The sequence below is a fragment of the Myxocyprinus asiaticus genome, chromosome 36, assembly GCF_019703515.2.
Source record: "Myxocyprinus asiaticus isolate MX2 ecotype Aquarium Trade chromosome 36, UBuf_Myxa_2, whole genome shotgun sequence".
In the NCBI taxonomy this organism is placed as follows: Eukaryota; Metazoa; Chordata; class Actinopteri; order Cypriniformes; family Catostomidae; genus Myxocyprinus; species Myxocyprinus asiaticus.
The window spans coordinates 38,941,383-39,085,561 of NC_059379.1; the positions used below are offsets into that span (position 1 = coordinate 38,941,383).

Here is a 144,179-nt window from a genome sequence, read left to right on the forward strand (position 1 = left end):
CTATCTTATAATGCCTCCCTGTTCTCATTCAGACTTAAAAGTATTAAATTTGAAGAGTTTTCAGTTAATTTTTGTGACTCTTTGTCCTCAGCCTACGACCAAGAAATGGCCTCCTTGTTGCTGCTGATACATCTCCTTCCACCACCATCGGGGGACTGAAGTCTCCAGAAATTAGTGCGTGTGATGCAGTTGAAAGACTTGTAGTCTTTCATAAGGTAATTACATTATTAAGGTGATTATAATAATTTGTCACATGTCACCTTCTTAGACACATGTGTAAATGAGGGTTGTTAAAATGTGGATGAAATTGAAATTAAGTTTTCATTAAGTTGCACATTATACTTGTGTCTGATGTTCAGTTTCTTTATCTCAACCCTAGTCATGCTGCAGTTTGGAGGAGCATCTCTGCCACCAGCGTCAGAAGAGCAAGACTGACAGCTTCTACATCACCATGGATAAGCATCTCATCCCATTCCAGGCAAACTGCTTCCTCAGGGCATTTGATGAACTTTTCAAAGCACATTTTGTTTAATTTGTCTTATGATGTTGCATTCAAAGCTCATACAACATTTCAGATGAAAGTTTGTACATTATACCTTCATTAACAATGTTTTAATTCAACTGTATTTCACCTGCAAGGGTGAAAAGGCAAAAATAAATGTTATTTTTGAAAATTATTTTGTTTATTGGAATTAATTCTTGTAATTAATGAAAAAAAAAACAAAAAAAAACAGTGTAGATAGTTTGACACTTTAGGGAGTGAAACTAACACTACCCAAATAGTAACAAAAACAAAAAAAACAAATGTAACTCAGAGCAGTGTTCTTTGTCTAATCCCTTTGTGTTACTTTAACTCTGTTTTACGAGTTAAAGAAGGAACTCTGGCATAGTGTTAAATGTTTAACTATTTTAAAAGTGTTAATTTAACTCTAAAGAGTGTGGAGCTATATAAACCCTGAAAAAGTGTTGAAATCAACTCTGTGGGAGTTAATTCAACACTGGACTTTTTGCTGTGTATGTGCCATCTGCGAATAACCCGGCTGACGACATCACACAGGGAAAGAGTCTAAGAGAGCTTGGCCCTGGAAGCCTTTGGTGCCAGGGACCTCTCTTCCTAAGGGATCTATCAAATCTGTGGCCCGAAAGCCCACACCCTATGGCCGAAGATTGAAATGAACTTCGTAAGGCAGTTTCTGGCACCCTTGTCTGCTTCACATCCTCTAATTTCAGTCAATTTAAGTCTTTTGAGGAACTAGTGGAGTCTATGGTTCTTCAGGAAATGGTTCTTAAGCAGCCCGACAGCTTGTGACTACAAAGACGCTGAGATTGCTGTTTCAGTCCTCCGATCCCCCAGCTCCGCCTTGATCCTCCGAGCCTAAGGCGCTGCATTAAAAGCATAAGATTACATGTTTACTGATAGTGGCACCTGGTGGCCAAGGTTGGTACTGCATGCATTTTTTTTGAAGAGAGAAAAAAAAAATTTGAAGAGAAAAAAAACTTTTTTTTTTTTTTTGAAGAGACAAAAAAAAAAAAAAATGTTTAGGAAGAGAGAAAAAAATGTAAGAATTAGGCTCAGGAAGGAACTGAGACACTATATTTTTTTTTTCACTCTTATTTTTTTTTTCACCGTGCGTTCAGAGCCTCCGTACTCCTGCATATCTGCATGCAGTACAGAGCCAAAGCTCTTATTTCTCAGATCATTTGATGCTGTTTTTCACATTGTTTATTAAGATGTACTGTATTTCCCAGCACATACCTCCTGCATTTCTGTATGCAGTGCAGAGCTGCAACTCAATGCGTTCCTTGATAATTCACACCTATTGCTATGTGAAGCATTTCCTATGCAAGAAGTATATTGTACTACAGGTGACAGTTATACTCCTAAAGAGTGAATGGCCTAAAGTGAATCCTTCAATGATGATTGCAAGTCCATGCATATTTGTATGCAGTACAGAGCCAAAGCTCTTATTTCTCAGATCATTTTATGCTATTTTTTCACATTGTTTATGAAGATGTTCTGTATTCCCGAGCACATTTTTTCTAAAGTTTCACATAAATATGATTATTTTGTCTTTTCTACAGCAACTCCTGAAATTATGCCTTCTGCAGGGTCTCATCAATATTACTTCCAGCAGGTCAGAGCCCATTTAAATTCCTGTCACTGCATTGTACGCAGGTTTACCTCTCACTTTCTCTATCTAGGTGTCTTTCCAAGACTTCACCATTACCTACCGAGGAGCCAAAGATGGCAACCATTTTAGTTAAGAAAGCACAACTGCGGTGCTTCTGCCTTCGGCTCAAAAGATCCCTAAGCAGCACAAATGTGCTGTCCATGTGCCACAACTGCGGCATCTTTTGGGTCATGCAACAAACCCCCACCACACCACAAAGCAGTGCAAATGTGCTGTACAGATGCCACAACTGCAGTGTCCTTTCGGACCATGCAAAAAACTCCCACCACACCACAAAGCAGCGCAAATGTGCTGTACAGGTGCCGCAACTGCGGTGTCCATCGGACCATGCGACAAACTCCCACCACACCACAAAGCAGCGCAAATGTGCTGTACAGGTGCCGCAACTGCAGTGTCCTTCGGACCATGCGACAAACTTCCATCACACTGCAAAGCAGCGCAAATGTGTTTTTTCCAGGTGCTGCAACTGCGGAACCTTTCAGGCCCTGCCACTAAATCTCCCACAACACCGCAATCATGTTTCCTGTTTCCTCTTGTATTTCCTCTTATTAAGACTCGAGGGGCACAGATCAAATGTATACCCATCAAACCGCTATTCAGCAAGGTTCTTTACTCTGCACCACCCACCATTCGAATGCAGTGTGAGCCCTCCCGTTTGAACGCTATGCAGGCTTTCCCATCGAATTGCAGTGTAGGCTCTCCCGTTCGAATGCAGCGTGAACCTCAGCGCATTGGTCGCAGGCCCTCCCGTTTGATCACAGTGCGGGCCCTCCCGTTCGAATGCAGTGTGAGATTTCACGTCATTCATTCCGTGGGCTCTCCCGTCCGAAACGCAGTATGAGCTCTCCTGTTCGAGTGTAGTGGTGGTGCAGTAATCATAAGAGCCTTTTAGCTTTTCCCATTAACTGTGGCATTGGCATTTCCTTTGCTCATGGTCTAAATGAGCCCGACATGCAATAAGGTGTGCCTAAATGTGATAAACTATGTGTACCCTATTTGATACTGCAGCCACAGTGCCCCACCAGATAATGTGCTGCAGCACCCGCCCACGCTCAATACTGCCGCAGCATTGCCCGCATACTCTCAATTATGCCACAGCATCACCCCTTTCGCATATTGATACTGCCACAGCAGTGCCCTGCCATACAAACGTAATAAAGTTGTATTCTTAACTAAACTTTCGCTTCCCTCAAAGCTGCATTTAAACGTAATTGACATGTTTTCCTTAACTAACCTTCTGTTTCCCTTACAGATGTATATAAAGGTACATATTCCTAACTAATATTTGCTCCTCCTACAGGTAAGTACAAACTAACCTTTGCTTCCCTTACAGGTGTTGATGATTCTAATGAAGTCTTTTGTGCCCTACTTAACACCGCAGCAACAGTGCCCCGCCATGACAAATGTAATAAAGGTGTATTCTTAACTAAATTTTTGCTTTACTCAAAGCTGCATATGACACATTTTTCTTAACTAACCTTTTGCTTCCCTTACAGATGTATTTAAAGGTAATAAATTTACGTATTCCTAACTAACCATTTGCTCCCCCTACAGGTAAGTACAACTAACCTTTGCTTCCATTACAGGTGTTAATAAATCTAATGAAATCTTGTGCCCTACTCGATACCACAGCAACAGTGCCCCACCCATATCAATTGTGAGTACACAGTTGTTAATATTTTCTCCACAGTGGCTTTCAATGTCTAAGTTCCATACTTTCATAGAAGTACATCTACAGCAATGGAAACACAGCAGCGCTCCCACAGGAGCAGTGCTTTAAACTCTGCTCCCACAGAAGGCCCACTTTACACTACTGCCGTAGCAGATTTTTTACCATGCTTCCGCCGCAGACTTTTTTTTTTTTCTTCGCTTCTCAGCAGCTGCAACTAGCATTACAGGAGATAGCGGTCACCACCTCCTCTTCTCAAAGCACCATATTTCCCTATCTATGGGTAGTCTATTGAGTGAGGCTACCCCCGCAAACAAGCCCCGTTCCTCTCATTCTCATTTTCCCTGTTCGATTGCTTGCTGGACTTACCCGTTCGAATGCCGTGAGCGCTCTCTCTCTGTGGAGCAGTCTCCCGTTCGAATCGTAGTGTGAGCCCTCCCTTTCAAACACAACACGAGCCGACTCTTGTTCTCATTCTTCCCGTTCGACTGCTTGCTGGGCTTACCCATTCGAATGCCGTGAGCGCTCTCTCTCTATAGAGAAGTCTCCCGTTCGAATCGCAGTGTGAGCCCTCCCTTTCGAACACAGCGTGAGCCTTCTCCCCGTTCGATTGCTTGCTGGGCTTACCCGTTCGAATGCCGTGAGCACTCTCTCTCTCTCTCTCTCTATAGAGCAGTCTCCCGTTCGAATCACAGTGTGAGCCCTCCCTTTCGATCACAGTGTGAGCCCTCCCTTTCAAACACAGCGTGAGCCTTCTCCCCGTTTGATTGCTTGCTGGGCTTACCCGTTCGAATGCCATGAGTGCTCTCTCTCTATAGAGCAGTCTCCTGTTCGAATCGCAGTGTGAGCCCTCCCTTTCGAACACAGCGCGAGCCTTCTCCCCGTTCGATTGCTTGCTGGGCTTACCCGTTCGAATGCCATGAGCGCTCTCTCGCTATAGAGCAGTCTCCCGTTCGAATCGCAGTGTGAGCCCTCCCTTATGAACGCAGCATGACCAACTAGTGCTCACTTTCCCTGTTCGACTGCTTGCTGGGCTTACCCGTTCGAATGCCGTGAGCTCTCTCTCTCTCTCTGTAGAGCAGTATCCCATTCTAATCGCACTGTGAGCCCTCACTTTCGAACACAGCGTGAGTTTTCTCCCCGTTCGATTGCTTGCTGGGCTTACCCGTTTGAATGCCATGAGCACTTTCTTGCTATAGAGCAGTCTCCCATTCAAATCGCAGTGTGAGCCCTCCCTTTCGAATGCAGCATGACCAACTAGTACCCACTTTCCCTGTTCGACTGCTTGCTGGGCTTACCCGTTCGAATGCCATGAGCGCTATCTCTATAAAGCAGTCTCCCGTTCGAATCATAGTGTGAGCCCTTCCTTTCCAACACAGTGCGAGCCAACTCTCATTCTCACCTTCACCGTTCCATTGCTTGCTGGGCTTACCAGTATATTGCACGGTTTTGTATGTGTGGGTCCCAGGTAAACAAAATAATTCTTATTTGGGCCCTGGGCAGAGAAAGTTTAAGAGCCCTGCCTTGTAATGTATGTGTGGAGGTGAGGGCGTGGTCGAGCGTTCGTCTGGGGAGAGAGGAAGCGGTAAGGGTTTTCACCTGAGATGAATTGCTGGTAATTGCTGTTTCTTTTTTCACAGTGAGAGACAGGGGAAATAAAAGGGGCCAGACCTCAGAATGAGGGGGAGAGAACCCAGCTGAAGCTTCGAGTGTGTTGGCAGCTCCCAGTCCCTCTAAATAGAGTGTTTTGAGTGTTTATATGAAGCTTTACTGTTTGTGTGAAAAATAAACTTACCTTAGAATTGGATTCACCGTCTCCCGCTTCCTCTTCCTCTAACCTGTTACAGTATGTTAGTATTTGAATGTTAGTATTCAAATTGATGTGCAGATAGTATCTGCCACTGAGCATCTGCCTAGAAAAAATTTAACTGCACATACACAAGAAGGAGCTAACATAGTGGAACCAATATGTAAATGTAGCATTTTTTCTAATTGCCCATTTTTCATTACAAAACCATGTCATTGCATATAACCAAGTACAAGTACTGTAACTTCAGAACCACTGGTGTACATGGGTATGTTTCTTGGTAATTTCTCAAACAATATATTTTTTTGCAGGACAGTCACTCTGCTGGCTTGTAGCTGAGATAAGAAAGCATATTGGAAAAAAACATTTTCCAGTAAGCTTTATTGAGTAGAGTTGTTTCTGAGGACACAAGAAGGTGGAATGATTGTAAATGGTACTGTTAGCCTTGTAACATTCAGTAATCTTTTAGTATATGGTAATTCAAAGCATTAAATCCTTCTTGAAAAATCCTTTGAAAATGGGCTGACTATGCAAGTCACATATGCAAGAATCACAGCTAGTTTCAAGTCAAGTAATTTTTATTTGTATAGCGCATTTCAAAGCTGCTTTACAGAAAATCGTGCATTAACAGAAAGTGAAACCGTAATATCTATAAAATCTATAGAGTCATCATTGTGTAGTTTGATTAAATATGATTATGAAGTGTGTAAAAAAAACAACTAATTAAACAATAATTGTATTTAGAAACCCAGTGAGCAAGCCGAAGGCGACTGTGGCAAGGAACACAAAACTCCATAAGATGTTGGTTAATGGAGAAAAATAAACTTGGGAGAAACAAGGCTGTGGGGGCCAGTTCCCCTCTGTCTAACAGCATGAATATAATGACAATATTACTGTTGGGCCTCATGTATTCAGATAGAAGACAAAGGCAGGCCTAACACAGTCGTAAAAACCTAACTCAGGCCCCCACATACCAGGTCATAAATTATACTGATAAAAATCGCGCCAAAATCAAACAAAGGGAGTCCAAAACAGACTACAAATCCCATGAAGCCTTGCTCACTAAAGGATCAAACTCTCAACTCCTATTGGATGAGGCACACAACAGAACGTCCCTCAAACATGACATCATCAGGAGTAGAAATACCTCTGAAATGCTTCCGGGATTTGCTTCCAGCAACTTTGTTCACCGAGTATAGACGTAGCTCATCGCTGCTCTCAGGTGCAACCTCGTGGCACAAGGAAGTAACGTCCGACTTGAAACTGTGGCCATACAATCTCCATCTCGCTGGACGAGTTGAGATTAATCTGTGTTCAACCGAACACTCTAACGGATCCGAAGGAGACCTCATCTACCGCATCTTCATCCGTTTGCCTGCAGAAGTGAAGAGATTAAAGATTTCTCTTCCATCTTCAATCAAGTCCACATTTCTGAAGTTCTCCACCAGCCCGCCGAGAACCAACAGCCGTGCCCGCCAACAGAGGGAGGAAACGGACTCCCGTCATCACACGAGCGTCAAGAAACCAGGTCGGAGTTAAAGGACGGAGGAAAACACATTCTACCTGTGTCCTCATGCGATTCAAGTAAGAGGTTTACGTCTGGGCAGAGATAGAATATTATAGTGTGTTATTCTTGTGTTTCAAGGTTTTTTGCTTGTACAGTTTACGGACCGCCATGTCCGCTCATTATTAATACTCAAGGTATTAATTATCACAAATTTGTTTTGCTGTATTGTGGTCCAACCAAATTGGACTGTTGTGCATTTTCGCCATCGCGGGTGAGACCGGCAAACTGTTTTGATCCATTAAGAGTCAAAGAACGCGGGACTGTTTACAAGCCGTCCACCGCGTCTCTGAGCGATAAACTAACAGTTGCTTTCTCTCCCACGATCACGAAATCGGCTTTAGGACCGTCACTTTATTCTCTCTCTCTCTACTAACCACACACACACACACACACACACACACACACACACACACACACACACACACACCTTATGTGTTATAGGATTATTTTAGTTTCCATATCTAATCATATCACTGTTTAGTTTGTAGTTGTAAGTCGGAAGTTTATTGACCGCATTGTATTCATTATTAATTGATATTACTGCATAAATAAACTTTGTTTATATTACAAAGAGAAGTGTTTTGGTTTGTTTTGCATACACCTGTGTCATGCTGACAGGATGTCAGTGCTCGGATTCAAGCCTTCATTCATTGTTTTTTCCCGAAAATCGATAATCTTCGGATGTCGATTTTCCTAAGAAAACAATCTAATATTGAGACTGTTTTACTATCTGGTTATTAGTCCCTGATTCCAGGGTGGTGCCCCGTCAATGTTAATCCTTATTAATATTCTATTGATTTTTGATAATTGATAATTATCTTTGATGATTGTTCAATTTTAATGATCAATAAGCTAGTGTTAATTTTAATTAATGTTTCATGGATGTTAACAATTAACGATTATCTTTGATAATTGTTGATTTAAAGGATTAAAAAAGCTAACATTGATTCTCATCAATTTTCTATTGATTTTAATAATTAATATTTATATTTGATCATTATTGATTATTGCTAATAACCAAACCCACTCCTAAACGTAGCACACTACATTTACTGGAGCCCCATATGAGGTTTTATTGAGTTAGATTCAATTAATTAATTTAAATATTAATTAATAACTAAAGAAATAATTATTAATTATTTCTGATAGTAACACTGATCTAAACAACCAGTTAAGCCCTACATTACTTATTTATGTGCAGTGCAAGTCATGTTTTAAAATGAGTAAACTAAATAAGTGTTAAGGGCCAGTGTTTAAACAAAGATTTTATAAAAACTGTACGATTAATGACTAATGTCTTTGAAGTTCATCCTGTATTAAATGCAGAAGTTCATATAGATGCATTGTTCTTTCTTAGTTAGCTGTTGAAGGCTTTTGTTGGCAGTTTATTGATAATCTATGTATTCCATTTTAAGAGTGTAGTCCATCATTAGACCGAGGTGATGTAGGCAGAAATCAGTGAGGTGCTTCGCAGTCCAATCGGACGGTAATTTCGGTGAGGTCTATCCTAAATCCAAGGTTCAGGCAATGGCATATGATGTATCCCATGTCTTATGGTTGGAGTTGGCATCAGTTCATCCTCTGAGGTCCATCGTAATAGACTGAAGTGATGTCTTGTTGGCACCGGCTGCATTTTGTCGACATCACTCAGAGACACGTAGCAGTGGAGTCCGATACCAAGCAGTAATGGAGCTGGATCTGGCCGGTTCTTGTGACCTCAGGATAGGACTCCCGAGGTTGAGACATGGAAACAAATAGAATAATATTAGCGTAGATGCCATTTAATTTTTTGCAGAATTATAGATAATTTCAAGTGTATTGCATTCTCACTTCAGACTAACGGAATTATCAAAACATTCTCTCCTCTTTAAATGGAAACACATTTATATGTTTGCATATTCATTTGTGTACTTGCTTGTTTAGCACTTTACATTTGCATTTTCTGCAGTGTTTTTCTTTTGGGGGGGCGGTCTGCAGAATTCTACAGAACAGATATAAACAATGTATAACAGAGCTGAGAGGAGGCTTCTACACTCTTCTTGGTAGCTGAAAGTATTGAAGGGAGAGACAAAGCTTTCCAAAACTTTGAATCAGTTGAACCCATTGCTTTGCAAAATGATTAGCTCTTTCAAAGCGCTCGGAAGACATATTCTGGTCACAGGTGTGTAAATGCAATCGGGAACGCAAATGCAAAAAGTAATGAAAATTCAGACACAATGCCTCTTTTTTTTTTCTTCCAATTTGGAATGCCCAATTCCCAATGTGCTTTTTAAGTCCTCGTAGTCGTGTAGTGACTCGCCTCAGTCCGGGTGGCAGAGGACGAATCCCAGTTGCCTCTGCGTCTGAGACTGTCAACCCGCCGCACATCTTATTACGTGGCTTGTTGAGCACGTTGCCACAGAGACATAGCGCATGTGGAGGCTTCACGCCATCCACCGCGGCAATCATGCTCAACTCACCACGTGCCCTACCGAGAACGAACCACATTATAGCGACCATGAGGAGGTTACCACGTGTGACTCTACCCTCCCTAGCAACCAGGCCAATTTGGTTGCTTAGGAGACCTGGCTGGAGTCACTCAGCATGCCATGGGATTCAAACTAGTGAACACCAGGGGTGGTAGCTTGCGTATTTTACCAATGAACTACCAAGGCACAATGCTTTTGAAATGTTTTACTATATTTTCATGTAAGGGCTAGCTACAATGTCCTGGAATACAAAGATCTGAATCTTTACATAATATGTAGCACTTTGTATATACGTTGACCTATTTTAGGATTATTGTTTTTTAATTGCTTTAAAAATAAAGTTTGTTTTCATACTAAAACAATACTTATGCTTTGGTATAATCATGAAATCTATTTATGCATAATTTTTTTTATCAATTGTGTCAATTAACATTTGTAGACCAAAAGCTATGGTGATAACTTGCACTCGCATAATGCGCAACATCGATGTACGAACTAATTACAAGTTTTTGCTAAATTGGCTCAGGATCTTCAATAAATTGCCCTTGAAGGTCTTTGCATTGTTCTGTCTTTTCTGAGCGCTGAAGTAAAGCAATTATTGTTAATTTACACTTTACAAATTGATTCTGTTATTAATTTTATCTGACTCCAATTTTATATTAATCTGACTCCAATTTTAAATTGACCTCTAATTTATATTTAAGCTCTAATTAATTTCTGATCATTCTTTTAATTCGATCTTTTTAAGTTATTGATTACTCTGAATCATCTTAATTTTCATTTGTCCTTTCTATCAATACTTGAATGTCATTTAGAGTCTCTCGCCGGCCGTTATTTCAATTACGAGGATCTCACGTCACAAGCGAGCCAGTTCAGTTCATAGTCAGAGGTTGTAGGGTAATCTAAATATCATCTGATTTGGCTTATCTCATAATCAGATGATACCATCGCTTAGACACGTACACACAACTTGCTATGATGGACGATAAGCAGTGACTGAAGTCTTACATGGATTCTCCTATCATTAAGCTTCAGTGATAGTCTTATCCTGGTCTCATACTTGCGGTAACAAACAGTATCTTAACACAATCTACCAGTCACAAATGATTTCAGAGAAATTCAGAATAAATCAAATAATAACAATTTATTTGCCAGGTAGAATATAAAACATAAGTTACAAAATCAATCAAAGCCAATTTCACACATGATCAGAATAACCAAACATTTCTAAAAATAAAAGACAAGTCAAAGTAGCATACCTGGCAATAGAAAGTGACACGCAGCAATAAGCATGGGAGATCTGGCTTGCAGAATCCTGGTGAAAACGACTACACACATCAATTGTGCTGGATATCTGCTTACAGATTCCCCAAGCTTCTTGCCAACTTTCCTTAAATACCCAGACAGAATAAACATTGTGTACCAAATGGTATTATCCTTTGAACAATGAGAATTTGGGGGTGAATGTGTTCTTGACTTCCTGGGGTTTAACCTTGTAAACATACAGGAGATAATTTAAATTGTAGGTCAAGGAGGGGGATAGACCTCCAGAATTATGCAGTATTTGGCAAAGACCTTATAACTTTGTTACCATTAGTTTTATATCAACATGGGAGAGAGACCATTATACCAGTCGCACAGAGACCTCTTAAATAATATCAAACACATACAGTTGCATTCTTTGTTTTCATGGTATTTGTTATACTTTTACATATAAATCTTGTGTCTTTGTGTTGGTCCAGAGCTGTTGAAGGGGAGAAGGGGGAGAGAGAAGAGGGGGCAGCAAGGTGATTTGCAATTTATCACACTGTGGTGATATTCAGGTGAAGATTTTGGGTGTAGGCATCCTGGTGCCAGCCTTACATAAATATCTACAAATTTGACAGTCACTACAATGAATGGATGAATTAAAGGAATAGTTCAACCAAAAATTATAATTATCTCATCATTTACAAAGCATCATATGCTCAAACTAATTTTTCTTCTTCTGTGGAAGAAGTCTCCAAAGGGGACATAAAGAAAGCATTAAGGTCATCCATACTAAAATTAGAGAAATTATACAAAATGCCAGCTCTCTTCAGCCTCCTTAGAAAATACAGGCACTGTTGGGCCTTCTTTACTAAGGAGGAGGTGTTCAGTGACCATGTGAGGTTGTTGGAGATGTGCAGGCCCAGGAATTTGAAGTTCTGGAACTGTTAATGCGATTGCATCATCTGTGGAGCGGTTGTGTCTGTATGCATATTGTTTAGGGTCCAGTGTGGGTGGGATTAGTGCTTTGAGGTGAGCCATGACCAGTCTTTCAAAACACTTCATGATCACAGGGGTGAGTGCGACAGGACGGTAGTCATTGAACATAGAAAATGAACATAGTTGGGAGGACACTACCTTTTCTAGTATTTTTACATAAATGGGAGATTTGAAATCGGTCTATAATTAGCCAGTTCTCCTGGCTCAAGCTGTGGTTTCTTGATAAGCGGTTTGATAACTGCCAGTTTAAAGTTTCTTGGGACATGCCCTAAGGATATTGAGGAGTTAATAATATTAATAAGAGGTTGTAAGATTACAGAAAACACCTCTTGTAGGAGTTTAGTCGGTATAGGATCTAACATACATGTAGTTTATTTTGATGTTTTTCATTTTTGTTAGCTCTTCCTGACCTATAACAGCGAAGGATTTAATTTTAAAATTAAAATAACTTAAAATGATTAACAAACGATAAAATACTGTATTATATACACTCACCAATCACTTTATAATTTATTGTAAATCTTATGTTTATTGTAAATTGGTATATGTCCCAACACTGTCAAGACTACTATGTTGCTCGGAACTGCACCCAAGAATTTCACACACTATTGCACTTGTGTATGTGATTGTGTGACAATAAAAGTGATTCGATTTGATTTGATTTATTAGGAACACCTGTACACCTAATTATTCATGTGATTATCTAATCAGTCAATTGTGTGGCAGCAGTGCAATGCATAAAATAATTTATATATGGGTCAAGAGCTTCAGTTAATGTTCACATCAACCATCAGAAAGGGGAAAATATTAGATCTCAGTTATTTAAACTGTGGTATGATTGATGGTGCCAGATGGGCTGGTTTGAGTATTTCTGTAACTGCTGATCTTCTGGGATTTTCACGCACAACAGTCTCTAGAGTTTACTTAGAATGGTGCCAGAAACAAAGATTAAAGAGGGTGATTGAACATCACAAAAAAATAGATGTTTCTCAATGCTAAGAACAGACTTCTGTTATCGTGAAAACTAGTCTTGCCTAGCTATGTTGATAGAATTAAATCGGAAGGACAGGAGGACATAGAAGGTTTGAGATGTGCTACAATATGTAGATTCAACCACCACATATCTTTTTTTTTTTTTTCGGTGGTGGATGGTGACGATATAATATCAACAAACCCTAAAACCCTAAAATGACGGTAAAAATGACGATTTAAACAACTTTACAGCTCAAATAATACACAAGTTTTAACAGAAGAATTAAAGGAATAGTTCACCCAAAAACAGGGGCAGATCTACTGGGGTGGTAAACGGTAGCAAATGCCACCCTAAGAAAAAGCATCGCCACCCCATCTGCCACCCCAGTATAAGTATACAAATGTATAAAATATAAATGTAAGATTTTGACATTGTGTAGGGGTTTATTCATGTCGAACAGCCTCAACTCTAAACGGACGCACAAATGACTACACAGATTTATCGTGTGATTGATATAGGGGCAGCCAATCACATGAAAGTATATCAGTGGTCAATTGCATGATAGGTTAAAGAAGCGGCCAATGGCGTGATGGGTTACAGCAGCAGCCAATCGCTTGCTGCTGCAGCACATGTGCAGTGTTTAGGGACTCGTGGGTTTAGTTTTTTTTAGCTTATTTCCTCAACCACAACAACAATATGACAATATGGACAAATACATGGAGAAAAAAGAGGTAAGAGATTGATTTTTTCTAGTCTTCACTGAATGATTATTCAATATATTGGCGTCAGCTGAGACATGTCCTCAGCACTTTCTGAAATAGCTGTCATCAGGTATGTGTATAATCCAAATGAAACCTCCAGTTCTTGAGTAGGAGTTTCAATTTTATCTGATCTGTGTATGTTTTGATTGGCGATCCGGTGCTGGAATGTGTTATTTTAAATTTGATGATAAATGTTCGTTGTGACTGTTATCAGTGTCGTTTAGTGTCACCAGTTTTTTCTACAGCACATGCTCTTTTCCGAGAAATAGAAAAGGAAAATATGTCCCCCACTGTGATGGCCTTCTTGGCCGTATTGTTTGTGTGTATGTAGAGCGTTGTGTGTATGTTGACAACCACAAACTCTCTGCTCCAGCAGCGGGAATCTGCGTGACAGCATTGGTGACGAAGATGGCACAGCTCATGAACACCCATCTCCCATCGCACAACCCAGCCATGAAACAATCCGGTGCTCCCCATTAACAATCAGCTCACCTGGTTACCCCACACCTGAGAGCAATTAAGAGAGAGGGAGATAAAGACAAAACACAGTCTGAACTTCGGAGTTAGCTGTTTTTTCATATATAGAACGGTCAATAAATGTGTTTGTGTTTCCGCTTCTCTCGTCTCCCAGCATCTTTTACTGCATTTTATTTTTAAAGTGCAACACTGACATACTGATGCAGTCTTGGTTTATTATAATAAAAATGTCTATTTTGGTGAATTAGAAACCAGAACCTCTAAAAACTAGATGCAAAAAGAAACCACTAGATCAATCAGTCATGTTCTTGATTAAATTGCTGATCTATGTGTTCTGACTAACAAAATCCCAAGACTGATAGTGGCAGATGCAGAGATGAAATTATGTGAAATATCTATTTGAGTGCTTAAATCAGTCATTAAGAATGACTGTTTATCAAAATAGGTTATTTAAAAGAATCTTTTATTGTGCATAATATAATTAGTATTCATGAGTATCGCAGCACTGCCACCCAAAGTACAGTTTTCCTAGTTTATTTTTATTTAGAACTAACTTTGTGTTAAAGAGCACCTATTATGACTCATATGACTCAAGATGGCGCTGAGTATGGCGCTGCGTTGCGATCTCCGACACAACATTGTAGTTTTTTGTTTGTTTTGTTTACAATTCTTATGTTTTTTGTCTTGGATGTTGTCTGCCTTTTTGTCTATGACAGACAAATACTTTTGGACATTGGTTCTGCAATTGCACACCATAAACCGGACATCAAATTTCTCAATGCCGACCCGCTGTTTACAAACACGTCAGCGGAGCCCTTTGTCTGGGCAGCCCGGCAGTGGAAACGCAGTAGGAAAAGGGGAAATAGAGCCGGCGTTCTCATCAGAGTAAGACGTCGCACAAATCAACCCCCGCTACCCAGTATTCTACTGGCAAATGTTCAGTCTCTGGACAACAAGCTCTGCGAGCTGAGAGCGCGGATCTCTTTCCAACGAGAGACGAGGGACTGCTGCATTATCTGCCTTACAGAAACTTGGATGTCTGCGGAGATTCCAGACTCAGCCATCGAACCCGCGGGGTTCTCCATGCACCGAGCGGACAGAGCGAAAGACCTCTCAGGTAAAAGCAGAGATGGTGGTGTATGTTTTATGATCAACAAATCTGGTGTGATCAGAGGAACGTACATTCTATCAAGTATTTCTGCTCTCCTGATCTGGAATTTCTCATGCTTCTGTGTTGACCATTCTGGCTACCGAGGAAATTCACAGCGGTCATTATCACTGCTGTGTACATCCTGCCACAAGCCGACACAGACCAGGCACTCAAGGAACTGTATGGGAGTATAAGCAAGCAGGAAACCGCGCACCCTGAGGCTGCGTTCATTGTGACCGGGGACTTTAACAAAGCCCCGAAATACTACCAACACATCAGTTTCAACACATGAGGGGACCGGGTTTTGGACCATTGCTACTCTCCCTTCCGGGATGGCTACAAATCCCTCCCCCGCCCACCATTTGGCAAATCGGACCACTTTTCTGTTCTGCTTCTGCCCGCTTACAGGCAGAAACTGAAACAGGAAGCACCCACCCTAGGAACGATCCAGTGCTGGTCAGACCAATCAGACTCTACGCTACAAGACTGTTTTGATCACGCGGAATGGGAGATGTTCCGGTCCGCCTCTGATGACGACATCGAGCTTTACGCTGATAGCGTAACGTGTTTCATCAGAAAGTGCGTAGAGGATGTTGTTCCGACCAAAACAATACGGATCTACCCCAATCAGAAATCTTGGATTAATAGTGATGTTCGCGCGGCACTTGATGTGTGGACCTCCGCTTTTAATTCTGGGAATACGGAGGGGCATAATCAAGCCAGTTATGCCCTCCACAAAACTATCAGAGCAGCAAAACGCCAGTACAGGAACAAGATTGAAGGACAGCTTAACACCACAGACTGTAGAAACATGTGGCAGGGAATTAATATCATCACGGACTTTAAAGGGAAAAAAACTCCACCGTGAACACCGCTGCCTCTCTCCCGGATGAGCTAAATATTTTTTATGCTCGTTTCGAGGGAAATAACACTGCCCTCGCGGAGAGAGCTCTCGCGGCCGAAGCTACAGAGGTTAGTTCACTCTCCGTCTCTGTAGCGGATGTAACCCGATCTTTCTGACGGGTGAATATCTGTAAAGCCACGGGTCTAGACGGGATTCCGGGCCGCGTCATCAGATTGTGCGCGAACCAACTGGCTGGTGTTTTTATGGACATTTTCAACCTTTCCCTCTCCTTGTCTGTGGTCCCCACATGCTTCAAATCATCCAACATTGTGCCTGTACATACACTATATTGCCAAAAGTATTCACTCACCCATCCAAATAATTGAATTCAGGTGTTCCAATCACTTCCATGGCCACAGGTGTATAAAATGAAGCACCTAGGCATGCAGACTGCTTCTACAAACATTTGTGAAAGAATGGGCCGCTCTCAGGAGCTCAGTGAATTCCAGCGTGGTACTGTGATAGGATGCCACCTGTGCAACAAGTCCAGTCGTGAAATTTCCTTGCTACTAAATATTCCACAGTCAACTGTCAGTGGTATTATAACAAAGTGGAAGCGATTGGGAATGACAGCAACTCAGCCACGAAGTGGTAGGCCACGTAAAATGACAGAGCGGGGTCAGCGGATGCTGAGGCGCATAGTGCGCAGAGGTCGCCAAATTTCTGCAGAATCAATCGCTACAGACCTCCAAAGTTCATGTGGCCTTCAGATTAGCTCAAGAAGAGTGCGTAGAGAGCTTCATGGAATGGGTTTCCATGGCCGAGCAGCTGCATCCAAACCATACATCACCAATTGCAATGCAAAGCGTCGGATGCAGTGGTGTAAAGCACGCCGCCACTGGACTCTAGAGCAGTGGAGACGCATTCTCTGGAGTGACGAATCACGCTTCTCCATCTGGCAATCTGATGGACGAGTCTGGGTTTGGTGGTTGCCAGGAGAACGGTACTTGTCTGACTGCATTGTGCTAACTGTGAAGTTTGGTGGAGGGGGGATTATGGTGTGGGGTTGTTTTTCAGGAGCTGGGCTTGGCCCCTTAGTTCCAGTGAAAGGAACTCTGAATGCTTCAGCATACCAAGAGATTTTGGACAATTCCATGCTCCCAACTTTGTGGGAACAGTTTGGGGATGGCCCCTTCCTGTTCCAACATGACTGCGCACCAGTGCACAAAGCAAGGTCCATAAAGACATGGATGAGCGAGTTTGGTGTGGAAGAACTTGACTGGCCTGCACAGAGTCCTGACCTCAACCCGTTAGAGCACCTTTGGGATGAATTAGAGCGAAGACTGCGAGCCAGGCCTTCTCGTCCAACATCAGTGTCTGACCTCACAAATGTGCTTCTGGAAGAATGGTCAAAAATTCCCATAAACACATTCCTAAACCTTGCGGAAAGCCTTCCCAGAAGAGTTGAAACTGTTATAGCTGCAAAGGTTTGGCCGATGTCATATTAAACCCTATGGATTAAGAATGCGATGTCACTTAAGTTCATATGCGTCTAAAGGCAGATGAGCGAATACTTTTGGCAATATAGTGTATATACCAGGCGGTGTGTAAAAAGCTCGGAGGATCATCAGAGACTCCAGCCACCTGAGCCATGGGCTGTTCTCACTGCTACCATCAGGCAGGCGGTATCGCAGCATCAGGACCCACACCAGCCGACTTCATGACAGCTTCTTCCCCCAAGCAATCAGACTTTTGAACTCTTGATCTATCACGATCAATATACATCAGCACTGCACATTATTAATCTTATTATCTCACACCGGACTGTCATAAATGATATTCTTTCTTAATAACACACTGGCAACTGACTATCAACCGACAGCCTGAATGTCAATACAACCTACTGTACATTTTATATATACTATAAATACTATTTTTATATTTTATAATGTGTATTCTATATTGTGTGTATTGTATACTGTACATTGTATGTTATTATTTGTATATTGTGTTGTGTGTAATTATGTGTATATTAGATTTTAAATTGTGTTGTGTAAATCTGATGTTTATTGTAAATTGGTATATGTCTCATCACTGTCATGTCTGCTATGTTGCTCGGAACAGCACCCAAGAATTTCACACACTATTGCACTTGTGTATATGGTTGTGTGACAATAAAAGTGATTTTGATTTGATTTATGGTTTTTAAACGTGCCTAATTTTGTTTTAAAGGTCATCCAAGGTCAAAAAATACTTTAATTTGCTCATAATTTAAATTGCAGCATTACCTTTTTCCCAGTGTCAAAAACGACTCGTTCAATTATCCGTTCTAAAGGATTCATTCTAAACTCCTCCTTTCAGAGAGCCTACTCTGCTCTGATTGGTCAGATGTCCCAGTCTGTTGTGATTGGTCTACCACTTAGTGTAGTGTTTGAGGGCAGGTCAAAGCTGTTCGCGAGCAGTCATTGAAGACCAGAGGCGGGTTTTTTGTTACCAAATTACGTAGGTTAGTACAGGAAGTAAGTCTGGAATTACTAACGACTCGTTTCAGGTGTTCAGAATCGGTTCTTTCTTTTGGGAGTCAATAACTCCATTTGTCGTGCACTTTGATTTTTGAAACTTTGCAGACTTTTTTACATTCAAAAACAGCTATATAACACACTACATGAAAGGTAATATTTGAAAAACCATAATAGGTGCTCTTTAATGTTCCCTTTCAAATGGCTTATTCCAGCTGTTACAAAGTTGATAGGCCTACAGGATCAGTAGCAAAATGGTTAATGTGTGGTTCCTGTGGAAATGCAATAGTATTGCAAATTCATGGATATTTATAATTTGATAGTAACTCCAGTTAATGAACTAGTACTTGCTGCAATGAAGCTTGGTACCTTGATCCATAAGAACTATGCATGGGTGCTTGCTTTGGTGTTGCCACCCCTCATAGTCTGCATGCCACCCCCTTGCCACCCCATGAAAAAGTTTCTAGATCTGTCCCTGCCCAAAAATTTAAATTCTCTCATTATTCACCTACCATGATGCCATCCCAGATGTGTATGACTTTCTTCAGCAGAACACAAATTAATATTTTTAGAAAACTGTTGAAGCTCTGTAGGTTCTTATAATGTAAGTAAACGGGTGCCATCAGGCTGCTGGCTATTTGATGGTCCAAAAAGCCTATTTAGACAGCATAAAAGTAATCCACATGACTCTAGTCCAGTCGATCAGTTAATGTCTTCTGAAGCAAATCGATAGGTTGGTGTAAGAAACAAATCGATAATTAAAACATTTTTAACTTTACATCGTTGCTTCCTGCCAGTGCTGGGATGCTGTTTGAAATGAACTAACTCTCGCGTGACGTTCGTTCCACTGCTGTATACAAAGCGCGTGCATCTGACTTAGCGCTATATGTCACTGATGAGTCAACTGCTGGCAGGAAGTGATTTTTTAAAGTTAATAAAGCTATCGAATTGTTTCAGAAAACATTAATTGATCGACTGGAGTCGTGTGGATTACTTTTATGCTGCCTAAATGTGACTTTTGGACCATCAAATAGCCAGCAGACTGGCAGCACCCGCTTACTTACATTTTAAGGACTTACAGAGCTTCAATATTTTTCTAAAAATCTTAATTTGTGTTCTGCTGAAGAAAGACATACACATCTGGGATGGCATCAGGGTAAGTGAATAATGAGAAAACTTTAATTTTTGGGTGAACTATTCCTTTAATGTAAGTGCTTTTATAAAATTTAAGCTTCACATTTCTGCCTTTAAACTCTCCAAAAATTTATCCCATTCACTTCAATTGTAAATGACTCACTGTAACGCAGATTTTAGCTTTTTTTTTAAAGAAAATGAGGGATGAGTCAAAATGAAGTTTTGTGGTAATCAACATTATGCCATAAATGCTGTCGATTTAGCTTAATGCATAATGTTGATTAATACAAAAATTATTTTGAATTGTCCCTCCTTTTCTCTTGATTGATTGATTGGTCAAATAATTAATTCAAAATTTTTAATTCTGTCATCATAAACTCATTTAGTACCAATCCTGTATTTCTTGTGTCCTCCATGGAACAAAAAAAGAGCATTTTTGAAAAGAATTTACAGTACATAGCTCTTTTCCATACAACAACAGTTCATTGTCATCATGTCTATCAACTGTCAAGCTGTCTGTCAAGGACAACAACAACAACAACAAAACTAGAATAGGCCTACTATAAAAGAAGCATATGACTCAAAAATGACTAAAAATCATCCTATCTGCTGCGACTTTCAAATGTCATTTCCCTTGCGGTACAATCACAGTAGTGCACAGACTCTCATGGCTTATTGCTCTACTAAATAAATAAACTCTGTTAAGTTCAAAAACTTCTATATTCAAACTGGTTTAAAAAAAGCTTACCGAGCAAAAAGTTAATCAGGCTTTGCATGTGAAAGATGAGATTGAACAAAGGTTGTATGAGGAATAGAGCCTATGTTTTATTGAGAGCATGAGAGCATGATGAAAGAAAGATCCAGATAAAAGATGAGAGAAAAAAAATGTAACAAGAAAAGGTTGATAAATAAATAAATGATAAACAAAATATAAAGTAAAAAAAAATAGAACACATAAAAGGGAAAAGTTTGTTTGATGGGCAAAAATGGAAATTAAAGAAAAGAGGGCAAGTAAAAATAAGGCAAGGCAACAGAAAACAGAAAGTGACAGAGGTGTGTGCTGTTTTGATTTTTGAGCATGAGATATTTTCAAAGGCTTTTAGATTGCTTTCCACCTTGTTTTCTACAGTGTCACTGTGATGTCTCTCTCTCTCTCTGTGTGTTTGTGTGTGTATGTGTGTGGGCGGGTTTGGGTGGTTTACGAGGACACTTTTTTAGGTTACAAACTGGTAATTACAAGGGTACTATGCTATAAATGTGGTTTATGAGGACATCTCTAGTAAGACATCATTTTTTTAACGATGTCTTACTAGTGTTTTTTAAGCAATTTGAATTATGGGGACCATAATTCAAATCGCTTAAAAAAAACATACTAAACTATGTTTTTTTTTTATGTAAAAATGCAGAAAGTTTTTTGTGAGGGTTACGTTTAGAGGATTAGGATTAGGGGATAGAATCTATAGTTCATACAGTATAAAAAATAATTATGTCAATGGAGAGTCCTCATAAGGATAGCCGCACCAACATGTGTGTGCGTGTGTGTGTGTGTGTGTGTGTGTGTGGGCAGGTTTGTGTGGTTTATGAGGAGATTTTTTTAGGTTACAAACTGATAATTACAAGGGTATTATGCTATAAATGTGGTTTATGAGGACATTTCTAGTGTCCCCATAATTCAAATTGCTTAAAAACAACGAAACAATGTTTTTTTTGAAAATGTAAAAATGCCGAGTGACTCCAGTCAGGCTTCCTAAGCAACCAATTAACACGGTTGCTAGGGTGGGTAGAGTCATGTTGGGTTAACCTCCTCGTGGTCACTATAATGTGGTTCTCGCTCTCGGTGGGGCACGTGGTGAGTTGTGCGTGGATGCCGCGGAGAATAGCGTGAACCTCCACACGCGCTACGTCTCCGCTGTAACGCACTCAACATGCCATGTGATAAGATGTGTGGATTGACGGTCTCAGACGCGGAGGCAACTGAGATTTATCCTCTGCCACCCAGACTGAGGCGAGTCACTGCACCACCACGAGGATTTAGAGCGCATTGGGAATTGGGCATTCCAAATTGCGGAGAAAAAAGAAAAAAGAAAATGTAAAAATGCAGAAAGTTTTTTGTGAGGGTTAGGTTTAGGTGTAGGGTTAGGGTTAGGGGATAGAATCTATAGTTCGTACAGTATAAAAATCATTATGTCTTTGAAGAGTCCTCATAAGAATAGCCACACCAACATCAACATTCAAGGCCCCCGTAAGCATTTTACTGAACTAATTATTAACTTCTCAGGCTGATTATATCATGATTTGAAGACCAGCTGCACACAAACACAACTAAATGAAGAGCTACCAAAAAATTTATAAGAGGATGAGATAAATGCATTCGTAATGAAATGTACTTGCATTAGATTAATAAAACATGTTGGTTATATAACAGTGTTATGTTAACTACCCAAGTTGAGCACTTTCACCTGAATTGCTCTGATCTGAGAAGCTTACACACATGCACACACACACACACACGCACACACATACACATATGTACATCACAAAGTAGCCAGGATGTTATTTTCACCTAATGGCAGTGCATGGCCCTGTTATTCTCAAAGATTCAAAGGCAACTGGTGTAACTGCAGGTGTGAGAAAGCATCTACATATACCTGTATAGTAATAATGGTCTTCTATACATGTAATGATATGAAAATAACTTTACATCTATCTTGTTTTTAAAGCAGAATCTCTTTTAACTGTTGTGAATCTTGGCATCGTATGCAATAAATGCAACCTGAAACTTGTAATGAAACTTGATTGTTTGGAGAACTTCTAATATCAAAGTTCACTTTATTTAAGGCTGAATTGATGTGAAAGTAAAATAGCTTTGTACATGACTCAATCCCAGTACATGATGAATCCTCCTGATTAAAAGGTACGCATTTATGCAACCAAATCCTTGATAATCTTTTCATTTGAATTATTTTTCTAAAAATTATGTTTTTTTCATCTACAGTAAGTATGCTTGCTTAAACGTCATATTGCAGCTGAAAAATTGAACACTGATACAGGAATTGTTGTTAGCCTTTAAAAGATACCCAAATCATCATATGGAATATCGTCACTGCATGGCATTCAATGCAAAAACGATCACATATGTTATACTAAATTGTATACTATAATGTATAAGCTGTTTGTAGCTTAATATGTTGTTGGTTTGCATTGATCGTGCGTGTTTCCAAGAGCAATTGTTATTCGTCTTCAACGATTTTGTGTTCCTTCTAAACACAGACGCTGCGGATGCGGTGCAGGTTATTCCAAAGAGCTGCTAGTATGCACGCGCAAAGTTTATAATTAAATCATCTCTATGTTATAGGTTGAGCGAAGGCATGAGTGTGCCATTCTTTATAGAATCAACCTGCTTAATATATAAAGAACGAGACATCAGACATAGATGATTTTGGAAGTGGGCAAGAATAAAGTGGCTATAATTAGTCTCTACACGTCATCCCAAAACAAAGTGCGAGTACTTGCGCAATATCCACGCCCTCCACACTGACGTCACACCTCTAATCCAGTCTCGTAGTAGTACTACATCAATATTTGCATGCTGGCCGGAATGCGAAGCAGAACGAAGCCGTCAAATCCAAGTTGTGATGTGGGAACCAGAACGCCTCAGTCCAGGCTTTTAAACGTTTCGGATATAAAATTGTTTCAGTGTTGAAGCATTCTTACGCTTTCTTGGATGTGCATGCATGTTTTGTCACGTTGAGAGCTGTTGATGGAGGTGATCAGGAGCTGTCTTTGGTCGCGCAGGTAATTGGATTTCAAGCATCCGTTTTATTGAGGAACGCTAAATTTGGAAGCGTCTCGTTTTATTACGGCAGACGATCACGTAAAGAAGATATTGTGATCTGCAACACTCTTGGGGCAGGACATTTGACTCTTTTGAAATGACGGAGAATAACGAAAAAGAGAATGAACCCCAAAACCAGGACTTTCAGCGCTCGCCGGTATCAGTACCGATCCAGTCCGAATCAAAGGTGAGACATGATGACCTGTCATCTGACCCATCTGAAACGATCGCAACACACTTTATTAAATCAATGACACTGTGACGAATGGAAGTTGTATATACTGTAAATATGCTTATATTGAAATGTTTTGCTTGCGTTCACTAAACGGTGCGCTGTATTAGTTTACTGTAATATTTTCAGATATCAAGAAAATGTCATTTCAACTTTCGTTGACTTGTGTTGGGACATATAGACAATGGGGGCATGTCCCCCTCAATGTCTATGCTGTAAATTAGTTTCTGGGTGCCTTTACGCACATAGATCGCTTGACGTTGGACATAAGCTGGATATAATATTTGTTATATAAAACTTGTAATTGTACAGTAGATTGCGGTCATTACAACAGCAAGTTCATAGTCTAGCGGACATTGGACGAACATAGCTAATTTACTATTTAGCCTATGCTCTATATGCAATCAGTGTACTGGATTAAGATCATTCAATTTCAGGAGGTTGTGAGACACATTAAGACTGGACAGTACTGTTTATATCGGTCAATAAAGTGATGTTCATTGTTTTGCCCAGATCTGTTAAATGATTCAAAAATACACAAAAAATACCATTCACAAAAAAACAATTAATTGAATACACATCGTCTATGATTAACATGGTTCAATTATATATTTTGGGGGTGACTTTAAGTAAAAAATAAATAAATTAATTAATTAATTCAGTCTCATTAAAAGCTGAAATTCTTGAAAAAACATAAAAGGTGGATTCTTTATATATATATATATATATATATATATATATATATATATATATATATATATATATATAATTTTTTCTTTAAAAAATAAGCAGTGAAACATTTTGTTTTAACATATTGTTTGAAAATAAAAATTGTTGTGTCAAAAAAATTAAAACTTAGAAGACACCATTAGACCCTCAAGACTGTGTGAAGTTTAAACAAATCTTTTTGTCATTAATTATCAATATTTTGACATTTTAATGAAAAGGTACATTTTGTTCTGGTCATTTGGTGTGACCCTGAGAAAACATTATTTCCTACACTTAAACATCCCAAATATTTGTACAAAATATATTTTTTACTCACCTTACTGAGTATGTTAATACCTTTTACTTGATAGTTACACCACATGACTATGTCACTTTTTCTCCCCAATTTGGCATGCCCAATTCCCAATGCGCTCTAAGTCCTCTGCTAACTTTGTAGAACCCTTTTAGACATGTAAAATGCTGCTTCATATATAGAGAGGAGAGGGCGGTGGCTGAGCTCAAGCCCATTCACCAGTGTGTATCATACAGTACACAACACCTCATTCCATGACAGGAGTGGGCTACAATTTTTGGCCACCACAAAAATTGTACACTAAACACAAAAATGTGCACTTAAGCATTTTGTAAGCTTTAAAATATCAATTCAAAATTGTTATATGACATTTAATTTTAGTAACATTGAAATTTCATTTTATAATTATAATCTAATTCTATATATGTGATGATGGTATATTTTCTAAAGCATGTTTTAAAGGAGTAGCTATATAGAGTTTTTTCCCTATATCCAGCCATAGAAATGTTATTTTATAATTTTCTTTAAAGTAGAGAGAATTGTTGCACTCAAACAAAACTTTGGTTACTTCATGTGCATGGAGACAAAATATATATCTAAATCTCAGAAGTTGCTCTTTGCACACTGAATGACAGTCAGACTGAAAAAGATCTAGCTAAAAAAAAAGTATTTTTTTTTTAATTTAAACTTGCAAAGTGAAAAAGTACTTTAAACTCACTGCACACTGCTTTTTTTCACTTTGCAAGTTAAATATATATATATTTATATATATTTAAAAAATGCTAGATCTTTTTTTTTTTGTCTGACTGTCATTTGGTTTGCGGACAGCAACTTGAGATAAATGTTTCTTTTAAAAAAAAATACTGACACCAAAACTTTGCCATGATAATATAAAAATTTAAATTTTCGACTAAAGGGAGGAGAGCGCATCTCTCGGTCCCTTTACAGCAAGAAATCATTTGTGCAGCAAGCACAAGCAGAGTCTCGTTTCCTCTTTTCAGGGAACCGCAGTTACAGTAGTACTAAAATTATTAACACCAAAACTTTGCCATGATAATATGTATTGGTTTATTAATTCACACTATATAAATCACATTTATATGAACATATTAATTTTAATTTGTGTGTGTATCTTTTGAGTTTTCAGACAAGTTCAAAAGTTGGCAAGTTCTACTCTCATTTCACATGAATAATTTATTGTTTTTTTATGCTTAACATGAATCATACATACCACCCTGTCATATAAAAAAGACAGAAAAATGTTTGATTTTGTTTTTTTATTCTACTATTAGAAGAAAAGTCATTTTGTTGAATGTTGAGTGCTAACAATTGGCCATAACCTTGATAACAGGAAATGCTGAGGTTTATACTGTGTAACCCCAGTTCCCTAAAAGGAGGGGATGAGATGCTGCATCAGTTGAAGACCCGATGGGGAGCTCCTCCCAGGAGTGATGGTCTCTGAAGCCTTTTAGTCACATCAGTCTATTGGCAGATGGCATTTGACGCTCAGCCCCTGAATCGCAAGCATATAGCCTGGAGCAAAACGTCATTTCATCAGGATTTTCGACTAAAGGGAGGAGAGTGCATCTTTTGGTCCCTTTACAGCGAGAAATCAGTTGTGCGGCAAGCATATACAGAGCCTCATTTCCTCTTTTCAGGGAACTGCAGTTACAGTAGTAATGTCAACAACAGTGCAAACGGGCATAAAAGTGACCTGTGTCATGCCACAAACTCATTCCCAGCTCATAACAGCGGGGAAAGCAAGAGTGCTACTAGGCGACATTGAGGCACCTAAAGTATGGGTGTGCACGGATAGTCGACATTCGGTTAACCGCTCGATGCGCCACTATATGAATGCAAAAATCACTTTTTGGTAATTCTACTCATGCAATAGAGGTCTTCAACCCAAACCACACTACGAGTTCTGACAACCCATCTGGGTTTTTAGTATAGGGCGAGTTAGGGGCTGTTCAAACATACTTTTCTGTGCTTCTGCGCTCTTTTCTATATACCGTTAGCATGCGCTGTACGGACATCTTTGACTGTTGTGCTGAATCTCACTCTTTTTCCTTTCAGCGTCTTTTGCTAAAGTTAAAAAGAACTTTAATTTTTTATAACTCATCACAAATTACCTGCGTTATATTTCATTCTTTGTGTTGTGTTGCACTGCGTTGTGAAGAAGTTTAGGACTTCTTCTGACTATTACAATATTAAACATGATTCCAGGTTGTTTTTCGCCGAGCAAAGTTTCAGCGCTTTATAAACTGTAAGACGGTGTTTTTCTCCTTTTGTCTGGTTTGTATATTTCTGTAAAATAATTAGACAAGTTCAATGCCATTTGATTTGAAATAATTTATAAATGATTTATTTGCTGCTATTTTGAGTAGTGTTTGAGGAAATTCCATTGCTAAACATTCTTTATTCCCACATCCTGATTCCCGATGAAAAACTGATTAACCATTTGTGAAACCTCATGGTTAAATGAATGAATTATAAATGGTGACAGTGCACATCCCTAGTCTTAAGTCTCTGTGTTGTCAGCAATAGTCATACTGCCATTTCCGGCTCACAACAGCAGGGAAAACGGGAAGCGAATTCCTGACAAATTTAGCCAGGGTTGTCACTTGGAGCACCAATTTGTGGCATGTCGCTTTTAACAAGCACTGCAAAGGCGAGACCTGAACTCTCACTGAATTGGGAGAACATCAGTTTATCATACATTAATTCCTGGAAAGAATGGCCTAGCAGCAAAACTCGGAGATGTGCCAACACAGTGAACACCGTTCATCCTTTTTTTTGACTGCGTTGTTTGAGAAACTTCAAATAATGCAGTCTCAGAGACTGCTTTGTCCCATTTCGCTGCCCAAGGGGGAAAATTACAGTGAATGTCTCACCTGAGTGCGTACATTTGTCACTGATGACGCCCAGCGACAAGGTATCCTTAACATGATCACCATCGACAAATGTGAATAATCACATCGCTGGAACGTGCCGCAATTCGCCACGGGTATATTTCTGAAGAATCTGCTACAGATAGAGAAGAGGAGGACACAAGCTCAACAAATTATCCTCAAATTCCCTGTGCTCTGTATCCCATCCTTGCTTGATTTAGTGAGGAGAGGGGACCGGCTTCAGCTTCCCCTCAAGCAAGCCGAGACCTGAGTGTTGAGTGCTTTGAGTGTTATGCGCTTGCATGAACACAAACTCAACGTGCGCTGCGTGCTTGGCAGGGATAATATAAGCGATATAGCCGCCGCAAAACCCACCCACCCCCCAACTCAGCATAATCTTCGCCGAACGCAATGGTATCATGTGCGCCAATGCACAGATCATCGCGGCCGTACTGGGCAGGCGAAGCCACTTTAATGGAGAAGAGGACAGATGCAATGACCAAGCAGGTGACAAATCATCCTCAAACTCTCCTTGCTCTTTATCCCCACCTCGAGCGCCTCCCTCATGCAGCCCCTCGAGAGCCGCAGAAGAGTATGGTGGGAGGAGAGGGAAGTGGCTTCGGCATTCAGAACGAAAGTGAGCCGAGATCAAAGCGCTTCGAATCTCACACACGCACATGGAACACAAGCAATCTTGCAAGTGCTGTGTCACCGTGGGCTAAAACAGTGCTTGTACTGAATGGGTGAAGCCGTTTGATATGAATGAGAGGATGCATGCAAGACTGGGCCTGCGACAAACCCTCCTCAAATCTTTGTGCCCTATTTCCCTTCCTCACAAGCCGCAGAAGGAGGATTGTGGGCTGGGAGGGACTGGTTTCGGCTTTCAGAACGAGGCAAGCCAAGAGAAAAGCATCTTGAATTTCATGCATTCACTGAGAATGCAATCAGTCTCAATGAGCGTCGCTTATAAAAACAGCACTTGTGCCCGTCAGACAGTGGGGGATATAACTTATCTTTTCATATGCTTATGTAAACATTAGCAAAATGTCATCTTTATAAAGACGCCGTTAAGCAAAAAGCTCTTTACATTTCATTTCACTGACAGTTTTCATAGCAAACATGGAAGTGTTCAAAGGAAATGCTGTTCGTCGGAGCACAGGCAGGAAGGTAGAAATAATCCACTTGGTGTAAAGGTGTGCAGTTTCAACGACAAAGCGAAGATTCGGGAGTCCAGAGCATAAGAGATGTTATTGTGACCCTGAAGAAGAAAATCTGAATGAAATGGCCTTATGCTCCTGGCTATATGCCCGCGATGACTTACGCATCAACGCCGGAGCGTCAAGCACCATCTGCCAATAGATTGCCATGATTCTAAAGGGCTTCAGAGATCGTCAATCCTGGATGGAGCTCGCCATAGCATCAGCAGCTGATGCATCGTCAAAGTGACTGACTTCAAAGGGAACCATTTTGTTTTGAAATGATTCTCGTCACATTCCACCTTTCACAAGTTCAGAGGATCCTAACATACTAATTTTCATTAATTTAGCTTGAGGTGACAATGCAATATATGGGCAGCACTTAAAGACATTCTACATTTCTGTCTGTTCCTTAGACAAAATCGTATAACTCTCGTATGACAAGATTTAGAATATAGCTTACTAGTCCCATTGACTACTTTAATGATACTTTTATGGATATTTTGATTTAGGTGTGAGTATGCAGTGTGCGCTTGGCTGCCACTTCACACTGGAACTGTTTGTTTGTCCTTTGCCTGATTTTGGAGCATTTGCTGCCATCTGGTGAAAAAAAATTACATGACATGAAATAACACTCAAAGCAACTTTTTTTTTGCAAACATCAAATTCAAATCAGTGATGTGAACAGCAATAATGTGGGGTTAGATTCTGACTTTGATCTGTTTATGCGTGTTTGTGTGTGTGCTGCATTGTGGCAGATTTATTTTTTGACTAAATAAAAACAAAATGCTCTGCATTATAGTCTTTTTTACATTGTGGATGTGGATTATATTTGTATGGGTGTGTTCCACATTGAGGATGATTGATTGATTTAAAAAAAAAAAAAATAATAATAAAAATGCTCTGTGTTATAGTCTTACCCATTTATTTCCTATGGGGGACAAATTTGACCCCGAACAGTAAAAGTGTCACTTTTTCTTTTGCAACCCCTTAGACTCATCAAATCAAGTCCATTTTTTGTGTGTGTGTGTGTATTCACATGGAAAGAGGAGGAAAAGTCACCAAGCCTTGTACTGCTCCGATGAAGGAAACCATTTTTAATTTGGAAAAAAAAAAGTCAAAATGACCCGAACAGTAAAGGAGGGTTAATTTATAGCGTGCACAGTAGTATAACACCGCTTGCCAATGTAATTTGAGATTGCCAAACAAATCAAAGAAAGCAGGACTCACTTTTCATAGAAGCTAAGTGAGAACTACCAAGTGGATTATTCCAGCCCACGCATCAGCATGGTCAGCATCTCATGTTAAGTGTGTTGTGTACGATGTAAGCATTTAACAAAACATGCAATATTTTCCCAGTATTTTATGACAGAAATTTTGCACCAACCGACTGAAATTTCCAAAGATGCAAACTACACACCTTTTGGCTAAATTTGCTGTTTTGAAATAAAAATACTGTAGAAAAAGTGTGGCAACCACTGATCTAGGTTATTTCTCATTACAATACAGACATTTCTCAGTTCTTGACATATTGTATATTTTAGTCTTTTAGGCGATTTCCTTTTGGGGCACTGCACAAATCTTGTTTGATAAAAAAATGTGTTAAAAATATGGTTGTCTGTGGTCTTTGTTTGTCACAGTGTTAAATGGATTCTCAGGCTTTAGAACCACCAGAGGTATTAAGGAACTGCCACTGTTTTTCTATCTTGCAGCATTTGTTTGTTTCTTTCTCCTACTTTTATTCTCATTTGTAACACCCTTTAGGGCTGTTGAATTAGGAGAGTGTGTGAATTGCATAGCAGCTATTCTAGCCTCTCTTTAGCAAGTCTTTGTTAACTGTGTGTGTGTGGGGGGGGGGGGGGTTTAAGTGGTTTACGAATACTTTTTTTAGGTTACAAACTGGTAATTACAAGGGTATTATGCTATAAATGTGGTTTATAAGGACATTTCTAGTGTCCCCATAATTCAAATTGCTTAAAAAACATACTAAATGATGTTTTACTGAAAATGTAAAAATGCAGAATGTTTTTTGTGAGGGTTAGGTTTAGGGGTAGGGGTAGGGGATAGAATCTATAGTTCATACAGTATAAAAATAATTATGTCTATGGAGAGTCCTTGTAATGATAGCTGCACCAACATGTGTGTGTGTGTGTGTGTGTGTGTGTGTGTGTGTGTGTGTGTGTGTGTGTGTGTGTGTGTGTATGTTAACATGCTGTACATACCCAGTTGAAACGTGTTGGTATTCCAATGTTTGTGATATTTATTTAGGGCATTCTGTGCTTTACTGTCAAGCTCCCTGTTGAAAAATAGAGTTGTAAAGATGGTTTATTACATAATTGCAATTTATTAATATTAAACATAATTATGTAGTTGCATTTTATATTCATATTGGATATAAAAGTTATTTTTGATAATCTAAGAATCTACTAATTAATTTGTAACTTTAAGGTGCTTAATTTAATTAACACTTTATTTCTACAGGGCTATTTATTCTGATTGTACCCATTGTTTAAGGAAAGCCACTTTACTGAGTTGGGACTGTGTGCTTCTAGTGAATATGTTTAGCACTTAACATACAGTATGTTGTTTTCCTTTCATGAGGCTCTTGATGATTTAAGTCATCTTTAATAATATCTTAAGGCAAGCCAGCCCAGTTTTTGTCCTAATATTAAACATAATTAGAACAGAACATATTTCACAATAGGACAACTTTTTTGAGGTCCGGACTTTTATTCTACATTGTACTTGCCCTTATGCTACCACAGTTCTTCCATTGCTTAACTGTGACATTAATGTCATAACCACAGGTGAAACAGGAACCTCCTTACTGTGGTTTGATCAGTGTAGTGTCTTCTAAAAAATACACTATAATTGCCTTTGTTATAAAAAATAATAGCCAAAACAAATTTAGAAACTTTAACCACAATGGAAATGGTTGTAATAAAAATGAAGTTTAATATATACCCCCTGAGAGATTATTTATATTGAAACTATTCTGTAATAGTTTACTGTGTTACAGTTTAGTAAGGGTGATGATGTGCATTTTTAAAAGCTTCATAACCAACGTCATTGTGCAAGAAAAAAAGAGGCTTCAATCACCACATGTCCTGTATTGATACGATACGGGATGCAACTTTCATCTTTAAATACGGGACGGGTGGCAGCCCTACCACCAGCTAGACAAGCACCAAACCAGCACTAAAGTGGCATGTGACAATTTACTTAACAGATTATAATTCAGTTGAAATTACTCTTAAATCAGGTAAGTATTGGATATCTAGTGTGCTGTTCATTTATTTACACGTACAAAAAAAAAAAAAATTACATTTAATTTCATGTAAAACTGTCACAGTTTTTGCTACTGATAATGTTAATGTAAATTTTGGCTGATATAACTCAGTTTATCAGTCATGAATCAGTGTGAAAAACTCCATTGCAAAGACAAATCACCCAGTACTCATATAGCCCTCATAACACCTGCAAGCAAGCCAGCAATTAGCTTTCAGTGGCTCTGTTCCAAACACTAGTGAGCTACTTGCATAGGTAGCTACATTCTAAATGCTGCATTTCATTCCAGGTCAAATGTGAGATATTCTCCTTCTTCTCACCATGAAGCAATTCCATTGCCCGAAGCTCAAAAAATGACATATGAAGAAATAAATTGGCAACATTACAGTTAGTTTTGCAGGTGTTTTATTGTCAACAAAGCCTCCTAGCAACCAATCTGCAGAGGCTAAACAATGCTATGCAGTGCTAGCAGTTGTTTCTGCGGGTGAACAATTATCAAAAGCAAAAGTCTCTGCAAACATTTGTAAAACAGTTTTATTATCCTGTAGGAACTTTGACTCATTGCAGCATTTTATTTGCTTAAAAGTGTTTGTTTATAAAAAGATCAAAGCACAGGAATTAATAGAATTGGAAAAGAGTATTAAAATGGCTGAAACAGAGCTGAAGTGCTGAATGTCATCCAGTGGTTTTAGAGAGCTGACTCAGCTAAAGTAATGTACAATACTATTTTGTCACAGAAGGTAGAGTTTTGGTTATTCAGGGCAAGACAGACATATTTTGAGTCTGGGGACAAGGCAGGGAGACTTCTTGCCAGATACAGAAAACAGAGAGTGTTTTTTTCCACCATTCCTGGTGAAGTCTTCTGGAGGAAATTCTATTTCAATCTTTATAGTTCCATGTCTTCGTCTACCGATAAGGATATTAGCAACTTTGTAGAGCCATTAGAAATTCCTAAATTGACAAATGATCGAAAATACTTTCTTGACACAGATATTACTTTGGAGGAGATTGTTGAGGTAATTAAAGCCTTGCCAACAGGTTTTGCCGCAGAATTTTTTAGATCACAGAACTGGCTCCACTTATGTTAGAAGTTTACACTGAGTCATTAAAGTAAGGTGAACTACCGCCAACCATGATGCAAGCCCTGATCAGTCTCATTCTTAAAAAAGAAAAACACCCTAATTAATGTAAAAGTTATCATTCAATTTCCCTGATCCAGTTAGGTGTAAAAATATTGTCTGAAATTCTGGCTAATTGATTAAGCAGGGTAATTACATCTATTATACCTATAGATCAAATGGGGTTTATTTGTGGTCATAGTTCTTCTGATAATATTAGATGTTTTATAAATATTATGTGGTCAGTAGCGAATGATAGGACCCCAATTGCTGCCATCTCACTGGATGCCAAGAAGGCATTTGATAGGATGGGACTATCTTTTTAAGATTTTGGAAATTAATGGGTTAGGGAACACTTTTATTGGGTGGATTAAGTTACATTATAAACAACCGGTAGCGACAGTGCAAACTAATGGATTAATTTCAGATTTTTTTTCTCTTGGTATGGGAACCTGGCAAGGCTGTACTCTCTCCCCTTTATTGTTCTGTCTTGCCCTGGAACAATTAGCAGCTGCAGTAAGAAAAGAGGATGATTTTCCTGGTATTGTAGCAAGAGGTGTGGTGCATGAACATCAACTCTACACAGATGACATATTATTATTTGTCTCCCACCCTAGAAGATGTATGCCTAGCCTCCATAGAATTATTAATTCTTTCTCCAAAATTTCAGGATACAGGATGAATTGGTCTAAATCGGAAGCTCTTGCTCTGACAGCATATTTCCCTGCCACAGCTTTCCAACCTGGTGCCTTCCAATGGCCCAAGCAAGTCATTAGGTATTTAGGCATTTTATTTCCAGCAAATTTGAGAGATTTAGTTAGAGTTAATTTTGACCCATTAATGAAAAGGTTCTCATGTGATGTGGATAGGTGGGCTTCACTATATTTGTCTATGGCAGGGAAGGTCAATGTTATAAAAATGAATTGTTTCCTCAAATTCAATTATCTACTACAGTGTCTCCCTCTAGAAGTTCCTCTTTCTTATTTTAAAAAGTTTTATAGAATAGCTAAGTCTTTTATTTGGAATGGTAAACGACCTCGGTTGCATTTCAGTAAATTACATAGACCAATTGACAAACAGGGTTTAGGCCTCCCCAAAATTTTGTTTTTAATCTCAGATACCTGGCCCATTGGTCTCTTCCACCTGAGAGAGCCCCTCCCTGGTACTAAATTGAACAAGCGGTCCTTACCCCAATCTCACCATTGCAAAATCTTTCTATCAAATTGCCTAGAGAAGTAAATATGCATCCCATTATTTCACACTTGCATGTAGTATGGACAAAGGTTTCCCGTATGTTCAATTTTGATACTTACATAAATGTTTCCTCAAGCATATGGCTGAACCCCAAATTGTGTATTAACAAGTCCCCCTTTTGCTGGAAAGAATGGATTGAGAGGGGTGTTGCTACTCTTGGTGACCTTTATGAAAATGGAGCTTTGAGATCATTTAAAAATATATCACAGCAATTTGGGATTTCTAGGTTTCAATTTTTCACGTATTTACAGTTCTCATAGCCTTTGGAAAAGGGCATGAAACATCTGTGTATTATTCCTTGTTGATTCAGTGTCTTGGTGACGGGGCCTTAACTGCTCTTAAAGGTTATGGGAAAGAGATTTGAACTTGGTATTGGAGGATGGGAGTGGGAAAGAATTTTAAAAAATGTTAAAACTATGTCTAGGGATGCAAGGGTACGCCTTATTCAGTTTAAGATTTTGCATAGTTTCTATTTTACTCCCTCTATATTGTTTAGGCTTGGTTTAAAAGTCACACCTACCTGCTGGCAATGTCAGTTGGAGGATGGAGATATAGCCCATGCTCTGTGGTTCTGCTCTAAGATTCAAGAATTCTGGGTAAGAGACCAGAAATTTATCTGTGAGGTTTTAGATACTCAAATTTCATTCTGCCCCAGACTATGTATATTTGGTGATGGACGGTCATTAAAGTAGGTGACAAATATACAAAAAGCTGGGTCCAAACAAGTGTAATGATTGGCAGACAGATCATTTTTAGAGGGTGGAATTCAATTGGCACTCCGTTATTTCAAGAATGGTTCACCAAACTGGGCAGGGTGGCGGCATTTTAAATGATGTCATATAAACAGCTTGGCAAAATAAACATGTATGGTAAGAAATGGGACGAGTAATTTGGCCTTTCTGGAGGGCTCTCAGTGTGGACCATGTGGAGAGAAACAGAATTGTAGTGGTAACTGTAAATTTTATTCTTTGTAGAATTCTTTCTTTTCTCTTTGTTTGTTGGATTTTATATATTTTATTATCTCAAATATTTTCTTTTGTTTGTTTGCTTATATGTGTGCATGGTGTAATTTAGGCTTTGACCACAGGGATATTTGTTGTGGGATGGGGTGGGGGTGGGGGTGGGGTTGGGGAGGGGGAAATAATGGGAGTTAAATTGATTGTGTGTGTATATGGTTTATTCCATGTTTCACGTATGAATAAAAAATTTTTTAATAGCAAATAAAATTAACTGTGTTCATCTCCCTGCTGTCAGCATGTTCGCTTCATATTATACACCCACATCTCTGCGAAATCGAGTTCTAGATTTCTGCTTGAGTTTCCAAGTCCAAACTGTCCCATATTAGCCGGAACGTTCCGTAGTTTGGCCAGAATTAAGACATACGGAAGCCTATTGTTCTGTATTTTAGCGGCAGAATACTCAAGGGGGAACCCCGTTCAGTACTGAAGCACTCAAAATGCTCAAGCGTCCCGTAATCACAAGTTGGCAGCCCTAGTTCTATTGCACTTTTCCAAGTTAGAGGATGGAAATTTCAGCTTACCGAGTTGAATGGAACACAGCGTTACGCAGCATTCTAACAGAAATAGAACCTAATAAATAACTAAAAAGTGAACATTAATGGAGTTATCGCCTCACGTGTATGTAGCACATGAGACTCGATTAACACTTACTCTTAATTCCAATAGAGTCCAAGTTAGCACATGTTGCCGAAGTGGGCATCACACTAGCCGACTCCACAAATCGATTTTAGCCGAGGGTGATACACTGACTGCTTTGCTGAGATCTCAATCTCTTCAGTCAGAGGTACGACACACTTGCAGATTCAGAATGGTGGAGTAACAGACATACTGACTCTCTCTCCGATTCTCTGTTACATAGAGCTCACAGAAAAAAATGTGTGAACATATACAATTAGGATGCATTTAATGGAGAACCCCAGAAAAACACTTGGTGACTGAATCTTTGATACTTTAAGTTTCAGAGTAGCTTCCCCAACACTGCTGTCCACAATCTTGGATGAAAATTGTGTTGTCACAGTACTTTCTGGGATTGACAACGACAATGACTTAATGCAGTTTTAGGGTGGAGATATTTGAGATGTATTATATAAATAAATAAACATGATAGTCCACATAGAGAAAAACACATGGAGAAACAGCGACAGATGTGTACAGACTACAGTACCAAGCAGATAAATAATGCACTAACCTGGCAAAAATCATTTTCATTAATATTCATCATTATTATCATTCTCATTGTTTCTTCATCATAAGCATTGGTCGGATCAACATGGCAAACCAAGCAAATACCTCATGACTACAGTGCTTATTTCTTAATAAAAATAGAATTGTAAGTTGAGCAAAAAATAAATAAATAAAAAAAGAATCAATTAACTGCTTTCGATTACTCCTTCAAAGGTTTTTTCCCCAAAAGCCAACCCCCTCACACCAGATTGTGGGTTACAATAAGCAGTCAAGGAAATCTAAATACTAAAAATCTAAATAGTATCTTCATAAATCCACCCAACAGAAGCATCTTAGTTACACAAACATTGAATGAAGATGTGCCTATATGTGGATGCACGTGTCTCATTGAATGTCAGAGTGAGAAAGTTTCAGAATTGATTTGACTTCAAAATCAAGAACGAGTGGATATTTTAAGCTTGATTTTCACTGTTCTCTCATTTCATATTTCTTTCTCTCTCTCTCTCTCTCTCTGCTTGTCACTCTGTGGTATGTCGATTGTCTTCAATTGTTGAAAACATCTCTGACTTCAGCAGTCTAATTTAATAATAGCTGGTGGTGCACCTTACACACACATACACACACACAGTCAGTTAGGATCTTTAGCCCCATGGGTGATATTTCTCTCTTCTTTCAGCCCAGAATAAAACAATGAAACACACACATCTCTCTCACTCTCTCTCTCTCTCTCTCTCTCTCTCTCTCTCTCTCTCTCTCTCACGCACGCACGCACTCACAGACACACACACACACACACAAACACATCACATCTCATTAGAGTCTGGGCATTGACTGGGCCAAATTAGAACATAAAGCTTTTTGGATTTTTGTCTTGTCAATGTTACTTTTGCTGTATGTTTCTGCTCCTGTTGAAAGATGAATTTTTAAAGCATCATTGCTTTCGCCAATTGCTGTTTTTCCTCCAGGATTATTTTGCACTCCAGATTTTTTCTAACTCCATCCAGTTTTCAAGCATGAAGCGGCCACCATCATGTTTCTCTGTAGGGATAATGTTACAAATATAGAGGCCCAAAAGTGCAGTGTTGATGTCATATGACCAAGAATTGTGCACGCTTGTGTGTGTGTGAGCGAGAAATCACTTTCCCAAGCGCTTGTCAGCCATCCATGATTTTTTTAACAGATAAATTCCAAATGTTTTCCATCATTTTGACAGATAAGATAACAGCAATTTGAAACTAGCACATGAGTTTTTATTTTGTTCATCTTCATGGGATATATGCGTCTTCTTTCTCTCTGAATGCTTGTGTTTGACAAAGAGCAAAAGAGCGTTTTCTTTAGACTCATGCCGGATTTTCCTAAACACTGCGACTCCAAAAATCATATGTGTTATGTGAAAAGAAGATGCTGGAAAAAGGGATTGGTGTTATTGTCTGTCACTTGTACTTAGACCAATAACAACACAGTATAAAGCAATTAAATGAACATCGAACTCTGTCAGCGCAACAAACCCAGAACAATCAATCAATACTGAGGCTGCATTGCTCACTTCGTGAATGCAGTAGCCTTGTTAAAGCATGAATAACATATCATACTTGTTTGCTGGGTTACTTTTTAAGGTATAAGCTATACCCTGGTAAAATGTTCTTGAATTGTCATTTTTAATTACTGAAAGCTAACATTGGCTTTATTAAGATATCAAATACAAATAGAATGCCATACATATATAAACACAAAACTATTCATATCTGTACTTGGTATCAGCTGATACCTAAAACTATTGGTCTTCAAAAAGTGGTATCGTGCATCTCTATACCAGAACATTCTGAGGTCACAGGCAAAATTTCATCAGTTTTCGATGCTAGAAGGCGCTATTAATTAAGAAAATCCTAATCGTGCTACTGTCATCAAAAAATGAAATTTGACACCAAAACAGCTGTCTACAGCAGGGGTTGGCAACCAATGGTACGCAGAGGGTTAATCACTGTTAATCACTGGTTGATCAACAGCGAAAGAGATAATTTTTTTTTATTCAAAGTCCTTCACATGTGGCATGCCAATCTGCCGCATTTTGTAATCCATCATAATAATGCAGCGTGTTTATTTACAGTAGTTATGAGCAGAATGGGCAGCTAAACACCATTAAAGTGTGATGAAACTGCCCTGGGTGTGATTCAAAATCAGTGCATGCTGTCATTAAAGCTGAAGGAAGACATACCAGTTATGATGAATCTCTGGAATTCATGTTAATTGTTCAATTAATCTTTATACACAAACTGTTAAGCTGATAATATAATTTGTAATGAAAATGCAAAATAGAAGCGTTTCATACAGGCTATATACATGCATGGGGTGGGGGTGTTCGGCACAGTGAATAAAAAAGAAAATTAAAAATGGCACTTTATGTCAAAAATGTTGTGTATCCCTGGTCTAAAGCATTGACAGGATCTATTCTGTCAAATTTGATTATTTTGATCATCTTCTCTCCATATGTGCTTGGACCCCAATAATTGCCACTTTTTTTTATTTAATTTTTTTATCAACAACTTACTGTACTGTAAAGAACAGAGTGGATGTTAAAAGAGACATTATTCAATGGCAAATGGATTGCATGGATCTTGTCTTTGGACACATTACACGGGTGTTCAAACCAAACTTTTGTTTTCATCACACAGTGAAAGGATCTCACTGCTTACTCAGTCACTGGTGTGTGAAATCTGAAAATTTACCAGCCAGTGGCAAATTTTTGGCCACAGACATTTTTTGTTGCATAGTGCGAATTTGGTTGCAACCCTCTACAATGTGACTCGCACAGAATAAAATATTGACCTTGGTATTTAAAGGTGCTGTAAGCGTTTTTAGCATTCTGAAGCATTCACGTGACTGAGCCGTTGAATTAGCCATGCCCCCTCATTTCAAAACCCTGCTCTCCAAAGATACAGTAATTTTTACACCAAAACTGAGCAAAAGAGCAGCATTGTTTTTTCCTGTGGCTGTCAAATTCAACAGTGGCACAATAGCGCCTTCAACTGACAAACATTATGAGCCATAGCCTCAATGATCTGCTTCAAATACAACACTATGAGAACAAGCAAAATGATTGACAGATGAAAAGCCTCAATGTCCGTGGTCCATGGACACATTTGTTTTTGTTGTTTACAAAGTCTACAGCTGTCACAGAGACCAGTGAGATATGTCAGGACACTTATTTCATTAATAACTTTAAGGGAGTAGGAAAATTGTTTTGCATACTTTTCCATGAAAAAATCGCTTACCTCACCTTTAACAATCGTTCAAATGAAGATCAGGGAGCTCGATATTTTTACTCAGCTCAAAGGCTTAGAGCTAATTTAAGCTTATGCAGTTGTGATAATGTGAATACAGTGGTAATCTGTCATTGGTTATATGTAATGGTTAGTACTGATTGCATCAAGTGCTTGAATTAGTACAGCCAGACACAAAATGTTCCCTGTTCTCTTCTAGAATGTATCAGTAATGTTGATGTTGTCTCTCCTCTGTAGCTCCAGCGATTGAAGCGATCTCTTTCATTCAAGTCTGTCATGCGGAGTAAAAGCGTCGACAACTTCTTCCAGCGCACCAGCAATGAAGCTCGGCATTCTCCAGACTTCATCTCTGAACATCCTCCACCTGCTCTGGAACCTCCATCTCCTCCACCGTTTCAAGAGTGTCCTCTGCCATTTGATCGTTCACCCTCGCTGTCACCATCGATCAGCCCCAACCCGTCGCTGTCATCGCAGTCGCCCGCTGTCAGTCCCTCCATCTCTCTCAGTTCTAAAGCCTCGCTTAAGTCACAGTCCTGCACGGAGAAGAAACATTCGTTCCAGGAATACGTGTTTCGCCGACCAACTGTTTGTCAGCTGTGCAAGCAAATGATAATAGGTACATGAAGATACACACCTCATATACACACATAAAGGGTTAGATCACCCCAAAATTACAATTCTGTCAAAATGTACTCATGTTGTACCAAAGTCATATGACTTTTTTCTGTGGAACCCAACATTTTGGGGTGAACTTTGTATTCCTTTGTATAATAAACATGAGGATGATTACAAGTACCAAAAATTCATAAATGTCATCATATGCAATTTCTCTCTTTAAAAATCTCCCTCTCTCTCTCTGTCTTTCCAGGGTATTCTAAGCAGGGTTTGCGGTGTAAATCTTGTAAAATAGGAGCTCATCTCTGGTGTTCTTCTGAGCTTTCCCAACAAGCCTGCCATGGCAAGGTGAGGCAGTTCAGTATACATTACCAAAAACTACAAATGTTCTTGACTTAACGCGATGTGTTGGATAGCTGGATACGATTCCAGCAACAAGGAAACTGATTGTCCAACTGGAATACTTAACAGTTTTCAAACATTTTTTATTTTAGTCATAATTTTTGTCTTCTGACAAAAATGTCCTTTTAATTGAGTTAATATTTCAACATGTCATATTCATTATTTTATAAAATTGTATATATCTGACTATAATGGCATCTAATTTTAGTCAACAAAAAATTATTTTTTTTAGTTGACAACAAACAATATGACAAAAACTTATTCAATTTTAACAGATGGAATTTTTACCCAATATTTAGAAAATGTGTAAACTACATACAATTTTTTAAACATATATTAAACATAATAAAGATGAATATGTTTAATATGTAAGATTGGTAGACACTTGGTGATCCATCATAAGTGGTCAGCGCTAAATACAGGTGGAAACGTTGTCCAAAATGTTTTCCGACCGGATCACTGAAACTAGATACGAAGGTAGTCAAAAATGTATGTGACTGTAAAAGACCTCTGTTCCGTCGGGAAAGGAGAAAGCTGGAGCCAGATGCACATTCAACGAACATTAATCCAAACACCACATTACACTGAAAACATAATGACAACACACACAGCTTCAAGGTGACTCTCTCTCTCGGCGTCTCTCTATCGACTTCAGCTCTGCTTCCGGCTTTATCCCCGCCTACTCACGGCATCATCACTCACTGCTGGGCGAGATCATTTGCCCCAGGTGCACACCTCGGCCTCGCTCCTCTCCATCCTTGCTCCGCCACGCTTGGCCTGCCACAGTAACCACGTCACATTTAAGGGGTGAAGCACAATCTGTTTTAAATGCATCCCGGACAGCAGCAAAGCACCCCTCCTCTTCTGTCGATAAACTGCTGCACTAGAACAAAAGTTTCAAGTTTGACCATTACACCACCCCTGGTGTTGCGAGTTCGAATCCAGGGCATGCTGAGTGACTCCAGCCAGGTCTCCAAAGCAACCAAATTGGCCCGGTTGCTAGGGAGGGTAGAGTCATATGGGGCAACCTCCTCATGGTCGCTGTAATGTGGTTCTCGCTCTCGGTGGGGCGCATGGTGAGTTGTGCGTGGATGCTGCGGAGAATAGCGTGAAGCCTCCACACATGCTATGTCTCCGCGGTAATGCGCTTAACAAGCCACGTGATAAGATGCGCGGATTGATGGTCTCAGACACGGAGGCAACTGAGGTTCGTCCTCCACCACCCGGATTGAGGCGAGTCACTACGCCATCACGAGGACTTAGAGCGCATTGGGAATTGGGCATTCCAAATTGGGGAGAAAAAAGGGGAGACAAAAAAAGAATGTTTGCCCATTACGAGCAGCTTTAAAAGGAAATAACCCTCCGATCAGACATATACAAGCACGAGAACTTCACGGATCTATTTGAGTGTGTCCGATATCAACATGCAAGAACGCAGATGTGAAGCACAAACATCTGAAGTTCAGTTAATGCATGTACTCCACAAGGCAATGTCCACATTAATCTGGATTAATTTAAAAACAGTGTTTTCGTCTTCAAAATGCTCTCCGCCCACACTATCATTTTCAAACTTTTTCCAAAAATTGCTCGTCCACACTAAAACATACAGTATGGAAATGCTATAGTAGTATGGAAAGTTATCCTTGTGTTCCACTGGCAGACAGCAATTCTGAGTAAACTTCTGCCTCCTTTAAAGGAATGCAATGTAAATGTTGTACAAAGTAACATTTATATTCAACAATGCTCTCAAAGTAAATAGTAGGCAACAACACTGCTACAATGTGGGCCGCCATCTTGATTGTTTTTGGTAATGGATCACATGACTGCGTCACATGACAACAGATACGTAATTGTTTTCAGATATCTCCATTTTCCCTGTCCACACTACAACGTGAAGACAGTGTTTTCAAAATTATCCACTTTGGAGAGCGTTTTCGAAAAGCTCCATGAGTGAAGCTAATTCTGCAATTTATGAGTTGGACTCGGAAAACATGTCTCGAACCGAACTGTCCACTCAACAACCGGACTAGAAAACTGATTTCAGCCTAAAATAGCAAGTGAAAGCTCAGATTATATCCAAAAATACATTCTCTGGCAATCGAAAACCTACCAACTGAGTTCTGGGAATACGAACAGTTAGACATGAGTCTGACTGAACCTGCGCCATTGGAACCCATGATAAGAAAACCGTGTATGTCCATTAAAATATCTGTTAAGTCCAATTAAAATATCGAACAGTTCACTAACAGATGTGTAATGATAGAATTCTATTTATGGTGCTAAAGGTGAATAATTATGTTATTTTCGATTCATTTTGTAAGATTGTTTATGAGAAAAAGAGCTTTTCCATGCTCTTGAAGAATATTTTTTTTGAGATACATGCTTTTTATCAGACAGCGACGATATAATGAATATACTAAAGTATTAGCTACATTTTAGAAGTTACTCTGTTGTGAATTCCTCACGTTTTGACAGTTTAGTATATTGCGTTTAGGAGACGGCACATTTACCTTCGTAACAGCAAAATTTTTGGGGTGAAATACAACCATATCAATGGTAATTCACGATTGTGCGATGGACTTCCAGTGGCCAGGAATTTCCCCTCACGGATTTTGCATGGAGTTTAAGTTTGATGTACTTTGACAGGTGAATTCGCCGCAATGACCAAGAGGTAGTTGCTTGATTTGGCAGTCACCTCTGTGTGGCCTGTGTGGCCATCTACACTTTGATTGGAGTACACCTGTGGCAAATTCAATTGATTGGACATGATTTGGAAAGGCACACACCTGTCTATATAAGATCTCACAGCTGAAAATGCATATCAGAGCAAAAGCCAAGCCATGAGAGCCTGGACTTGAACCCAATCGAACTTCTTTGGAGAGACCTGAAAATGGCTGTCCACTGACGGTCCCCATTCAATCTGATAGAGCTTGAGAGGATCTGCAGAGAAGAATGGCAGGAAATCTCCAAATCCAGGTGTGCAAAGCTTGTCGCATCATACCCAAAAAGACTTGAGGCTGTAATCGCTGCCAAAGGTGCTTCAACTAAGTACTGAGTTAAGGGTCTGAATATTTATGTCAATGTGATATTTCAGTTGATTTCTTTTTAATAAATTTGCAAAGTTATCAAAAATCTGTTTTTTTGCTTTGTCTTTATGGGGTATCGAGTGTAGATTGTTGTGAAAAAATAAATAATTTAAAGCATTTTAGCATAAGGCTGCAACATAACAAAATGTGAAAAAAATGAAGGGGTCTGAATACTTTCTGAATGCACTTACATTGAATATTCACAATGGACAAGGATTTTTTAACTTCACTCTCCCAGAGTATAAAGTGTAGAGTAAAACAAGGCTGCTTGGCAGTTCATTTTTTGCTGGTTTCACACACGCTCAACATCCGGCCACACCTTCTTTGCCCACGACTTTATGTGTAGCAAGTTTATAAAGAAACAGCTTATTCACAACACAAGCTATGTATTCTGAATAGCGCGTAACTTAGATCAAGTTCACCTTTCATTGTCTGTGCAGCTGTAAGTTATCATATGACGTTTTTGTTGTGGATATAGCTGATTAATGTCACATACACTATATTGCCAAAAGTATTCGCTCACCCATCCAAATAATTGAATTCAGGTGTTCCAATCACTTCCATGGCCACAGGTGTATAAAATGAAGCACCTAGGCATGCAGACTGCTTCTACAAACATTTGTGAAAGAATGGGCCGCTCTCAGGAGCTCTGTGATAGGATGCCACCTGTGCAACAAGTCCAGTCGTGAAATTTCCTCGCTACTAAATATTCCACAGTCAACTGTCAGTGGTATTATAACAAAGTGGAAGCGATTGGGAATGACAGCAACTCAGCCACGAAGTGGTAGGCCACGTAAAATGACAGAGCGGGGTCAGCGGATGCTGAGGCGCATAGTGCGCAGAGGTCACCAACTTTCTGCAGAGTCAGTCACTACAGACCTCCAAAGTTCATGTGGCCTTCAGATTAGCTCAAGAACAGTGCGTAGAGAGCTTCATGGAATGGGTTTCCATGACCGAGCAGCTGCATCCAAGCCATACATCACCAAGTGCAATGCAAAGCGTCGGATGCAGTGGTGTAAAGCACGCCGCCACTGGACTCTAGAGCAGTGGAGACGCGTTCTCTGGAGTGATGAATCACGCTTCTCCATCTGGCAATCTGATGGACAAGTCTGGGTTTGGTGGGTGCCAGGAGAACGGTACTTGTCTGACTGCATTGTGCCAGCTGTGAAGTTTGGTGGAGGGGGGATTATGGTGTGGGGTTGTTTTTCAGGAGCTGGGCTTGGCCCCTTAGTTCCAGTGAAAGGAACTCTGAATGCTTCAGCGTACCAAGAGATTTTGGACAATTCCATGCTCCCAACTTTGTGGGAACAGTTTGGGGATGGCCCCTTCCTGTTCCAACATGACTGCGCACCAGTGCACAAAGCAAGGTCCATAAAGACATGGATGAGTGAGTTTGGTGTGGAAGAACTTGACTGGCCTGCACAGAGTCCTGACCTCAACCCGATAGAGCAACTTTGGGATGAATTAGAGCGAAGACTGCGAGCCAGGCCTTCTCGTCCAACATCAGTGTCTGACCTCACAAATGCGCTTTTGGAAGAATGCTCAAAAATTCCCATAAACGCACTCCTAAACCTTGTGGAAAGCCTTCCCAGAAGAGTTGAAGCTGTTATAGCTGCAAAGGGTGGGCCGACGTCATATTAAACCCTATGGATTAAGAATGGGATTTCACTTAAGTTCATATGCATCTAAAGGCAGATGAGCGAATACTTTTGGCAATATAGTGTATATAGGATTTGCTTGAGTGCGGTATTTAACCTGTTATAAAGTTCATCATGCAAGTCTTCAGCTCTTGCAGCTCAAGTGGGGAAATACCCCAAATATTATGACTGAATTATTTCAATCAATTTTGTTTTTGATTTTTCTTTCTTAAAGGTGCACTCAGTAATTTGTTCCTCATTTAAAAAAGTTTTACTTCTAAAGAAGAGAATTGAAATTGAAACACATGAATAAAATCATGACCACTTGCACGATCATGTCGGAAACCTTATAAAAGCTGTTTTATTTTACATAAGGAGGGTCCTTTTTATGGTGCCTGCCTTGTTAGAATCACACCAGCAGCTGAATACTACTTGCTTTATCTCAGTAACCATTGTGTTATTGGAAACTTTCATTCAGGGATTAAATTAATCCTGGTTGAGTATAAATAGTGAATGTCTACATTGCATTGGTAACTCAAAACTACTGCAAGTGATGCTGAATCCACACCACTAGTTGTCAGTGTAAGTCCAAGATGACATTCAAAATATGAATTAAATTAATTGCAGTTGTAGCACATGGAATTAATGTTTACATTTTGAAAAACATTACCTAAATGTATAGGCCTGCTTGCATTTTGTATACTGAGCAGCTCAGATTTCCAGCAACATTTATAACCGGGATTTAACAAAGTTTATTAGGTTTTATTCAGCGCTTCATCTCTAAACGCAAAATAATGGGGGAAACTGCGCTTTTTTTTTTTACTGTGGGGACAATACTTGGGCTCTGTCCCGTTTGAGCGCGCGTGCACGTTAAAGCATGTTCTATGCTGCATGGAGAGTATCTATGATCCCTTCAAATGCTGTCTAGATAGCAAATTTTGTAAAAGAGCTTCTTTCTGCTTTCAATTAATTACAGACATTTTCCCATAGTGCTTGAGCTCTCTATTAAATGTGATTATTTGTTCCAGAACATAAACTCTCTCTTCTCTTCATTACACACATACTGTCTACATAATGAAAACACAATCTGCTCCTCACTGGCTGAACAGGCACTTTTATAATTACCTCACGTTTACTCAAAGTAGGTCAACAGACTCCTTTAGACCCTTGTGTTTATGTGTGTGTGTGTGTGTGTGCGAAATGGTTTTCACACAGAAAACACATTCTGTGATGAAAAATGAGAGAGCAGTAGCAAGGGTTAGAGTAGAGAAAAATATATTGTTGTCCTGGAAAAGCCTGAATTTTTAGAGAAGGAAGAATAGACATGATACACTTTTATATGATATTGCACCCAAGAACGGGTATCATGAGGCATATTGCAGTGCCCCCCCCCCAACAAAAGACACATCGTGCCCCCCATAAGCAAGAAACGATCAATTAGTAAATTAGCCTTTGGAAATCATTTCCTCTCTTCGCTTAACCATGCTAGAATTTTAGGTAACTTAAAATAGGTAACTTACAGTAAAATAACACATTGTCATTTAACATAAAACTACATATTTTACACTAAACAGAACTTAAAACAGAATTATAACCCCAAATTACTAACAAATGACAAGTAATAGCATCCACAAATAGTCCCCAAACCTTGCACAGACCTACCTCATTAATTATTCGAAAACAATAGCCAATGGCCCCAAGCATAATCAACAACAGCAGTCAAAACTTTAAGTAACACATGATTCCTGCGCGCGCTGCAGTTTCAAAATCTAATTTTGTCAGTGTTCTGAGTAGTAGCAGCATGGATATAAGAAAGTGTTTAAAGAGCCATCATCAACTTCGACCAACATCTGCGAATCAGTGTGGAGAGACATAAGTGAGGTGGTAGGAGGCGCGAATGGGCCTAACGAGACACAGGCATCGAAAGAGCAGGGCATGCTATTGCGAATACTAACAATAGCGGTGTTGTAACTGGTGTTGTTTTTATTGGTGTGTCATAGTTTTGCTTGTTTTATTATTGAGTTGTTGGAATTGAAGAGCTTTTGATGTGGCGATGCATCTTTGCTAAGTGTATAGGCTTAAGCTACATAAATGCAAATAGGCTGTGGTGTAATTTCTTTAATTTATCGCAACTGTTGTAGGCTGGACTATTTTGTTTGCATGGTGCTTTGGTGTTATGAGATGTTTTATTATAAAACTTGGTCTATTTCGATTATAACTACTGACTTGGCTGTCTTGTATTGTGGTCTGAACATTGTTTTGGTCTATCTCTGTGTCTCAGATCATAAAATTGTGTTTAGCTATTAGACTTCTTGATCAACCAGCTCCACCAGAATGGTTACGCTGGTCCACCAGCTAGTCCAGCACTAACCAGTATTAACCAGTGTGGGCCAGCAAGTAAATTAATGCTGGTCTAAGCTGTTCTTTTCTGCAAGAAGTTACATTAAAGGCAGTTTTCTAACAAAATGGAGCCTCTTCAGTTATTTAAAGCTCTACACTGGAAGCAACTCCACGCATGTGCCCCACACAAAATAGTGCTACTTACGGTAACTGCACAGGACACTTAACTCTCAATTGATTCTAAGAAATAAACACTCATATTAATTGGATTTAACTATTTTTATTACTTTTCAATATTGAATGCAATTTACGTATATATGTACTTAATTGTTGTCAATGTTTCTGTAATGTTTGACGTCACGTTATGAAGGAAGTAACAAGAGCTGGATCTAAGTGCGGCTAAAAAGAGTTTAATGAAGTGAAGTAAACAAAGTACAAAATAACGGGGTAAACACAGGAACAAAGGAAACATTCACGAAGGGCACTGGTCATACACAGGAGGTCAAAACACATAACAACTGACAAGGACTGAACAGAAATCATGGCATTATACACAAAGACTAATAAGTTAATGAAACACAGGTGAGGACAATCAAGGACAGCTGGCAGTGTTGAGGGCAGGGAATTATGGGAAGTGTAGTCCAGGAGGGCTACTCTTGGAGAAATGTAATCACTGAAATTGTTGCAATGCACTATGAAGGAAACATGCAATGCTACCTTCAGGGTTACCACGGTCATGGAAAACCTGCAAATATCAGGGAATTTTAAAATTGTGATTTCCATGCCTGGAAAAGTCATGGAAAATAATAAAATCTTCAAAGTCATGGAAAAAATCATGGAATTTTTTTATAGTTAATATATATTTTATTTATTATGCTCTATCCTAAAATATTTAACCAGGGTGTTATGTTGCACTGGATTAAAAACACACAATGAAGAGTTTAAAATATATCATGTATGTAGAATACCTGACCCAGGGCTTGACAATAAGGACTGTCTGATGGCCTGCACATTCCACAGTTCACAATCACAGTGTGCGAAATTCCCATTTTTTTTGTTTTAACATGTTGTTGAAAATTAGCAATCCACACATTGTATCAGTCAGTGTTGGTCTTGTTTGGCCTAATTTCAAGTTTATACCCACACTTTTAATTTACAGATTAAGTCTAATTTCTAGCTACGGTACAGTATATACTGTACACATCACAACCGATTTAGTAGCATGGTCTCCTCTCTCAGGGATTCATATGTTTATAACGTTCAGCCAATAATCAGATCTTTAACTCAGTGAATAAATCTTTGATCCTGCTTGTGAAAACTAGTTTAAAAGTTGACAGCAACACTAAACAGGTCATGGAAAACCCATAATTTGCTCCACAGAACTCTTCACTTAAAAACATACGTAAATGGCTGGACAGCTGAGGTTAATATGATGAATTTATGAATTTATCTGTAAAGCGCTGATATGAGGTTACATAAGGCATGAATCATATCTTGCAAATTATAAATCTGATAAAATTTTGGGGGAAATTGTCTTAAAAACAATATAGTTTTTTTTTTTTTTTTATAATCGCTTCAGACACATTTTTTAAATCCATGATGGTACAAACAGTTATTTTTCATTTTTGTGTTGGGGCCAGTGAAAATTTTGGAAGGCCAAGTAAAAATCCGAACCACAGGCCCGACCGGGCCAGTAGAAACAATCCTTAGCATTGAGCCCTGCTTGACCAATTAGAGACAACGATGTTACGCTAATCCTTGCCCATTTTAGGATTCATGCAATATGTTCGTATGGATTAAATTTAAAGGTTTCCACTTTTATCAAAAAATTGATTGGTTTTGTTTTTACTAATTTGCGATTATGTGATTTCGGTGCCATTTTCAGAATGAAAGGCTAAATGTATGGGCATGGAATTTAGCTTTCAAGCCATGGAAAAATCATGGAAATTCATTGGTTGAAAAGAGTGGGAACCCCGTACCTTAGATTTTGGCCAAAACCAGTTATATAAGAAGATATCATTGCTTTGCTGTCTACAGTACTGTTGAGAGCAGCCTTTGCCTTTGAATGATGTTTCTAGTAAACAGCATAATGGGTTATTCCATGTCATATCAACCAAATAAAAGAAACACTTCCCCAGCTAAAATGTTTTATTTTGTTAATACTTTTTCTAAAGAAAAATAAAGGACCATCCCACCAAGTGCAAGTATAATAAGAAAATTTGTACAAATAAAGTTGCATTTCAGCACTTCGATGTCTGGACCCTGTATGATATTTTCCAGAGCTTTGCAGATGTACTTTTCTGAAATACAAAAACTAGATATAGATATAGCACTAATTGAACTAACATGGCACATACATGTGTCACTTATTCTTAATAATAGTGTATTTGTTGACCCTCAAAAATCGAGATTTTGACATTATGTGAATAAATAAAACCAAGGTACATCTCATTACACATTATTCATTTCATTATTTGTATTTTGGACCTTTGTTTTGTTGGAGAAGAAAATCTAGCATCATACCATGTCACCCAGATTTGGTTTTTGACCATTAAAAATGGGTAAAATTTAACAATTTACAGATGGAGTCACATTGAGAGCCCCATATCTCTGGGATTTAACCATATAGTGCCTTTCAAATACATATACCAAAAAGAAAGTTTGTTCTGAACCAGAATATAAAAGGATATTAAGATAAATTTAATACCTCTGGAGTTATAGGCATTTCAACTTTGGAAAAACAACACAAACATGTTTTTTTTCTTCATTTTTTGGACCAATGACAATGCAACAAGAGTTGCTGAAGTCAACTGATTTTAGTAATATATCTAACCATGTGTAAAAATTAAATAATTATGTTGGCACGTTTCTAAGGTTATTTTTTTACTGTAAAATCATAGTTGAAAATTGTCATTTTTACCCCTCAACAATTTTTTTTAATTATTTAATAAATATTGACTTTGTGGTGGCTTTGAAGTAAATATCCATGGCATTTAATATTTTGGCTTTCATAAACATGTATGTATCTCTTTCAACAGAAAAAAAGAAAAGAAAAGAAAAAAAAGATCAAAAACACAATTTTGAGCTGGGGAACTTTTGGTTGAGTTGGCTACACTATACCATTGACAAAATAATCCAATCTCTTCACTCTACATGTTGCATAACATTATTTCTAGTAAATGTTTTATCTTATAAAATACTGAGAACATGTGATCCCCAAAAAATGTTGACTGCTTTTATGTGACTGCCAAAACGGGGCCTGGCCTGTCTGCAATTTATGTTGTACATGATTTTTTTGCAAATGAATAAAAAAAGATAAAAATGGACAAGACAATGATAAGAGATTCAACTTTTTAGGATAGTTCCCCAAAAGAAAAATTATTAAAGGTCAGCCTGCTTTCTGCACAAATGTATAGTATGACTTAAGAAGACTTGGCACAAATTGCATAATGGAAGAAAGTCTTTCTGGTTTTGAATGACATGTCTAGCTTTTAAGTGAACTATCCATTAATTATTTTGAATTTCTTGTGGCCTCATCCATAGACTGGTCCCCAGATTTCCTTGCCTTCTCTTCTCATTCTCACATACTCATACTTGTCATAAGCAGGTTTAATATTATTCACACTGCAAGATTTCATCATATAATTTCATGCTTGAAAATGTCAGGGCATCTGAGACGATTCAAGGAGTGTGTTGAAACATGTCTCTGAAATTTGTGAGGGTTGCAAATTGGGACAGCACCCTGTTTTGGCTTAAATCTGCTCTTTTTTTATATCTTAATTTTTATTTTATTTTTTGCGACAGGAAAACCAGGGGTAAAATATTGTGTAGTGTGAACTCTGCATATTCTCATTTGGCTTGCTCATTGGGGGCCAAAAGACATTAAGGCATGACCTTCCGTAAAGCTGCTTTGAAATGATGTGTATTGTGAATAAATATAATAAATAATACGTTGCTTGCAGGGCGAGACAGAAATATTTTCAAAGTTAAACTGATTCTGTAAATAGCAGATGAACACAAATCAGAATGCAAAAAGGTATGGCTAATTTCTTTTAATTTTCCAGAGAAATTCTGACTTTTTAAACAGTGTTGCCAGACTGGGAGGGTTTCCACCTAATTGGGCTACTTTTGATCATGCCTGACTGGAGAAAAATGCATTGGTCAAGTTGATTAAATTTGGGCTGTTTTTTAAACAGATAGCAAAGTTTTTCCTCACCATTTTGTTAGGTCATGTTATTTTAATACATTCTAACATGTTGATAAATGTTTTTTTTTAAATCACAGAAAAATAATGTGCAGTACAGTCCTCCAACTTGATCACACGTAGACCTGTCACAATAATTACGTTATCGACTTATTGTTCGATATATGGACATGACCTCGATCATTTTTGCTGATCTCGAAATTGCCCATTGTGTTTATATGCTTGTTTGTTTACATAAGAATGAATGTCTCTAACATTTAAGCCAGTCGCGCTGCTTCTGTCCTCTCATCTGCTCTCTGTGTCGGAGGCGGGGCTCAGGCAGCTCCTCCACACACACGGAGCAGACAGCGACAGGTGAAGATTACGTGTTACTGGAGGCTAATAGATGTTTTAATAGGTGTTTTTCCCAACAACTGCATAATTCCAGCAGAAAGTTTGGAAGAATATGTCCAAATGGACTTGGTTTCAAAGCCGCATTCCACAGCTCCGATGTGGGAACATTTTGGCTTTAAGCCAAATGAGAGAGGAGAGCCCATTAACGTGACGAGCCGGTGTTGTGCCGAAATTGGTGACCTATCGAAATCTGTGACTAGAGGCCACTGTTCATTAAGTTTTTGTGTGAGAACGCATCCAGTGCTCGTGCTCAGTGAGCATCACCGCGCGCTAACAAGTGACATGAGAAACAGGTGAGTTGAGACAGCATCACTCCAACACCTTATCCTTGAGTAATCATGCTAAATTGCTAATTTGGTACAAGGAAATCACTTGCCATTATATCAAACACTGCTGAAAGCTATTTGGTTTGTTAAATGAAGCTTAATGTTGTCTTTGTGTTTGTTTTTGAGTTGCCACAGTATGCAATAGACTGGCATGTCTTAAGGTCAATATTAGGTCGAAAATGGCAAAAAAGAAACAGCTTCCTCTAGAAACTCATCAGTCAATCATTGTTTTGAGGAATGAAGGCTATACGATGCTTGAAATTGCCAAAAAACTGAAGATTTCATACAAAGGTGTACACTACAGTCTTCAAAGACAAAGGACAACTGGCTCTAACAAGGACAGAAAGAGATGTGGACGGCCAGATGTACAACTAAACAAGAGGATAAGTACATCAGAGTCCCTAGTTTGAGAAATAGACACCTCACATGTCCTCAGCTGACAGCTTCATTGAATTCTACCCGCTCAACACCAGTTTCATGTACAACAGTAAAGAGAAGACTCAGGGGTGCAGGCCTTATGGGAAGAATTGCAAAGAAAAAGCCACTTTTGAAACAGAAAAAAAGAGAAGAGTTTAGAGTGGGCAAAGAAACACAGACATTGGACAACAGATAATTGGAAAAGAGTGTTATGGATCTTAACCCCATTGAGCTTTTGTGGGATCAGCTAGACTGTAAGGTGCGTGAGAAGTGCCCGACAATACAGCCACATCTATGGCAAGTGCTACAGGAAGTGTGGGGTGAAATGTCACCTAAGTATGTGGACAAACTGACAGCTAGAATGCAAAGGATCTGTAAAGCTGTCATTGCTGCATGTGGAGGATTTTTTTGATGAGAACTCTTGAAGTAGTTTAAGAAGTTCTGACTTTTTTTTTTCAAATTGTAATTGTAATTTTTCACATTATTAATGTCCTGACTATACATTGTGATCAGATGAATGCCACTTTGGTGAATAAAAGTACCAATGTCTTGCCATAAGAGCAAAATTTGTACACTATTCCAAACTTTTGGCCCTCAGTGTATTAGCCACGTACTCTGGTGATATATCTTCTCAGTGTCATGGAGTTAATTAACGTTCAGGAGGAGCATGTTAATTTTAATTTGATAAATCACAGCCCGAGAGCAGGAGTATATTTTTCCACTGCTTACCTGCTTCCTGTGACAACTCTCCTGACATCCCACCTCCACCCCATCTCCACCTATTCTCTAGATTCATTATCTAAATAAGTAAAGTCCGGGGGGGTAATCAGGACTTGAGTCGAGTCTCGAGCTCCGAGCCCTCCAGTATACGGACAGCAAGCCAAATAAGTTTACTGGTTCAACACAAGATTGACTTCATTGGTCTATGAAAAGCAGGTACACCAATGCTGACATTGGAATTTTAAATTATGTTGATATTAGAGGCTGCCAAAATCTGTTACCCCTCTTTAATCTCAACTAAGTGTGTCTAATGATCACCAAACTCATTCAGGTGATGTCTAATCTCTTCTGTGTTATCCTCTAATAGATTTATTCCTGTTGTATGTGACAAAGTATAGAGAAACAGCAGGGTCATCAAATCTGACAGTACATTAAAGGTTACCGAAATCTGTTACCCCTCTTTATTCTCAACTAAATGTGTCAAATGATCACCAAACTCATTCAGGTGATGTCTAACAAATATACTGAAAGTACCTTTGGATAAAAGTTTCTGCTAAATAACTCCTTACTTACTAATGAAAATTATGTGAAAATTCCAAGGTGAAGCGTGTACATGGAAGAGTGTATGGAATTATTTTTCCCTTGCACATGTTAGATTTTACAAAAATGTCTGGCATGTATACCTAACATTAATTGGTTCAATCATTACCAAAAAATCACAATAACTATACATTGTGCTTGATTTCAATGGTTATTTTACCATTAATTGTTATTTACAGTAATAGTTTGAAGACTTTAAAGTATTTGTTTAACTTTTGTGTTCAGTTTTGTACAAAATTCAAAAACATTTTGAGCATACTGGGTGTTTATTAGGTGCTGTTTTGTGGATTGTTTACTCAAGCTGTTTGATATAATTTTTTTGTGCCTTTTAATCTTTCAGATTTTTTTGTACAGATTCAATGTGACAACTGCAGCAGATGGTTCCATCAGGATTGTGTTGGGAATGACAACAATTTCCTTTGCCCAGCATGCATTTCACATACATATGTACAGTGCTGTATATAGACTTCCATTGGTTTATTTGTTTTGTAAAAGATTGAGCAGGGCTGACAACAGTTTGATATACAGTTATTGTTAAGAGTTGCATTATATTAAAGTCTTCTTTTGTTTTGTATTGTTGTGCAGTGTGTACATTTATCTTACTCCTTTTACCCTATTCTTTTTTCAAGTGATGTAGAGATAGTTGAATCTAACCTAAATCATAATCAACTCAACTTTACTTATGAATTGAAACTGAAGACTCCTCTGTTCTTGCTTAAGGACTCAAAGTCAGCAGATGAAGCCTCCCAAGGGAATCTCAACAATGAAAGCTTATTTTTATTGGTTACAAATTCTTAGCAGGAATAAGTAAAGAAAAATGTCAGCAGTATTGTAGATGCCGTAAACGCCCCCCATAAAGGTGCCATTGGCAGTGAGGCAGTATCTGAAGAGTTGTGCACTTTTTGGACCTGTTTTATATTACTCAAGCTCATTTACCAGGGCGTCTTCCGGTGATGTCAGCTGTAACATAAGGAGGGCTGTCAATGTCAATGTCAGTTTCATGATGACCCTCCGTCTAAACATGGTCATATACCACAGGAATAAATCTTTTAGAGGATAACACATAAGAGATTAGACATCACCTGAATAAGTTTGGTGATCATTAGACACATTTAGTTGAGAATAAAGAGGGGTAACAAATTTCGGTAACCTCTAACATCAATATAATTTAATATTCCACTGTCAGCATTGGTATACTTGCTTTTCATAGACCAATGAAGGGGACACTGGGAGGATATATCACCAGAGTATGTGGCTAATAGATGTAAGACGAAGAACAAAGACAATAATACAAATATTACAAATAAATGTATTTCGTGCACATATAAAGAATAAAAATGGAATAATACAAGTAATTAAGAACAACAATATTAAAAGTAAAACACAATGTTATATGGATTGCTTGTCGTAGAATGTGTCTAAGAAATCTGTTCGCATTAAACAGCCCCACCCCCTCGACACGCCTATTTCTCACGTCACTTGTTAGCGTGCGGTGACACTCACTGAGCACGAGCAGTGGACGCGTTCTCACATGAAAACTTACTGAACAATGGCCTCTAGTCACAGATTTCGATAGGTCACCAATTTCGGCACAACAGTCATCCCTCTTTGGACATTTCACATGTAAAACTGGAGCTCACCCATGCACATACATTCAAAAAAACACTTCTACCTGTCAGTCATTTGCCTTCTTGCGTTGGTGGGCTGTGATGACTCGTAAATAATTTATTTATTTTTTTTACTGTGGAAAGGGACCTATTTTAGCTGCATATTCAAGTGATCACTATGCCATAGTGGGCTAAATATAAGAAGTTGTGCTGTAAAGAGCAGGACAGCAACACTCTCAAACTGTAGATCACATAAATATTGTAAATATTGTAACTCTGAAATCACAGTTAAAGACATAAAAGAACATGTCTGCACAAAATAAAAACTCAAGTCCCACTTTGCACAAAGCGGTAAAGTATTTCCAGTGTCGTGGTGGCAGCCGGCCCTTAGAAAAATTTAGAAACTTGCCACAAATTCGCCTCAGAAAATGTTCACATGCAAATGAGCTTTGCAGCAAACTTGCGGCAAATTGTCTATTGTTGCCAAAGGTTTGCCGGAAGTTCACCACTACCGGTTAAGAGCTGCAATCTTCTGGCAAACATTTGCGACAAATCACAAGCTCATTTGCATGTGAAAATAATGAGTGGCAAATTTCTTCGATTAGTACTTCAATTAAAGTGGTTGACAATTTGTCGACACGACAGTGATCAAATCTGTCCTCACGCCACATCTCAGAGAAGAACTGATTGAGTACTGTATAATGATAAGTCACCTTATTCCCTTTATCTCGATGAAAGCAAGGACGTATCACTGAAAAAAACTCTGTGTATGCGTGAAATACCACACAGAAAAAACAAGTACTGTATATTAGTACCTATCTTGGATTTGTGGAGCTGACAGATGCCCTTGCTGCCCATTTATCATGGATTGGCCTACAGATCAAAAACCCTAATCACCAGACACTTGTATTTTCTCTGTTTATGGACATTGTCTTCCTTTTTAAAGAGATCTTTTCTGATATTGCTGTGAGTGGTGGCTTTGAGGAGTTATCTAGGAAAATTCTCTTTTGACAAACTTAGCCCTGTCTGACGCCCAAATTTGTTAATTAATTTAATATTATTTATTTGTATGATTTGTTTAAAATTATTTGGGGGGCTGCCACTGTTGCAAAACTTGAAACTTGAAAAAAAAATTTGAATGGTATTGTGAATTTCACTCTTGAATGGGAACTGAGAAACAACTTGAACTCAAACTCAATTTTGTTCTGTGAAAAATTTGTGTGAAATTGTAACAAAAACTGTGTTGGAATGTGTTGTAAAGTAAATGATACATTTAAAGGTGCAAATTGAAGTGTGTTACCAATTACCACACTATTCACACTCAATAATAGACTGAAACTGCTGTGGACAATGAGTTTGCAGTCAAAAACTTTATTGGATACATGCAAACTACATTTCCCCTTGAACCATGGCAGATTCCCAAGCCCCACAATTAACAGTAGTGGAGATTGAAGCTCCTGATTTAGGCACTCCACCTGTTCATCGTCAAAAGTCTTCCACCACTTTGCATCCCTACCTTTCTTCATGCCCCTGCCCAGTCAAACACTTCATCCCCATCACCAGGAACTTCTGCAGCCAGGTTTATCTTCATCTTCCATTCCAAACTATGACTTCCATGGAATAGTTCCAACTTTGGGAAAGGAGATCAAACAACAAAAAATCCACACTATTGCTGAGACGATGGTGAACAACCAGCGACAGATTTTCACCATCCTATCTACAACCAAACAACAGGTTGAAACAGAGATGGACGACCATAGAAATGCAGCAAAATTGATAATTTCCGAGGAACATAAAAAAGTGAAGGCTACCTTGGTGCAGTGGGCATCATTCGCCTGGTAACTGTCCCCTCTTCACTTCAGCTTTCCCTTCTACACAATCATCAGCCCAAGAATCCATCATTATAGAAGAAGTACCCACCAGCATGGAGTGAAAACCAAAGCTTACACTTTTGTGTTCTTTTCCTCCCCCTCAACCTGCATTGAAATTAGTCAGTGTGGACGGAAAGCCCTTCATGAACATTGTGGTAAAGAAAGCTCACTTACCTACTTATGTAAAACCGCTATGCCCAGTCCAGGATATTGACTCCTGGGTGAATACTGAGCTCATACTGAGGTTCACCATTTCATCCACATCCCCAGCGACCTCATTGCCAAGGTCCTCCAAAATCTTCATGCCAACCCCATGAGTATATATGTAGAAGTCTAAAAGACCAACAAGTGACTCAAAGAGGGACTGTAGCATTCTGTCCAAGAGTGTGGACCGACATGAGGAACTTCGTGTGTGAAGCATCAAGCTGACAAAATACAACAAGTCACTGTCACCTGTCCTCAAGAACACGACACTTCAAGGTGTCAATTCAAAAAGGGGAAATGGAGGACAGGAAGGAACTCCTGGACAGATACCCAAATACCATTCATCACCAACCATGGCTTGTCTTCTCCAGGAGGGAAGAGTGTGGCAGAGTGAAAATGTGCCCTGTCACTCTAAGGATCTGCCACCTATCTCTAATGTGAGTGAGAGAGGAAAAACTAGTAAATGTTGAAGTACATCAGGTGTGACAAAGAGCTGTGTGCAGAGTCAGTACAAGAAGAAAGTTTGCCATCATGAACATTTGCTGTGAGAAATTCATCGCAGCGGCAGTATGGATGCGGACCTAGGTACCACATTCCTGAGGCGATTGGGGGAGGGTAGTTTGGAACCTGACATGAAGGAGAGAATTGCATCATGGTGCATGGATTTTCTATAAGAAGCGCTGACACAGTACCAGGTGCGCTTATCTGCTTAGTTGGAAATGTTGTTCAAATTGGAGATCAACTTCCCAAAGTCTGTGATATCTGCCATAAACAGGCCACGACTAATGGAATTGCCAGTGTATTTTTTCTCATGCCAAATTGATAAATTGAAAGCCCAGTGGAGAAGTTTGCCATCAGCAGGCTTTTCAAATGATAAGGCCATTGACAGTATTTTCCTGGTTATGCTAATGAAAGATGACACTTGAAATCTAATGGAAATGTAAGCGTAAGTGTAGTTCTAACAGGAAGACTCGCAGACTTGAATAAAGTTTAAGATGACATTTATTTGATGAATATGAAACAGAAATGTAATGTCTCTCTTTGGCATAAGCCCTGTCTGGCGGTTCGAAGTAGTTGTACTCGGAACCGTCAGATCCTGCCGGAGATAGGAGGCAGGGGCGAGGAGCCTACCCCCATGCAGGAGGGGACTAAACTGGTGGCAGTGGGGTGGTGGAGGTTGCCATGTTGGCACACTGAAACAGCAATGTGATAGATTATAAGCAGACTTATAAAATGATGGCTGATGCATGACTGGCTAGGAGTTACGTAGCTTATGGTGCGATGGTGTACAGCTGCGAGTCTTCCTGCTAGAACTACGCTGCACTTACATTTCTAGCAGGAAGATCTCGGGATTCATTCATCGGGCATCACATCCAATCATAATATAAAGTGGAGGCTTTATAAACCTGCCAACTGCCTCTCATTGTTTGCATACTTCTGTGTTTTCACACACACGCATATGAGTGAAACACACATCATGTTACACGCTATACCACGCTTCTCCAAGCACCAGTCGCTTCAAGTTGTATGATCACTCACCTTGATTTTCACGCTCGTCCCCAGCCGTTCTCCATCAGGGAAATATGCTAAGTTCTCAGTCTATTCTTCTTTTGGGAAACAATCGTCAATGCAAATAGCTGGTGGTATATGAGGTTTTAGGCATTCTGCTTCCAATGTTCTAATGCTGTGTTCATCATAAGCTTTATAATGCAACAATACTGCTTCAAGCGGCAACATTCATTTTACTAGAGCATTCGGTTCTCACCGGTCATGTTAAGTGATTGTGCGTTTCGCATCATGGCGATCGAGCCACCCAGTTACAGGTGTACATTCTCAAATGTTACCACAGTGTTTGCATGCCTGAGCATTCTCCTATTGGGGAAGCAGGTTCCAATATTCATGCACATGCTTCAGTGCATGGGGTCCGATCATCCATAAAGATGATGCTTCTTGCGTTGTGTTTTCACTCCTATCACACGTCAAATCATGCTCTGTTTTCTTTTCTCATATGTCCAGGTCTGCATTTCCTTAAAGGGGAAGCATCATCATTGCTATGTGTCCTCTGACACTTAGCAGTAGGCATTTCTCATAAAATTTTTGTATTTCACTAACAGCTCAATACAGATTGTTCTCAAATACAATAAATTATCAAATCAAATCAAGGTATTATTTCAGTATTCAGCTGTCACATTTCATTTTATAAGAATCATCTGTCGCCATTACAGTGGAGAGATTTGTGTTACTATGGGTCACTGGAACTAGTAATTACTTTATTAGTATAGGACCATGAAGCTTTCTAAACAGTGGGGCCTTTCTACACTATAAGGCTTTTTCACTAAGTTCAAATTCCAAGCTTCATTACTCAAGTTTCTGCATACAGTTCATTTTCAGCATCTGCTGGTTAAAACATAAGCTCCCTATTCATGTTCTGTATGTTAGTTCATCAACATATGTGTTCACTATATGTGCTCGTGGTCAGGGCAGTGACATGGAGTAGCAGGTAAGTAAGGTACTTTTATGACTTTATTTGGATAAAAACAGTACTGGCAGCACAAATGTGCCATCCAGGCACTGCAACTGCAGCTTGTCTTTGGCCGTGCGACTAAGTGTCCCACGACACCGCAACTGCGGTGTACAGAACGGAATGTACGGAATGTACAGTTCAGTACATCTTCTAAGCTGTTTAGGTGCTGCAACTGCGGATTTTCTGATAATTTACTCACACTCAGGCCATCCAAGATGTATCTGAGTTTCTTTCTCCATCAAAACAGATTTAAGACTTTTAGGATTTCATTTCAGGCCTCCTCCTCTAAACAATGCATGGAATGTACTAAATGTTTTGACAGTCCAAAATGCATATTTAGGGCGCATCAAAATAATCCACACAACTCATGACAAAACAATACTTATATATTTTCAACTACAAATGTTCACTTCTGTACATCTCTGTGACATGCGCTCATGAGAGGGATGACGTAAGCTCATTGGTAAGGTCACGCGTCACATGGAGGAGGAGTCAGGAAGCGCGTCATTGTTTAATTTTTTTTATTATTAGTATTTGGAAATTATTTTTTATTTTATTTTATATTGTTTTGAAATTGTTTTGGACTGTTTTGGTTTGTGAACGGCGCTTGGTCTGTGCTCTGTGCAAGTTTCTATTGTAAACAATGACGCGCTTCCTGCCTCCTCCTCCACGTGACGCGTGACCTTACCAACGAGCTTACGTCATCCATCTCATGAGCTGTTAGTTTAGGACCTGTGAGGAGTCTGTTTCTCAAACTAGAGACTGTGATTTACTTGTCTTTTTGTTGTGCATCTGGCCATCCACTTCCCTCTCTATCCTGGTTAGAGATTCTTTTTTTCAAAAAAGTAATGCGGAATAGCCTTCATCTCTCTAAAACAATAGAATTTCAAGAGAAATTTGTATTTTTAAAACCAAAATTTTACTTGCAAGAGTACTCAATACCTCAGCAAATGGGGAAAAAAACCCACTGTGTTGTGATTTCTGAATTTCCACCAATCACATTGTATGGACCTACAGAGCTGACATACAGTATTCTTCTAAAAATCTTCATTTGTGTTCAACAGATGAAAGAAAGTCATCCACATCTGGGATGGCATGAGGGTGAGTAAACGATGAGAATTCCTTTAATGGATGGATAACCTTGCTTTATTATTATAGGATACAGAAAAGTGTATGCTCCTGGAATCTCATTTTCAGCTAGAAAGAGACTGAAAAGCTAGCAAAGCAAAATTTCATGGTGGCTTATATTAGCGCTTAAGAGCTTATGTTAAATCTCCGTCTTCTAGTCTGTTGAGAGAAAGAGTTGCGTTTACACCAACCTTAGCAGCCTTCTTACTTAATACACAGAGACAGAGATGAGATTTGTTAGGGATGATGTTGATCAAGCCAAAAAACTGTCAGGCATACCTCACCCAAAATGGGCTGAACCACGAGATAATTCATAAGAGTATGTTCATTTAGGAGAATGAATCGAAAGTGAATCAGCAAATAGTGTTACATTTACAGTTAATAAAGCTAAAAAAAAAAAAAAAAATCTATTTTGCAAACATTATTTTCTCTCTCTCTCTCTTTCTATAATAAGCCTGTACAAGTATTGTCACATTAATTTATTCCAAAAAATGAATGAAAAGTGCCGGAAAATTATTTCAAAGGATTTGAAATTCAAAATACTGCATTTCAAATAAAATAAAATCACTTTCATTGTCACACAGCCATATACACAAGTGCAATGGTGTGTGAAATTCTTGGGTGCAGTTCCGATCAACATAGCAGTCGTGACAGTGATGAGACATATACCAATTTACAATAAACATCAAATTTACCCAACACAATTTAAAGTCTAATATACACATAATTACACACAACACAATATACAAATAATAACATACAATGTACAGTATACAATACACACAATATAGAGAATATAGATACACATTATTCAATAAAAAAAAGTATATATAGTATAAATAGAATGTACAGTAGGTTGTATTGTACTGTATTGACATTCAGGCTGTCGGTTGATAGTAAGTTGTTAAGAGAGAATATAATATAATAATAATATAATTTATGACAGTCCGGTGTGAGATATAAGAGTAAGAGTAATAAAGTGCAGTGCTGATGTATTTTGATCGTGGGAGATCAAGAGTTCAAAAGTCTGATTGCTTGGGGGAAGAAGCTATCATGAAGTTGGCTGGTGCGGGTCCTGATGCTGCGATACCGCCTGCCTGATTGTAGCAGTGAGAACAGCCCATGGCTCGGGTGGCTGGAGTCTCTGATGATCCTCCGAGCTTTTTTCACACACAGCCTGGTATATATGTCCTGGAGGGAGGGAAGCTCACCTCCGATGATGTGTCTGGCAGTTCGCACCACCCTTTGCAGTGCTTTGCGGTTGTGGGCTGTGCTATTGCCGTACCAGGTGGAGATGCAGCCAGTCAGGATGCTCTCTACAGTGCAGGTGTAGAACCGTGTGAGGATGTGGCGGTTCATTCCAAACTTCCTCAGCCTTCTCAGGAAGAAGAGGTGCTGATGAGCCTTCTTCACAACGACTTCAGTGTGGTTGGACCATGTGAGTTCCTCAGTGATGTGGACACCCAGGAACTTGAAGCTGCTGACTCTCTCCACTGGTGCTCCATTGATGGTGATTGGACTGTGTTCTCTGTCTTTTCTTCTGAAGTCCACCACAAGCTCCTTTGTCTTACTGACGTTGAGGGAGAGGTTGTGCTCCTGACACCAGTGTGTCAGAGTGTGCACCTCCTCTCTGTAGGCTGTTTCATCATTGTCAGTGATCAGACCTACCACCGTCGTGTCATCAGCAAACTTAATGATGGCATTGGAGCTATGTGTTGCCACACAGTCATGTGTGTACAAGGAATACAAGAGTGGGCTGAGAACACAGCCCTGTGCGGCTCCAGTGTTGAGGGTCAGTGATGAGGAGATGTTGCTGCCTAATCTAACCACCTGGCATCTGCTTGACAGGAAGTCCAGGATCCAGCTGCACAGCGAGCTGTTTAAGCCCAGAGCCCAGAGTTTCTCATCAAGCTTGGAGGGCACTATGGTGTTGAATGCTGAGCTGTAGTCTACAAACAACATTCTCACATAAGTGTTCTTTTTTCCAGGTGGGAGAGAGCAGTGTGTATTTTAGATGCAATGGCATCATCAGTGGAGCGGTTGTTGCGGTAAGCAAACTGCAATGGGTCTAGAGAGAGAGGCAGCACAGAGCAGATGTAATCTCTGATTAGTCTCTCAAAGCATTTGCTGATGATGGAGGTCAGAGCAACAGGACGCCAGTCATTTAAGCAAGTGATTTTTGATTGCTTTGGAACAGGCACAATTGTGGACATTTTAAAGTATGTGGGGACTACAGACAAAGAGAGGGAAAGGTTGAAAATGTCCGTAAAAACACCAGCCAGCTGGTTCGCGCACGCTCTGATGACGCGGCCCGGAATGCCATCTGGACCCGCGGCTTTGCGGATATTCACCCGTCGGAAGGATCGGGTTACATCTGCTACAGAGACGGAGAGTGAACTAACCTCTGTAGCTTCGGCCGCGAGAGCTCTCTCCATGAGGGCGGTGTTATTTCCCTCAAAACGAGCATAAAAAGTATTTAGCTCATCCGGGAGAGAGGCAGCGATGTTCATGGCAGAGTTTTTATTCCCTTTAAAGTCCGTGATGATGTTAATTCCCTGCCACATGCTTCTAGAGTTGGTGGTGTTAAACTGTCCTTCAATCTTGTTCCTATACTGACGTTTTGCTGTTCTGATAGTTTTTCAGAGGGCATAACTGGCTTGTTTAAGCTCCTCCACGTTCCCGGAATTAAAAGCAGAGGTCCGCACATTAAGTGCAGCGCGAACATCGTTATTAATCCATGGCTTCTGGTTCGGATAGATCCGTATTGTTCTGGTCGGAACGACGTCCTCTACGCACTTTCTGATGAAACACATTACGCTATCAGCGTAAAGCTCGATGTCGTCATCAGAGGCGGACCGGAAGCGGAGTCCGTGTGATCAAAACAGTCTTGTAGCGTAGAGTCTGATTGGTCTGACCAGCACTGGATCGTTCTGAGGGTGGGTGCTTCCTGTTTCAGTTTCTGCCTGTAAGCGGGCAGAAGCAGAATGGAAGAGTGGTCCGATTTGCCAAATGGGGGGCGGGGGAGGGATTTGTAGCCATCCCAGAAGGGAGAGTAGCAATTGTCCAAAACCCGGTCCCCTCGTGTGTTAAAACTAATGTGTTGGTGGTATTTTGGTGCGACTGATTTGAAACTGGCTTTATTAAAGTCCCCGGTCACAATGAACGCGGCCTCAGGGTGCACGGTTTCCTGCTTGCTTATAATCCCATACAGTTCCTTGAGTGCCCGGTCTGTGTCGGCTTGTGGCGGGATATACACAGCAGTGATAATGACCGCTGTGAATTCCCTTGGTAGCCAAAATGGTCGACACAGAAGCATGAGAAATTCCAGATCAGGAGAGCAGAAAGACTTGATAGAATGTACGTTCCTCTGATCACACCAGGATTTGTTGATCATAAAACATACACCACCATCTCTGCTTTTACCTGAGAGGTCTTTCGCTCTGTCTGCTCGGTGCACGGAGAACCCCGCGGGTTCAATGGCTGAGTCTGGAATCTCCGCAGACATCCAAGTTTCCGTAAGGCAGATAATGCAGCACCCTTGTCTCTCGTTGGAAAGAGAGCCGCGCTTTCAGCTCGCAGAGCTTGTTATCCAGAGACTGAACATTTGCCAGTAGAATACTGGGTAGTGGGGGTCGCTTTGCGCGGCGTTTTACTCTGATGAGAACACCGGCTCTGTTTCCCCTTTTCCTCCTGCGTTTTCGCGTCCGGGCTGTCCAGACAAAGGGCTCCGCTTGCGTGTTTCTAAACAGCGGGTCGGCATTGAGGAATTTGAAATCCGGTTTACGGTGTGTAATTGCTGAACCAATGTCCAAAAGTGTTTGTCTGTCATAGACAATAAGGCAGACAACATCCAAGACAAAAAACATAAGAATTGTAAACAAAACAAACAAAACACTACCATGTTGTGTCGGAGCTCGCAACGCAGCAGCCATTCTTGAGTCCATTTAAAGCCCTCCAAAGTCACACAATAGCTCTTTGTGAGGAACAGAGTGAAACGAATGTTTTAATCGTTGACAATATTTCTCTGCAAGAAGGTAGTCACATCTCATTAAAAAAATACATCCAAACATTTGAATGCCACAATCAATCACAAGACACGTGAGAGTCAATGAAACTTGACATCACTAACATCAAAGCTGTCGTAATGCTTCTTGAGGCTGCATTTTTTAAATGTTTCAGTGAGCTTGGGTCGGCATCTGACTGGTTCGATAGATAGGAGAGGTGATCATTAAATAAAGACTTACATTTAGACCTGTTCCTCACATAAAGCCATCACACGGCATTGGAAGACCTGGAATATAACGCATGGATGGAGAATTTCTTTTATGATTTATGTTATTTTTATGGTGTTATCTCATTTTTTTGCTGCAACTCGGACATTCTGAAAGCTGTTTGTGGCCCGCGGCAAACAAAATAAAAATTAAATGACAAAGCAATGAGTAAATTATGACAGATCGTAAATTAATTCATTTGAAATTTAGCCTTGGGTAAAGTAATGAAATGCTCTGAAATTAGTGGAATATGGCATGAAGGCAAAAAGTCACCCCAGTAACACTTTGTCATGACTGTGTGTTAGAGGAAGCAATGCACAGGAGAACTTTTGTCCAATCACATGGTTTCTAAAAGGACATGGTATGTCTGTGTTCCAAACAGTATATCTTGCCTTTACTGGGCACTTCAGAGCATGATCACTTCTTACTGGAACACACCCAAGAAGTCTCCTCGAATGTTCATGCATTATGTTCTTTCCCAGCCGTGAGCTGGTTGTGATGAAGTAGCTGGAGTTTATTCATTTTGTGGCAGGATTTTCAGAGGATTAATTTACCAGTTTGGGGATGTTCAATGCATGGATTAAACGCTACTTTACATTAGCAAAGACCGTCATCCCTACTCATTACACTGTACAGCACAAGTAACTTCTTTATTCTGATTGTTTAGTGTATTGTGATTCAAAGCATAGACATATTGCAATCTTTTATTCACTTTTGTCTCATTCATCTGCATGTGGTGCTTTGTGTAATTAAATTCATAGCTTGTTCTAAATTTGTTCTAAGCTTTCTGTTCTTGGATGACAGAAGTGGAACTGACATGGTCTTCTACTGTTGTAGCCCTTCCGCCTCAAGGTTCAACATGCTGTGCATTCTGAGATGCTATTCTGCTCACTACAATTGTATAGAGGGGTTATCTGAGTTACCATAGCCATTCTGTCAAGTCGAACCAGTCTGGCCATTGTCATCAACAAGGTGTTTCCCTCTGTAGAACTTCCACTCACTGGATGCTAAGGAGCAGTAGCTAAAACACAACATAAACTGATTTTTTCAGCAGGGCATTGGTGTTATCATAATTCTGTTGCCACTGTTAAATCAGCAATTTGCAATTTGTGTTAGGGTTAGGCAATGATTAAGAAGCAATTTAAGAGACCATTCTTTGTGTGCCTAACAACACATCGCCTCCTCTTTCTCTCTCTCTCACGCTCTCTCTCTCTCACAGCATATGACACTGCGGCTTATGCAGCATCATGTGTTGTTTTTATGAATATCTGCAGTTATAAGACCTCTGTTGTTTTCAGTGTTCCGTTACAGTGTGACCTATAGTTTTGTCTTGGTGTGTTTATCATCATTCCCATACGGCCAAACTGAGATGTATCAGAATTATAGATTATAATTTTAGCTATTGGCCAATTATTGAACAGTGTTAGGGAGGATCTTACTAAATGTAGTGATGCTACTAAAAAAGTTTCAATAGTATGATAGTTAGCTCAACTTTTTTCGAAAGACTGTAGTGATGTGATATCATATTATACTGCAAATGCACCTTACAGCCGAGCAAACTGGGGCAATAATCAAATGCAATCTTTTAAAATGTCTTTTCTCTCATATGTAGTGTTGGGAAGTGAGAAGTTGAGATTAGTTAAGTGGTTAAAAGTGGTTTAAAAAAAAGTCGTCCCTGCACAAAAGTCCCAGCACAGCATTTTATGTCTTTTTTCTTGTGAAATGTTTAGTGAAATGCTGCTGTTCATGCATTTTTGACATTATTCCTAAATGCATACCTCAGATCTTTTAGACATTTAGACCCCTTTACCTCATCCATGTTTTGGAGTTATACCTTTCCTCTTTACTAGTCATCCATCTTTTTCTAATGAATAGAACAATACATAAAATGCCAAATTTGCAAAAAAAGAAAAAATTAAAATATATAAATAATAAAGGGCTGTCAATCGATAATTTTTTAAAATCTAATTCATTACATGATAAGCCAATTAATTAATCATAAATATAAATAGTATATATAGGCACTCAAAAAAATAAAATAAAAATAATTCAATACATTATGATTAAATAATTAGTTATATTTAAATAATTAAAAATATTATAAATATAATAATTCAGATAATTAAAATGCATTACATTATTGTGGCAGATGAGTAAAGCATTGATAAGACAATACAAAAAGTGACTTTAGAAGGCAATATACTATTTATTTCCATATTATTGAACATAAGCCTATCATTTGCCTACTTTCCACAGCAATCCATTTTGGTGTTTGAAACTAAGAAAAACACGGCTCGAGATTCCTGCATTCGGAAATGCATTCCAGCCAGCTGTGTTTGAATTCATGAACACGTCTGTTCTCATGTTGTGCTGTCACTAGTGTCAAGTGTCTGTACTGCTGCATGTTGATTATACAGCTAGAGTTCACTTACTGCACCCTGCTGAAACAACAACAAGTGGTACTTTAAAGCATGAATTGCTCCAATGGTAGGAAAATTCCTTAATATGGTCCACAGACATGATTCATCACAAACATTATTTTTTATGTGTAAAGTGTATAGTTGAGTCTAAACAAATTTCAGCTTGAAAGTAATGAATTATTTAAACATCAAGATATAACAGAATATACTCTATTATATTACTTTATAATTGTCTTGAAAATCCTTTGAGAATTTGACACTATCTGGGCATTCTGAAGATCCGTTTGTGATACACGTAGACAAACATGCTGGGTAACCAAATTAAAAGTTTAATATTGACACCTCAAGAGATTTTGTGCCAGAAAAATACTGCTGTGATTGCAGAAATTAAATTATCAGATATCATTCAGATCACTTATTTTAAAATATATAAATAAAATATATACTAATAGGTAGCTACTTTATGTTAGTAGGTAGCTGCTTTTTCAAAAGTGTAGCTTGACTGTAGTTCAACTACTTTAAATCATAAGTAGCTTGTTTGAAAAACTACAGTTCCCTATCTGTCACTCACTCGACGTTGGTGTCGATGTAGTGACACTAGGGGTCACTCTTGGGAGCCCGAGACACCTCTGGTCTTTGATAAAAGGCCAATGAAAATTGGCGAGTGGTATTTGCATGCCACTCCCCTGAACATACGGGTATAAAAGGAGCTGGTATGCAACCACTCATTCAGATTTTCTCTTCGGAGCCAAACGGTCATGCTCATTGAGCTGAATAGCACTGTTCATTCACCTCTGCTGGATCTGACGGCGCATTTCAGCAGCTTCTCCCTCCTCTGCACTGGTGCACTGCAGAGAACGCTCCTGGGCGCTTCGGCAGAAAAACTAGAGAGTATATTTTCTAAAAGAGCGTTTTTCCCCTCTAAAAGAGTGTATTTCTCTAAAAGAGCGCACACACGGAACGTCTTTTTAAAGACGCGTCTTTCTAAAGATGCCTTTCCGTTCGTGTGTTATTCCTGGTTGTGGTCGTTTTCTCTCAACTTCGGATTGTCATGATCGCAATGTCTTTCGTGTCTGGGCGCGACCCACACGGAGGCAGCGTTTATGAATGGTTCATGTTCTCACTGCGAGAACATGACCATGGCAACGTTGCGGTCACGGTTTGCTTTCGTAAGGAAGCAAGCCACCCCAGCGGCTCCCCGCCTTGGTCGGGTGATTCCCCCGGTGGATAAGGCGCTCGCAGTGCACTTATGCCCGCAGAGCACTGCCACCTGGCGTGGACGCCCTAAGCTCCCGTCCAAGCCCTGTAGGCTCACGTCGTCCCTGACGGCCAAGGCCTACAGCGCTGCTGGACAAGCCACCTCTGCCCTGCACGCCATGGCTCTCCTGCAGGTCCACCAAGCCAAGGCACTGAAAGAACTGCACGAGGGTAGTTCCGCCCCAGATTTGATGCAGGTACTGCGCTCGGCGACCGGCCTCGCTCTCCGAGTGACGAAGGTCACGGCGCGGTCTCTCGGGCGGACGATGGCCACACTAGTGGTCCAGGAGCACCACCTGTGGCTCAACCTGGTCGAGATGGGTGAGGCCGACAAGACACGGTTCCTTGCTGCCCCCATTTCCCAGGCAGGCCTATTCGGCGACACCGTTGAGGACTTTGCCCAGTTCTCGACGGTAAAGCAGCAGACGGAAGCAATCCGGCACATCCTGCCCCGGCACGGCTCAAGACCCCGCACCCCGTCTGCTCGTCGCCAAGGGCGTCCCCCTGCGGTGACTGCACCGGCTCTGCCGCAGCCCGCCCCTCCGGCCCGGCCCCGGCGTGGAGCCCACCGCAGGAAGCCGACGCCACCCATCTCACAGCCGGCACCGAAGAACCCACGGAGGTCTTCGAAGCGCCCCTGAGACGGGTAACCCAGGGACGAGGGAACCCACTCACGTGGAGCTGGTAGAAAGACCACTCCATCCCCCGGTGGAGGGCCGGGTGGAAAATCTTGTGTTGCCTTTTTGTTTGATTTCGCCGCATGCCCAAGTGGCTGCGGTACCCAACAGTTCAGCAAAAGAGCGGCTTCCTTCCTCCCTGGGTCACATACCCGGTGTGTACGGTCATCACCACGACTACTGTCCACGGGCTTTATCTTGCAGGATTGGCGCTCCAGCGGTGCCCTTTCCGCCCCTGAGCACCCAGCTGTGGCACAAATCCACCCCCGATGTGACAGCCTCCACGGGTCACGAGGACAGGCCTCTTCCTCCCCCGTCCCAGGCTGTTCCAGGGGTGGTCACAAGGAGCCAGGTAAGTGCTTCGATGTCCCTAGACTCAGCATGGCCACGACGTGCTGTGGCACCTCACGCTCCGCCCTGCCGTGAGGCCCCACCTGCCGGTACGTCCGACGACGTTGTCCCCTTGGTCCCCCTCGCACGGAATTTGGACGCATGGCTTGCGCTTCCCAATCCATCGTGGTGGTTGATCCGGACCGTCCGACTCGGCTACGCGATTCAGTTCGCCAGGCGCCCGCCCAGGTTCAGCGGTATTCACTTCACCTACATCAAGGGCGAAAACGCTGTTACCCTGCGCGCGGAAATCGCTACCCTCCTACGGAAGGGCACGATAGAACCTGTCCCTCCAGCCGAGATGATGAAAGGGTTTTACAGCCCCTACTTCATCGTACCAAAGAAAGGCGGTGGGTTGCGGCCAATCTTGGACTTGCAAGTACTGAACCGGGCTTTACACAGACTCCCGTTCAAGATGCTGACGCAAAGACGCATTTTAGCGAGCGTCCGGCATCAAGATTGGTTCGCGGCGGTAGACCTGAAGGACGTGTACTTTCACGTCTCAATCCTTCCTTGACACAGACCCTTCCTGCGGTTCGCATTCAAGGGTCAGGCGTATCAGTACAAAGTCCTCCCTTTCGGCCTGTCCCTGTCTCCTCACATCTTTACGAAGATCGCAGAGGCTGCCCTTGCCCCGTTAAGGGAGGTGGGCATTCGCATTCTCAACTATCTCGACGACTGGCTAATCTTAGCTCACTCTCGAGACGTGTTATGCGCACACAGGGACCTGGTGCTCTCGCACCTTAGCCAACTAGGGCTTCGGGTCAACTGGGAAAAGAGCAAGCTCCTCCCGGTTCAGAGCATCTCTTTTCTCGGTTTGGAGTTGGACTCAGTCTCCCTGATGGCGCGCCTTACGAACGAGCACGCCCAGTCAGTGCTGGCCTGTTTGAAGGCGTTCAAACAGAAAACAGCAGTTCCACTGAAACTTTTTCAGAGGCTCCTGGGGCATATGGCATCCTCGGCAGTGGCCACCCTGCTCGGGTTGATGCATATGAGGCTGCTTCAGCACTGGCTCCAGACTTGAGTCCCGAGACGGGCATGGCGCCACGGGACACACCGCGTGGCCATTACGTCGGTCTGTCACTGTCTTTTCAGCCCTTGGACCGACTTCTCGTTTCTACGAGCAGGTGTTCCCCTAGAACTGGTCTCCAGGCGCGTCATGGTCATGACAGACGCCTCCAAAATGGGCTGGGGCACTGTTTGCAATGGGCACGCAGCCACCGGCCTCTGGACGGGTCCGCGGCTGCGTTGGCACATCAACTGGCTCGAGTTACTGGCAATTCTGCTCGCCCTGCGGAGGTTCCGGCCATTGATCCAGGGCAAGCACGTGCTAGTTCGGACAGACAGCACGGCAGCGGTAGCATATGTCAACCGCCAAGGCGGTCTGCGCTCCCGCTGTATGTCACAACTCGCCCGCCGTCTCCTCCTCCGGAGTCAGCAGCACCTCAAGTCGCTGCAAGCCACTCATATCCCGGGCAACCTCAATGCTACAGCAGACGCGCAGGTTTCCCGCAGGGGAGAGTGGAGGCTCCACCCTCAGGTGGTCCAGCTGATTTGGAGTCGATTCGGTCAGGCACAGGTGGACCTGTTCGCCTCCCAAGAATCCTCCCACTGCCCGCTCTGGTACGCCCTCACCGAGGCTCCCCTTGGCATAGATGCACTGGCACACAGCTGGCCCCCTGGCATTCACAAATACGCGTTTCCCCCAGTGAGCCTACTTGCACAGACTCTGTGCAAGGTCAGGGAGGACGAGGAGCAGGTCGTCCTGGTAGCACCCTACTGGCCCACCCAGACATGGTTCTCGGACCTCACGCTCCTTGCGACAGCTCCCCCCTGGCAAATTCCCCTGAGGAAGGACTTTCTTTCTCAGGGACGGGGCACCATCTGGCACCCACGCCCAGACCTCTGGAATCTCCATGTCTGGTCCCTGGACGGGACGCGGAAGACCTAGGTGGCCTACCACCCGCGGTGGTAGACACGATCACTCAGGCTAGGGCCCCCTCTACGAGGCGCCTGTATGCTTTGAAGTGGCAACTGTTCGCTAAGTGGTGTTCTTCTCGACATGAAGACCCCCAGAGATGTGCAGTCGGATCAGTGCTTTCCTTCCTGCAGGAGATGTTGGAAGGGAGGCTGTCCCCTTCCACCTTGAAGGTGTACGTTGCTGCCATAGCAGCACACCACGACGCAGTTGACGGTAAGTCCTTAGGGAAGCACGACCTGATCATCAGGTTCCTAAGAGGCGCCAGGAGGCTGAATCCCTCCAGACCGCCCCTCGTTCCCTCATGGGATCTCTCCGTAGTTCTTCAGGGCCTACAGAGAGCCCCCTTTGAGCCTTTGCAGTCAGTCGAGCTTAAGGCACTCTCCCTGAAGACTGCCCTCCTGACTGCGCTCACTTCCATCATGAGGGTAGGTGACCTGCAAGCGTTCTCTGTCAGCGAAACGTGCCTGGAGTTCGGTCCGGGCTATTCTCACGTGATCCTGAGACCCCGACCGGGCTATGTGCCCAAGGTTCCCACCACTCCTTTTAGGGACCAGGTGGTGAACCAGCAAGCGCTGCCCCAGGAGGAGGCAGACCCAGCCCCGGCGTTGCTGTGTCCGGTGCGCGCTTTGCGCATCTATTTGGATCGCACGCAGAGCTTTAGACTCTCTGAGCAGCTCTTTGTCTGCTTTGGTGCACAGCGGAAAGGAAGCGCTGTCACCAAGCAGAGGATCGCCCACTGGCTTGTTGATGCCATATCTGTGGCATATCTCGCCCAAGACATGCCGCCCCCGGTAGGGCTACGAGCCCATTCTACCCGTGGTGTAGCGGCTTCTTGGGCCCTGGCCAGAGGTGCCTCTCTAACAGATATTTGTAGAGCAGCAGGCTGGGCAACACCCAACACCTTTGCAAGGTTCTACAACCTCCAGGTGGAACCGGTTTCGTCCCAGGTAGTGGCACGCAACTTAAGCGGATAAGCCCGGGATAGTCAGCCGGGTGTATCGCTTGCACATAGCCCCTTCCACCTCCTTTTGAGCTGAAGACGTGCGCTGTTAATTCCCAGTAGTGTTCACAAAACTTGTTCCTGGTTGACTTCCTCCGAGCCCTGTGGCAGTCGAGTTTTCGGAGAGACTCACTGCCGGCCCAGTACCCAGTCTCCATGTTGTAGTACCTCCTTCCCCATTGGGCAGGATCTACCTTGAAGGCTCTCCACATGGTTGGAAAGACCATGTGACGTATTTTTCCACTTAAATATCCCCCCTCTCTGGGGCGAGGTGTGGTCTCCGTGGTGTCCTCCCCTTGGGAGGGACACCCCCCAACTAGACCTGGCGGCCCAGTCGGATAATCCTCCTTCTTTTTTAGGGAGTGGAAAAAGAGAAGGGGAAAAGAGGCCACGACTGGGTTAAGCCCGTCTCTATCTTTGGGTAGTCAACTTGTCCCCAGAAGGGGCCGTTCGACACTCATAACTGCGTTGGGGGAGGTTACGTGTCGACCTGGTGTGCTGGCTATGAGGCACACAGCAAGTCTGCCCACCACACACCGCCAGTTCACGTAACACAGTTCAGCCTTGTGGCGTTTTGTATAGGGACCCCTAGTGTCACTACATCGACACCAACGTCGAGTGAGTGACAGATAGGGAACGTCATGGTTACTGGTGTAACCTCCGTTCCCTGATGGAGGGAACGAGACGTTGGTCCCTCCTGCCACAACGCTGAACTACCCGCTGAAATGGCCGGACCTTATATCGGCTCCTCAGCGTAAAACCTGAATGAGTGGTTGCATACCAGCTCCTTTTATACCCATATGTTTGGGGGAGTGGCATGCAAATACCACTCGCCAATTTTCATTGGCCTTTTATCAAAGACCAGAGGTGTCTCGGGCTCCCAAGAGTGACCCCTAGTGTCACTACATCGACACCAATGTCTCGTTCCCTCCATCAGGGAACGGAGGTTACACCAGTAACCATGACATTTCAGAGTAGCTTCACCAACACTTATTGAGATAATGAGGGATTATAGAGATTTGCATTCCTCTTCTGTTTTTCTCCAACTCTCCATCTTTCAAGGAGTGGGGTTTGCCATGGGTTTGTGCTTAATGTGCCGATGTAAAATGTGTCCACTGAGCTTTGCTGAGGTAATGGACAGTGAAATTACTACAATAACTCACTCTCACACACATGCACACACACACACACACACACACACACACACACTCAGGGAAGACGATGTGGAATATAAGCTTTTACTAACTGACTGTCCACTGCTTTTACAGCAGAGATGATCAGATGGGGTACATTTATAATGTACTTCTCTCAGAAGACAATTAGACTTAGACATTGAGCATCTAACAAGTGACATAGTCAACTCACTTTTGAGTATGCTCACGAGGACAAAAACTACATTGTACTTGGGTAGTTGGATAGAAATACTGACCAGTTACACAACCTAAAATATACACTTTCCTTTATATAATCATATGAATTTTAAGCAAAAATCTTGATGTTATGGACATGTTATGGGTCAACTAATCATTTAGAATCATGTTCACATTCACATCACTTTAATGAATGTTTCTATATTCAATGAGGAGCAATCTTTCAAAAAATAAAAACAATACTAGCTAATATCAAAAATATTAGCTAATTTAGTCTGAAAATGAAAATTATGTCATAATTTACTTATGTCGTTGCAAACCTGTATGACTTTCTTTCTTCTGTGGAGCACTAAGGGAGATGTTTATTAGGAATAATCTCCTTGTGAATCACAAAGTGAAAGTGAATGGGGACTGGGGCTGTCAAGCTTAAAAAAAAGGCAGCATAAAAGTAGCATAAAAGTAGTCCATACGACTTGTGCACTATATTCCAAGCCCTCTGTAGTCATATAGCTATATGAGGGGGGAACAGATCCAAATTTTCATTGTTAATCATTGAAAATCGTCCCCTCCACTGTAACTGTCATGTCTCATTTGTGCATGTGTTTTCAGACTTGGTGCCTCTTGGGCGTGATGTCAATCATGTCAGATGTCATTGGTTCCAACATGTCTCATGACCAAGTATTGGAAAGCCTTCTAGTTCTTAGAGAGACATATGGTGGTGATACACACACACTGTCAAATGTGTTCAGTCAGCAGGAGAGATTTTAATATAGACTCCAGTCGCTGCACATTTACCTTACAGTATGAAGAACATTATCACAAAACATCTCTGAATTACCTTTACACAAAGGTACTGTTGCAGTACCATGGCACTGTTATGGTATCAAACTGTAATACCGTGTTAGTTTTCTCAGCTCTTTTACTGTTGTAATGAGGGTTGCTTCCGTTTTTGTTCTCTTCAATCTCTCCTGTCTCTCAGTCGGGTGTTTTCAAAAGGAACTTCAGTTCTCCTCTTCTCACTTACGATCACTTTGGTGTGAATAAAGATGCTTCGCCCACTCAAGGTGAGGATTCTCTTATTTATATTTTAAGTGTTTCAATCTGCACGTAAATGTTTTTAATAAGAAAAATGTATAAATAATATATTCTATTAAATATATGTTTCTTCAGGTAGCACAACAGAAACGATTCATTTAAAAAAATAACTGTCAGCCACATTGTTCTACAAAATTATCAGTGATGAAGACGTTTTGGGGAAGATAAAATTATGAACTGAATTAAAATTATGAAATAGAAAACATGTGAGCAATGTAAGTTGTAAACATCTGAAAAGCAGAAGAAAACACTGTTTCTAGCTATTCTGTCCATGTAATATGACTGAACTATTGACTCGTTTGTGTTTATTTTTATTTCTCCATATAATTCTTATTTAAGAAATAGCTCAATAGAGTTCTTATTAAGGTTTAAGAATTATTTTATCTAAATAAGAACTATATGAATTTACCTGAGCTCTTAAAGAGCAAACTGTGAGCAGTAAAATGTTCCTTTGTGGAATTAAATGTTGTGTGATATGTGTATGTGTGTGTGTGTGTGTGTGTGTGTGTGTAGATCAGGGTAAGGGTGCTGTGGACCCGGTTTATGAGGCATTACGATATGGAACATCTCTTGCGCAAATGAGTCGATCCAACTCTGGAAACATCTCAGAATCACCATGTTACCAGGTAATGACTTCAAGTTATTTTTATATGTATAGTGCGTTTCACAAGACATATTGTTTCAAAGATTTACAGAAAATCATGCCTTAATGTGTTTAAAGCTGAACTCATTAAGTTTTTGCACACTCACATTAGATAAAGACTGCAGTCACCCAATAAAATCCATTTAATTTGTCACTGAGCAGGTCGCCCCCTCATGGCCGTTGCCATGTTGTTATTAACACACGAAAACCTGGCATGCAATTGACTGACTACCACTAATCACTACCACTAATAATGACAATAATAACAACATGTTTACTATATATAGCACTGTCAGCCAATGCTTAAACCATAATAGAACACATAAACAAAACAAGCAAACTGATGACAATAACAACAAACACAATATACTCACTACATAGAACAACCGAGCCTGAGCCAACAGTATAGTCCAGAGTGATGTCAAACTGATCACACAGTGACATCGGAAACAGTAGATTTTCTTTAGCTAAAATTGATCTGTGCTCACTGAAATTTGAAACACTGCCCCAAGTGGCCAAAGCGGTAAATGTTGTTTGCTGTTTGGGCACATGAGCTCCATTTTCTGGGTGTAATGTCCACAAAGGGGCACCGAATGCAAGTTGTCAAGCGAGTTGTTTACACCTGTACAGGCTGTAATACAGTGAGTAGAAATGCATATTTCATCAACTGTACCCCTATATCTAAACTCCAAACTTAAACCCAACCATCAGTGGAGTGAAAATGTAATGTTAGAGGGAAAAATGCAACTTCTGAATCACACTCTTCATTGATTACTTCCTGGTTTCAATGCAGGATCTGAACCTGGGTCTCCCACACTGCTGATGCAATGTGCTTTCAGTTGCGCCACAGGGGGAAGTAATCATACTGGAGCCGATGCAAACATGTCTGATAGGAGATGACACTTGTCAGTGAGTTGGCATAATGTGGCCAATCCTAGGGTGCAGGAAATATCGGAAACAACATGCAAGCTTCCCATGTGATCATGTAGGTGATGTTATGGATCAGCACAAGTGTGATCCACCAGACAGTCCAAACAGAATGAGTGCAAATGGACAGATAAAATGTCCAAACATGAGGTCCCTGCTGGAGTGATGAAACGAACCTCTACGACCTGCATCTCTCATGCTGCAGATTAATGGTGCAGAATGAAGTGCCGAGCGCGAGCACATGACATTCAAAGCCATCAGAAAGCTTGCGAGTCACGGCAGTCCGGTCACAGTACAGTGCACAACAATGCATGAAAATTTTTTGAAATTAACCCAAGAACTTCCATAATAGGAATGTGTAGTATGAGATGGTGAAGAAAACTGACTAAAGGTAACAAAACAGAACATAAACACATATCTTCATGTGAAGCAGCAGCGGTTAGTAAACAAACTTTGTGCATCCACGACTATAGGTGTCAGTATAGAGTCCACTGGTACTGTTGCAACAAGGAAGAGCCAGTTAAAAATTGGAGTGCACCTATAATATGGGAGTATAATTTGTTTCATATTAACAAATAAATGTACACCAATTCAAAAACAGAAAGTTGATTCACAAATAAATGTAACAAATTTCACAAAAAAAGGAATCAGATTCACAAATAAGTGTTGGGCCTCATGTATTCAGATAGAAGACAGAGGCAGGCCTAACAGTCATAAAAACATAACTCAAGCCCCCACCTTCTAAGTCGTAAATTTTACTGATAAAAATCGCGCCAAAATCAAACAAAGGGAGTCCAAAACAGACTACAAATCCATGAAGCCTTGCCCTCTAAAGGATCGAGCTCTCAATTCCTATTGGATGAGGCACACCACAGAACATCCCTCAAACATGACATCATCAGGACTTCAAATAATTCTGAAATGCTTCCAGAGTTGCTTCCAGCGACTTTGTTCACCGAACACGGACGTAGCTTTTTGCTGCTCTCCGGTGCAACCTCGTGGCTTAAGGAAGTAATGTCCGACTTGAAACTGTAGCCATACGATCTCCATCTCGCTGGACGAGTTGAGATTACTCTGTGTTCAACCGAACACTCTAACGGATCCGAAGGAGACAGCTGAGCAATTCGCATCTTCATCCGTTGGCCTACAGAAGTGAAGAGATTAAAGATTTCTCTTCCATCTTCAATCAAGTCGACATTTCTGAGTTCTCCGCCAGCCCGCCGAGAATCAACAACCGTACCGCCCGCCGACAGCGCGAGGAAACGGCCCCCGTCATCACCCAAGCCTCAAGGAACTGGGTCAAAGTTAAATGACGGAGGAAAACACATTCTACCTGTGTCCTCATGCGATTCAAGTAAGAGGTTTACGTCTGGGCAGAGATAGAGTATTATAGTGTGTTATTCTTGTGTTTCAAGGTTTTTGCTTGTACAGTTTACGGACCGCCATGTCCGCTCATTATTAATACTCAGGGTATTAATTATCACAAATTTGTTTTGCTGTATTGTGGTCCAACCAAATTGGACTGTTGTGCATTTTCGCCATCGCGGGTGAGACAGCAACTGAGTTCATCCATTAAAGAGTCAAATAACAAGGGACTTTTACGAGCCCCGCTCGTAAAACCGCGTCTCTGAGTGATGAACACGGCTGCTTTATCTCCAGCTATCGCGAAATCAGCTTTCGGGCTGTCACTTAATCATCTCTCTCTCTCTCTCTCTCTCTCACTAACCACACTGACACACACACACACTCTGTCACACACACACCTTATGTGTTATAGGATTCTTTTTATTTCCATATCTAATCATATCACTGTTTAGTTTGTAGTTGTAGGTCAGAAGTTTATTGACTGCATCGTATTAATTATTAATTGATATTACTGCATAAATAAACCTTGTTTATATTACAAAGAGAAGTGTTTTTGTTTGTTTTGCATACGCCTGTGTCATGCTGACGGGATGTCAGTGCTCGTATTCAAACCTTCATTCATTGTTTTTTTTTCCTGAAAATCGATATTCTTCGGATGTCGATTTTCCTAAGAAAACAATCTAATATTGAGACTGTTTTACTATTCGATTTTTAGTCCCTGATTCCAGGGTGGTGCCCCGTCAATGATAATCCTTATTAATATTCTATTGATTTTTGATAATTGATAATTATCTTTGATTGAATTTGAATGATCAATAAGCTAGTGTTAATTTTAATGTTTCATCGACATTAACAATTAACGATTACCTTTGATAACTGTTGATTTAAAGGATAAAAAAAAAGCTAACATTGATTCTCATCAATGTTCTATTGATTTTAATAATTAATAATTATCTTTGATAACTATTAATTATTGCTAATAACCAAACTTGCTCCTAAATGTAGCACACTACATTTACTGGAGTCCCATATGAGGTTTTAATGAGTTAGATCCAATTAATTAATTTAAATATTGATTAATAACTAGTAATACTGATCTAAACAACCAGTAAAGCCCTACATTAATAATTGGTGCCCCGTGTGAGGCATCCTACGTGCCAGTTCTGTCACAGTGTGTATGCATAAGAATCCAAAGTAATAACTTGAAATCCTTACTTCAAAGTTTGGTTCTGTTTGACAATTTACTTCTCACAACTTGCCAAACATAAGCCAGTGTGGTGTGAAAGTGCTCTTAAGAGTGAATTAGGGGTTGGTAAATTTACTATAGTCTGCTTAAAACCTGCTGTTGTTGTTATTTAACTCCTAACGCTTTCATCTAAATGTTACAGAGAGGTGCCAAGTCACTTCATTGACGTCCACCAAAGAGAGAACGCAGTGAAATTTGCACATTACATAACAGTAGACCGTAAGCCACAGGTCGAAGCCTCTCAACTGTGCTTTCGTGTTAGCCTTATATCAACTGTAAAACAACAAGCTGTCAGAGCCACTATCACAAGAATTTTTACGGCCCCAATAAAATGAGTCACCAATCGCCCTGCGTGATTGGAGCTAAAGCTCCACAGAGGTTAGTCGACCCAGCACTGCAAGATGTAGTTGCTGCTGTCCTCCGTCTCTCCATAGAGGAGAGAAATAACCTTAACGGCTACAATATTAGTCGTTGTGATGAAGCATTGCAGGAACTAGTTGATTATGTCAACAACCCAGTCGGGAAGCCAATGCGCACAATCCTGGACCTTGTGGGCCAAATGTTCCTTCTTCATCACCGCAAAACCCAACTGCAAACCGCCGAGCACCAGGCCCAGCTCGCACAGCTGCAGAGCAGCTATCAAGCGGTGCAGAATGAAAATCTCAGCCTGCACCAAGAAATTAGGTGCACTCAAGCTGAGAAAGTCCAGGCACAAGAAGATAATGCCCGGATGCAGGAGGAAAACGAAGCCCTGCGCAGGCAGCTTCAAGCTGCCCAGCTAAGAGTAGAGTCAGATCAGGTAAGTGCAGCTGAAACGCACCACACGACATCTGACATAGAAGAGGGCTCCCTTTTTAGCGATACGCGTAGAAATGTGCCCCTGAGAAACCCAGGAACACATGCTAGGAGCCGAGCTGCCCCTAGTGGTACAGTCTCTGACTTCGTCCTCCAAGACACCTTTCAAAATCCTCCAGCGGCCCGCTGGTTGGATGCAGGTGCCCCTCCTTATAGTTGCCCTCCTCAGTCATTTTTCAGTCACGCCACCGTGTGTTTCAAACCGACTGATTCCACACCACGAAGGGGGGACGATTATTTTCAAGCCCAGAGTGGTGTAAGCGGCTCGAATATCCCATTAGCCAGGGAGCTGTACGCAACCCGGTGTCCACCCCCACGCGTTGACTGGACTCCTTCCCCACCACGAAGGGGAGGAAGTTGTCCTCATCGCTATAGCAATCCGAGTGACTATGATGTTTCAGATGACTCGGACGACCCGTGGTCATACCGACACCAACGTTTGCGCATCCGACAACTCGAGTCCCTCGCAGGGGACATAGAACGCTTTGACCCAAATAATCGAGATTCAAACATCGACAATTATCTTAGGGAAATTGAGCACTGCCTGATTGATTTGCCTTGCGCTTCGTCGCGCGAAAAACTCAAGCTCATATGGAAGACCACGGTAAGGAGTGTCCATGCGTTCATGGAAACGCTACCGACTGGTACACGAAACCGCTACTCAGCTCTGTGTAAAGCCCTACGCGAGGAGTATTCGCTGTATATCGACGAAGCCTCCGCTACCATAGCTGCTTTCGCCATCACCCAGAAGAGGCACGAGCCTCCGCGTGAGTATTATAGACGCCTGAGAACCACGTACTTCCAAGGAAGTAACGCACCAGGTCTGGAGGAGGAACGAGCTTTCAAGTCTCTTTTCCTTCACAACCTCCACGAGTGCGTGCGATATGACGTCACGATGCACTGCAGAATGGGCAACCCCACCATGCAGGAAATCAGAAGATACGCGCAACTGGCATGGGAGACACGAGTGCGCCCTGCCTGAGGGCACGACGGTGACGCCAGAGCCCTGGGGATCCAAGCCTCATATGCAGACCTAGTGCTTGAAGGCAACGAAATGCCTCACGTTAAGGTGAATGCTAGAACAGGACCCCAAAGGTGGCGATCACCCCGCCAGCAGGATAGGCAACAGAACCAGGGGGGTGGTGACCAGACACACCCCCAGGGTCACGGCAGGCCTAAACAACAAAATGTTCGCCGGCCGAAAAGAAATGCGTGTTTCGAACGAAAACCCAAACAAGAAGGTGAGTGGGTAGGCAAGGTTTCAAATCCCCTCAGAGAACAAGATTTGAGAGAGGAAATGGAGGATATAAGGAGACGCTTGACTGAGTTAGTAACTAAGCTTGACGTGCTCCGTTGTTCACCAGGTCCGTCGACCTCCTCAAAGGAACACGGCGCTGAAACCTTGTCAGTATGACTAGACGATGTACCCCCTCCCATTAACGCCAAAGTTTACTTTGTAGCTCGGGAAAAGGGGAACAGTGTCCAAGTTGCTCCCCAAAACAGTCACTCCTAACATGCCACACCCTCCTTTTCTGACCTTCTTGGGCGATCTGTACCGTAAGGGCAACGCCTGACACATGGGTCATTCAACTCCCACGCACTACTCAACACCGGTTCCGAAATAGTCTAATGGGTTCCAACACCTTCGCAGAGGTGGCTAGAGCAAAGCTCTCCCTTGGCAAACCGTTATAGACAGAGACCTGCAACGTAAGCATCACAAGCTACACGCAAGATAGGTCGTCTATCACAAAACGGGCCTGGATTGACACCTTTCAAGGGATGATGCTAACAGACCCTGTTTACATATGTCCCATTAATACGGAACCACTGTTAGTTGGCCAGGACCTACTGAACCGATTGGCTCCGCTCATTGACTGCCGTCGTGGACACGTGGGCTCAGGTTGACATACCGAGACCACTTGGTCCAGAAAACAGTTTGCCAGCTTCAGATACACACGTCGCCATCGTCCAAAAATCCAGCAGAGACAACGACTCCAATAAGAACAATTACAGGGCCTGGGTAAAACCCTTCAGGGTACTATAGTCACTGTAAATTTGCAATCCGTTCTTATCAATAACACTTTGCACACTTTAGGGACTTTGTCAGAGAAAACAACTTATGGGTGTATCGTTAGAGATCTAATGCAGGACCTCCTCAGGGAAATTAGCTCCTCAGTCAACAGTCTGAGTGGTGGAAGGATTCCAGCTTACCTGGTCTCCCTAGACCTTTTCGAACAAATCCTTAGATCTGTTACTATCTCCATTGTGCAACCTTCACAGATACACATGGCATATAGTTTGGCATTGACATTCCAATCCATGTAAATCCTCAGAACCTCAAAATAGGATTTATCCTCAATCTACTGTCATAGGCAGAATATATATAGACTAAAATCTGTATTTAATGTTGGTTTTCAGAGAGGTAATGCACACATTCACCTCAAAACACCACCAACACTCGCCTACCATGATGAGGACCCCTCGCTCTACCTTATCTCTAAACTAAACATGTGTACCAAGACAAAGTACATTCATTGGGTTTGTCAAAACGCAACCCCTTTGTTAGAGAGGTGACTAACTACCTCTGCGGCCAAAGAGCCGAATTCCATGAACAAGTGTCATGATAGCATGTCCATCAAAGATGAAGGAACAGAGACAAAGGTAGAGCGAGCAGGCAGTCGCTGGCTCGTTAACACACCAGCCACCGAAGTCATACAACTGCCATGATACAGCCACTAAACTAAGGCCACTAAACTAAGGCTACCAAACCAAACGTGTTCTTAATGGTTCCCCAAAGAGCCATCGTGCACACTGACGATATTGTCCTCCATCATCTCAACGTCAACAAACATGACGCAGAAATTGAGACCATGGACGCATTTAGAGGTCACAGCCCCACCGTTGATGACACCCTTCAACAGCAGCTTCAGGCTGAAGGGATGGAATTAGTGAAGTTCAGTCTCAAACCGACTGGCTTGACCACTATGTTTCATAGTCACATAAGCAGATCGTCATCTTACCAAGAACACCCTATCAGTTTGGTTGCCCTCTGGCTCCTCCTTAGTGGTTGGATCATCGCAATTATTGCACACGCCATGTACAGGTACATTCAACACCTACAGGCCAGACTGGACTCACTTCTCATACAGCCGTGTTTTACACACCAGTCTGAGCCCATCACACAGGTTAACTCCATCATTTCCAAGGATAAGCCTTTTAACCTTTAACCCTCCTTTCCTCTAACATTTTGTTCCTAGTAACCAATGTCAGGTTCTACTTTGATTTTGTGTTATGACCAAAGAACAACAAAGGATTGTGTTATGGTTAATGCTGTGCCTTCCAATAACTTGAAATGTTTATGTGTGATGAATGTAGTTTTAGAATTAGCTAGAAGTTCTATGCCCAGATGTGCCTCAATCTCTGTCCAGACGATAAAACCTCTGTGAACTCTAATGAACTGTATGGACTGTGCAACCATTTCTCTTTCCTATCAGGAATACATGGATGGCGTAACCCACAGGTTACTGTGAACCGACAAGAACTGTTCGGCCCTTCAGTTGCTCTAAAGATGCTGGACAACAACCAACTCTTCAGAACAAAGGGGGGAGTGTTGGGCCTCATGTATTCAGATAGAAGACAGAGGCAGGCTAACAGTCATGAAAACATAACTCAAGCCCCCACCTTCTAAGTCGTAAATTTTACTGATAAAAATCGCGCCAAAATCAAACAAAGGGAGTCCAAAACAGACTACAAATCCATGAAGCCTTGCCCTCTAAAGGATCGAGCTCTCAACTCCTATTGGATGAGGCACACCACAGAACGTCCCTCAAACATGACATCATCAGGACTTCAAATAATTCTGAAATGCTTCCAGAGTTGCTTCCAGCGACTTTGTTCACTGCACACGGACGTAGCTTTTTGCTGCTCTCTGGTGCAACCTCGTGGCTTAAGGAAGTAATGTCCGACTTGAAACTGTAGCCATACGATCTCCATCTCGCTGGACGAGTTGAGATTACTCTGTGTTCAACCGAACACTCTAACGGATCCGAAGGAGACAGCTGAGCAATTCGCATCTTCATCTGTTGGCCTACAGAAGTGAAGAGATTAAAGATTTCTCTTCCATCTTCAATCAAGTCCACATTTCTGAGTTCTCCGCCAGCCCGCCGAGAATCAACAGCCGTACCGCCCGCCGACAGCACGAGGAAACGGCCCCCGTCATCACCCGAGCCTCAAGGAACCGGGTCAAAGTTAAATGATGGAGGAAAACACATTCTACCTGTGTCCTCATGCGATTCAAGTAAGAGGTTTACGTCTGGGCAGAGATAGAATATTATAGTGTGTTATTCTTGTGTTTCAAGGTTTTTGCTTGTACAGTTTACGGACCGCCATGTCCGCTCATTATTAATACTCAGGGTATTAATTATCACAAATTTGTTTTGCTGTATTGTGGTCCAACCAAATTGGACTGTTGTGCATTTTCGCCATCGCGGGTGAGACAACTGAGTTCATCCATTAAAGAGTCAAATAACAAGGGACTTTTACGAGCCCTGCTCGTAAAACCGCGTCTCTGAGTGATGAACACGGCTGCTTTATCTCCAGCTATCGCGAAATCAGCTTTCGGGCTGTCACTTAATCATCTCTCTCTCTCTCTCTCTCTCACTAACCACACTGACACACACACACACTCTGTCACACACACACCTTATGTGTTATAGGATTCTTTTTATTTCCATATCTAATCATATTACTGTTTAGTTTGTAGTTGTAGGTCGGAAGTTTATTGACTGCATCGTATTAATTATTAATTGATATTACTGCATAAATAAACCTTGTTTATATTACAAAGAGAAGTGTTTTGGTTTGTTTTGCATACGCCTGTGTCATGCTGACGGGATGTCAGTGCTCGGATTCAAGCCTTCATTCATTGTTTTTTTTTTCCCGAAAATCGATATTCTTCGGATGTCGATTTTCCTAAGAAAACAATCTAATATTGAGACTGTTTTAATATTCGGTTATTAGTCCCTGATTCCAGGGTGGTGCCCCGTCAATGTTAATCCTTATTAATATTCTATTGATTTTTGATAATTGATAATTATCTTTGATTGAATTTGAATGATCAATAAGCTAGTGTTTATTTTAATGTTTCATCGACGTTAACAATTAACGATTATCTTTGATAACTGTTGATTTAAAGGATTAAAAAAAAAGCTAACATTGATTCTCATCAATGTTCTATTGATTTTAATAATTAATAATTATCTTTGATAACTATTAATTATTGCTAATAACCAAACTTGCTCCTAAACGTAGCACACTACATTTACTGGAGTCCTATATGAGGTTTTAATGAGTTAGATCCAATTAATTAATTTAAATATTAATTAATAACTACAGAAATAATTAATAATTATTTCTGTAGTTATTAATTAATATTTAAATTAATACTGATCTAAACAACCAGTAAAGCCCTACATAAATAAAATGTGATTTGCAAATATACAATGACATTCACGTTTGTGTAAAGGCACGTATTTATTTGTGTATCTGAACATTTGTGGATTCTGAAACATTCCTCACAGTGAGACAACACAGCAATCAAAAAATAGGTGGACTACAGTTTCTGGGTATATAAGCGTTGGACTGAGGTTGGCAAACATATTAAAGCTAGCGGCAGCACATCACGTCTGTTTGAATCATCACTTGAGACACAGCTTCAGACAAAAACTGTACTGTAGTCTGTGGCTGGCTTGATTATAAAACAAACAAAACTCTGATATCACTCACTATTTAGGAAGAATAGTATGTCAGGGTTCCCATACATCATGGAAAACCTGGAATTTTGCAATGGAAAAGTCATGAAAAATACCTAAATGTCCTGGAAAATAATAATTTGTCCTGGAAAATATTTCAGTATAATAAAATGGTTTGACTGTGTTGCTAGCAAGGTTTCCATTACATATACAAAAACATGGTAGATCGGGACTCGGAATAGGGGTCAAATACACAAATACGTATCGTTTTGTCACTGCCGACAGCTGCACATTGTGAATCAACCAACATCAACAGTTAAGGAAGCTTACACCCTCATGATTGATTACAGCAGCAGCCAATCATGTGCTTGGAAATCACGGTCCAACCGAGGCAGATCGCTTGATTGTTTACAGCTACGGCCAATCGTGTGCTTGGCTAGAGTAGTGTATGCACAGTGAGAAGTGGCACTCGTGAAACTTCTCAATCATAAACAAACGGAATGACCTGGTACATGTACCGACTGATTGACTGAATGAGTGGGGCATGTCTCATCATTTATTTTAATAAATTATTAATTTAGCATTTCCGAGTATCCAGAGAACCCAGTTATTAAACTACAGTAATTACATTTACCAAAAAAAATAAAAACAACTCTAAGACCTAAACATAAATGAGTCCTCTTTTTATTTTCTAAAATCAAAGAAATTGCCATTTTTTTCTCTTCCAAATAAATGTTTTCAGTGTTTATTGTGCAAAGCGCCACTTGACGCTGGCGTTGAACGGAGCATTGATGCCTCGACTCATGAAATGAAGAAAGGACATTATTAAAACTGAAAATTATTTTTATTATGCTATTATTGTTGTCTTTTCTGATAAAAGTCATGCTCAGCAGTTTAAATACTGTAGGAAAATGATACAGTAGATCTGCTTTGTTCTTATAATGCTAAAACATTCTACTGAAGTCAGTAGATTTGACATGCAAATTTTAATAAAGGAGAAGGTAAGGACGTTATTGATATTATTATTATTAGACTATTATTGTTGTCTTTTTGGATAAAGTCATGCTCAGCTGTTCACAAACTGAACAGAAATTATAGATCTGCTTTGTTCTTATAATGCTTAAATACCATAAAGTCTCTTGGCATATTTCGGTCGTGAACATCTCAAAATGATTCAGTGACTCACTCATAGAACATAAGACGCTCATTTGTCACCACCTAGTGGCATCCTTTGAAGTGGTCACTAAACTAATCAATTAATTAAACTGAACAAATTTGTGAAACAGAAGCAAGCCACACCAAATACCCTTTATTTTTGCAGCTAATTCTGCACAGTTGTGCAGATAATTTTCTATTCTTGAATCATTAAAATAGCTTAAGTTGGTGCTTTTAGCTTATTCTTTAAATAACCCCGGAAAACATGTTCGTGGATCAGTGATTGTCTCACCTTTTTTGCCCCTCATGAGTTTGCATCCTTGTGAGTTATAAACTTTAGACAACGATGACAGACAGACCACTGATTTTTAAAAAAAAAAAAAAAATTCACACTGGGTTGTTAGCGTGGTGATTTGGCCTTATTACCTCGGGATGTGAATTAATTTTCAGTAACTCAACGATCAGAGTCAGCTTATACCGCAGTTACCACATGTAGGATGCAGAAAACAAAGAATCTAGTCGTAAAATTGGCACCAGCAATAAAACTCAGAATGTCATGGAATACGACATATTTGGACGAAAATGAATGTTTGAATGTACAATTAATCAAATTAAAATTGTGATATGTCCTGGCGTGATAATTAAACTACAAAAGTCTCTGATTTAATTGAGTAATTAAATAATCTGCAAGTGATGCACACTTTAAAATGAATGTGTAGAGACGGCCACTCATACACTGAAAACACCTCATCATGATCATCACACGTGCTTTTGTGTATGTAAGATGACAGAGACCGAGAGCACTCTGAAGTGCACAGCACATACAGACTATGTATTTATTAAATTGAATCACAGCTTTACAGGGAATAATAATCACACTGGGCTATGGAGCAAACTGCTTATCTGGAGGTGAGAAACTACAGTCAAAAACAAACAGAAATGCAAAATAAAAGATCAATTTAAATGGACTCGTGTTTAGTTTAAATATTACACTTGTTGGGCGCATAAAATGTCCTGGAAATGTCCTGGAAATTTGTGCCTTGAAAAGAGTAGGAACCCTGTATGTGAATTGGGACACAGCACTTATCTGCTATAGGTATTAAGAGTCTCTCTCTCTCTGTTGTAAAAGGGCAAGGGAGTCGGAGAGAGTTTAGAGAGTCAAACTATCACTGAAGAGGAGTGTGTTGCTGACGCTGAAGGTGAGTTTCACACAGACTAGCAAATATACTGTATAACCTCACTGTAGCAGACTTACACTTGACTGCACAGGTCACTGTGTTTCAAAACTGATCTCGGGTAACTCTCAGTCATCAGAAGTCAAGTCATTTTTATTTGTATAGCGCTTTTCACAACACACATCATTTCAAAGCAGCTTTTCAGAAAATCATGCATTAACATAAAATGAAACTGTAATATCTATAATGTCTTAGAGTGATCATTGTGTAGTTTGATTAAATATGATTGTAAATTGTGTATAAAAATAAATAATTAAATAATTAAATAATAATTGTATTTATAACCCCAGTGAGCAAGCCGAAGACAACTGTGGCAAGGAACACAAAACTCTATAAGATGTTGGTTAATGGAGAAAAATAACCTTGGGAGAAAACAGGCTCACTGTGGGGGCCAGTTCCCCTCTGGCTAAATAGCATGAATATAATGCCAATATTAGTTATTTGTGTGCAGTGCAAGTCATGGTTTAAATTTAGTAAACTAAGTAAGTGTTAAGTGTCAGTGTTTAAACAAAGTTTTTGTATAAACTGTAAGATTTACGACTAATGTCTTTGAAGTTTATCCTGTATTACCTCCAGAAGTTCACATAGATGCATTTTTCTTTGTTAGTTGGCTGATGAATGCTTTTGTTGACAATTAATTGATAGTCTATGTATTCCATTTCAAGAGTGTAGTCCAAGGTGATGCAGGCAGAGATCAGTGAGGTGCATCGCAGTTCAACTAGCGGATCATTTCGGTGAGGTCTATCCTAAGTCCAAGGTTCATGCAGTGGCATATGAAGTATCCCATGGCTGGAGTTGGCATCAGTTCATCCTCTGAAGTCCACCGTAATAGACTGAAGTTATGTCTGGCTGGCACCGGCTGCATTTAGTCATCATCACTCAGAGACACGTAGCAGTGGAGTCCGACACCATGCAGGAACGGAGCTGGATCTGGCCGGCTCTGGTAACCTTGGGATATGAATCCCAAGGCTGAGACAGAGAAACAAATAAAATAATATTAGCGTAGATGCCATTACATTTTTTGCAGAGTTATAGATCATGATAAATGTTTCTGATTCTGGCAGACCTAACCAAAACAGCCTAATTGTGAGTTGAAGGATAAATTAGGTGTATGCCTGGCTAAATAGATGAGTCTTTAGTCTAGAGTTAAACTGAGAGAGTGTGTCTGTGTCCCGAACAGTGTTAGGGAGACTATTCCATAGTTTTGGAGCCAAATATGAAAAGGATCTACTGCCTTTTGTGGATTTTGATATTCTAGGAACTATTAACAGGCCAAAGTTTTGCGATCATAATGAATATGATGGAATATAGCATGGTAGAAGATCATTTAAGTATTGCGGAGCTAGACCATTCAAAGCTTTGTAAGTAGTTAACAGAATTTTCAAATTAATACGAATTTAACAGGTAGCCAGTGTAACGACATTGGAAATTAGATTTTCAAAGGACAGATTGGTATCAAATATAACACCTAACTTCTTCACTATAGAAGACGATGTAACAGTGCATCCATTGAGTGTCAAATTACAGTTTAGCAGCTTATTTTTAGAGGTTTTTGGTCCAATACTTAGTTCCTCTGTTTTGTCTGAGATGCTCGTCGGGTGATGGTTTATCTGTGGATCGAGGCTCAAACTGATGAGAGTGTTTTTCTTCCACCATTATGTGCTGAAAATAAGTTTCTGGGAACTTTCATGTGCTTTAGAGAACACTCGGTTTAGTCTATGTCATCAAAATGTTTTGTGGGAAAGGTGACATCATAAACTCAAATCAGCTAGTTTGCCACACTTGCCGATGGTGGGTGAAACTTTACCAGTCATAAATATTTTTATAGGCCATGAAACTGTATTTTGCATAATTTCATTAAAATGTTTGTCCCTATAGTAATGGAATTATTTAGTATATTTAAATTACGTATTTATATTTTTTTCTTGTATATTTGCAGCAAACAAATACTCATGTTTACACCACATCTGACCGTGGTTCAGATCTGAATCAGTATATACTGATGTACATTAGGTCCCAAATGTTTTGATGCTGGCTTTGAATAAAAAGGTGACTATAGGGAATAGAAAGTGACTATAGAAGTTAAATTGTTAATGCTGAAGCATAGATTTAAGACTGTAAGTACAAAGCAATTAAAATTTAATTTAACAAAATATGAAAAATTTGTTATGAACATAGTTTTGCAAAGAAACATTAATTGTACATTTGTGAATTAGATGTACTGTATATATGTGCAAAAATGAGAGACTGCATGTGCAATGTTGTTGGCATGCAGAGGTAACATGAATTCAGCCACTGCATGCATTTTTCACATGACATTAGCTAGAAAGAACCAACAGTCAGCAGTGTATCTGGCACATTTGGAATAAGTGGCTAAAGGTGCTGCGCAGTGAGCATGTGCATATTTGTTTATGATGGATTCAAAAATAATAATGCACACCCCTGTTTTAATGGTAAACTATTTATACATCATGTTAGTATTTGTTGTAAATAATAATAAAAAAAAATAATTGTCCCCAAACAGGATCATTTTCATTGTATTGCAGTAATGAGAATCTAATGAGAATAATAGACATCAAGAATATTGAGAATTACGGAAAAAAACACAAAAGCAAAACCTACAAAAGACACAGTACAGTAATTAATATATATATTATTATTATTATTTGCATTAGTAATATATTTTTAAGTTATATTAAAAATATTTTTTGTTATAATAATAAAAAAATGTAACAATGAAAAAAAAAGGTCATAAAATAAGCTTAATTTTCTAGATGCAAAATATATATTTTTCTAATTAAAAAAAATCACAAGAATCTCTCCATCTCTCTATAGCTGTCTCTCTTGCCGACAGTGAAAGATCAGAGGATAGAGTCAGTTTAAAGGTGAGTGATTACAGTACTTCTCCTTTATTATTTATTATATAAATAATCCAAATTACTCCATATCATTTTAGCAAATGTCATTTGTGGCCCTCAATTGTCTCTCAGTTAGGTTGTTGTCACTCTGTTTTCTGTCTGTCTTTTATCATTTCCTCCACCCTTTATAAGTTGCTCTCTCCCCAAAACAACTTTCGAGTTTTTCTATTTTTATTTTTTATTTTTTTATTTTGGTTCTGCAAATGAAGGATATGACTTGTTATGTGCATAATAATTCATGTGAATTTCATTTAGCACATCTCTTCAAAGACAGTGTCACCTTGTGAACCTCATGCATATTTATCATCAAATATTCAATCAACAAGCTGCCCTGAAAATGTCCTAAAACGCTTGAAAATAGGACTCAAGGGAAGGAGACTGAATAGTGTGTATCTTTACTCTTTTCACCTTTGTTTGTTTGTCTGTACAGGCCCCTAAACGCATTGAAGTGCACTCCATACACACGTACGTTGTGTTGTACAAGTTCCTTCCTCAAGAGAAACACGACCTGGAGCTACAGTGAGTGATCGACTGTGTGTTTATTCAGTGGCCCCAAAAATTAACTAAAAATGTATGAATGTCTTTGCATTAAATAACTTATCAAACCAAGTGGCATTTATTTTATAGAAATACGGCACAAACACTCTTTTCAACCAAAGCATTTTTACAAAATTAAGTTTGTTAGGTTTTTAAACTATAAAACAATAAGACAGAATGTCTATGATGTGGTGAACTCAGTGGCGTGTGGTGAACTTTTGAAATGAAGCAGCAGAGTGTCACCTCTGGGTTCAGGTTTATTTTTTCAGTCCAATGTAAATTCATATTTCAGTTCCATTTGATGTTAACACAGTTTCCAAGTCAAAGGCATTTGGAATACCTACACTTTTAACAAGCAATGTAATATTTAGCAATATAATAAATGTTTGTACAACCAGACCATTCAAAATTTTATAGTTAATAAAGTTAATATTTTGGATTGGATCTTTAATTGATTTATACTAATTGTTGTTCAGATATTATTATTTTAATAGTCACCTTGTTTTTGGATGATTACTCCTAATTTCATTTACTGCTTAGGTCATTTTAAGTTCAGTTTGATTTTAACATGATGTTTGATTCAATAGTGGTGTTGTCCGAGTATGGTATTGTTTAGTCTGTAATTAGTTTACTCTATTAATGTCGATCTGCGAACCTGTTACAAACGTGAGAGGCATTATCGCATTGACAGTATGGCATTGTATTAAGCTAATCATAGTGACATTGGGACATTGCCTCCTCTCACGTGACTTTTCACTTGTATATCGTGACATTTTCTTGCTTTGATATTTTCTTATCTAATACAATGACATTCAGACATTTATAAGAGTGATGCATAGTGCACAGTACAGTATATTGTGTATGCGTTGTTATTGTTGTTTGACTGTGTCTTGTATCTGTGTAGAGTCAGTTTACACTGCACTAGTGAATTCTGATGATGATGCAGTAAGTGAGACTGACATTTTACCCAGTGGATTTAATCCAGCAGGTTTAAATCAGAATCAGTCTGTCCTTTGGAAGTATTTTTTTATGTCAGCAGTAATCAGATGAATCCTGCCAGAGGTTATATAATTAACCCCCTGTTGAACAGACCAACCCAACCAAAGCTTTTAAGGCAACAGTAGCTCCTGTCCTATTATACATTTTATTTTTTTGACTGTAAATTTTAATGTTTTTGCAAAAAAAAAAAAAAAAATTTGAATATTTTTCTCTAGCACCGAACACGCTTCATTTATACCCTGTCCCGCTCTGCACACGTTGCCTCTTTTCCCCGCATATAAGTAGACGTGATTCACTGCGTAAGTTAAAATGGTTCCAGAGCGCCTTTAGACCATATTGTTTTTTCCTTCTAAATTTAGCTTTATTAATCAGCATGTTACGAGCCTTTAATAATAAACAAATAGATTTCTGTTCTAATTTTGTGAAAATTAATCAGATATCATCTCTGGCATGGATGACAAGGAAAGACAATAAAATTACTAGTTGGTAGCCTAGACTTTCTCACTTTAATGCAAATATAATGTAGCATCCCAGCATAACTTTGTTCTTAGTTCTGATTGGCTGTTTACTTTGCAAATGATTAATGGTACTTGCTACTTTTCTCTCACCATCCAGTAGAAGTGTAGTGCTTGTTTTTAGGTGCTCTTTTGAGTTGTGTGTGCTAAGATTGATCTGTGTTGTTACAGACCCAAAAGCTCCTGTGTGTTTAACATGTCTGCCTGTATTCTATCTTGGTGATGCTAATTAAGAAGAGTTTGTTGAACCCCAAAATCTGTGTGGCGTTACACTGGTGTCAGAAGTGGGATGGCAGACCGTGATTTAACACAGATCCTACATGATCTTAACAGCCTCGTTGCAGAGCTGTACCAAGGTTGTCAGCCCAGGGCTCAAGATGACTCTGTTGCTGTCGGGTTGAGAACCCCAGAAGAGGATATTGAGCAACCAGACCAGAGAGAGGTGGCTGGAGCTAGCGCGAGACCTCCAGGGTTCCGGGAAGAAGATGGCTTCCTGTCAGACGAGAGTGAACATGCAGACCTCGACCTTCTAAGAAGACGGCGCGATGGCGGTGAACATGAGTCAAGCCTGAAATACTCCAGCAGCATGTCCGACTGGCCGCACCCAATTCCCTAACACAGGCACTTCAGGAGGCTAAGCACGCGGAGGCTGTCTTCAGCACAGCAGCTGGCCATGGCTCGCCCCTCTCCCCCTGCAAGGGTGCGTTAAGCTGGGTACTCCAGCGAGAATGGCGACGTGGAACCGTGGAGGTCCACCGAGTCGACACAGCGTCTACGCCGATGGAACTTCAACATCCTTCCTTTGGGCCAAGGAGGCGAGACATCTACCGGGAGCCCTGCTATCGTTGTGGTGAGTTGGAATATGTGGCACAGAACTGTGCTCTCCCAGGTCGGGGAGGATGGAAAGAGAGTCATTGCCTACTACAGCCAGACACTTAGCCATCCCGAAAGGAATTACTGGGTAACATGCAGGGAGCTACTTCCGGCCATATTTGTTCTGGACAGGAATTCATTTTGAGGACAGACCATGCTTCGCTGACTTGGCTCCTCAGTTTTAAGGATCCGGAGGGCATGGGAATGCCGATGCTCTTTCCCATCTCCCCTGTAAGGCTGGGGAATGCCGCTACTGTCAGTATCTGGAGGAGTGGACGCTAGCACTGTGGACGGTGGTGGCCTCAGCTAGCCCTGATGCTGAGGAGGACCAACCCACATTTGACCACCAACAACTGTGACAGCACCAGGAGGGGGACCCCGTACTTGTGCAGATTCAGGCTTGGCTGGAGGATGGGCAATGACCGGAGTGGGAGGTAATAGCTCTGTTGGACACCAAGGTTAAAGCCTAACACTCACAATGGGATACTCTGGCTTTGCGGGATGTCTTGGTGTATCGGTGCTGGCAGTCGGCAGTGGATGGAACTTTTCAGTTCCAGTTGTTGGTTCCACAGTCCCTCCTGCCACAAGTACTACACGTGGTGCGTGGCTCGGTGGAGGCGGGTCCTTTTGGCATAACAGAGACCCTGAAATGGTTGCAGACTCATTTCCACTGGGCGGGTTGCCGAAAAGACGTGGAACTGTATGTGCACTCCTTTAAAAAGGGCCATCCCAAAGACCCCATGCCCCCCTGCAGCAGTACTTGGTGGGGGAGTACTGCTATGGAACGCATTTGGGTGGACATACTCGGGCCATTTCCCATCTCAGAGGTCGGGAATTGCTATGTTCTTGTGGCCATGGATTATTTCACAAAGTGGCCGGAGGTGTATGTGATTCCTGATCAAAGTGCCATCACGACAGCAGAGAGGTTGGTCGAGGAGATGTTCTGCCGGTTCGGGGTACCTGAGGAGATCCACTGCAATCAAGGGTAGAACTTCGTGGCGGAGGTGTTCACGGAGGTCTACTTGCAGTTGGGGGTATGAAAACCCGTACCACCTCTCTTCACCCGCAGAGTGATGGCCTAGTGGAGCACTTTAAATCGCAAACCTGGCCACTCAGCTTTCTATCTTTACTAGAAAGAATCATTGTGACTGGGACCAACACCTAGCTTTGATCCTGTGGACATACCGGACAGCGATGCAGGAATCGACTGGATGTACTCCTGCAGCTCTCATGTTTGGGCGTGAGCTACGAATGCCCATGGATTTAATTTTCAGGGCACCTCCAGAGCCAGAAATTCCTGGTGCCTCCAGTATGGATTACCTTCGTCGGCTGTGGGACTGGGTAGTTCATTTTCTGGCTAGAGAGCGACAAGAAGAGGCTGCTGGCAAGCAGAAGCACGCTTATTATGCATAGAACAGCCAAGACTTCAGCACTGGAGCCACAGGCAGCGGTATGGACCTTTTGATACCCATCGAGCCCTGCGCCATCAATGGATGTAATGGGGTTGGTTTCCTATGGGACTACATCACATCGGAAGACTAAATTAATAAGAGCTGTTGGGGACGGCAGCCATTTCAGGTGGGGGCAGTGTAGCGTCCCAGCATAAATGTGTTCTTAGTCCTGATTGGCTGTTCACATTGCTAAGGATTATGGGTACTTGCTATTTTTCTCTCACCATCCAGTAGAAATGTAATGCTTTTTCTTAGGTGCTCTTTTGATTGTGTGTGCTAAGCTTGATCTGTATTATGTTACAGACCCAAAAGCTCCTGTGTGTTTATCATGTCTGCCTGTATTCTATCTTGGTGACGTCAATAAAAGAGATTTTGTTGAACCCCAAAATCTGTGTGGCGTTACAATAAAAGTCCTTTCAGACTTTTACATTTTCTAAATTTTCCCATACAGTATCATTCCTCAGTCACATGAGCTTCTGTGCCCTCATTCTTGGGTATCTGATTGTAAAGAAAATATGAGTACAAATGTGAATGTACAGTATATTGTAATAAATATTGAACGATATGAAAAAGAATATCATGATAATATTCTTGGCCATGTATCATGTATTTCAGGCTCTGGCTCGGACTGCTCTTTTAAAATTTAGGAGTATAATTAGTAAATTACACTCTAGTTTTTGCTATTGCCTCAATGGTAATCAAAATATAATCATGTAATCCATTAAAATTAACTTTACATTTTAAAATGTGTGTAAAAAGATTAATGTAGTCTAATTACAAGTCCCTGTTTTTATGTGATCTGATTATGTACTTGAGGTTAAATGTAATCTGTTACCACACACTGCATTTGTCATTGTCAAGTTTCGTAATTTCAGAACAAATTGTTTTTGCTACATAGTTTCAATAAATGCTATTTTTGGACTGGGGAGGAAGTTTTGAGTTCTAAAGTTGTTTTCAGTATGTTTTCATAGTATAAAGAACTTTTATTTTAAATGAATGGCAACACTTTACAATAAGGTTCCATTTGTTGACAACATTAGTTAACATGAACTTAGAATGAACAATACTTTAACAGCATTTATTAATCGGGCAGTTAATATCAATGTTAATTTCTACATATACTGATACATTTTTAAAATCAAAAGTTGTCTTTGTTAACATTAGTGCAATATGAACTAACATGAACTAACTATATTGCATTTTCCATTGTTCTTACATGATACCTAATGCATTAACTAATGTTAACGAATGGAAAATTATTGTAAAGTGTTACCAAAAGATCAAGGAAAATTAGATTTTTTATGATATGGCCTCAAGTATTTACAGTAGAATATTTTAGAACACAAGTGCCCCATTTACACCTGGTATTACATAAATACTGGTGTAAACAGGGTTAAAAAAAAAATAAAATAAACAATTAGTGATCCACTCAAAAGTACATTCAGAGGTAGTCAGAAACGCATGCCCAACATTGCATTTATAGTGTAAATGCTAACGAGCACCTCCTACTCACCACAGGCCCTGTCCCAAATAACGCCCCTTAGCCCTTGCGGTCCTACTCCAAATCCGGTAAAGCAATTCCACATTGACCATCAGGTAAAAAGTCCACTGTGGAGCTTGTGTCAGTGTGGCCTTGACCAAAGGACGCTTTGAGTGCACATAGCAACTGCAAAGGAGTTACTCGAGAGGACCTTTCTGAAACCTAAAATGACAAATTGTCTTGGTCCTCGCAAATTAGCAAGTGCACATAAAAACATTATGTGACGATTGAAAAGTGAAGCTCCATATTGCAACAAAAAGTTGAGAAACCTTTGCTGCAGTGCACTCTGATTTAGGCAACTGATCATTTCAGAGAGAAAGATCCAGTTTTGCTTTCAGAAATTCGCTGTATTCCTGCTTTCTTTTTAAAAACTGATCCAGCACTTTTCCTACCCTAAAAACGGAACTTACGCATTCCTATCCGTCAAACTCTCCGTCAGAGCTTTCACCAGTGTAAGGACCCTTAATAGTATGTGTAAATGGCAATGTGTCTCTACTGACCACTTGGGAATCGAACACTCAAGATGGTTGATGATGCTAGGTCTAATTATTTTATTTTGTAATTTCCTCTGTATCTCTAACTGTCTCAGGCCAGGTGATCGTGTTCAGGTGACTGATGACTCAAATGAGGATTGGTGGAAGGTGAGTCAAGATTCGCTAACACTAAATGATTCCTCTCACAGACTGACGTGATGATTATATGTTCATGTAGAGAGATTGGACTGTGGCCAGGCTCTGTAGATATTCAGCGAGCTGTGCTGCAGTGTTTGATAAGAGCACAGTCATTTCATGAAACATTCATGAGCTTTCTTCTTCTGTAGAGGCAGCCAGACCTTGAGTGCATGTCATCACATGGTTGAATGAATAAATGAAACATGAAAGACAGAGTCGCATAGACATGCACACACACACACACAATGTAACATAATTCAAGTTAAATCATTTGTATTTGTAGTGCTTTTCACAACACACATCGTTTCAAAGCAGCTTTACAGGAAATCAAGCATTAAAAAAAAAAAAAAAAAAAAAAGAGAAACTGTAATATCTATAATGTCTTACAGTGACAAATAACACATTTTAACAGAGTGTGGCCTTTTTTCAGTTTGAAAAGTCCAGCAGTAATGCACTTACAACAGAGCATTAAAATAGAAAGTATATTCTTATACAGTACATGTGAACATGACCTAACCTTGTCTGCATAAGTTATTTTAAATTTTTCAATCCAGACACGGTTTTGCCAGGTTTGTGGATTTCACGGCCAGTTGAGCTATTTTGTAAATGCAGACGCAAGTTAAAATGATTTTTTTGAATACTTTAAACACTTTAATACTTTTAACATGTGTAATTGGAATAAAATTCCTTGACTTTGTTCACATATGGTATCTGAAAGCACACACAAAAAAAGACAATTTTCTTGACATTTTATTGGTTTTATTTCACTTTGTTACACCTGTTGTGTTCCCGGTCAAAAATGACCGGCCATTGGAAATTAATGGGCAGGGATACAAAGAAAAGGAAAAATTAGTGTTCAGGAGCCTGTCCAACCATCTGATGAGCACATATGTGCATGTGTACTTGCACACAAAGTCCTCAGACAGGTGAACACACTCATACACAAACATACAACACTCTCTCACTCATACACACACATGCACACACCCTTAAGTTTCCTAGGCAAGCTCTGGAAATTTTAATGATTTTTATCAAAGCAGCAAAGGTCCAGAGGCTGCCTGGGAATCCAAAAGGCATGTGGGGGTGCATGGAGTGTGTGGGTGAGTGTGTGTAACCCTAACCTGTGGTGTTCCCGGTCAGAAATGACCGTCCATTAGGAATAAATGGATGAAATTCAGGAGCCTGTCCAACCATTAGGTGAGCACATATGTCTTCGAGCATAAAAACACACCCCCTTTCATTCTTTGACATCCCAGGCAACTTCTGAACCTTTCTTGACTCCATAGGAACAAAAGAACATTGAAAACAATTTTATGGGTCGGTCATTTTGACTCAAGAACACAAGGAGTGGTAGCCAATGAGGAACACAGCACAAGGGTTAAACCGCAATGATGGTGACTCTTAAAACTACAGTATTAAGGGAAATTCTTAATCATTATCTCATTAAAAAATGATGACATAAAATGAATAGAAATTATGTGGAATCTTAAATATTTAAGGCACTAATCAAATAAGCAAATTTGTGACATTAACCGGGTTAAAGGTATAGTTCACCGAAGAATGGTTATTCTCTCATTTACTCACCCTTATGTCATCTCAAACTTGTGTCTTTCTTCTGCGGAATAAAAACAAAAATATTTTAATGGATATATGACGTGTGTTGTAAGTGTTTCAATCTCCAAAAAGGACATAAAGTCAATCAATAAGACTCCAGTGGTTTAATCTGTGTCTTCTGAAGTGATCCAATCAGTTTTGGGTGAGAACAGGCCAAAATATTACTCTTTTTTTTTTTTTTTTTTAACTATAAACCTTGGGATCAACAGTCTCCTTGGAGATCATGATTTCAAGATGATTCAGTTTCAGTCGTGATCGAGACTGCATGATGTACAGTGAAATAGAAGGTATATTTATACTTATCTGCACTGTGTTCCAATTTGGACGGATGTCTAGATTTATAGTGAGTAAAGACTTAATTTTAGGTCTGTTTCTCACCTAAAAGCTATTATATCGCTTCAGAAGACGTTGAATATACCACTCGAATTGACTACTGTTATGGTATCTTTATGTGCTTTTTGGAACTTGAAATTTTTGGACCCCATTGACTTTGACATTGTATGGACAAAAATACTTCATCCTTCAAAATATCTTCATTTGTGCTCTGCAGAGAAAAGTCATACAAGTTTGGGACAGCATGTGAGTGAGTAAATGAGAGAATAATCATTTTTGGGTTAACCATTTCCTTTTAAAATGGTGAAATTTTTAGAGAGTATTAAACTGCCTTACAAAGGCAAAGCACAGTAACTACTAGGGGTGTAAATATTTGCATTGACAACAATTCATTTCGATTACGATTCTCTACCTAACAATTACAATGCATTGTGAAGTCCATAATTTGTTCACAATTCGATTCAATCTAAATTCGATTATTTTTCAACTATTCATAATTATTTTCAAAAATATGCAGAAAACAGATTCAAAGTTGTTACTGAACGTTCTTAATTTAGAAAGCACTGACATGTACCAGACTTGAACACTATGTTACAGATGCATTCAGGACTAAGGAGGTTGGCAAATGTGTGGCTGCATAAAAAATAATAATAATAATAATAATAATTCTAATGTTACATGCATTATATCTGATATCAGTTATGGATCTCTGCGTCTGTTGTGAGAAGGCTCGTGTAATCTGAGACAGTATCTGTATCACATTGGGTATTAATATTGTAATGATAATCAATTCTTAAATTCTGTAAACAATGCAACAGAATTTCATCTATGCATTTTTATACACCTAGTAACTACAGCTACACTGAAACTGAGAAAGATGGCTCCAGATTGACTTGGTTTAAAGTTTAGAATTTTCTGGAATTTTCACACTTTCTTTTCACGGAATATGCACATAGATGAGCCAAACCCATCTGCCACAGGACAGATCATAGTCCAAGAGATCCGATTATGGTCATAACTCTGTTTTGACCAAATGTGTGGTCACTGTGTTTTGCCTTTGTAGAGCAGTACAGTAAAGAGAAAAGTGTACAATAATAAATAGGATTTAACAGACAGTCGAACCCTGAGCCAGAAGTTCAGGCCACTCAAACAAACAAAGCAATTTTTTTGAACGCACCAAAATGTCACGGTGTTCATGTAGCATTTTACCATCCAAATATTGCACACTTTACCTTTCAGCACAGAAATAGTGCCAGTATGCATGAGAAGATCAGTGGTGCTGCTTTCATCCTTTTATTTTTTTCATGAGTGGCTGTTATGTTGCTCAGTCCCTTTAATTTTGAAGCCCTGGAGAAACACGGCTGAGGTTTTCAGATGGGTGTTGCTATGGTGACTGACTTGCAAATGTGCTCGTGTGTGTTGTAGGGTAAATGTCGTGATAAAGTCGGCTTTTTCCCAGCTAACTTTGTGCAAAGAGTCCGTCCTGGAGAGAGGGTGTGGCGGGTGACTCAGGGTTACCATGGCAACAAAGACAAAGGACAGATGACTGTTAAAGGGTTCCAGGTGACAAATTGACAAATTAACACACACACACACACACACACACACACACACACACACACACACACAAAATAGCTCTCTACCTAAGCAGCATTTTAAGGCATCAAAACACGCTCGATGCAAATTATCTTCAAAAAGATTGAAAGCAACATACGATACCTTGTTTTGGCCAAAATATAAGGCAGCATCGCATATGTCCTTCTCAAAGAAAGTGATCATTTGTAAATAGCTACATTGATTATAAAAGCTAAATGATTATAAATGTACATTGAAAATAATACATTTCATTCAATACTCAAAAGTATCCATAAAAATAGCTCCATCTCATTACTGCAAAATGTACTGTTTTACCAAATATTTGTGTGCTATGTATTTTTATGCTAATTAGAGTATCACGTCAATAACTTAGCAACATGCTAACTTCAAATTCTATTCGAATTGCTGTCTATGTAGAGTGTTTCAAATCAGAAACGTATATTTCAATTCACATGCTGCTTTGGAAGATACGGTAGCAGCCTAAGAAATACGTACCAGGAACTGTCCCAAACTACAACCATAGGACAGGAAAAGGAAAGGAAAACCAGGGTCATAACACAACAAATGTCATTTGCTAGAGCAATAGCACTAGCAACACCAAGATCATGGGTTCGATTCTCAGGGAATACACAAACTGATCAAATGTATCACTTTGGATAAAAACGTCTGCCAAATGCATAAATGCAAATACACAGGATTAAATAATATTTTCACTTTTCTTGTATAATGTGACCTACATATGAAATCAACCTGGGACATAAAAGTGCCCAAAGTTGATGGATTACATATATGTTATGCTTTCTCTCTCAAACAGATCTGTGTTGGTAAAGGAGAAGAGACGGATGGCTTCCTGAAATTGAGCAGTGGTAAGAAGCGTGGTCTGGTGCCCACAAGATTTCTGGAGGAGATATGAGGCCTGTTTCTCCACATCCTGAACAGGAAACATGAGAGAATATATGGAATGATTCTGCTTCACCTCTCCACGTGTACCGCACGGCAGCGACTGATCGAGCATGCATCCTCGCACACACACGTTTTACCTGTGGAGCACCAGATACTGTCGGACAGAAGCAGAACCTGCGGTGAGACTTGCAGGAGATCAGCAGAGAAACAGAAGTTCATGCAACTTTGCATGGCCTGCATTCTGACCTCTGAACTCTCACAGACGCAAACAAGAGGAAAGCGTGAACCCGATATGGACCAATAGTGATGTAATTCCTGTGCGAGATAGATAGATAGATAGATCAATCGATCCCTTTGTGGTAACACTGAGAATGCAACGTGTATTTGTGTTTTCACATGAATTGTGTTCTGACCAGTGTTGGTCAAGTTACTCAAATTACTTTCCCTAACATTACTTTAGGGAAATTTTAATCAGATTACTTTACCGATTACTTTGTGGCAGGGACATAGCAAACAATTCTGGGGCCCCTGACTCTATATTACTCTGGACCTCTTTTATATATATATTTATAAAAAAATAAAAATAAAAAAAAAACATTTAAAAATGTTCTGTGGCCCCCCCGGACCTGTGGGCCCCTAGAATCATTACCACTTTTCACCCTAAAAGCTACACTGCTTTGTGGCAAAAATAAACGCATTACTTTATTATATTACACATTATTATTTGTTTTTCTGCTCAACAAATTAAAAATAATGTCTGAATTATGTCTATACACGCCTTTTAGCTGTCACAGAAATGCAAACAGACATGCAGAAACATAATTCATGTTTTAAATGTATTCTACGTAAATCATTGTATTTAAAATTTGTAACCCAAGTAATGTACTTAAAAGTAATTAACTTATTAGAATTTTCAGTAACTACAACCTGATTACAAGAATTTTAAATGTAATGCATTACACTGTTTTGACTAAAAAGTAATTAGATTACAGTAACAAATTACTTTAATCAGTTTACACCAAACACTGGTTCTGACACATTTTGGAATGCAATGGCGCATGAAAACGAGCTTGCGTAGCGTAGGTATTTGCTTTGGGATCTTTTTCATTTGAGCAAGAGAATTACCGACATGCCAGTCAAAGCCGGTGGGTGTAATCAGCACTACTTTGAGGTTTTCTTATTGGCTCAGAATGTCAGCAGTCCAAAGTCGAGAGTGCGAAACGTGCAAAGTTTGATAAAGAGTGAAGAAGAAACAGAGACAGAAGCTGTCATGGTCAAAGTTTTGGTTAGCAACTTCATCTGCAAGAGTCAACAAGAATTCTTTGATTGTACCATGCCCAGCCATAGCTTCGTTGTGAGAAAAGCACGACTAAACTAACCAGAAGGTCCAAAGAAATCCATTTTAAAAGGTGACACCTACTGTCGTTCAGTGACGTGCCAATAACCATAACCCTGACAACGAAAAAACATAAAGCTCATGCATAAAAGAAAAATTAACCCTTAAAAGAAAATGGACGCAAAAGAGTGCTAAAATTAAATACAAGGGACATTTATTTAATGATTTATTAAATTAATATTTGTATTTTTTTACAATTTTATTATGTATTTAATGATGTATTTTAATATTTATTTAGTGATTTAATTGAGTAATTTGGCCCTCCATAGTTTTTGGCCATAGAGTCACTGTATGAACTGTTTGGTTGCAAGAAGTGTTCTACAGAATTGAAAAACAACAAAACAGAAAAGCATGCACTATTTTGATAATTAAAAAACTTGTGTAGACTATTGTTACTTTATACTACAATGAAGCAATGCAAAAAAATAATCTTAGTCTTCCTTTTCATTTTCTCACTTGATTATTCTCACTTTCTCGCACACACTTCTCTATCTTTTCTCTGTCTAATAGAATCAGCACAGTAAGGCGCTTGTCTAGTTGTGTTCTTTGCAGTGATGGGTGCCGAGTGAGATGACACTTTTTAGGAGGCTGTTTTGTATGTAGTTGACGTCCCTTCTCAACACACCACACAGCACAAAGCAGATGCCTTATGTCCAGAGTAAGAGATATAGTTGAACTTTATATGCACTGCAATGAGAAACCTCAAACATACATAGCAAATAGGTAGCAATCATTGAAATGATAGTTTTTAACTAATAGTTATTCTGTGCTTCATGTGCATGCATTTGTAATTAAATTGTGTACGTATGTCCATTATTTTGTGTGAATTGTCAATTATATTCCTATTTATATAAGCAGTTAAATCTGCTTTGAACTAGCAATAATGATTTGATGTTTTTCTTTAGATCATAATCTCAGTTTGACTCAGTGAAATAATTAGATAATTGAGATATAAATCCATATCACTGTGGCTTCGGTGGTATTTATTTATTTGTTGATTTTATTCTATTATTTATTGTTCAATCACGAAATAAGCTCTGCCAGTGCACCATGTCACATATAATCTGGGGAATTGTAAAAAATAAAAAGTTTTAAATGTACAGTTCATGTATGATGTGCTACAGCACAAAAGAAAAACAAAACTTCTAAATGTTTTGTTGGGTTGGTACAGAAGTACTATCATAAGATTAAATATGCATTGACTTGATTTGTCACTGATATGCCAGTGTCAATTCTCATGTCCCTAATTATTATGTCTTATTATCAAATTGAGAGCTGCTGTAGCTGCTGTAATTTCTTATGGTTTAGTCATGGGATATATTGGAGCATGGTTAGGTTTAAACCTTTAAACAAATATAAATCAAGCACTGGCAACCACAAAAATATTTCTGTATGCATGAAAAATGATCAAATCTTCTGATCACACTTTAATAAAAAAGTCAATGAAATGATATTGATGTTGTGTCTTCACTACCAATTGACTGTTGTCGAGAAGTATGTTCAGTTATTCGTGATTAGCGTTGCTCTGGGTCCTTCCCTGTCCGATGGCAAGATGAAACTTTAGAACAAAATACGGTTTCCTGGGAAACTTTGGTGCATGCAACATTAAGAAACACAATTGCAGCAGCGCAGTAACACCATGTTACAGACTGACAGTACAACATAAGGGACAAAAAGCAATAGACAAGTGGTGCAAAACATATAAATACAAGTGGTGCAAATATAACAATAGATAGTGTATATAACCTCCTGAGGCCGACCTCCTGCGTGACAGCTGTGTGCATTTTCCATTTCTCTTATTGATTTGTAACTAGTAGCACCTTATAAGCAAAAAAAAATAAAAAAAATAAATACAATTCTAGAGCAAATAGTTTTCCTAAAAACTGATGTCCTCATATGTGGACAGCGGGACTAAGTTGTGAAATTAAGTAATACCAAGCTATATAAAGTCAGATTTGTTTCATCAAATTGTTTATGTTTCCAGGAGTTGTTGGGTATTCATGTTTTTGAGACGTTATAGACATTACAGCTGATTTTCTATAAAGCTGAATAAATAATTCTGATTAAAAGTAATAGCCAGCATCAGCCAATCACTGCCAACCATAAAATTATACATTATAAAATTCTGAATCTATGAACTGATTATCATTGTCCCATATCTGCCAAACATGTTGAGTGGTCTAAACATCATCTGCAGCCTGAAACTGAACTTTTGGTCAATTTTTTAGCAGTGAACGCATTTAGATATAAAAGCTATATGATGCTCCCTTGCTCCCTATTTAGTGAATGACTTAACCTCCAGTGTGCTGTCTGCCTGCACTGGTCTCAGAACAGTTCGAAATGCATCTTATTTTCATCTTAACTCCATATAAAGCCTGTGAAAGCAACATGTGGCATGGGGGGGTGTGGTCATATGTCTGTCTGCGGGAGAGGGAAAGCGGTAAGGCGGAGCGACAGTGAGAGAGAGAGAGAGAGAAAAAAAACCTTCGCCGGTTCACCCTCTGGTGGACGACAGCCGCTCCTTCCCAGGAGGACCGGAGCCAGTCCTCCGGCCCCTGGAGGATGGAACGCCCCTCCATGTTTTGCCGGCCGGTAGGGAACTCCTCCGCCCCTGGCAGCGGCTCCAGGCGGCCGGCAGCGAGCCCTTTTGTGGAATATTGGAGTCTCTTTCCCTCTTAGCAAGAAAACTCTCAAAGTCCAGGTGTTCCAGATATCAAAGATTAGACTTTATTGAACAAAGCCGAGATGCCAGTTGATCACCTAGCATCTGTCGTCTCATACAAAGCTTACTTGTTTACTTCTGTTATCACACATTACCTCATAGGCACCCCTCTCTTTGCCATTTTAACCAATAAGCATGCGTTTCCATTATCTTTGTTCGTCCCTGTTATCTCACAGACTCTCTGGCACTTAACACTTATTTTTAAAAAGAACTTTAAAATTAATTTATTATGAAAGTATACATTCTAAGTAAACAGAACATAATCTAATAAGATAACTTGGCTATTGGCTGTGCCGTTCAATGCTTTGAAGAGTACTTTTCTCTCATGGCTGTGTGAGAGATTTCTTTCAGTGAGGTCACGAAGACCTTTCAGTCTCTCTTTGTTTTCCTGGATTAAAATAATGCTCAAACAATTCTATACAAGTATATAAAAATATACTATAATATATAAAAATATACTATAGCCCCTCCTCCCCTCGCAGACGGCGGCCATTCCTCCGCATCCAGGCAGCCGGCAGCAACTCCTCCGTCCCCCGGCAGATGGCCGCGGCTGCTACATTGGTGCCAAAGCCCATGAAGGAGGAGGGATGCGCAGTCATGGAGTCCTCACCACTGCCATCCACACAAAGGAGCAGCCGCGGCCATCTGCCGGGGGATGGAGGAGCTGCTGCCAGCCGCCATCCGTGAGGGGAGGAGGGGCTTGCTGCCAGCCGCCTGGAGCGGTGGAGCCGCTGCCAGGGGCGGAGTTCCCTACCCGCCGCCAAAATGCGGAGGGGCGTTCCATCCGCCAGGGGTCGGAGTACTGGCTCCAGTGATCGAGGACCAGGCGACGGCATGTCTGGGAACCTGACATTTTTCTCTCTCTCTCCTCTCACTGTCTTGCCCTTTCCCTCTCTTTTTTGTATTTTGTTTTTTTACCCTCCCCTCGTCCCCCTCTCCAGCCCTAGAGAGGTGGGGAAAAGCCTGCCGGCAGGCGGGGCCAGAAAGGAGAGGCTGCTACATTGGTGCCGAAGCCCAGAAAGGAGGAGGGATGCGCTGTCGTGTAGTCCTCGCCACTACCATCCATCCAAAGGGGGATGGAGGAGTTGCTGCCAGCCGCCTGGACACGGAGGAATGGCCACTGTCCATGAGGGGAGGAGGGGCTCGCTGCCGGCCACCTGGAGTAGTGGAGCCGCTGCCAGGGGCAGAGGAGTTCCCTGCCGGCCCGAGTTCCTACCTATAAATTACATATTTGATTTTATAGCAAAATGTTCACTTTGAAATTTGCCTTATTTTTATGCCACCATGCTTTTATTTCAAAAGGTTCAAAAAGTAACAATGCGTGATATGACACCCATAGTTTGACTTAGCAGCATCTAATCTAATAATATTCATTTCCTGCTCCGTGCGTGTTGCTTCTCTCCCTCGCGATATACACTACCGGTCAATAGTTTTGAAACACTTTTTATTATAATTTTCTTATAATTGTCTTTGCGTTTGTTTTTGAGTTGTCACAGTATGCAATAGACTGGCATGTCTTAAGGTCAATATTAGGTCAAAAATGGCAAAAAAGAAACAGCTTTCTCTAGAAACTCGTCATTGTTTTGAGGAATGAAGGCTATACGGTGCTTGAAATTGCCCAAAAACTGAAGATTTCATACAAAGGTGTACACTACAGTCTTCAAAGTCAAAGAACAACTGGCTCTAACAAGAACAAAAAGAGATGTGGAAAGCCAGATGTACAACTAAACAAGAGGATAATTACACCAGACTCTCTAGTTTGAGAAATAGATGCCTCACATGTCCTCAGCTGACAGCTTCATTGAATTCTACCCGCTCAACACCAGTTTCATGTACAACAGTAAAGAGAAGACTCAGTGGTGCAGGCCTTATGGGAAGAATTGCAAAGTAAAAGCCACTTTTGAAACCAAAAAACAAAAAGAAAAGGCTAGAGTGGGCAAAGAATTACAGACATTGGATACATTGATTGTTACAGACAACAGATAATTGGAAAAGAGTGTTATGGATCTTAACCCCATTGAGCTATTGTGGGATCAGTTAGACTGTAAGGTGGGTGAGAAGTGCCCAACAAGACAGTCACATCTATGGCAAGTGCTACAGGAAGTGTGGGGTGAAATGTCACCTGAGTATCTGGACAAACTGACAGCTAGAATGTCAAGGATCTACAAAGCTGTCATTGCTGCAAGTGGAGGATTTTTTGATGAGAACACTTTGAAGAAGTTTAAGAAGTTCTGAACATTTCTTTCAAATTGTAATAGTCATTTTTCACATTATTAAATGTCCTGACTATACATTGTGATCAGTTGAATGCCACTTTGGTGAATAAAAGTACCAGTTTTTCCATAAGAGCAAAATCTGTACATTATTCCAAACTTTTGGCCGCCAGTGTGTGTATATAAATAAAAAAATGGTAAATTAACATTTACATTACATATACGCACACACAACTAAAATGGCACAATTAAATTACAATAAAGAAATCAATAAAGAAAATGACCGAATACTAGATTGCTGCTTGTGCTATTACACCTAATCCCTAATTTAAAATGTAACCCTCACCTCCTAGTTTTCATTGATGCAAAATGATCAATGACTTTGTCGTATCTGCTCAGCAATCACATGGCTGATACTTATTTTCTTAAAACCACTGAGTCGACCCTATGTCATGGTGTACCTATATTGTTGATCATGGTTATTTTATGTTAGTTCAAAATGTAAGAATGCATTATGAACATCCATAATCATAACCATCTCTAGCTGCGGTCACCAATAGTCCGGACCCCGGCATGGTTCCATCCGGACCGCGAGATGGAGCAACAGTTGTCATTATCTTAACGTTCCTACGGTTTTAGTGAACAGTGCATAAAAACAGTGGAGTCATACACACCACAAGCACTCGGGGGCGATCAGAGCTATATAATTTTCTCAAGCGCCGAATACGCTTCATTTCCTGCTCCGTGCGTGTTACTTCTCTCCCTCGCGATATACACTACCGGTCAAAAGTTTTGAAACACTTTATAATTTTTTTTTTTTTTCCCCACATTTAAAGAATAATAGTAAAGTCAGCAAAACTATGGAATAACAAATGGAACAATGGGAATTATGTTGTGACTTAACAAAATCCAAAATAAATCAAAACTGTGTTATATTTTAGCATCTTCAAAGTAGTCACCCTTTGCCTAGAATTTGCAGACATGTACTCTTGACATTTTCTCAACCAACTTCTTGAGGTATCACCCTGGGATGCTTTTTAAACAGTATTGAAGGAGTTCCCATCTATGTTGGGCACTTATTGGCTGCTTTTCTTTATTATGTGGTCCAAGTCATCCATTTCAAAAACTCTTAAATTTGTTTTATAATGAACTATGGTGGCACAATTATATTTTCATCTACAAAACTCATTTCAAACATTTAAGCATATGCCTTCAGATCAAAAGATTCTTAAGATCATGAGAAACATTTCAGTCAAGTGTTTCAAAACATTTGACCGGTAGTGTACTCAAGACGTCGCATAAAGCCCAAGTAGGCTTTTTGATGTCATCTGATTTTTAGTTATAATTAATAGAAATTATTAGTTACCCTGGCTAGTAGAGTTCTCTGCTTCTGAAGAGAACATTCCCATTATTTCATAGTCAGCCCATTTCTATTTAAGCAAACAGTATTTTTCACCAATTCCATTTTTTTTTTTTTTTTTTTTGGTTTTTAATATCCAAAAGAACAGCATAAAATATAGAACAAGTGGAACTTCCCCACCCCAACATATATAATTAAGGTAGATTAACAGTAAAGAAATATGAATAGGAATAAAGCATAGGAAAAAAAAATAATTAAATCAGTTAGTCACAGTATCTATTATTGTTTTAAAAAAAAAAAAAAAGCAAAAAAAAATCATTTCAGGGTCATCATTATTTAACATTGCACATGATCTATTTGTTAACATTGTATAAAGGGGGTTCAAATCTTATTAAATACAGCAGCTTTCCCTCGGATTGTAATGACACCAAAGCGGGAGTTGTGATGAACCCAAATGCAGGAGTTTATTTAAAAGGAAACTCATGAGAAACAGGTAAGTTGTGTATACAGGAAAAAAAAAAAAAAAAAACCCACACAGGATATGAGTAAAGTCTTTGATAATAGACCTAAGTCAAACACTGGGCAGTGGTAGTAGGCACGGATCCAGAACCACGGCACTTGCCGAAAACAGAGAACTTAAGCCTCAAGCTGGCATAAAAGAAGAGTTACTGCTTTCAACAGGGAGGTTGGTATGAAATTACAAGGCTCGAGGGTCACACAATGTAAACAGTCATTTATCCAACATAGACACAGCAGGGTGAAGTGTAACCAGGAAGTAACACTCGGACAAGGAGTCGTTCATAAATGTCAATATGTAGGAATCACTCAGGCTTCATGTTATTCGTTAATCTTGTAAGAGCAAGCAGTTCATCAACACATGAGTGGGGCGAATACTAGTAAAGCTGGCATGCCATACACTCGGTATATACAAAGTCGCTTAACTTGAGACACTGAACAGGGTGTCGAAGCACAGGTAGGCAAATTGCAGAAACATTGAAGGCACATTGTCAGAGCCAAAGGAGAGTCCATGATGCCTACAATAAGGCTAGATGCTGACTGAGGGTGAGAGTGCGGCTTAAGTGTGTGTCCAAATGAGGTGAAGATGAGCTGCAGGTGTGAGTGTTTAAAAGGCAGGTGAGTGAAAGCCAGTGACTGACGGTGAGGAAGAGCTCGGTGCCGTCATGACACTGATTATATATGTCAGTTTTTCCAGAGCAAGATTACAAGACATTTCTTTGATCCATTGAGAGAAGGAGGGTCTCTGGGTATTTTTGCATGTCAAAGCAATAACCCGTTTAGCCTGTATTAAACTAAAATCTATAAGCTTACATTTGCTTGCACGTATAACAAGATTCACAGGGTAAATATGCAACAAGCACAGCTTAGCTTCCAATGGAATTCTCTTTTCAGTTAGTTCACAGATCATCACATCAAGAATCTCTTTCCAGAACACCTGTAACTCTCTGCATTCCCACATGCAATGAAAAAGTGTGCCAGCCTCCTGATTACATTTTATGCAATTGTCTGGAATGCTGTGATTGAACCTGTGCAGCTTAACTGGGGTAATATAAATTCTACGAAGCCATTTATATAGTAGTAGTCTGCATCTAGAATTGATGGATTGAGTTTGAGCCAGAAGGCAGGATTTCTCCCACTCTTCTCTAGAGATTTCCACCTGGAGATCCCTCTGCCATGCTGAGAGGTATGATAAAGAGTTTTCCTTTGATCCTACCAGTAGTGTTTTATAAACCAAGGAAATAGTTCCCCTGCCACTCATGTGGTTTAAGGTGGTTTGTTCTAGGGTAGAGAGTGAGGGTTCCAAATAGGTTTTTATCTGAGAATGTACATAACTAATTGTTGAAAGGTCATCAGAGTGCCTCCTTCCTCCTCCTTTTTAATTTAATCCTTTTAGCGTCCAATTTTTAAACCCAATATAATTCCTCCCGGGTACAAAACTTCTATTTCCCCAGATTGGTGAAAAAGCTGAAACTGATTTTGTCTCATCCAAAAATGAGTGGGCTTCATGCCAGACTAGCAAGGTGTTTCTGAGGAAGGGATTGGACTTTTTAAGTATTTTAACTTGTGATGAATATATATAAAAGAGTAATGGAAGCATTAATCCATCCTTTTCAATATCGGTCCCGGCTGGATGGTCTGTTGTGGAAAAATAAAACACGGCTGTACGAAGCTGTGCTGCCAAATAGTATAATTTCATATTTGGCAATTGGAGCCCACCTCGATCATATGGTAAGTAAAGAAGGGATAAACGTAGCCGAGGACACTTATTATTCCAAATAAACCTAGTGAAGGCCTTCTTGAAAGTGGAGAAGAAAACAGCTGGCAATGGGAGAGGAATAGATTGAAAAAGATACAGAAATTGAGGTAAAACTGACATTTTTATAATATTTATGCATCCTATTAGGGAAATGGGCATTGTGCTCCATTTGTCCAGAGATTCTATAGTGCCCTTCAGAAAATGGATCATAGTTAGAGGAGACTATATCCTTTATTGCTGGTTTCATTTTAATCCCTAAATATGTAAAGCACTCGGATGTATTGGCAAATTGTGGATAGCTTAAGGGGGCTTTTCTCTCCTGACTATTTAGTAGTAGTAAAACACTCTTGCTGTTGTTGACTTTGTAGCCAGAGAACTCCCCAAATCTTCCCAGAAGATTGACTAGTGGAATGGAGTTTTTCAAATTTGTTAGAAATAAAACAATGTCAACCGCAAACAACGATATACGATGATCCCTCTCCCCTATCCTTATACCCTTTCTGTCTGTACTCTTCTGAATTGTCATGGCTAGGAGTTCAATAGCAAATACAAATAATAAAGGAGACATTGGGCGCCCCTGCCGAGTAAAACCCTCTACCCAATTTGAATGATTTTGAGACCAGATTATTTGTTTTAACTTGAGCCAGTGATTAATTGCACAGTAATTGTAGCCATTGTAAATATCTATCTCCTAATCCAAACCTCCGAAGTATCTCAAACAAGTACCACCATTCAATCCTGTCGAATGCCTTTTCGGCATCCAAGGACAGAACTGCATGGTCCTTAGCATTGTACTTTATATGTAATATGTTTAAAACTCTACGAGTGTTAAGCCTGCCTACCAAGAATAAATTCATTCTGATAATTTATGATAATGTGTGGTATATGTATTTCGATCCTCCTAGCTAGAGCTTTGCAGAGTATTTTTGTATCACAGGACATTAAGGAAATAGGTCGATAAGATGCTCCATCTGTGGATGATTTGCCTGGTTTTAGCACAAGGGTGATTAAAGCTAATCTTAAAGATGAGGGCAGCTTACTTGTTTCATATAATTCATTAAACATTTCTAGAAGGTGATGCAGCAGTTTCCTAGAGAAGTTTTATAAATTTCTACAGGTAAGTCATCTGGCCCAGGATCTTTTCCACTAGTCATACTTTGTAGCGCCTCTTCTTCAATAACCAACCCATTTTCCAGATTTAATTTAGCATCTTCAACTGGGGAAATTCAAGTTCCTCTAAAAACCTGTTTTGGTTTTCCGAAGTGTCCAAACACTCTGAGTTGTACAAGTTTTCATAGTACAGGTGCATCTCAATAAATTAGAATGTCGTGGAAAAGTTCATTTATTTCAGTAATTCAACTCAAATTGTGAAACTCGTGTATTAAATAAATTCAATGCACACAGACTGAAGTAGTTTAAGTCTTTGGTTCTTTTAATTGTGATGATTTTGGCTCACATTTAACAAAAACCCACCAATTCACTATCTCAAAAAATTTGAATATGGTGACATGCCAATCAGCTAATCAACTCAAAACACCTGCAAAGGTTTCCTGAGCCTTCAAAATGGTCTCTCAGTTTGGTTCACTAGGCTACACAATCATGGGGAAGACTGCTGATCTGACAGTTGTCCAGAAGACAATCATTGACACCATTCACAAGGAGGGTAAGCCACAAACATTCATTGCCAAAGAAGCTGGCTGTTCACAGAGTGCTGTATCCAAGCATGTTAACAGAAAGTTGAGTGGAAGGAAAAAGTGTGGCAGAAAAAGATGCACAACCAACCGAGAGAATCGCAGCCTTATGAGGATTGTAAAGCAAAATCGATTCAAGAATTTGGGTGAACTTCACAAGGAATGGACTGAGGTTGGGGTCAATTCATCAGGAGCAAGGAATTTGGCTACAGTTGTCATATTCCTCTTGTTAAGCCACTCCTGAACCACAGACAACGTCAGAGGCGTCTTACCTGGGCTAAGGAGAAGAAGAACTGGACTGTTGCCCAGTGGTCCAAAGTCCTCTTTTCAGATGAGAGCAAGTTTTGTATTTCATTTGGAAACCAAGGTCCTAGAATCTGGAGGAAGGATGGAGAAGCTCATAGCCCAAGTTGCTTGAAGTCCAGTGTTAAGTTTCCACAGTCTGTGATGATTTGGGGTGCAATGTCATCTGCTGGTTTTGGTCCATTTTGTTTTTTGAAAACCAAAGTCACTGCACCCGTTTACCAAGAAATTTTGGAGCACTTCATGCTTCCTTCTGCTGACCAGCTTTTTAAAGATGCTGATTTCATTTTCCAGCAGGATTTGGCACCTGCCCACACTGCCAAAAGCACCAAAAGTTGGTTAAATGACCATGGTGTTGGTGTGCTTGACTGGCCAGCAAACTCACCAGAACTGAACCCCATAGAGAATCTATGGGGTATGTCAAGAGGAAAATGAGAAACAAGAGACCAAAAAATGCAGATGAGCTGAAGGCCACTGTCAAAGAAACCTGGGCTTCCATACCACCTCGGCAGTGCCACAAACTGATCACCTCCATGCCACGCCAAATTGAGGCAGTAATTAAAGCAAAAGGAGCCCCTACCAAGTATTGAGTACATATACAGTAAATTAACATACTTTCCAGAAGGCCAACAATTCACTAAAAAATTTTTTTTTATTGGTCTTATGATGTATTCTAATTTTGAGATAGTGAATTGGTGGGTTTTTGTTAAATGTGAGCCAAAATCATCACAATTAAAAGAACCAAAGACTTAAACTACTTCAGTCTGTGTGCATTGAATTTATTTAATACACGAGTTTCACAATTTGAGTTGAATTATTGAAATAAATGAACTTTTCCATGACATTCTAATTTATTGAGATGCACCTGTATATGTGAAAGGTATTGTTAATTTCCACTGGGTCGACCAAGGTTTGCCCATCGTACAGTACCTTGGTCATAGTATGATTGGTTTAACCACATCAAATTTGTGGCTATTTTGTTGCTAGTTAACTCGTTATACTGGGCCTTCAATAACATTAGTTCTTTTTGTTTCACAGAATCGTCACTAACAAAGAATTGCTGCTCCAGGTCTTTAATTTGCTGATCAAGATTTCCCAGCTGCTTATAGTATTCTTTGGATTTATATCTTGTGTAACTCATTATTTCACCCCTTATATAGGCTTTAAAGGCTTCCCATTTCACTGAAGTGCTTGTTTGGTCCATGTTAATTAGAAAATACTCATCTATTTTCTTATCTATAAAGTCTACAAAGTCCGAGTTTTGGAGCCATCCTGCTTGAAATCGAAATCTAAATGGAGAAGGATTCAGATTGCTTATCTGCACTGTAAATGTTAATGGGGCATGATCAGACAGTAGAATGCTGTCATACCAGCATCTTCTGACTTTGGACAACAAACTTTTAGAGATTAGAAAATTAATCCTAGAGTAGGTTTTATTGGTTCTCGAGAAACGTGAGTACTCTCTTTTATCAGAGTTGGGGAGTAACGGAATACATGTAATCAGAATATGTATTTAAAATACAAAATATAAGTAACTGTATTCCACTACAGTTATAATTTAAATCATTGTTAATTAGAATACAGTTACATTCAAAAAGTATTTAGATTACTGAAGAGATTACTTTGCATTTTATTGTCATTTGTTTCATTTAATATTTAGTCCTTTCAGATGGAAAAATGTATACATATAAATGATGTGATCCAAAGTGCATTTGAACAGCGGTGAAACACTTTCTTATGATGTGTTACATTCATACGAGCAGACAGAGAAGCAAGTTTGAAGTAAGTTTGGAGCACAAGAAATAGAAATAAACCTTGTGTAAATTGTCAGCTTTACGCTAAGCTAAAATGCTATTTCTAGCCATTTTACATGCACATGTTACCAGGCACGATCATATTTTTTATCAAGAAAATTCACGTTGGATCATAATTTCTATTTTTCTAATAAGACCTTTGATATTAGGGCAAAAATCGTATTCTTGATAATAATTTTTGTATTGTTTTCCTGTAAAACATCTAAAAATCCTTAAAACAAGACCAATTCTATTGATCTTGTTTTAGAAACAACACTGCATAAGATATTTATGTTTTTCAGAGAATGTATGTAAAATACATATGTATTTTTTCTTACTGTACTGGCAGAGTTTTTATAGTCAAAACAAGTGAAAAAAATGTTTTCCACCAGTGCTGAAGAAGTAATCCAAAGTATTTAGAATACGTTACTGACCTTGAGTAATCTAACGAAATATGTTACAAATTACATTTTACAGCATGTATTCTGTAATCTGTATTGGAATACATTTCAAAAGTAACTCTCCCAACCCTGTCTTTTATTGGGGTTAAGATGTCTCCAGATCTCTGTTAGATTTAGATCTTTTATACAGTTCTTAATTATTCCCCTGGACTGGTGATGTGTATTATCTATAACCGTGGAGCGATCGAGCTGTGTATCCAATACACAGCTGAAGTCACCTCCAATTATATATTGTTCGGGATATGATGAAATTGTATAGAAAAGGTTATGGCAGAAGGAGGGATCATCTTCATTGGGAGCATATATACTTATTAAATTAACCTTCATATTCACAATTAAACCACTGAGGATTATAAATCTACCCAATGGGTCTATATGTTGTCTTTGTAATCTAAATGGGATCGATGTGTGGATAAGTATCAAAACTCCCCGTGCATGCGAGGTGCACGAGACAGAAAAAACCTGCCCTGGCCATCTCTTTGAAACTCATCCCTTATCAGATGTGTTTCCAGTAGAAATATTATATTAACTTTCATTTGCTTAATCCTGTCTAATACCTGCTTTAGTTTTACAAGTCTGTTCAACCCCCTCGCATTCCGACTACAAATCCTTAAATGTGCCATGTTAGATTATGCCCTATAGGTGGTGTGGATTAAGAAATTATTTGCATGTGGTGACCTGATTGATGACATGAACCACAAGAGAGAGAAAAAAAGAAAAGAAAAAAGGAACCTATCCCTATTAATAGAAACAAACATGCACTTCCCCAAACGAAGTGCATAAGCATAACCCCCATACCAAACTTTGGTTATGAAGAACGATTGATCCATATTATATGGATCAACACAGTGTGAGCTTTCAATCATCACCCAATTTCAAGTGCACTACAAATTGTATAGGTTAACCTTATGCCTTACCCATATAAAGGGGTAGATAAACATTGCAGTCTTTCAGTTAGTCCCATACATATATCTTTACATTGATTGTAAAGTGACATATATCTTCCTAGATCAAATGTCTGTGTATTCGCAAAAGACATGGATAGTAGATCGTCTCAGAGTTTTACCTTCTTTTTGTGGGACAAGGAGAAATCAGCATATTGGTTCATCTATCTGTACTCTTATTCTGTTTATGTGGTGGTGTTCAACCCCCAAATGAATTCGTCTGCATCAGAAATGGACTTGAAGATACGGCATCGGTCTGCATGGGTCACTATTAAATGGGCTGGATAAAGCATGGCATACCAAATATTCATGGCTTTCAGCTGAGCCTTCACACCATCGAAGCATCGCTGGCATTGGTGGGTCTCAGCTGACAGATACGGGAACAGACTGACTAGCTCAAAAGTATCTGTGAGAGCTCTGGGGAGCCAATCTTCCAGAAAAGCACAAATATCCGTTCCTTCTGTTTTCTCAGACAGACCAACCAGCCTCAGATTAGAGTGTCATCCTCAGTCTTCCAGGTCTTGAATCTTGTTACTTATTGACTCGACAGTTTGCTCTAACTTCTTGGTTTTTACTGGAGTGTAACAACGTCTTCTTCGGCTTGCGAGATTCTGTCCTCTGCTTCTCAAGTTCTCCTGGATTGCGATTGAAGCTCCGTTTTGATACCGTTAATGGCTTCCAGCATATCAGCAGATTGCTTAGCCAAATCATTCTTTAGCAATGGAATGGCTGAAAGAATGGCACCATTTGTAGCATCATCTCCGTTAGCTTTGCTCTGTACATTAGCTGCTAGCTTGTTAGCTTGATCCATGACCACCGAGTCTATTTGTGGTTGCGGCTTTGGCTACTGCCTCGATTTCATGTTTTTTGGTGGCATAATCTTCCGAAAGGTGAATCCTCGAATTCCACCATTTGTGAGTGCGCTTTGGTTGTTTTATAGGGTTTTTTCTCAGAAAGTTAGCGAGAGCTCAAAAAAGTGTGACGTATCAGCTACACGTCATAACCGGAAGTCAGCAAACAGTATATTTAAGATGTAAATTGTTAGTTTATTGTTATTAGATTCTAAAAATGGTCCATTCAGACTTTTACATTTTCTAAATTTTCTCTCAGGTGTTACCCCTGAACCCCCATACAGTAACCTATATTTTCTTAGTCAAAAGTACTTCTATGTCCCATACATAGGTATCTGAATGTAAAAATTATTACAAATAAATGTTCAGAATGTAAAAATATTTGAACACAAAAACTGGACTGCTGTCACCCAGCAAATGTTGATTTTATCTTGTAATTTTAATATCCAAGTGCACTCAATTAATGGACTCTATGAAATATATTAGCCTAAACGTTTGGTAGAAAAGATCCCTCACATCCTACTGCTTTGTCTTTGTCTCTGGGCCAGTGTCCTCATCTCTGCTTTGAAGAGACTACTTTGACTGTTTATTTTTGTATTATTATTATTATTTTACAAAGTACTATTGCTGCCAACAAGGAAAGTTATAATAACTATTCCCCAAAAAAAAAAAAAAATTCTAAGCCATAATGACTATTGACACCATGCAAGTTATTACTTTCCGGACCTTTGTTGGAGACTGGACCTCTTAAAACTTTAATTGAATGGCCCTGATATAGAGCCAGGAACAACTCGGGGCACCTTTATCCCATCGTGATCTTGCGAGCCAGGGGCGGGGGCAGGTGAGCAGGTACCCTGTCATGCTGCCCCAGAGAGCGTTGCGACCCTAGGCAGCTGCCTAAATCGTCTATATACCAGGATCCGCTACTGCCTGGAACGTTCCAAAGATGGCTGCCGAGTGGACATATTACACACTGTCCCGCCTCAAAGTCACACCAGAACAGAGGTGGGTAGTAACGCGCTACATTTACTCTGTTACATTTACTTCAGTAACTTTTTGAAGAAAAAAAACTTTTAGAGTAGGTTTAAAAGTGGGTACTTCTTACTCTCACTCATGCAGACAGTGACAGTCCCTGAGATCCAACACTTTTTGTATACGTTAGCGTCCGAATTCACTCACTCTTTTCGTTCACTCACTGCTGAGATATAGTGCACTAACTGCCATTCACTATACAGGAAACAGTGAACGAGTGAACGATTTCGGACACAGCCACTCTCTTGAGTGAGTCAGCTTCACAGATGGAGTTGGGAAGGTCGTTCCACCAACGTGGTATGATGAAGCTGAAAGTCTGGGAAAGTGTTTTGGTGCCTCTTTGTGTTGGTACAACAAGGCTACGTTCCTTAGCCGACCGCAGGCTTCTAGTGGGCGCGTATCTCTGCATAAATGATTTTAGGTATGCTGGAGCAGACCCAGTGACTGTTCTCTATGCCAGCATCAGAGCCTTGAATTTGATACGTGCATCAACCTGCAGCCAGTGGGGAGAGACAAGGAGTGGTGTAACATGCGCTCTCTTTGGTTCATTAAAGACCAGACGTGCTGCTGCATTCTGGATCATTTGCAGGGGTCTAATTGCACATGCAGGGAGGCCTGCAATGAGAGCGTTACAGTAGTCCAGTGTAGTTATGACAAGTGACTGGACAAGCAGTTGTGTGGCATGTTCAGAGAGGAAGAGTCTTATCTTTCTGATATTGTAGAGTGTAAATCTACATGATCTTGTGGTCTTTGAGATGTGATCTGTGAAATTTAGTCTGTTGTCGATGGTTACCCCTAGATTTCTGACCGATTTGGAAGGTGTTACTGTAGTTGCACCCAGCTGCACGGTGATGTTGTGTTCAACAGCAGGATAAAAAATTAATAAAGCATGATCTTGTTTTGGTTTATATTTCAGCATTATATAATGTCCTTATGGGACATTTTCATGTTTTCACCGTAATAATTACTAGAAGTGTTTCCAAACCTCTCTTACTGACAAATACATCCAGATCTGACAAGATCCCTCAAAGGGATAGTTCACCCAAAAATTACAATTCTCATTATTAATTCACCCTCATGCCACCCCAGATGTGTATTTCATCTGCTGAACTCAAATGAAGATTTTTAGAATAATTTCTCAGCTCTGTAGGTCCATACAAAGCAAGTGAATGGGTGGCAACATTTTAAAGCTAAACAAAATCACATAAGTTAGCATAAAAGTAATCCATAAGACTCCAGTGGTTAAATCAATATTTTCAGAAGTGATGTGATAGGTGGGAAGATCACCTTGGTGATCCTTCTCTGCATATCGCCCCTGCTGTCTAGCAAAAAATGACAAATATTGATCTGTTTCTCACCCACACCTATCATATCACTTTAGAAGATATGGATTTAACTGCTGGAGTCTTATGGATTATTATGCTGCCTTTATGTGCTTTATGGAGCATAACATTTCTGGCCTACAGAGCTAAAATATTCTTCTAATAATCTTAATTTGTGTTCTGCAGAAGAAAGGAAGTCATACACATCTGGGATGGCATGAGAGTGAGTAAATGACGAGAGAATTTTCATTTTTGGGTAAACTACCCCTATGTGATAGCTCAGCCATAGTTTAATATTCTGTCATCATTTCCCTACCCTCACGTTGTTCCAAACCAGTGTGACGCTTTGCATTATGTGGAACACAATATATGTTAGACAGAAAGTTAAGGACTGACAGTCTCGGTCACCATTCACTTTCAAAATACGGAGGAAAAAAAATTCACTGAAAGAAAATAGTGACTCAGGCAAACATTCCGTCTAATATCTACTTCGTGTCGCATGGAAGAAAGAAAGTTATACGGGTTTAGAACAACATGATGGTGAATGATGACAGAATTTCCATTAATAATAATAATAATAATAATTCTGTAATTCATGTTGAATGTGTATTATGTAATGGAATATAGGGGAGTTAACGTCTATTATGTCATTTGTGAAAGTAGTGAGTTACTCATTAAGTACTCTTTTAATTGGATACTTTCTTACTCTTATTATAAACAGGGTTGGGAGGGTTACTTTTGAAATGCATTCCACTACAGATTACAGAATACATGCTGTAAAATGTAATTTGTAACATATTTCATTAGATTACTCAAGGTCAGTAACGTATTCTAAATACTTTGGATTACTTCTTCAGCACTGGTAGATTTTTTTCACTTGTTTTGACTATAAAAACTCTGCCAGTACAGTAAGATAAAATACACATGTTAAAAATACATTCTCTGAAAAACCTAAATATCTTATGCAGTGTTGTTTCTAAAACAAGATTAATCAAATTGATCTTATTTTAAGGATTTTTAGATATTTTTACAGGAAAACAATAAAAAATAATTATCATCAAGAATAAGACTTTTGCCCTAATATCAAAGGTCTTACTAGAATAAAAGAAATTATGATCCAACGTGAATTTTCTTGATAAAATATGATCGTGCCTGGTATCATGTGCATGTAAAATGGCTAGAAATAGCATATTATCTTAGCGTAAAGCTGACAATTTACACAAGGTTTATTTCTATTTCTTCTGCTCCAAACTTACTTCAAACTTACTTCTCTGTCTGCTTGTATGAATGTAACACATCATAAGAAAGTGTTTCACCGCTGTTCAAATGCACTTTGGATCACATCATTTATATGTATAAATGTTTTACATCTGAAAGGACTAAATATTAAATGAAACAAATGACAATAAAATGCAAAGTAATCTCTTCAGTAATCAAAATACTTTTTGAATGTAACTGTATTCTAAATACCAATGATTTCAATTGTAACTGTAGTGGAATACAGTTACTTATATTTTGTATTTTAAATATGTAATCCAGTTACATATATTCTGTTACTCTCCCCAACACTGGCTATAGATTTCTTATAGTTCACTGGGATGCAAGAAAGCGTTTTAACATAAAAAAAAAAATTAAAAAAAAAATTACACAATTCTCCTTGTTGATGGGTTGTAAGAAAAATAATCATTTTGGGAAAGGCTGTCCATTTCAATTTCCTTTATGCATGGAAATAATTTTGTGGGAACACATTTTTTCCATCACGTTTTTTATTTATTTATAATGATTGTGTTCCACATCAGTCTTTATAGTTCTAGCCTTATTTAGCATCTGTTCTCCTCTCCTTCTTTATTGCGCTCTATCTGTATTTCACAGTCCAGCTGAAGTAAAGATATATGATGACATAAAAGGCAGATATGTAATTTTCCTGCAGACTATGATATGTTAGTCATGTAGTAGGCTTGGGATCGATGCCTTTTTCATGCATCAATAATCAGAACATTTTCCAGACTATTGATCTATATCTGCATTTTTTTTAAGATATAAATAGGGCTACTCATTAATAGTCACAATACTGTTTGTCTCTTCATACATTTTTCTCAAAACAACGTTGGTAAATTGTGAGCGGCAGGCTTTCCTCAGTAACACTTTACAATAATGTTTCATTCGTTGACATGTGTTAGGTATCATGAACAAACAATTAATATATTTTTACAGCATTTATTAATCTAAGTTAATGTTAGTTAATAAAAATACAATTGTTTATTGTTAGTTCATGTTAGTTCATAGTTAACTAATGTTAAAAAATACAACTTTTGATTTAAAAAAAATATATATTAGTGTATGTTCAAATTAACATTAACATTATTAAATGCTGTAAAAGTATTGTTCATTGTTAGTTCATATTAACTAATGTTGCTAACTAATGTAACCTTATTTTAAAGTGTTACCATTTCCTCTAACATGTTTCAGTAAAGCTCCACCAAGTTAAGCGGCTGCATATTGCCAGCTATAAACCTAGTTACTCAATTTGTTAGCTTCTCGGCATGTGTTGAATCAATTAATAATTTTTTTTAAAGTTTTTGCAGTTGTAGGTTGTACCTGTTTATTGTCTTTCACTGCACATTCCTGCCATTCACCATGATGTCTGATCATATGGGATATTGGCCAGCTCCATCAACCCAGAATCCAAAATGACTCCAAACTTCGTTTCATTTGCCCTTTCCCCAAAACTCTCCAATTTGTTTATTCACCATAACATAACATTACCCACAATAACACCATACAAAACACCAGCTGCACAAATGTAGGGGTGACAGAGTAGTATTAGGTACAGTAAATGTATATCACCCCCTTTTGGTCTCCAAAAGCTATTACACCAGACTATAGTACATTAAATGGAAGGCTAATTGACCGAATGGGAGAGCAAAAAATTAAGCTTCTAATTTAAATGTCAGCTAATGTTAATATATCGATGCCTCGAAATGTATTGAGAAAATAATGTGCCAATCATTAATCAATGTATTGATATTTTAAAACATCGCTATAATGAAGCATACTGATGTGCCTATACAGCTCATGTTAATATTAATATACTGTAAATCAATGTTAGATTGCAATGTCATTTTTGCTTACTTTTGTATGATCATTTTGGCACTGTGTTTGCCATTTGATGTCCAAAGTCAAATCTGGGTCCTGTAGCAAAAGCAGTTGAGAGCCACTGATATGAAGCATGTTCTAAGTTCACTGAAGAACACCAGAGAACACTGCTTTTCCTCCCCATAAAAAAGCTGTGTGCTGCAGTGGATATGTGTTATGTAGGGCTGTTTTCATGTTGCCAAAGGCTACCCATTTCCACCCTAAACCCTCTTCTCTGTTCCAGAAAGCCATTCAAATTCAATATCAGATTCAGAATCAGAATCAGCTTTATTGCCAAGTATGCTTACACAACCAAGGAATTTGTCTTGGTGACAGGAGCTTCCAGTGTACAATAATACAAAAACAATACAAAAACAACAGCAAGACATTGATAATAATATTAATTTAAAAAAAAATAGTTATACACATACGTACATACACACACAGACAGTACATACACACAATGTTGTGTACATTCATTAATTTCTTCTTCAGAGGAATGAAATGGCAGAAGAGGTTGTATAAATATAAAAAAGACTAAACTGTGTATTGCACATAGTTATTGCTCAGTGGGGCAATTTAACTGTTCATGAGATGGATAGCCTGAAGGAAAAAAACTGTTCCTGTGCCTGACGGTTCTGATGCTCAGAGCTCTGAAGCGTCAGCCAGAAGGCAACAGTTCAAAAAGGTAATGGGCAGGGTGAGTGGGGTCCAGAGTGATTTTTCCAGCCTTTATCCTCACTCTGGAAGTGTATAGTTCTTGAAGGGGGGGCAGGGGGCAACCAATAATCCTCTCAGCAGTCCGAATTGTCCTTTGTAGTCTTCTGATGTCTGATTTCGTAGCTGAACCAAACCAGACAGTTACTGAAGTGCAGAGGACAGAACTTTATCAGTAGCGCCTGTGGCAAGTTTAACTTCCTCAGCTTGTGAAGGAAGTACAACCTCTGCTGGGCCTTATAGGATTGAAACATCTTGAAAGCACAGTTGAATCCATTAAGTTGCCAAGACAACTGTCCTAAATCCAGGAGTTGAGTCCTCTTTGCTCACTGCAGCTCATGTCACACTACATTTCAGAATGCCAGCAGATGAATTTTTCAGCTTCAAGTCTCTCTCACTCTTTCTGTTTCTCTCTCTAAACCATTGTTCAAAAGCAGTATGCACACACCAATCACACAAAAACATTATAATCTCCTGCATCCAGATAAATAAAGATTTGACAGTTCACATATGATTTCGATACTTTGATGTGCTCATGAGAGTTTCAGAACCGAGAGTGTTGGAGATTTGACTTATGAGAAAAAACAAAATGAAAAGAGCTTAAGCTTAAATACAGGCAACCATTAAAAAATAAAATAAAACAAGCATCACTATTACTATTGCTCATAATACTATTAAGGATTTGAACAAATCTCTTTAAATTTCAACTTGTAACTCATCCCACACCATATCTGCTACGGACATGAATGATACATCAAATCATGTGGCTTGTTGACAGGAAGAGTGCTGTTACTTTACTAAGCGATCAGATGCAAAAAACTCACACTAACATTGAAGTACAGTCGGGACCTGAGCCATATCTAGAGAACAGAATTCATAGAAAGTATTTAGAAACTTGGGGGTAAGCTCTAATGACATGGGGCAACCAAGGGGAAAGGGTGGGTGGAGCAGACCAAGCTCTGGGTTAGGAGCAGATTCAGGCGGCTGTAGTGTGTTCAATTGTCTCATGGGGAGGAACCTCAGGGGTAGCTGTGACCAGAAGACAGGATGCAAGTGTCCTCCTCCTCTTCCTCCTCTTAGACACCTGTTGTACAGAGCCAACATAAATGCCTCTAAGGGTGCTGCAGTGGCGCACGGAATCTCTATGAATGGGACCACCAGGATGGGACCATTGAGAGACACTGCAGAAAAGCATTCCTTGCCACTGTTAGAATAAGTGTCTTTATTTTCCATACCTGAAAAATAGAAAGGCATTTTTTCAGCTCATAAACATGAAGGATATTTTCCCAATATCTTCATTAACATTTAATATCCTGCTAGATATGTTGTAATTTCAAGCCAAAAAGTGCCATTAAAAACATAGAACTAATAAGACCACATTGCTAAGAAATTAATTGACATAATTTAATGCCACCCTAATTTAATTTATAATAAACCAAAATCTACATCTGCTACCAGTGACTGTCGATTTCAAAATACTGTACTGCTACTTATGAAATTTCTTCAAAGCTCTTAATGGTCTAGCTCCTCAGTTCCTAAACGACCTTCTAAATTTGACTCCTAAAATCTGGAATAGCCTTCCTGGCAATGTTTAGAATTCAGACTCGCCCTCTAAACTAAAGGCTCATGTCATGTCATGTCAAATCAAGCAAATTTCAGAAACTTCAACTGAATTTTTTTCTAAAAAAAAAAAAAAAAAAATATATATATATATATATATATATATATATATATATATATATATATATATATATATACACACACACACCGATCAGCCACAACATTAAAACCACCTGCCTAATATTGTGTAGGTCCCCCTCATGCTGCTAAAACAGCACCAACCCAAATCTCAGAATAGCATTCTGAGATTATATTCTTCTCACCACAATTGTACAGAGCGGTTATCTGAGTTTCCGTAGACTTTGTCAGTTCAGACCAGTTCTCTGATAACCTCTCTCATCAACAAGGCATTTCTGTCCACAGAACTGCCGCTCACTGGATGTTTTTTGTTTTTGGCACCATTCAGAGTAAATTCTAGAGACTGTTGTGTGTGAAAATCCCAGAAGATCAGCAGTTACAGAAATACTCAAACCAGCCCATCTGGCACCAACAATTATCCATGTGATTATCTAATCAGCCAATCGTGTGGCAGCAGTGCATAAAATCAGGCAGATACGGCCAGGAGCTTCAGTTAATGTTCACATCAACCATCAGAATGGGGAAAAAATGTGATCTCAGTGATTTGGAGCGTGGCATGATTGTTGGTTTGAGTATTTCTGCAACTGCTGATCTCCTGGGATTTTCACACACAACAGTCTCTAGAATTTACTCAGAATGGTGCCAAAAATAAAAAACAACCAGTGAGTGGCAGTTCTGCGGATGAAAACGCCTTGTTGATGAGAGAGGTCAACAGAGAATGGCCAGACTGGTTTGAACTGACAAAGTCTACGGTAACTCAGATAACCGCTCTGTACAACTGTGGTGAGAAGAATAGCATCTCAGGGTGAGGGACCTACACAATATTAGCCAGTTGGTTTTAATGTTGTGGCTGATTGGTGTAGGTAGGTAGGTAGGTAGACTGTATGTATATATACACTATATTGCCAAAAGTATTCGCTCATCTGCCTTTAGATGCATATGAACTTAAGTGACATCCCATTCTTAATCCATAGGGTTTAATATGACGTTGGCCCACCCTTTGCAGCTATAACAGCTTCAACTCTTCTGGGAAGGCTTTCCACAAGGTTTAGGAGTGTGTTTATGGGAATTTTTGACCATTCTTCCAGAAGCGCATTTGTGAGGTCAGACACTGATGTTGGACGAGAAGGCCTGTCTCGCAGTCTTCACTCTAATTCATCCCAAAGGTGCTCTATCGGTTGAGGTCAGGACTCTGTGCAGGCCAGTCAAGTTCTTCCACACCAAACTCGCTCATCCATGTCTTTATGGACCTTGCTTTGTGCACTGGTGCGCAGTCATGTTGGAACAGGAAGGGGCCATCCCCAAACTGTTCCCACAAAGTTGGGAGCATGGAATTGTCCAAAATCTCTTGGTATGCTGAAGCATTCAGAGTTCCTTTCACTGGAACTAAGGGGCCAAGCCCAGCTCCTGAAAAACAACCCCACACCATAATCCCCCTCCACCAAACTTCACAGTTGGCACAATGCAGTCAGACAAGTACCGTTCTCCTGGCAACCGCCAAACCCAGACTCGTCCATCAGATTGCCAGATGGAGAAGCGTGATTCATCACTCCAGAGAACGCGTCTCCACTGCTCTAGAGTCCAGTGGCGGCGTGCTTTACACCACTGCATCCGACGCTTTGCATTGCACTTGGTGATGTATGGCTTGGATGCAGCTGCTCGGCCATGGAAACCCATTCCATGAAACTCTCTATGCACTGTTCTTGAGCTAATCTGAAGGCCACATGAACTTTGGAGGTCTGTAGCAATTGACTCTGCAGAAAGTTGGCGACCTCTGCACACTATGCGCCTCAGCATCCGCTGACCCCGCTCTGTCATTTTACATGGGCTACCACTTCGTGGCTGAGTTGCTGTCATTCCCAGTCGCTTCCACTTTGTTATAATACCACTGACAGTTGACTGTGAATTTCACAACTGGACTTGTTGCACAGGTGGCATCCTATCACAGTACCATGCTGGAATTCACTGAGCTCCTGAGAGCGGCCCATTCTTTCACAAATGTTTGTAGAAGCAGTCTGCATGCCTAGGTGCTTCATTTTATACACCTGTGGCCATGGAAGTGATTGGAACACCTGAATTCAATTATTTGGATGGGTGAGCGAATACTTTTGGCAATATAGTGTATATGATATAAGAGGATGAAAGCCAAAATATTAAAAGCCACGGATCAATATTTACTAGAGGCAGGTCAAAATTACAACATTTGCCTATGATTGTGGAGCAAAATTACAGGTCAAAACAAAAATAACCTCAGAAAGGTGGTAGCATCATTATTTTATTTCTAAAATAACTGACTTCAGCGCCCCTGGTAGCATTATTTGCCAATGGTGTCCAAAAATGTGGAAAAAAAAACAAAAACACTTTTTTTGTATTGTTTTTCCAAAAATTGGAGCCTATAACTCTAGAAATATCAAAGATATCTTAATATCTTTTCATATTCTGTTTCAGAACAAACTTTCCCTTTTATATCTTAATTTTACGGTACTATATGACTTAGTCTCAGAGATATGGGACCCTTAATGTGGATCCATTTGTAAATTGCTCAATCTTACCCATTTTCAATGGTTAAAAAACCAAATGTGGGTCACATGTTATGAAGCTAGTTTTTTCTTGTCCATCAAAACAAAGGTCTGAACTACAAATAATGTTGAAACAAGAAATGTACCTTTATTTATTCACATAAAAACAATAATGTCAAAATCTCACACTATTATTAAGAATAAGCAACACATGTGATTCTTCAATATCTAGATCTAGTTTTTGGATTACAGAAATGTAGTACATCTGCAAAGCTCTGAAATGGATCGTTAGGGGTCCAAACACCAAAGTGCTGAAACTCTACTGTTTTTATAGACCTACTGATTTTCTTGTTATGCTTTTAAAAGTGGCTGGGTGTCAGAGCAATACACTAAACCCAAGTACCCAGGTTATTCCCGAAATAAGTTCATGGCACTCTTCTATGGTCAACCATAGTTGTGTGCTGATACATGCAGGGGTGGTTCTAGGATCAGTGGATATCTGGGGCTTAGCCCAGAGACATCCATATTTGCATTCGGGATACACTTTAAATTATGTGTTTAAAAGTTATGTTGGGAAAGAGTCCATTTTTAATCAAGTAAACTTTTCAATATTGTTTGTTAAAGAATACAAAAAATAACATTTATGCCGGAGCATTAAATGAGTTGGATTGAAACCCTTTCAGATCTAGCAACTGCTTTATTCCACCACCATATACGATCATCTGCAATCCTCCTTAATGCTATTATAATTTGTAATCAAACTCATTGAACACATATGTTAAAAACTTACAAATCCAGAGCCATGACACCAAGCAGTTTTTCTATCTTGAAAATTGTCTATTTAGGAACCTGCCTACAAAACATCCACAAATTACATCATATTCATTAACAAAAATGTATGACCACAAAGTGAGAATACCAGATATTCCAAGATGTTATATTTACAAAGAAAAGTACAGCACATGCAAGGTTTAACATGTGAACTGCTGCAGCCATTGATAAGTCTGTCCATTCCTCTTCCATATTATGTTGACAGTGAATCCCAACTACTTTCCAATCATTGCATTTCTAGAAGCTATTTTTGTGAGAATAAATAAATACATAAATGAATAAACACAGATTCTCTATAATGAGTAAAGTTTCTTTACCTCATCAAGGATAGATTACATTTTATATCATATATTCCTATTATACACAAACACATACTGTAAATACATACACACACACACACACACACACACACTTGTTGAAACCAATTATAATTAAACATGAGGAAAAGTCTTGCACAAACAGCATTATGCATCCAGATCAGATCAAGCAAAAGCCCGTTATAGGCTACGCAAACCAAACACGGATATCACTGTGTGTTTTGGGTAGGGTTGCCACCCGCCCCGTAAAATACAGGATCATCCCGTATATAAAGCTGCGTCCCATATCGAATCAATACGGGTCGTGATTTGTCCTGTATTTAAGCTGGTCAGATGGCGTCACGGTGAAATCGTTCCAGATCGCTAATTTAACATTGATATAAGTTGGAAAATGTGCCTATGGTGGGTAAAAGACCATCCAAAAATGGTGCTAAAACTGTGGATTTGTTTCTATATAAATGTTCAATAAGATCAAACAATGTATGAATACAATCACTGAGACATAAAGACAAGTACATGTGAAGGAAAGAAAAAAAAAAATGTATAAAACCAACCAAAATGTATACATAAATAAGATAAAGGAGACAAATAATCGAAAAGAAAAATAAATATATTTTTAACATATAAAAGATATATTATAATTTTTTTTTTTATATATACAGTGCATCTGGAAAGTATTCACAGCGCTTCACTTTTTCCACATTTTGTTATGTTACAGCCTTATTCCAAAATGGATTAAATTCATTATTTTCCTCAAAATTCTACAAACAATACCCCATAATGACAACATGAAAGAAGTTTGTTTGAAATCTTTGCAAATTTATTAAAAATAAAAAACGAAAAAAAATAAATCACATGTACATAAGCATTCACAGCCTTTGCTCAATACTTTCTTGAAGCACCTTTGGCACCAATTACAGCCTCAAGTCTTTTTGAGTATGATGCTACAAGATTGGCACACCTATTTTTGGGCAGTTTCTCCCATTCTTCTTTGCAGGACCTCTCAAGCTCCATCAGGTTGGATGGACCTGCATTTTCAGATCTCTCCAGAGATGTTCAATCGGGTTCAAGTCTGGGCTCTGGCTGGGCGACTCAAGGACATTCATAGAGTTGTCCCGTAGCCACTCCTTTGTTATCTTGGCTGTGTGCTTTGGGTCGTTGTCCTGTTGGAAGATGAACCTTCGCCCCAGTCTGAGCTCCAGAGCGCTCTGGAGCAGGTTTTCATCAAGGATGTCTCTGTACATTGCTGCATTCATCTTTCCCTCGGTCCTGACTAGTCTCCCAGTTCCTGCCGCTGAAAAACATCCCCACAGCATGATGCTGCCACCACCATGCTTCACTGTAGGGATGGTATTGGCCAGGTGATGAGCGGTGCCTGGTTTCCTCCAGACATGATTCTTGCCATTCAGGCCAAAGAGTTCAATCTTTGTTTCTCATGGTCTGAGAGTCCTTCAGGTGTCTTTTGGCAAACTCCAGGCAGGCTGTCATGTGCCTTTTACTGAGGGGTGGCTTCCATCTGGCCACTCTACCATACAGGCCTGATTGGTGGAGTGCTGCAGAGATGGTTGTTCTTCTGGAAGGTTCTCCTCTCTCCACAGAGAAACGCTGGAGCTCTGTCAGAGTGACCATCGGGTTCTTGGTCACCTCCCTGACTAAGGCCCTTCTCCCCCGATCACACAGTCTGGCCAGGTGGCCAGCTCTAGGAAGAGTTCTGGTGGTTCCAAACTTCTTCCATTTACGGATGATGGAGGCCACTGTGCTCATTGGGACCTTCAATGCTGCAGACATTTTTCTGTACCCTTCCCCAGATCTGTGCCTCGATACAATCCTGTCTTGGAGGTCTACAGACAATTCCTTGGACTTCATGGCTTGGTTTGTGCTCTGACATGCACTGTTTACTGTGGGACCTTATATAGACAGGTGTGTGCCTTTCCAAATCATGTCCAATCAACTGAATTTACCACAGGTGGACTCCAATCAAGTTGTAGAAACATCTCAAGGATGATCAGTGGAAAAAGGATGCACCTGAGCTCAATTTTGAGTGTCATGGCAAAGGCTTTTTTTTGTTTTTTATTTTTAATAAATTTGCAAAGATTTCAAACAAACTTCTTTCATGTTGTCATTATGGGGTATTGTTTGTAGAATTTTGAGGAAAATAATGAATTTAATCCATTTTGGAATAAGGCTGTAACATAACAAAATGTTGAAAAAGTGAAGTGCTGTGAATACTTTCCAGATGCACTGTAAGTCAGGGGTCAGGAAAGTTCTAATTTCAGCATATAAGAAAGGGTATACAATTTTTATTAATAACGCATATTAACTCAACGCACTTATTGCTAAAACTGTGGAGGATGTGGTTGGGGCCGTGATCCCCCCCCGTCCCAAATGGCACACTTGATGTGGACTTGCGGTCTCGTGCCTTCATTTGCTCATTCCCATGATGTCCACGAGAATGTAGGGTGTCACATTTGACATTTAGAGCTCAGAGGAGAGTACACGTGTGCCTCCTTTGTGCCCTCAATAAGCCTTTTGGCTGAGCCAGCATCAGTGTGTGCTCCACAGATCTCCAAAAGAGGGCAGGGTTATTTCAGAAGGGGGCGGGGTTACTCCAAAATGGGGTTGCGCAGACTCCAAAAGGGGGCATCACTTGCACACATGTTTAGAATTAGGTTAATCCATTAAGGACGGATCACTTGCTTCTCTTGTGTGTTTAGTATTACTTTTTAGTATGTGTGTAACTTGTGCAAAGCTTTGTTTTATTCAGTTTTTCATCGATGGAATTACTCCTTTTCAGTTTTTATTGAATCATTTTTCTTGAGGAAGTTTTATGTTTGTACAAGTATGTAATATAACACTAAACCTTTGTTATTGTGTTTTAAAGTGGATTTTAGTATTATTGTGAGTCTCGAAAATATCAAGACAGGAGAGAAAACTTTCCTGCACATAGCTGTAGCTTGTAAGATTGATTATATTTATTGATATAGTAATGTTCAGTCTAACAGTGATGTATATACCTGCAGAAGTGTGGCTGTGTGTATAAATATAATGATTTTGCGACCTACAGCGGTTATTCTCTGAGTGGGCGGTTCTTGTCAGGAGTGAACGAACATAAATGGAGGAACTGTTTGATTTGCAGCGAGCAGAATTGCAGTTCTAAAGGATTTTATTTTACTTTGCGCATTAAATTATGAATAGTACAAGGTTAAAAAAACATTCTGAGCTTTTCCTAAAACACTCTGGGCTTAAGCCCAGTAAGTCCACCCCTAGCACTGCCCCTGGATTCATGAACATTCAATAATGTTGCAGCAGCCAGGTAAGGATGTTTGGTGGGTCGTGACTGATGGGAAACACTAGGTCAGTTTTTAAGCTTCTTTAAAAGACAGAAACAGTGTTTTATCTTATTCTGACATCCACAGGAAAAATTAAGAATACTAAGAAGTATTCCATTTATTAATGTCAGATTGAATGTAAATCAATCAGCAGAATTAAATTCACCCAGGAGGTTGGGTGAAGAGCTGGAGGAAGAGCTGTTTTCCAAGTATGAAGGATAATCCAGAAGGAGCATGGAGTTGGTAGATATACTTCCAGAGAAGTTCTTATTCTTTCTTTGTTCAGGAGTAAAAAGAAGTTCTAAACGGCTGAGCAATGGTATACTGTATCCGAACATTCAGAAACCCGCCACACCGCTGTGGGAGGCGTTTAGAAGTACATTTAAATATGAGGACGCTCAGTAAAACCTAACAAATGTGACATTAAAATGTGTTATCAATGACGTTATACCACATAGAATAAAGAAGTTGTTTTACCACTCTATGATGATTTAAAGTAATATATACAGTATAGATACAGAAGAAATTTTTTAATTTGTCTTGTTTACATTATGAATGTAATAATGCGCTAAAAGGCTATATGTGTCTATAATGTGTGCCGATTACACTCTGTTATTGTGATTAATGATGATACTACTGCAAATATGAGTGTATAAAAGTGTTCATGTGCAGAATAAAGAAAAAAATGATGATGATAGAGGCATATCTTACTTTAGCCAGATGTGTGAATGGCTTCTGCTGCAGATGGCACGTGAGTGAATGGGCACTTGAGAAGATTTCATTCCTTTAGTAGACTAATTAAACAAAACAAAAAAAAGCCTCCCATGACATGGTCTTGGAAAATGTCTCTAAGCGAGCGATCGTACAGATGTAGGTAAATTTACACCAGCTTGCTAATAAAGCTACACGCCAGTGTATTCATGTTGACTGATTTTGACTCATTAAACAACGTAAACAGAATGAGCTGTCGGCCTCAAGGTTGGTGGAGCTCTAGGTCACACCTACCAATGACGTAGATCAATGACAGTAAGAAGGTGCTTTGCAGCTGGTAAAACTTTTTCCTAAAAGTTTGCCCCAGCGAGCTGTTACGAACCACCGAAACGAATGCAAAAACACCTTTTTGGCCAGATTTTGTTCTAAATGACTTCACACCCATTCATTCTTCAATTTCGTAGGAAGTATATTAAGGCTTTATGTCTAAAGTGTGAGATTATGACTGTGTGACCTTCAGCACAAACAGAGAGAGACTGATTAGCTGAGAAGACATCAGCGTCATCATCAGAGTTGATGAATTACCATCCATGATGAAATGTCAGAGAGCACACTAACCTTTAGAGAAAATCAGACCATTTTAACTAAGGGGGGATTTGCACTTGTTTATGTCACGCTTGGTCCTGTCATCTGACTGGGTATGACTTTAAAGACTAAGTGGTACTGTGTGTGTGCGCGATACATTTTATCCCTCTTGGCTTCTTGTAGACAAGATGTGTCAGTAGGCTGCAGTATGCTGCCTTAGAATTTGGTCAAAATGAGGTATCAAACCGGGTGTTCTGACTGACAGGGTCAGAAAGGGTTGAGTCAAATCAGTGTTCAGCTTTTGTACTTCTACAGGTTTCTACAGACTGCAGTAAGGAAGAGCAGGAACACACAGACAAGTGTGCATGTGTCTCTGCAAGAATATCTGCCTCTACAATCAACACAATTGATTTTTGATCAATCAGTAATCATTTCACAGAAGAACATCTCTGCCTGTCCACAACCCTACACTGTTCATCTTCTGCCCACAGTTTTTGCTTACTTTTGTATGATAATGTTGGCACTGTGTTTGCCATTTGTTGTCCAAAGTAAAATCTGCGTCCTGTAGCAAATGTAGTTGAGAACCACTGATATAAAGCATGTTCTAAGTTCACTGAAGAACTTTTTCACTTTCCTCACCATAAAAAAAAAGCTGTGTGCTGCAGTGGATGTGTGTTACATAGGGCTGTTTTCATGTTGCCACAGGCTGACCATTTCCACCCTAAACCCTCTTCTCTGTTCCAGAAAGCCATTCAAATTCAATATACGATTGATACATCTTGAAAGCACAGTTGAATCCATTAAGTTGCCAAAAAAAATGTCCTAAATCCAGGAGCTGAGTCCTCTTTGCTCACTGCAGCTTATGTCATACTACATTTCAGAATGCCAGCAGATGAATTTTTCAGCTTCAAGTCTCTCTCACTCTTTCTGTTTCTCTCTCTAAACCATTGTTCAAAAGCAGTATGCACACACCAATCACACAAAATCATTATAATCTCCTGCATCCAGATAAATAAAGATTTGACAGTTCACATATGATTTCGATATTTTGATGTGCTCATGAGAGTTTCAGAACCGAGAGTGTTGGAGATCTGACTTATGAGAAATAACAAAATGAAAAGAGCTTAAACTTACATACAGGCAACCGTTAAAATAAGTTTCCAAATAAAACAAGCATCACTATTACTATTGCTTTTAATACTGTTAAGGATTTGAACAAATCCCTGACCCTAAGTATTAAATTTCAACTTGTAACTCATCCCACACCATATCTGCTAAGGACATGAATGATACCTCAAATCATGCAGCTTGCTGACAGGAGGTGTGCTGTTACCTTACTACTTTACAGATGCCAAAAAAAAAAAAACTCACACTTTCACTGAAGTACAGTCGGGACATGAGCCATATCTAGTGAACAGAATTCATAGAAAGTATTTAGAAACTTGGGGGTAAGCTCTAATGACATGGGGCAACCAAGGGGAAAGGGTGGGTGGAGCAGACCAAGCTCTGGGTTAGGAGCAGATTCAGGCGGCTGTAGTGTGTTCAATTGCCTCATGGGGAGGAACCTCAGGGGTAGCTGTGACCAGAAGACAGGATGCAAGAGTCCTCCTCCTCTTCCTCCTCTTAGACACCTGGAGTATAAAGGCCAAAATAAATGCCTCTAAGAGAGCTGCAGTGGCGCACGGATCCTCTATGACCGGGGCCACCGGGACGGGACCCTTTGAGACCACCAGGGTGGGACCATTGGGAGACACTGCAGAAAAGCATTCCTTGCCACAGTTAGAAGTCTTTATTTTCCTTACTTGAAAAACAGAAAGGCAATTTTTCAGCTCATAAACATGAAGAATATTTTCCCAACATCTACATTAACATTTAATATCTTGTTAGACATTTTTGAATTTCAAGCCAAAAAGTGCCATTAAAAACATAGAACTAATAAAACCACATTGCTAAGAAATTAACTGACATTATGTAATGCTACCCTAATTTAATTTATAATAAACCAAAATCTACATCTGCTACCAGTGACTGTCAATTTCAAAATACTGTACTGCTACTTATGAAATTTCTTCAAAGCTCTTAATGGTCTAGCTCCTCAGTTCCTAAACGACCTTCTAAATTTGACCCCTAAAATCTGGAATAGCTTTCCCTAGCAATGTTTGGGATTCAGACGCACTCTCTAAACTAAAGGCTCATGTCATGTCATGTCAAATCAAGCAAATTTCAGAAACTTTAACTGAATTTTTCATATTTTTTTTTCTTTTTGTAAATACTTTTTCTGAAAAAAAGAAAAAAAGTATATATACTGTACATAAAATTGAAGTCAGAAGTTTACATACACTAAGGTTGAAGTCATTAAAACTCATTTTTTAACCACTCCACAGATTTCATATTAGCAAACTATAGTTTTGGCAAGTTGTTTGGACATCTACTTTGTGCATGACACGAGTAATTTTTCCAACAATTGTTTACAGACAGATTGTTTCACTTTTAATTGACTATTATCACAATTCCAGTGGGTCAGAAGTTTACATACACTAAGATAACTGTGCCTTTAAGCAGCTTGGAAAATTTCCAAAAAAATATGTCAAGCCTCATTTAGCTTCTGATTGGCTAATTGGAGTCAATTGGAGGTGTACCTGTGGATGTATTTTAAGGCATACCTACAAACTCAGTGCCTCTTTGCTTGACATCATGGGAACATCAAAAGAAATCAGCCAAGACTTCAGAAAAAAAATTGTGGACCTCCACAAGTCTGGTTCATCCTTGGGAGCAATTTCCAAATGCTGAAGGTACCACGTACATCTGTACAAACAATAGTACACAAGTATAAACACCATGGGACCATGCAGCCATCATACCACTCAGGAAGGAGATGCATTCTGTCTCCTAGAGATGAACGTAGTTTAGTGTGAAAAGTGCAAATCAATCCCAGAACAACAGCAAAGGACCTTGTGAATATGTTGGAGAAAACAGGTAGACAAGTATCTATATCCACAGTAAAACGAGTCCTATATTGACATAACCTGAAAGGCTGCTCAGCAAGGAAGAAGCCACTGCTCCAAAACTGCCATACAAAAGCCAGACTACAGTTTGCAAGTGCACATGGGGACAAAGATCTTACTTTTTGGAGAAACATCCTCTGGTCTGATGAAGCAAAAATTGAACTATTTGGCCATAATGACCATCATTATGTTTGGAGGAAAAAGGGGGAGGCTTGCAAGCCAAAGAACACCATCCCAACCATGAAGTATGGGGGTGGCAACATCATATTGTGGGGGTGCTTTGCTGCAGGAGGGACTGGTGCACTTCACAAAATAGATGGCATCATGAGGAGGGAAAATTATGTGGATATATTGAAGCAACATCTCAAGACATCAGCCAGGAAGTTAAAGCTCGGTCGCAAATGGGTCTTCCAAATGGACAATGACCCCAAGCATACCTCCAAAGTTGTGGTAAAATAGCTTAAGGACAACAAAGTCAAGGTATTGGAGTGGCCATCACAAAGCCCTGACCTCAATCCGATAGAAAATTTGTGGGCAGAACTGAAAAAGTGTGTGCAAGCAAGGAGGCCTACAAACCTTTTTTGTGTTGTTTTTCCAAAAGTTGGAGCCTATAACTCTAGAAATATCAAAGATATCTTAATATCTTTTCATATTCTGTTTCAAAACAAACTTTCCCTTTTATATCTTAATTTTACGGTACTATATGACTTAGTCTCAGAGATATGGGGCCCTTAATGTGGATCCATTTGTAAATTGTTCAATCTTACCCATTTTCAATGGTTAAAAAACCAAACGTGGATCACATGTTATGAAGCTAGTTTTTTCTTGTCCATCAAAACAAAGGTCTGAAGTACATATGATGTTGAAACAAGAAATGTACCTTTATTTATTCACATAAAAACGATAATGTCAAAATCTCACACTATTATTAAGAATAAGCAACACATGTGATTCTTCAATATCTAGATCTAGTTTTTGGATTACAGAAATGTAGTACATCTGCAAAGCTCTGAAATGGATCATTAGGGGTCCAAACACCAAAGTGCTGAAACTCTACTGTTTTTATAGACCTACTGATTTTCTTGTTATGCTTTTAAAAGTGGCTGGGTGTCAGAGCAATACACTAAACCCAAGGACCCAGGTTATTCCCGAAATAAGTTCATGGTGCTATTCTATGGTGACATCCTGTTAAAATCGTAGAAATAAATTTTATCAACCATAGTTGTGAGCTGATACATGAAGGGGTTGTTCTAGGATCAGTGGATATCTGGGGCTTAGCCCAGAGACATCCATATTTGCATTCGGGATACACTTTAAATTATGTGTTTAAAAGTTATGTTGGGAAAGAGTTATTAAATGAGTTGGATTGAAACCCTTTCAGATCTACCAACTGCTTTATTCCACCACCATATACGATCATCTGCAATCCTCCTTAATGCTATTATAATTTGTAATCAAACTCATTGAACACATATGTTAAAAACTTACAAATCCAGAGCCATGACACCAAGCAGTTTTTCATTGTCTATTTAGGAACCTGCCTACAAAACAACCACAAATTACATCATATTCATTAACAAAAATGTATGACCACAAAGTGAGAATACCAAATATTCCAAGATGTTATATTTACAAAGAAAAGTACAGCACATGCAAGGTTTAACATGTGAACTGCTGCAGCCATTGATAAGTCTGTCCATTCCTCTTCCATATTATGTTGACAGTGAATCCCAACTACTTTCCAATCATTGCATTTTTAGAAGCTATTTTTGTGAGAATAAATAAATACATAAATGAAACACAGATTCTCTATAATGAGTAAAGATTCTTTAACTCGTCAAGCACATATTACATTTTATATCATATATTCCTATTATACACAAACACATACTGTAAATACATACACACACACACACACACACACTTGTTGAAACCAATTATAATTAAACATGAGGAAAAGTCTTGCACAAACAGCATTATGCATCCAGATCAGATCAAGTGAAAGCCCGTTATAGGCTACGCAAACCAAACACGGATATCACTGTGTGATTTGGGAAGACTGCAGCTGCATGAAGACTGCGGCTGCATGAGGGCTTATCAGAAACTTCACTGGCCCTGTCCTAAATGGCACACTTTATGTGGACTTGCGGTCTCGTGGCCTTCATTTGCTTGTTCCCATTAATTCCACGAGAACGTTGGGTGTCCCATTTGACATTTTAGAGCTCAGAGGGGAGCTCACGTGTGCCTCATTTGCGCCCTCAATACGCCTTTTGGCTGAGCCCGCATCAGTGCACGCTCTACAGATCTCCAAATAGGGGTGGGATCTCCAAAAGAGGGCAGGGTTATTTCAGAAGGGGGCGGGGTTACTCAAAAAGGGGGTTGCGCCAACTCCAAAAGGGGGCATCACTTCCAAACATGGTTAGATTTAGATTAATCCATTAAGGACGGATCACTTGCTTATCTTGTGTGTTTAGTATTACTTTTTAGTATGTGCGTGTAACGTATACTCAGACTCGAGGATGATGTTTGAACCCAAGCAGGTATTTATTGACACACAAACAAAGACAGCAGGTAAGTGATGACGTGACAGTACTGGTTTGCAGTGGTGATAGTTTACGTGATGAAGACTAATGCTGATTGAGATGGAAAAAAAGACAGCAGGTAAGTGATGACGTGAAAGTACTGGGTTGCAGTGGTGATAGTTTACGTGATGAAGACTAATGCTGATAGAGATGGAGACTTTCCTTGAGGTGGAGGGTTTGCAACAACGAAGCTTGCGTTGAGGAGATGGACACTGGAGTCGCTGGAGAGGAAACACTTGGAGTAGAAAAGTCACTGGAGAGGAAAGGAATCGTGATGGCATTTAACGCTGGAGATACAAGTAAGTGAGTCTGTACACGAAGTTGAGACCAGACACAGAATTGAAGGGGAGTGAGGCTTATATAGAGGGGTTGATTGATGCAATGATTGGAGGCAGGTATGAGTGATCAGTACTCAGGAGAGTGAGAGGGTTGAGTGAAGTTGGTAGGTGGGTCAGAAGGATCTGTGACATTTACCCCCCCACCCCCCCCCCACGGACCACTCCAGAGGGACGTGCTTCCCAACGCCGTGGCCGACCCCGTCCATGCAGAGCTGGATGATCAAGATGTGCATCGTGTATGTTGGAGAATAGGGTCAGGTCCAGGATGTCATCTCGAGGAATCCAAGATCTCTCTTCTTGACCATAACCTTCCCAATTTATGAAGTATTCGAGATGACCCCTGTGGCGTCAGGAGTCCAGAATGTCTCGGACTGCGTAGATCCGTCCGTCCTCCAAGACAAGCTGCTGGTGGGGGGTCGTCAACAGGATCAGGTTCCGAGGAGTGAGGAGAGAGAGAGGGGTGGTAAAGTTTTAACAGTGAGACGTGGAATGTGGGATGTATGCGATATTGGGGAGGGAGTTGGAGCTGGTAAGTGACTGGGTTGATCTGTCTGGTGATTGTGAAGGGACCAATGTAACGGGGACTTAGCTTTTTGCAGGGGAGATGCAGCCTGATGTCCCTTGTAGAGAGCCACACCTTCTGCCCAGGTTGGTAGGTGGGAGGAGAAGAAGATCTTCGGGCATCGGCGTGGAATCTATGGCGGCACACCGCCCGTTGCAGGTGGTGGTGAGCTAAGTCCCAGACCCTCTCGCTTTCTCTGAACCAATGGTCGACTGCTGGGATGTCAGTTGGTTCGCCGGACCAGGGGAAGAGAGGTGGTTGGTAACCGAGTATGCACTGGAAGGGTGTGAAGTTGGTGGAGGGTTGACGAAGGAAGTTCTGTGCATACTCGGCCCAGGACAGAAAGCGACTCCAGTGGTTCTGGCGGCAATGACAGAAGGTTCTAAGGAAACGGCTTACCTCCTGAATCTTCCTCTCTGTCTGCCCATTACTCTGTGGGTGGTAACCAGATGAGAGGCTGATGGACACTCCCAAGAGAGAGAAGAAGGCTCTACAGACTCTGCAGATGAATTGGGGACCATGGTCGGAAACAATGTCTTCAGGGATCCCATAGTTCTGAAACACGTGGTTGAAGAGGTACTCTGCGGTCTCCAGAGTGGTGGGCAGACCCTTGAGGGGGATCAGTTTGCAGGCTTTGGAGAAACGGTCTATAGCTACCAGCATGCAGGTAGGAAGGAGGGAGGAAGATCAGTGATATAGTCGACCCCTAGATGTGACCAGGGTCGGCGAGGAACGGGCAGCGGAAGGAGTTTGCCAGCCGGTAGTTGTCGTGGTGTTCTTGATATAGCACATTCTGGGCATCCTTGGACGAACCTTCTGACATCTAAAACCATGTGGGGCCACCAGAACCGGTCCTGGATAAGCGAGAGGGTCCCATTGGTCCCAGGGTGGCCAGTGCCCAAGGAGGAGTGTCTTGTTGGTAGGGCATCCCGACGGAGCTGGTTCAGTGGCGGAGGCTCCGCGGATGCTATCGTCCAGGGACCATTGAATGGGACTTACTATGACATGTGGGGGTTCCTCGGAGCCTTCGTCTGGAGCGTAAATGCGGAAAAGGGCATCTGCCTTGGAGTTCTTGTCACCTAGTCGATAGGAGATGGTAAAGTTAAAGCGAGTGAAGAAGAGGGCCCATCTCGCCTGGCGGGGGTTAAAGCGATGAGCCTCTCTGAGATACTCGAGGTTCTTGTGGTCTGTGAGCACCAGGAATGGATGTTGCGCTCCCTCCAGCCAATGCCACCACTCCTCCAAGGCCAGTTTAATTGCCAACAGCTCTCGGTTCCCGATGTCATAGTTCTGCTCCATTGGGGAGAGTTTCCTGGAGAAGGCACATGGATGAAGAAGCGGTGGTTTCCCCTGCTGCTGAGACAAGACTGCTCCTATGCCGTTGGTGGAGGCGTCTACCTCAATGATACATGGTTTATTCAGATCAGGGTGTACAAGGAGTGGAGCGTGAGGTGAAGGCATCCTTCAGGAGTTGGAAGGCGTGTGAAGCTTCGGAGGTCCAGGAGAGAGATTTGGGTTTGGATCGGAGAAGAGAGGTCAGCGGGGATGTGAGGGTACTGTAGTTCATGATGAAGCGGCAGTAGAAGTTGGCAAATCCTAGGAATCGCTGGAGCTCCTTGATGGTGGTTGGAGTGGGCCAGGATTGCACCGCTGTTACCTTCCCCTCGTCCATCCGAATGCCTTCTGGGCTGATGATGT

The 144,179-nt window shown here is 40.0% G+C and overlaps 1 protein-coding gene and 1 long non-coding RNA gene across 2 annotated transcripts in view; both read left to right on the forward strand.

Annotated features, from left to right (window-relative positions):
- LOC127427162 (uncharacterized) overlaps positions 1-516 on the forward strand; it is an 862-nt gene extending 346 nt beyond the window's left edge. The window contains exons 2-3 of the long non-coding RNA XR_007894911.1: positions 92-215; positions 380-516. This is a non-coding gene — a long non-coding RNA (uncharacterized LOC127427162). The remainder of the gene's footprint in view (positions 1-91; positions 216-379) is intronic.
- Positions 517-23,512: 22,996 nt separating this feature from the next.
- LOC127427125 (SH3 and cysteine-rich domain-containing protein 2-like) lies at positions 23,513-106,617 on the forward strand. The gene is made up of 11 exons (XM_051674521.1): positions 23,513-23,830; positions 40,366-40,744; positions 40,997-41,091; positions 76,548-76,632; positions 77,177-77,289; positions 89,734-89,803; positions 92,675-92,724; positions 93,188-93,276; positions 99,262-99,313; positions 102,716-102,853; positions 103,701-106,617. Exons 1-11 carry the CDS (start codon positions 23,741-23,743, stop codon positions 103,797-103,799), a joined length of 1,260 nt encoding a protein of 419 aa, XP_051530481.1. The 5' UTR covers positions 23,513-23,740; the 3' UTR covers positions 103,800-106,617.
- Positions 106,618-144,179: the final 37,562 nt, after the last annotated feature.

Bases quoted from the DNA above. Each gene is read 5' to 3' on its own strand.
- LOC127427125 (XM_051674521.1), top strand. From the start codon at position 23,741: ATGACGGAGAATAACGAAAAAGAGAATGAACCCCAAAACCAGGACTTT. The intron at 40,745-40,996 runs GTACATGAAGAT...CTGTCTTTCCAG, and splicing joins GTGCAAGCAAATGATAATAG to GGTATTCTAAGCAGGGTTTG. The intron at 76,633-77,176 runs GTGAGGATTCTC...GTGTGTGTGTAG, and splicing joins AGATGCTTCGCCCACTCAAG to ATCAGGGTAAGGGTGCTGTG.